We start from the raw sequence: 121896 nt of genomic DNA, 5'->3' as shown, positions 1-121896 counted from the left end.
TCCCCCTTTCCTGTCTCTCTAAAACCAATAGACATTTCCTCAGATGAGGATTAAAAGGAAAAGTCACAGTTTCTGTGCACCAGAGTCTGGAGCCAGCTGAGCTGGCGGTTCTGGTTCCGAGCCTCTCACACTTTGCTGGCACTTCAGACTCATCTGGATGCTCCATGGAGGAGGACTCGCCTCTAGGGACACTCGCGTGGTGGGTGTAGGTGTCAGTGCCTCTGCGGCTGTTGGCCAGAGACCAGTTTCCCACCACAAGGGCACCCCTGAAGACTGCTTGGGCCTCCTGACCACAGGGCAGCCCACTGCCCTGAGAGCAAATGGCCTGAGCTTGGGAGAAAGATCGCGCCCACGATGGAAGCCTCAGTGTTCTATACCCTAGTCTCAGAAGGGATGCCATCACCCCTGCCGTGTGCCATTGCTTCACACAGACAGCCTGGTGGAATGTCAGAGGGTGTGAAGGCGAGGATGCGGGGATCACTGGGAGCCACCTTGGAGGCTGACTCCCACGCTACCGTGTGTTCAGTTTTTTAAAAAGATTTTATTTCTAGAGAGGGGAAAGCAGGGAGAAAAAGAAACGTCACTGTAAGAGAGAAACATCGATCAGTTGCCTCTGGTACCAGCCCTGACTAGGAACCGAACCCGCAACCCAGACACGCGCCCCATCTGGGGATCAACCTACTGACCTTTCGCTTTGCAGAATGACATCCCGCCTGCTGAGCCACACTGATCAGGGCCACGCACTCACATTTTAAAACATGTCATTTAGATCAGGGGTGTCAAAGTCATTTTCACTGGGGGCCACATCCACCTCGAGGTTGCCTTCAAAGGGCCGAATGTAATTTTAGGACTGTGTACATGTAACTACTCCTCAACAGAGAAGCACAGAAACAAGGTGCCGGGCTGGATAGAACAAGGTGGAGGTTGGATTCGGCCTGTGGGCCTTGTGTTTGCCACCTGGGATTCAGATGAGAGCCTGGGGTCGGTGAATCTCAGCAGAGAGATAAAGAACCAAATGGAAGTTTTAGAACTGAAAGATACAGTCACTGAAATGAAAACTTCACTGGGCGGGCTCCGCAGCAGTCCAGAGTAGACACAGGGAAGCATCAGTGAACTTGAAGGGAGAACAGTGTAAAGAAGCAATTAAACATAGATCCTACAACCAATGGACAGAAAACACAGAAGACAGAGCAATGCTACTCAGCACTTCAGAGATGCAGGCAGCCAAATCCAGCCTGTGAGAAGCCCCTCAGGGCACGCAGCTGCGTCTTCATCTAATCCACCCCGATTCGGAAAGCACGCGTGGGGAAACTAGGAACTGAGATGGAAGAGACACATTGGCCCGCCGGAATGTGTCCTTTATTTGTATTCTGATGGCAACAAGCACGTGTGAAAGTAAAACACATACAGCATTTCTGAGGTCACCGGAAATTCGAACATGGGAGAATTGTTCATCTTTGTTAGGTTTTATACTCAATGTTGTGGTGTTGTGTCCCTATCTTCACGAGCGGTGTGCTCAGTGGGAGCGGATGGAACGATGTTTGGCATTTGTTTCGGACAGTGTGGGGTGAGGGAAGTGGGAGAGACCCGCACACACGGACTGGAGTGGGCACCATGACGACAGCTGGAGGGCTGTCACCCTGTTCTATACCCCCCACCCCGTGGATGTCGGAAGTTCTCCAGAATTTAAAGTGAAGACAGAAGCCATCGTTCTGACTCCTGAGGCTCAGCTGGTTGGGTGCTGCCCCACAAAGCAAAGAGCCACCAGTTCGATTCCCAGTCAGGGCACAGGCCTGGCTTGTGGGTTCAGTCCCTGGTCGGGGCGTGCATGAAAGGCAACTGATCCGTGTGTTTTACATCGACGTTTCTCTCCCTCTCTTTCTCCCTCCCTTCCCCTCTCTCTAAAAATAAATAAAGCCTTTTCTTAAAAGAAGTCATTTGGTCTTCTTACTCCACGAAACTGAGCATCTGCGCCCCCCCCCCCCCGCCCCGCCACACACCCTTGCAGTAAACTGGAAGTTTGTTTTGCAATTGGGTCGAAAGGGTCTCTGTAAGGGGACCTGCTGGGCAGGGTGCAAGCAAATTTATCATGCTGAACGCAGGGGATTGAGTGAACCACATAAGCAATGGTGAGCTCCTCATCCCATGCTCCACTGGGGAACGGGGCGCTGCTGGCCAGGTTCGGGCCTCCAGGCAGAGGACTAGAATATCCTCACCCGGGAAAGCTGACCATCCCAAGAGGAACGTCCTAAAGATGCTGACGTGGTGGGTTCCATGAAGAGACAACCCAGCCAGATGGCCTCAGGCTCACAGAGCTTCCGATCCGCTCCTAGTACCTTGGTCTCAAAGGCACAGACCAAGGACCGCCAGACATCTGAGGAAGGCCTCTGACGTAGCAGAGACAAGAAAAAACGGTCTGGCGGGGATTTGGGAGAAGCACCAGCAAGGAAAAGGAAAATGAAAAAACAATCCTACATACTCGAGAGAAGATAGTACTTTGATGAAGCAAAAGTTGAATGCCGTTTTTTTCTTAAGTTGAAGAACAAGAAGGACTTGAAAGTTTAGAATATGATAGTGGAAATGAATACCCCACAGTAGGGCTGCAAAGTGAAGTTGGTAAAGTAGAGCAAAGTAGAGCAAAATGACCAGGAAAAACAAAATAGACAAGATGGGATTATAGAAGATGGGGCAAAAGTAGGTTTACATTGTGAATATGGGAAACACAGATTTCATTCTTATACCATTATTTTTGATTATTGTATTATTTTTCATACAAACAGCAGCCAACCTACTTTTACCCTGTCCTGTATAAATCCTGGAGTCCAGGATATCCAAAATCTGAATAGAGGTATTCCAGAAGCAGAGAATGAAAAATACAATGGAGGGAAGAAAATGATCAAAGTTGTAATTTGAGAGCATTTCCCAAAGCAAAAGAAAACATTTCCAAATTTAAAAGATCCAAGGAGTGGCCCAGAAAAATGGGTAGAAATTAACCTACCCAAAGCACATCATTGCCAAATTTCAGACCTCTGGTGAAAGAAAAGAGCCTACAACTTTTTCAGAGTACAAACAACTCACATACAAAAGTTCAAGAATCAGAATGGCTTTCTTCGCACTCAGCTGCCAGTCAAGAAACCTTTTAGCACATACACAGGGCCCCTGGTTTGCTAATCTGTTTATGGGGAAACCCTAATGGGAACACACAGATGTGTGTGTAGGAAACCTGAACCAATTGTCCAGAAAAATTAACCCAGGCTCCCCTTCTTAAATATGCAGGATCAGGCACAAGAAGAAAACCAGACTGATAAAAGAGAAAGACAAAGATAAATAAGACAACTATCCCCAGAAGAAACACATAATTCAGAGAAGCTAGGGGCAGTTAACTCTCTAATTTATACCCTCAGCAGACTTGAGAGCATAGATGCTGAAGCCATAATAACAAGAATATGCTATGAAACAGGAGCAATCTCAGAAATTAAGTAATTGTCAGAAAAAAATAAGAAAGAGGGTTTAAAGCTAAAGTTAAAGAAATCTTTCAGAACGTAGACCAGAACGTAACAAAGAAATAGAGTTGGGAGGAAAATAAGAGACAGGATTAAGTCAGGCAGTCCACCATCTGAGGACCTGCAGTTTCCAAAAACACAAAGGAGAAAATACGAGGAAAGACATTATCAAAGAAATCATAAAATTTATCAGAGCTGAAAGAATCATCTCTAAGTTGAAGGACTCACCGAATGCCAGTCAGAATAAATGAGTAAGAGATTAATGCCCACCTCCAATGCTGTGAAATTTCAGAACACCAAGAATAAACAGAGGTCCTAAAAGTTTCCAGTCAGGAAAAACATTACCTACGAAAGAACGAGATGTGATTGACATCAGACTTTCTTTGGAGATACCGAATGCTGGAAGAGAATGGATGGACGCCTCTAAAATTCTGAGGGAAAATTTTTTAGAACTGATGACAGCTATGTGATTAGGTCTGTCCAGAGAAAGTCCAGCCGTTGTTCATATAACGAGGACAGTCTGTGCCATCTCTACATCACGGCAGCCAAGGAGAGTGGACCGGAATTCGCATGTGTGAACAATGATGACTTCACCGCACTAATCAGTGCGGGCAGTAGACACCATTGAGTGAGCGTGTGTGTGTGTGGCCATCCCATTCAGAATGACTGAGCAAATAGAGCAATGAATCTGCATCACATTTTGCACTGAGCTCGAACATTCCTCTGTGAAAACTATTTGGATGAGGCACAAGGCCGCAGCTGTGGGCAACAGCTTCATCACAACACACCTGTTCATGAATCATGGCTCATGCAGAGTTTTTTTGGTGAAACATCACCAAAGGTTTCACCTGAAACCACCCAGGTGACTCAGCCCCCCTACAGTCCAGACTTGGTGCCCTGTGACTTCTGGCTTTTCCTAAAACTAAAATCACCTTTGAAAGGGAAGAGATTTCAGACTGTTGATAAGAATCAGCAAAACATGACGGGACAGCTGATGGCGACTGGGAGAACCGTGTGAGGTCCCCATGTGCCCAGTTTGAAGGGGACTGGGCATCATTGACCTATGTATGATGTTTCTTGTATCTTCTTCAAAAAATGTCTCTCTTTTTCATGTTACATGGTTGGATACCTTCTGGACGGAACTCGTATAAGGTATAATAATTGTATTTATTACACTCAGAATGATAAAAACTCAGAATGATAGTATACCCAGAAGATATACACTGAGAATGATTACCTTTCAAGGTCTTTCTAAGTAAGCCACCTAAGAATGTACTCCGTCAAAAAAGGATGAAAACAATCTACCCCCCGATGAAAAAAGAGAAAGACGGAACATATAAGAAATGGCGGAACCAACCCATAGGTGCAGTGAAAATTGGTCCCAAGATAAGAGCTGTGCAGTGAGGCTGGACAGCTGTTTGCTCCATGTTAGAGCAGAAAGGCAGGGAGCTCCAGGCAGGATGTCCTCAACAAGAGGAATGAAATGGATCCAAGTAATGGAGTAACTGAGAGTCCAGGTGATGCTGATGACGTGATGAAGAAAACGTGTCTGTTTCTTCCACCAATAAGAAGAAAGTAGGGCGCTTAGAAGCAACAGGGGGAAAATTGTGTGAGAAACTCATAGCCAAACATGAAGCAAACCAAAGTATGGTAGATTGTGGTTTAAAATTTTTTTTTTCAATTACAGTTTACATTCAATATCATTTGGTATTAGTTCCAGGTGTGCGGCATAGCAGTTCGGCAGTCACAGACTCTACAAAGTAGTCCCCTGATACTTCCGGTCCCCACTGGCACCATACACAGTTATTACAATATTATCGACTGTATTTCCCTTGCTGTACTTGGTATGATTTTGATCTTGATTCTAAAACAGTCAACTCTCAGAACCGACAGACAGAACGGGGAAGCCAACTCTGCAGGCGGAAGAGAACGAGAATGTCATTGTCCTTGACATTGTCAAGGTCCAACTGACAGAGATGAAGGTGAGAGAGCAGGGGAGAAGTAGACGTAGGGGGTCAATGTCTGCATCTAACTAGGAGGGATCGCAAGTTACAGGCTGATAGAAGAGTAAGCACAGGTTCAAAAAGCTATCTAAACGTACAAGTAGCCCGGGCCAATGTGGCTTAGTTGGTTGGAGTGTTGTCCTGCAGATGGAAAGGTTGTGGGTTTGATCCCTGGCTGGGGCACGTACGAGAAGGCAACCAAGTAGAAGAAACACAACTACGAAAATGGAGGCAGGAGGAGGGAAGTGTTAGCTACCCACCTCCTCATCTTTCATAATGGGGGGGCCAGTGGATAAAGCCTTAACTTGGTGAAGCAAGAAATGCCAGTGTATATACACTATTATCTGTAATAATATTACATATCTGGTAGTATCTGTATAGAAAAAAGGTCTAGGAACCTCTTCACCCAACTGCCAACCTCTGGCTGGGAGATCGAATAGAGGGGATTCAAGTTTCATCACTGGCCGTTCTTTAGTAATAATAAGAAACACCCAAGCCCTCAAAGACATTAGAACTGTATAATCCGGTCGTGTGCTGCGTGCCTGTGGATGTGAGCCCGAAATCCCGAAGCATAACCACACACGACGAAAGTCTGATGAAGGACTTGGGAGCCGCCCGCCCATCGTGAAGGGCGTGTCGGTGTGTGAGTCTCCCCGCAGAGTCAGCACCTTCTCATTCAGCTGGGGGGCGTCTGACGTGGGAAATACTCCACATCTCTGATTCGCTTGTTGTTGAGAAATGCGATTGTTTGGAAAACTTCTAAGTGTTTTTTGGTTGGTGGGGTGTCATAACATGTAAGAGTTGTTCAAAATTATGGGAACTTTAATAAACTATATTTTCTAAAAAAGAGAAGAGTTATGGGGACTTTTATTCTTATTTATGAAGTTCTGGTCACCACCTGTGCGTTCAGCCGAGTGAGTACAGGAAGGAAACAGCCACCTCCGTGGTGGGTCACAGGTTACAAACACTGTGCATCAAGAACAGTCAGTCGTATGACACTTGGAAAAACTGTTTTCACACACACACACACACACACACACACACACACACACATCATCTTCTACACCAGTAATGCCAGTTTGCTGTTGATATCAAGTCTACTTTATAGAAGAAGAAACTGAAGCTCAGAGATTTAAGGGGCTTGCCCGCGATCACGTAGCCAGGAGACGGGAGAATTTCAGCGCCTTCCGCTGACGCCACCTCAGCTGTGGGTTCTGTCCCTGAAGCAGCCATGGCTGGAGAACCCACTGCTCTGGGGTTTATCCTGGTTCTTGGACTTTCAGTTCCCCGTGCATCCGAGGGGAGGAAACGAATGCTGTTTAGTTGATGACATGTCTCTAGTTTTGAGGAAAGTAACAGACTGGGGATCGAGAAGTCAGAATCCAAAGGAAGCCTGAAAGCAGCTTTTGTGGGACTTCCCCAGACGGATTTCCAAGGAGTAGGCCTTCCCCAATAGCCCTGGTGGACGGGACTTGGGCTTCCTCTCTGCCCCCTGGGGCAGAGATCTGGCTTTCTGCGTAGAGTTTCTCTTCCCTGGTCAAAACCCTGGGGATGTTCTGATCAGAGTGACCTAAGGGCAAGGTGGCAACTCTCTCTGGAACTCCCCTCGAAGAAGAGAAATAGCTATTTGGTAAAACAAGTTAGTGCTACCCAAACACCATATTCCAGGCGACTGGCAGGCGCATCACTTTCCTGAGTCATTCATGGCTGGCACCAGTCTCCCGACCCCCGTCTTCCCTCCCACTCCTGCAGGGACGGCTCTGCAGAGGGGCACCTCTGGGGAGTGGAAACTCCTGCAGGCAAGGCCGGTCGCCCTGGGCTCCACGAAACACCTCTACTGAGACGTTCCCTTTTGCCAGGGAAGGCTTCTCCTGACGCCAGCCCATTATCAAAATATTCCATTCAGAGGCAGCGTGGTTTATTTGGGATAACGATGAGCCTTCGAGTCTCTGGATTTCCGTCGATGAGGAGTTGAGACTCCAACCGTAATTCATAAATCCAGCTGCAGCAAGCACAGTCTTTGTTCTCCTTGGCCAGCACTTCCTGCGAGGATGACAAACCCTCTCCCACTTGGTCCCAGGACTCTCTCTGGTCAGAGGCGCGGTGGCCCTGTCTTGTGCTCAGTTGAGACATTACTGACTTTGCTCTTGAGCAAAGGGCAATGACTGCATTTATTGTACCCTAAGTGACAGCCTCAGGTGAAAACTCACAGCAGGAACACATGCGTCTTGCCCAGAAAGCTGCTCAACCCTTTTACAAAGCAAAGGGTGGAGGCTGCCTTATGAGACATAAAGTGACTGATCACCTGTCCCTAGTGTCTTGAAATTGGTGATGCCCCTGAACGAATCAATGCTGATGTTTCAACCTCTTCACGTATTTGCTGCTTAAAACAAGGGGCAAAAAAATACTCGGCTGGCAGTCACCTTCCCCAAGTGTCCAGGGGAAGTGGCTGAACCCTTCCCGCTGACACCAGCCATGCCTCGGTGTCCATGAGAAAGGAGAGCTTTTAGTCTGGCTCTTGGACCTTGCTTTAATGATTTCCTTGTACGTGGGTCCCCACTACTAGATGTGAGCCACAGGATGCGGGGACAATGCCTAACTGACCAGAAATTCTTTGCCAGCCCTGACTGGTGTGGCCAGTGGGTTGTCTTGCAAAGCAAAATGTCACCAGTTTGGTTTGATTCCCAGTCAGGGCAAGTGCCTAACTAAGTTGCGGGTGGGTCCCCGGTTGGGGCACATTCGAAGGACAAGCAATCAATATTTCTCTCCCTTTCTCCCTATCTTCCCCTCTCTCTAGAAATGAATAAATAAAATCTTTAAAAAAATTATTTGCCAGACAACTTGACTCAAAAATGGGCAAAGGACTTAAAGAGACCTTTCTCCAAAGGCCTTTTATCATGTGCAAATGGCCAAGAAGCACATGAAAAGATTCCAACGGTCATCAGCCACAAGGAAATGCAAACAAAAACCATGGTGAGGTTGCACTTCATACCCACTAAGGTGGTTACTATCAAAAAAAAAAAAAAAAAGAAAAAAGGAAACGAGAAGGCCGGCTACAGCAGCCCCGTGGAGAACCCGGAGCTCTGTGCACTGTGCGTGGAATGTGGAACGGGGCAGCTACCAAGGAAGAGGGCATGGGGTGCCTCAACAATTAAAAACAGAACTCCCTTATGATCCCACAATCCCACTTCCGGGCGCTCGTCCAAAGGAATTGAGAGCAGAGTCTTCAAGGGATATCTGAACACATAGGGTCATAGCGGCATTATCCCAGGAGCCAAAAGGTGGAAGCGAGCAAGGTTATCCACAGATGAGTGGGTAAGGGAAGGGCAGCCTATCTATACAATGTAGCCTTAAAAAGGAAGGAGATTCTGACACATTTTATAACATAGATGAACCTTGAGGGCATTACGTTAGGTGAAATACGCCAGTCACAAAAAGGTAACTAGTGTATCATTCCGCCTATATAAGACAGCCCTAACAGTAAAACACCCAGAGACAGCAGCTGAATGGTGCCTGCTGGGGCTGGGGGGAGGGAGGCACGGGAGAGAGTGCTCGGGGGCGGGGGCAGCTGCAGTGCCAGGGGATGAGCAGGGTTTGGAGACGGGTGACGCTGCAGCGTGACATCGTGGGTGTGCTGAATACCGCTGCCTTTGCGTAAAGGTGGCTTTACCCCTTTGTGCAAAGGTGGCTGGGATGGTCAGTTTCTGATTATCTATATGTTGGCACAATAAAACAATAGGAAAACAGCCATACTACATAAAGAATGCCTGTAGATCAGTAAGAAAGACAGAAAATCCAATAAAAAATGGATTAAAAAACCCACACAACAAACTAACTAAAAAACACCCAAAACTTTGCACATGCGCATTACAAAAGGGATTCCAAGTAGCCAAAGAAACACACTAGTGATTATGAGGAAATGCAATTTAACATGGTGTTTTTATTAACCTCAACTGGAACAATCCAAAAGTCCACGAATGGATAAACGGACATGTTATCATCCAATAGAACACTATACAAACAACATAAATACATGAACTATGGCCAACATCCCCAAATATAGATAAGTCTCAAAAATGTGAGATTGAATTCTTTGCAAAATGCAAAACAGTAGACATTGCACGGTTCCCTTTAAAGGAAGTTCGAAAAGAGACAAAACCATGTGCTTAGGGATTCATACCTAATAGGTAACACTATGAGTAAAAGCAAAGACAGGGTTACAGTAGCAGTTGGTGTAGGGCGGGGCTCGCTGCAGGGCTCTCCTGGGCTGGCAATGTTTTATTTCCTGACCTCCGAATGCACAGGAGTTTCACTTTTCTGTAAATGTGCTACATCACAACACAAACATTTTAATAGCACATGAAATTCCTTGTGCATTAGCACATTAATAAAGGCTCAATGTTCTACAGTCCAATAAAAAGGGAAAGCGAACTCATATTATACATCAGTACATACATATGACAAAGCAGTGTTTTCTAAAATACGATGCCTGGGGAGAAAAAAATTGAAGTCTTTTTTCATTCTCCTCTTTATTCCCCTCCACCCTGTACACCCCCTCCCACCAGCATTCCCTCCCCTTAGCTCATGTCCATGGGTTGTACATATAAGTTCTTTGGCTTCTCTATTTCCTATACTATTCTAAACCTCCCCCCTGTCTGTTTTGTACCTACCAATTATGCTTCTTATTCTCTGTACCTTCTCCCCCGTTCTCTCCCCTCCCTCTCCCCACTAATAACCCTCCATGTGATCTCCATTTCTGCAATTCTGTTCCTGTTCTAGTTGTTTGCTTAGTTTGCTTTTGTTTTGTTTCTTTTAGGTTCAGTCGTTGATAGTTTTGAGTTTGTTGTCACTTTACTGTTCATAATTTTGATCATCTTCTATCTCTTAGATAAGTCCCTTTAACATTTCATATGATAAGTGCTTGGTGATGATGAACTCCTTTAACTTGACCTTATCTGGGAAGCACTTTATCTGCCCTTCCATTCTAAATGAAAGCTTTGCTGGATAGAGCAATCTTGCATGTAGGTCCTTGTCTTTCCTGACCTGGAATACTTTCCAGCCCCTTCTCACCTGCAAGGTCTCTTTTGAGAAATCAGCTGACAGTCTGATGGGAACTCCTTTGTAGGCAACTGTCTCCTTTTCTCTGGCTGCTTTTAAGATTCTCTCCTTGTCTTTAATCTTGGGTTAATGAGATTATGATGTGCCTTGGTGTGTATTGCCCTGGGTCCAACTTCTTTGGGACTCTCTGAGCTTCCTGGACTTCCTGGGAGTCTATTTCCTTTGCCAGATTGGGGAAGTGCTCCTTCAGTATTTTTTCAAGTAAGCTTTCAATATCTTGCTCTTCCTCTTCTCCTTCTGGCACCCCTATCATTCAGATGTTGGAATGTTTAAAGTTCATGCAGAGGTTCCTAAGCCTCTCCTCATTTTTTTGAATTCTTGTTTCTTCGTTCTCTTCCTTCTGCTCCAAATTGTTGATCTGAGTCCCGGTTTCCTTCCCTTCACTGTTGGCTCCCTGTATATTTCTCTTTATTTCACTTTGCACAGCCTTCTCTTCTTCCTCTATTGTGTGACTGTACTCACCCATTTCTGTGAGCATCCTGAATACCAGTGGTTTGAACTCTGTATCTGATGGGTTGGCTATGTCTTTGTTGTTTAGCCCTTTTTCTGGAGCTTTGATCTGTTCTTTCATTTAGGCCATATTTCTTTGTCTCAGTGCAGCTGCTACATTGTAAGGGGCGGAGCCTTAGGTGTTCAGCAAGGTGGGGCGACCATGTCGATGTGTTGTGAAGCTGTATGTGGTGGAGGGGTCTGAGAGGGAACAGTGCCATGTGCTTGGCTCTCACTGGTTTTCGGTCACTTCCCCTGCCACCCACAAGCAAACTGGACCCTTCTAGTGTTGATTACTGGGTGGGTGGGTTTGTGTACATTCCAGAACCCTGTGGGTCTCTCCAATAAACTCTCCTGTGAGGCTGGGAGTTTCTCCCACTGCCACAACCCCCACAGGTGTTTTCAGTTAGAGGTTTTGAGGCTTCATTTCCCCACGCAGGAACCCTGGTCTGCACAGTCTCGCTCCCTTGTTGTTCCTCCCAGTTTAGCCGCACGAGAATGTGGGGCTGCCTGCTCCACCACCCGGCCACAAGTCCTCTCCGCCCTGGCCGCCCGTCTCTGCCCCTCCGCCCGTCTGGATGAATGTTTCTTCAACTCCTTGGTTGTCGAACTTCCGTACCGTTGAATTTCCTGGCAGTTCTGGTTATTTTTTGTTTTTAAATTTGTTATTGTCCTTCTCTTGGTTGTGCCAGGAGGCAAAGTATATCTAAGCAAGTGTCCTTCTTGGACGGAATTTGAAAAATTAAAGTCTTAAAGCTGTTTTGTGGTCTAAGTCCAATGCATCCGGGAGATCCTGGGCAGACAGAAGATAGATGCAGGCTGGAAGACAGACAGGTGGACACAGTGGACACACCACAGTGTGTGACACCCCTTTGGCACACCACAGTGGTATGACAGGCACCAAAGAACCAGATGAACCTGGACCCTCGACAGCCATCCTTGAAAATCTTTATCATGTTCAGTTAGTTGGAATAGAAGCTAGTAATTATACAGCAGCCCTTTCTCCCACAAACCAGAACCCCAAATTAACTTAATTTGTTTACAGTCATGCCTTTAAGTAATGAGACACGGCTCCCACCCCCTTCAGGACTCAGGGAATCTTTGTCACTTTTATCCGCACTCGTTTCTATTTTTGCACAACCAGGGTAAGATCAGAGTCTCCCCAGATCTCGGCAGAAAGATGAATCTGATTCAAACATTGGGCAGATTGCATGGAGCGATGATTTAGTTACCGATGTAGTGCGTCTGTAGGACTGGGGAACTGGGTCAGCTCTTTGCCAACAGAAAGTGTGGTTAATATTTGCCACAGATGGGCACCCACTACAGCTCTTTTGTGGTCACTAGTGCAAGAATGTGTGATTTGTGAGTTTCCCAGTTTGTTTTATTAAATCACAGACTTCCTTCCATCTTTCCTCTCATTAGGCTGCCTCCATCTTCCCATTTGAGTCACTGTGTCCTTGGAGAACTAACAACTGCACTCTAAATCATTGGTATCAGTCTAATCAGGGTATAGGAAATGCTCACCTGCTGCCCTCCTTCTCCCATCACTTCCCTGAGACAGGCATGCGTTGTTTGGGGGCTGTTCGGTTCTCTTCCTATTAGGGAGAAAGCCCTACTGTGTGCAGCATGGGCAGGAGGCAGGGCCCCGGTTCTCACAACAAAAGTAAAATGGGTTTCATCTTTCCTTCTCACTGTCCCCCGGCCACCAGGGCACAGGGTCTGGGCTAAACTCCGCCAGCCGGGGACGTTCCAGAGCTCACATTCCTTTTAAAAAATTTAAAAAAGATTTTATTTAGTTTTAGAGAGAAGGGAAGAGAGAAAGAAAGAGAGGGAGAGAAACATCGAGGTGTGGGGGAAACATTAATTGGTTGCATCACGAATGCCCCTGAGGACCTGGCCCGCAACCCAGGCATGTGCCCTGCCTGGGAATCAAACTGGCCACGTTTTGGTCCACAGGTTAAGCACCCAGTCCACTGAGCCACGCCAGCCAGGGCAAAGCTTGCAGTCTCGAGAGAGTAACCCCAAGGTGACCCGACAGATGGCATTAATTCCTAGGAGAGCAGAAGTGACCTCCTGGCCATAGGGTTTCTGATAACAGAGTCTGCTCCCTGGCTGTGCAAACGTGTGGATTGTTGCCCCTTCTCCATCATAAAATCTAGCAAGGAAATGTGACTTTCAGCCAAGATGGAGGCGTAGGTAGATACACTTTGCCTCCTCGCACAACCAATAAAAGGACAATAACAAATTTAAAAACAAAACAGAACTGAAAGGAAATCGAACTGTACGGAAGTCAGACAACCAATGAATTAAAGAAGAAACATTCACCCAGACTGGTAGGAGGGGTGGAGATGGGCAGGCAGCATGGAGAGGACACGCAGCAAGGCAGCCAGGTGGTCCCACATGCACATGTGGGTAAGTTGGGAGGAATAGACAGACAGGTAGTACAACCCAGGGTTCCAGTGCGGGGAAATAAAACCTCAAAACCTCTGACTGAAAACACCTGTGGGGGTTGCAGCAGTGGGAGAAACTCCCAGCCTCACAGGAGAGTGAGTTGGAGGGACCCATAGGGTCCTGGAATGCACTGCCCCCCCCCCCCCCAAGGAATCGGCACCAGAAGGGCTCAGTTTGCTTGTGGGTGGCAGGGAGGTGACTGAAAGCCAGTGAGAGCTGGGCAAGTAGCACTCTTCCCTTTCGGACTCACGGCACCAAAAGGAGTGACGTGGGTTGCCCTGCCCTGGTGAACACCTAAGGCTCCGCCCCTTACAATGTAGCAGCTGCACTGAGACAAAGAAATATGGCCCAAATGAAAGAACAGATCAAAGCTCCAGAAAAAGGGCTAAACAACAAAGACATAGCCAACCCATCAGATACAGAGTTCAAACCACTGGTATTCAGGATGCTCACAGAAATGGGTGAGTACAGTCACACAATAGAGGAAGAAGAGAAGGCTGTGCAAAGTGAAATAAAGAGAAATATACAGGGAACCAAGAGTGAAGGGAAGGAAACCGGGACTCAGATCAACAATCTGGAGCAGAAGGAAGAGAACGAAGAAACAAGAATTCAAAAAAATGAGGAGAGGCTTAGGAACCTCTGCACGAACTTTAAACATTCCAACATCTGAATGATAGGGGTGCCAGAAGGAGAAGAGGAAGAGCAAGATATTGAAAGCTTACTTGAAAAAATACTGAAGGAGCACTTCCCCAATCTGGCAAAGGAAATAGACTCCCAGGAAGTCCAGGAAGCTCAGAGAGTCCCAAAGAAGTTGGACCCAGGGCAATACACACCAAGGCACATCATAATCTCATTAACCCAAGATTAAAGACAAGGAGAGAATCTTAAAAGCAGCCAGAGAAAAGGAGACAGTTGCCTACAAAGGAGTTCCCATCAGACTGTCAGCTGATTTCTCAAAAGAGACCTTGCAGGTGAGAAGGGGCTGGAAAGTATTCCAGGTCAGGAAAGACAAGGACCTACATGCAAGATTGCTCTATCCAGCAAAGCTTTCATTTAGAATGGAAGGGCAGATAAAGTGCTTCCCAGATAAGGTCAAGTTAAAGGAGTTCATCATCACCAAGCACTTATCATATGAAATGTTAAAGGGACTTATCTAAGAGATAGAAGATGATCAAAACTATGAACAGTAAAGTGACAACAAACTCAAAACTATCAACAAGTGAACCTAAAAAAAATACAAAAACAGTAACAAACTAAGGAAAGAACTAGAACAGGAACAGAATTGCAGAAATGGAGATCACATGGAGGGTTGTCAGCAGGGAGGGGGAGGGGGAAATGGGGAAAAGGTACAGGGAATAAGAATCACAAATAACATGGTCATGCATGTCTTAATTTTTTTAAATTTGGCTTATTATATTCTTAATTGTGTCTTAATTTTTAGAATAATAAATGTAATTGTTGAAAACACTGCCCATCTAAGTGGGAACTGTTCTCTACACAAAATTACATTTTTAATAAAGAATAGTTCGAGGATTTTCTCATTTTACTGATGACCTTAGCTGTTTCTGAACTGTGGGGTTCAACTAGGATCTTTAGAAAAATACTTTTTAAAAGGAAAGAAGGAAAGGAAGGGACTGAGGGAGGGAGGGAGGTATGAATGAAGGGAGGCAGGCTATTTTTCTAAAGTTGTCCCTAATTAGCTGGCTGCATACATTTGGAGAAATAATCTAAACCTCAAATAATGCCACAGCCACAAAACACAGCCACACCCCCCACCAGGATGGGGAAGAGGAGCAACAGCATCGAACACCAGCAAGCGTGACGATCAGCATCGCTGGTAGGGAAGTAGAACGCTGCAGCCAGCCACGCTGCAAAGGAGTTGGGCAGTTTCTTACAAAACTAAACATGTAACTTCCAACATGACTCAGCAATTGCACTCTTGGGCATTTATCCCAGAGAAACGGAAAACTTATATTCACACAAAAACCTACACAGGAACGTTCGTCGTAGTGTATTTATAATAGCCCCAAACTGGAGACAGCCCACGTGTCCTTCAAAGGGGCAATGGTTGAGTAAGCTGTCGTGCATTCACACTATGGAGTACTGGTCAGCGATAGAAGGGAACCAACGATGGATACGGGTGACAATTTACATGACTCTCTAGGGAGTTATGCTGTTTCCCCAAAGATTACATTCTGTATGACTCCATATATATGCATTTTTGAAGTGACAACATTTTAGAAATGGAGAACAAGTTAGTGGTTGCCAGGTCTTGGGGGCGGGGCGAAAGATATGGTTATCAAGATGAGGGATTCGTGTGGTGTTGGGACTGTTCAGTATTTTGAGCGTGGTGGTAGGACACCTGAATCTACGCATGTGTTCAAACTTAACACACACACCTCAGTGCCAGCAAAAGTGGGAAAGTGTGAATCTCCTTGGATTGTGTCAGGGGCAGTACCCTAGCTGTGATATGACCCTACAGTGTTGCAGACTGTTCCCCTGGGGGCAACTGGGCAGTGCACAAGGGGTCTCTCAGTACTGTTTCTCCAAACTGCATGTGAATCTCAAAGTATCTCAATAAAATTTTCAATGAACACAACTCAAACCCAAGTCATAAGCCCTGCCAATGACAATACTATAGTAAGACTTGCATATTGGTGATATTAAGTTTAGGCTGTGATTTAGAGGAAGATCCTAAAGGCTCTGGGCACAGAAGAACAAAGAAATGTGCTAGCGAATCACGATTTTGTACATCCACTTTTGTTTGAAAACCTGGTTGTGTGGGTAAAAAGGCANAACTGGGCAGTGCACAAGGGGTCTCTCGGTACTGTTTCTCCAAACTGCATGTGAATCTCAAAGTATCTCAATAAAATTTTCAATGAACACAACTCAAACCCGAGTCATAAGCCCTGCCAATGACAATACTATAGTAAGACTTGCATATTGGTGATATTAAGTTTAGGCTGTGATTTAGAGGAAGATCCTAAAGGCTCTGGGCACAGAAGAACAAAGAAATGTGCTAGCGAATCACGATTTTGTACATCCACTTTTGTTTGAAAACCTGGTTGTGTGGGTAAAAAGGCAAAGAAGCCTAGATCCCAGATCTAGAAAAAACCCTTAAAAGCATAGATCCTAGAACTGATCTAGCCACTGGCCACGGAGGCATCAGCTCAGGTACAGCAATGTGCTCCCAAGAGGTGTTAGTTCCATCCATCCACTCCCACCAGGGACTGTCTGCACAACATCGCAGATTTCCCTAGAGCCGTAGCACTCGTGGGTTTCAGAGCAAACCCTGGTGCACACGTTTTCCATGTACCAAGAACTACTATTTACTGAGTGCCTGACATCATGGGCAGCTGCTAAGTGTACATCCGGGGCTTAATTTATACCCATGACTTCAGTTAAATGAAGGATTTAAATTGAATCCATGATTTATTTTTAACTCTGGGTGAGAGGCATCATTATCTCCATTTTACAAGTGAACAGAGTGAGGCAGGGAGAACTTAACTAACTGCTCTAGTGCCCTGGTCGAGTCTGTGGTGGAGCCAGGGTAGAGTGTGGGTCCAAGGGGGTTGGAGCTGCCGTTTCCAGCACGCCCAGTGCCGCCTCCTAAACAGACAGAGGTGAGACGTGCCCAAGGTGACTTGCTTGATTATTTCCTTTAGATTAGGAATTCTTTATCTAGGAGCTGTGAGACCTTACCAGAGCCAAAGGCTGGTTTCAGGAGACTGTGTACTGAAATCGGTACACTGAAATCAGATTCAAAATTTGGTATGCAGTTGCGCATACAAGTTTTTATGTGGAGGAAAGGGTCCATCGTTTCTGTTGGATGCACCAAAGAGGTTTGGGACTCAATAAACTGGTAAAGGACTCGGCAGTCAGACTGAAGGGAGCTCTTTTTTCACTGGCTCAGGGAAGTGATACATCAGGGAAAATAAAATCCACTGGCAAGTCCTACAGAGAAAGCAGGGTCAAAAACGCCCTTTGTAAAAGTCATTGCAAAGAGGATGCACGAAGAGACTCACTGAATTCCATCTGTCTCAGCAGAATTGTTTGACATTTCCCAACTATTCATTCCACGTATCTTTAGAAGGTAGTATTTTTGAAAAATCTGGTATAGGATGAAAGGATATCAGGGTACACCTTAAGTTCAATGTAAGGGCTAGCCCACAGCCTTAGCATGCCATTGCACTGGTTTTTATTGAGTATCTTTTATCACCTTCATCAATGTTTAACGGAACTAAGGGTTAAGGAGGGAAGATGCAGCGCTACATGACTGCATTTACACCGAAATATGTTCATTTTCTTGCCTTTGTAGTGTTTACAGTGCCCTTCCCCACTCTTGGCCCAACAAACTTGAACTCTGCCTTTAAGTCTTAGACCAGGTCTTTGTGATCCTTCCGAGGTCGCCCCGTCTCTCTGCTCCCGGAGCAGGCAGAACTGTCCTGCAAGCCACAATCTAGACCTCTGCACACATCTCCATAGACGTGTTTTCAGTTGCTCATGTCTGTTTCAGCCAGTCGAATGAGCCTCTGAAATGCTGCAGCTGTGACTGATTTGTGTTCCTTGCCCCTCGTCACATGGGAGGTGACCCATGTTTGCTGATGGATAAAACATAAGCTTCCATTTAGGAAGGTCTTACTGGCATGGGCTGTGTCGAAACACACTGTTAGATGTCTGTAAGGGACCGAGTTAGTGACAACAGCAGTTACTTAATGAGTAAACTGAAAGGTGTTTCAGTGACTTCCTCGAATGACCTCCCGACTCAGGTGTTGAGGGAACAGTCAAGCAAAGGAAGGTCCACATGTCTAGGCAGGTAAGGAGACAGGCTAATGAAGAAAAGGTTTTTAGGTCAGGGAAACAGCAGGGTATCAGAGGAGGGGCCAGAGAGAGTCTGGTTTGGACAGAAGAGACCCCTTGACTATGGGAATAAAGAAGAGGGGGGAAATGCTACCTGGACTGAAAGCAGAATGAGGGTTTCTTAGGGCGGCATCAGAAACTCCAAAAGGATTTTTCAGACCCTGGGATTCACGCTTAGAGAAACAGCTGGATTCTGGATGTACTGCTCTGTTGCTTAAACATAGCTTGTAGTTTTGGGTATTTCATTAGAATCATTGAAAGTCTGAGCTGCAAGGGGCCAGAGAAATGACACAGGCTGGTCCTTTATTTGTTGGACTGAAGCTCAGAGAAGCCTTGAATCCAGCGTAGGAAAGGCTGCTTTCCCAGGGCTCAAGCTGAGGCAGGCAGGCATGCCAAGGTGCTCTAGGCAGAGGGCTCCATTGATTCTGGGCTGTGACCTCAGAAAAGGCCCACCGCTGCAGGGGGTGGCAGCAATGGCTCAGAACCTGGTTTCCTTCGGATACAAACCAAATAAAAGCATTAGAAGAATTAGGTTAGTTGTTCAAAAACAAGTTTGATAATCATACCCAGCTTTTTCCTCTTTGTTGGCATATTATTTCCTTTCTCTAAGAGGTCAAGAGAGGAGTGGTTTGATGGAAAACGCATCATGAGCTTTTAGTTCTATCCTACAACTCCGGGAGGAAGGGGAGTATGAGCAGAAGGCAGGGAAACACTGGCTGTAAACTGCTTTTATATTTGGTTAAATTTTACGCGACTGGACTGGATAATAACAAACATCTACCTCTCCACGCGACGCTTCTCTACAATCTTGCTCACCTTCCTATGTGACACTGCTGTGATTCTGGCAACTTTGTTAAGGCTCAATAGAGAGCTCTAGCTGCAGAGAACGCACCTAAATAAAAGACTTCATCTCTTAGAGAAGTCACTCACTTGAAATTGCATTATCTCACTGCTCTTTACTAAAGAAATAAAATAACAGTATAGCCTATTTCTGCAACGTGCTTGGTGTAGTAACAGGCCACGGGTTCATGTAACCTACCCTTCAATAACCATAAGGAGCCCAGAGCCTTGAATCAAAGACCAGGAAAATCAACTCGGTCCTAGTAACCTCAACGTCCGCATCTGTAAGTCCCCTGCGAGAATGTGGTGAAGATCCGGGGCAACCGTGCGCCGGCCGCGCCGTCCCGCCCGCCTCGGTCACCTCTGGTGTCGGCGGCCAGCGGTCAGAGCTCAGTACACCCGCGGCCCGCCGCGCCGGCCTCCGAGCACGGGGTCTCGGGGAACGCTCGGGCCCGGCAGCCGATCTCCTCTGTCCCGAACCCGGAAGAAGCGTAAAACCGAGCCCCAACAGGGAGACCCCGCGCGCCCGAGCCATGGAGGGCAGCGCTGGCGCGCGGCGCGCCCCGCCCCGACGTGCTCCGCGCCTGCGTGCGCGGGGCCGGGCCGGCACGGCGGCGAGGGCGCGCGCGGCTCCGGGAGGAGGCGGCGGCGGCGGCGGCGGAAGCAGCGAGGGCGGCGGGCGTCCGGCTCTGAGGCGGTGAAGGCGGCGACAGCGGCGGCTCCGGACGGGGCTGGGAGCAAGCGACGGTCGGTGGCGCCGAGTCGAGCGCTGAGCCCTCGGCTCAAGCGTCAGCCTACCGCCCGGACGCCTGGGCCGCGGAGTTTGTGTCCCGGCTCGGACCCCGGCGCCCAGCCCGGAGCCGTAACCTTGAGGCGGCGGCGGCGGGGCCGGGCCGGGTCGGGCCGGGGGGCGGCGGCGCTGGATCCTCGGCTGCCGGATCGTTGGCGGGAGATGTCGAACCCCGGGACGCGCAGGAACGGCTCTAGCATCAAGATCCGTCTGACAGGTACGGCCGGTGGGAGGCCCAGACCGCCCCCCCCAGCGCCCACTCGCGCCCCGCGCGGGCCCCTCGGCGGCCCCGGAATTTCCCGCAGGGCGCCCCGCTGAAAGGGCCCTCCCCCACGCCGGCCGGCGTCCCAGGACCGCGTCCCCCCTGGGCTAGAGCCCCTCGCGGCGCCCTCCGGCCCCGCCCCCTCGCGCCTCCCGGCCCCGCCCCCTCGCCGCCGTCCGCCCTCCGGTTTCCCTCCTCATTCCATCTGCCCCCTCGCTTCTCACCCTGTGGCGCCCCGTTTCAGCCCCTCCGTCCTTCTGCTCCTTCTCTTCCTTTTCCTCCCCCGTGTCCTGTCGCTTCTCCCCTCCCGACCCAGCCTCCTCCTCCCCCTCCGCCCCTGGCTTCCTTCTCCCCTCACCTGCCCCTCGCTGCTTGCCGCCCCCCCCGGCCCCGCCCCGTCTTTCTCCCACCTCCTCGTTCTCTGCCTCTGCCTCTCCGGGCCTCTCCAGGCCTCTCCCGGCCTCTCCGGGCGGCTCCTCCGCCGGGCCGCTCCGCCCCCTATCCGCCCCCACCCTGCAGCTCCTGCCCCCGGCCTCCCTCTTGCAGTCCGGGGTCGGCCCCCTCTGCCCCTCGCAGCTTCCCTTCTGGCCCCGCCCCTTTCTGCCCCCCCAGTTTCGCCCCCTCACTTTCTCTCCTAAACTCCGCCCCTTATTTTCTACTTAGTCCCACCCCTGCTTATCCAGCCGACTCGCCTCTGTGCTGGGTCGGCCTGGAGGCCTCCACCCTTTCCTTCAGCCTGGGATTCCTCGGTGCTGCCCTGGAGCTTCTCGCCGGCCCGTCCTCCTCGACTCCCCTCGGTCGAGACCTCTTCGGTCTAGTCCACTTCCTCTCTCTCAGGCCAAGCCGCCGTCTGCCCTTGACTGTGCTGCTTCCATTCTTTTCTGCGTTGTCTGCATTGCACTTTACCATCGCCCCCGCTTGAACCCTTGAGCCCGGATCAGGCGTTGACCCACAGCCCCCGCCACACACACACAGACACACACACACGCACGCACGCACGCGGTAGCTGCACAGCTGCACGACTGCAGGCTCCTTGATTCACTCGCATGTAGTCTTCAATGGAATGCCTGCGTCTCCTAGGTGGCTCTGTAGTGCCACCTTCGAGGGCAAGCGCGAAGCTCTGCTGCGGACCTGCGACGTGGTGGGTCGTGTGGAGGTGTGCAGATGCCAACGGCGTCTGCTAGGGGGCCCTAGCCGGCGGGCTCCGGGGGTCCCAGGCCAGTCCGCATCCTCGTCTGCCCCTTCTTCTTGTCCACCCCTGCGGGGCTGCTGCCTGCCTCCCCGTTTAACTGCATAGCCGAGGCCGGATTGTAGTGTTGCAAATACCGTTTTGTTGGGGGACTTTCCAAACTCGAATATTGCCAGCTCTGAAAAGGAAATAAAAAGTTTAGGCTAATCCCTGTAAGGGGTTTTCCCCTGGATTTTTCTGTTCAGTGGCCCGTCTGATCAGGACTCCAAAGTCAGAGTCCCTTTCAGAGAGACAATGAGCATTTTGGACACTTTGTGGCAGATGCATAGCCTTAAATCACTGATAAATCTGTGAAAACAGCAATGAGTGATTGTTTGAAACTAAAATAGCCTTTGCAAGTCGCAGTTGATGCATGATCCATTTCTTTTTGTTTCCAGAAGAGGGTTATTAGTTTTTTAGGTATGAACTGATCAGGTAATATAACCAGATCAGATGATGATTTGGACCCAAACCCAGACCCTGGGTTTGTAAAGTAGCAGGTCTATTCCAGGGGTCTTTGCTCCTGGAGAAACATGATCCTGTAGTGCGGGCCGGTCAGAAACGCTTCTCACTCTGTAGATGCAGTATATACATTGTTATTTTTATGGTTACATAAAAGCCACTTTCTGACTTTGTAATGCTTGTTAAACTTTAATTACTGACAATGTTACTTTGGTTTTCATTTACACAGTAATCTATAATTGACATCAGAATGGTTTCAGTTTTCTTGTTAAAAGCAAAAGTAACTGATTTTGTGAGTTTTGGTAGAAATGCAAGTGGTGTTTTAGAAGTAATAGGCTTTAACTGCAATGTTTGTGTCAGGTGTGTATGTATTAATCCTAATAGGCACGTCTGAGTATGGGCCTTTTCCTTGTGAAAGAGAGGGCTTGGTTCATTTTTCCAAACTGCTTTTGATTCAGGAATTTAGATGTTATAGATGTAGAAATGTTTCAAAAATGCTTCAAGAGTTTTGATATCATCTAGTATTGAAGGATCAGGCGATGACTGTTTTTTCCAGAAAACCTTTGCTCTTTTCCCCTGTTGGTGGTGTTGATGATACAGCAGAGGGTGGCTGTCCCCGACACAGGGCTGAGAGTTCAGGAGGGTTGTGGACACACGCCATGCCAGGTGTCTGCTGGACGTTAATTCAGGTGAAAACGTTGGAACTGGGTATCTTGTTGAAGGCAGGCTGGGTTTTGGCCTCATGGTTGTCAGGGGAAGCTTGAAATACCTTCACTTCTGGCAGGTTGGCTTGTCATCCTTCAAAAGTGTGTACTTTTGTTACAGGTTTCAAGTTTATTTCCACATGTAATACTAGAAAAAATGGCTGTAAAAATGAGAGCTGTTCTAACCAGTGAATACCACACAGAGCGTAATTCACTGCAAAATATGCGGATGTGGGTGTTATAAAACTATTTAGAACTTTAGGGTCCACAACTACAGTTGTGTTTGGTGGTGAGTAGAATATTGGATTTAGAATTGAGATATCTGATTTTTGTCAGATCTACCATAAATTGTACAACATGGAACAAATTATGTAACCTTTCTGGGCCTCAGTTTCCTCATACATAAAATGAAATTTCAGCTCCATATGAAACATCCTTTGATTCTCCTTCTTACAGGACTTACTCGTTTGGCTTATTACAAATTACCATTGGGTGCTTATGTTTTCTGTTAGGTCTCAATCCTGACATTCAGAAGCTTGTGTTCAGTTTATGACAAGCATTGCTTTTGTGTACTGATTGCATTTATGATTTCTTTTCTTCCTGTGGAATGCTTTTTGCTTTTGAGAACTATTGGGTAGTTGTTGAACTGCTTTGGAAATTTGGCCTAATCAGGAGAAGAATGAGTCTTTTTAATTTTATTTTATTTTACTTATTTATTTTTAGAGTCGGGGAAGGGAGGGAAGGAGTTAGAGAAACATCTATGTGTGAGAGATACGTGGATGTGTTGGTTGCTTCTTGCCCGCTCCTAACTGGGCACCTGGCCCACAAGCCAGGCCTGTGCCCTGACTGGGGATCTGACTGGCAACCCTTTGGTTTGTAGGCTGGCACTCACTACTCCACTGAGCCCCACCAGCCAGGGCAAATGTTTGAGTATTTATATTTAAAAGAATATAATGTTAATGAATGTCTTTGTGGTAATTTAGCAGGATAAAAGTTTTTAAAGGTTTCAGTAGATTTGTAGCATGATATTTTCAAAACAGAGTGATCTTTGTTAAAGAACATTATCTTATAGACATTTTAGAGTTTGCTGGCAAATCAAACACTTGGGAAACATTTTTATTTTTAATTCAAGCAAGATTTGCAAAAACTTTGCTCTTACGTGGTGCACAAATGAATCCCAGACACGTTATTTAGGCCACTTTGGGTGAAAGAGTGGAGTTTTGAGCTCTGAGGTTCCACAGTGCTCTTCAAACAAATTAAATTTTATTATAATATTAACCACTTAGCTGAAATACCAAATGTCTTAACTCTTTTTTTCTAATGCCTTGAAGTCCTTTGACCTTCTTGTGTTTTGTTTATCTTTTGGATCGGGACTGCGTGTTGTGAAGAGAGAAAAAATTCGACTCCGAGTAGAGGGAGGGAGGCCTTCCTTGATTGTGCATGGGAATGGAGGCTGTTTTTAAAGTTGTAACCCATGTGATACAAGGCTGGCTTGCGTTTTGGCATCCAGATGATGCAACTTGGAGAGAAATAGTTGTTAATAATTTCAATTGATCAATAACAGGTGACCTGATTGATTCGAAATAGTTATGTCTCTCTTAAGAAAGATAAAAACTGTTGAGGGTGTTGTCTTTGTCAGTTTGTGCCAGCAAAAAACCTCCCTTCTCCCAGGCAGGCAAAACTTTGAATGATCTGCAACTTGGGTAGGATGGAATTTCTAACCGTCAGTATTTAGCCTCGCATTGCACCAGAGTTTGTATATTTTTCTCAGGGTCAGCCTCAGGTTTGTGAGGTACAGTCAAGGCACTTTTCTAGCTGAATTCTTTAAGGATGCGGTGTGGGGTAAATCAAATACTATTTCAAAACTTAAACTGCAATTATACTTTAAAATGAGTCATATTCTGCCAAATGCAGGGCAATTACTGGTTTTATTTGTGATTTGATCACATTTGTATTGTCTTAGGAAAACCTTTTTTAATTCATTTTTTAATTTTTATTTTTTTTGGCCCAATTAGCAGACTTGAGAAGTGAAATATTTCTTGTATTTTATTTCTGTCCATACTGATATGGTGGTTGTGACCCACCAGGGTGAAACTCACGACTTCAGGTTTATGGTTAGAGACCAAAACTTCTCTTTTGCACCCCTGACCATGGAGTACTTGGTGTTCTTCCTTCTCTTCCACACATTTTCATTCTCCCCATTTGGCGGAAATGTCAGGCTCTTGTGTGGGACCTCTCGTGAACCGGGGAGGTGTTGGGGGCTGAGTCACTGGCAAAGGAGCGTATCATCACGAATTTGAGAAAGGAGGAAAGACTGACCCACAGCGTTTCGACATCAGCCTGACGAGCCAGTCACCGGGACTGGCTGTTGCGCAAGGGCCCCGTCTGGGGGCACTGGGTAAGAGTTAAATAGCTGAATTGTGCATTTGAGCGAGTGCCAGACTGAAGGGGTCACTCAAAAAGCCTTCTGAAATGGATGAAATAATTACGTATTTTCTAGTCGAGAAACCCTCACTTTAAGGATTCTTATTTGGATCAACGTTTTGTAATTTCAAAACCATTTTAACAAAGAGAGAATTAAAAATACGTGGGTTGCTTTGGTCACTGAACAACTGAAATTCCTAGTTGACTTGTGCGTTTTATTGAGAGAAAGCCCCGAACTTCCAGTGGCCTGCTGCCCACGCGCTTGGACACCAGGCGGCAGGTCCCGAGGCCTGTCTACTCGGAGGAGAGCTGCGGAGCTGCGTTAGAAAAAAGCAAAAGTTCCTACCCGTGTGGATTGGGCAGATCTTTTTAAAGTGTTGGAATTACTGTTGTATCTATAGATGCAATTTAACTCCATTTAGATACTTAAACTAAGTGGAATGTTGTTTCCATATTTCTGGGTTAAAGGGGAAAATCCTTTTATTGTTTCAAAACAAGGCTTAAATAATGTACAACCAGTGTGGCTGGAGTCGCACCCCACTCTGCAGTTCCAGCTGTGTTCACCCCCATTGCAGCTGAAAGGGAATCTAATTGGCTGAGGAATGTCGGCAACCTCGAGCATCCTTGAGCACGAACCTGTTGTGCTGGCTGCTGGGTGATGCATTTCAGATGTTTGGAGCTCCTGAATCCAACATGGAAGTTGCACTCAGGAGCCTGGAAGAGGCTGCTGGAAGAGCCTGTTGTGAGGCGGGGGGTTGGAGTTGGCAGCCTGCCTCCTTCTTCGTGTGTTGGGCACCTGCTACATTCTCTAAAGGCGGCAGTGCTTTCCCGTGGTATAGACACTGGACTGGGAATCAGGGTCTATAGTCTTCGACTCTCAGAAGTACCACCATGAAGAGAGGGGTAGGTGGAATTATTATGGTTTCAGGGCTCAGTTTTTCTGTCTGTCATGCAGGATATCTGCCTTTTTATATTGCACAGGGGCTTGATATTAATTAGTTTGATGAGTTAGTTATGAATTATTTATAGAGTGACACAATGTGAATACAGAATCCTAGATTCCTGTTACTTCCTATTCTTAAACCATCATGTAAATGCTAAAGCTCATGGTGTATGTTGACACTGTAGAAAAGCTATAGAACCTATTGACAAACATGGAAAAATAATACTCGAGAATGAGTTGTTACATTCTCTGAGCATTCAGAAAGTCCCTTAGAGAGATTGTGTTACAAGCCAAAGCCAGCATCATCTTCAATTATGAGACCTTGGAAGCATTTCCATTCAAGTCAGGAACAATACAAGGGTGTAAACAATTACAGTCCTTATTAACTAGAGGAAGACATCAGAAAGCAGGAAGCAAAATTGCTGGTATCTGCAGGAGATATGGTTTTATTTCTTGAATCCAAAAGAACCAGCTGAAAAACAATTATAAGCAAAAGAGAGAGAAACCTTTAGTCAAGTGTTTGGATAGACAATTTCTCCATGGAAAAATAAAATGGGTAAAAATTGATATGCAAAAGTAAACTAGGAAAAACAGCTTGCAATTTGTATGAAAAATGAAAGTCTAGCTTCCTTAATATTCATAAAGAGCTTTTAAAGTCAGTAAAAGGCCTTGGCTGGTGTAGCTCAGTGGATTGAGTGCGAGCCTGCAAACCAAAAGGTCACTGGTTCAATTCCCGGTCAGGGCATGTGCCCGGGTTGTGGCTCATGGTCCTCAGTAGGGCAGAACACGAGAGGCAACCACACACTGATGTTTCCCTCCCTCTCTTTCTCCTTTCCTTCCCCTCTCTCTAAGAATAAATAAAATCTTTTTTTTAAAAGAAGAAACAAAATCAGTAAAAGACCAGTAATCTATTTGGCAAAGAATATGAACAATTCACAGAAAAGAATGAGAATAGATCTCAAATACATGAAAAGACTCAGCCCTATTTATACTAAACAAAATACGAATTTAAACTAAAGGTGAAACAGTTCTCATGTAGCCCATTGGCAGAGACCAAGGAGTTTGAAAATATGACATTATGACAAAGGTGTAGAAAAGCAGAAACTTGCTTACGCTGGTGGTCAAGACATAAATTGATACAATAGAATATGGATATGAGGTGATGTCTGTTCCCTGTGAGCTAACCCTCCTGCCTCTAGGAGTTTTTCTTACAGATATATTCATACATTTATATGCAGTTTTATGTGCAATAGTATTGCAGCATTGGTTGAAATTATAAAAGACTAAACACAACCCACATGTGCATAAATAGAGAACTAGTTAAATAGATGATGGGAAATCCCCAGGAATGTGCGGTTGTTGGAGGAAGCAAGTAGTGCTGTGTGCTCTGTTGTGGAGCGCTCCCCAAGATATATTATTGAGTGGAGGGAAACACGATTCAGAAGAGTGGATATTGTACGTGCTATTTGAATAATAAAACAAGACAAAAATAAAAGTGGATTTATAGGTGTATTTGTATCACTGCAAGGGTACTCTTGAAAATACTGGTTGTGACCTCCTCTGGGGCCTGGGCGTCCAGGTGGGAGTCTTCTCACTGTGCTCCCTCTGCACTGTTCAGGCTCTCCCTTCTCCGCCCCTCCTTGAGCGTGTATTTCTTTTCAGCAATTAAAAATGTTAACAAAAAAAGACTCTACAGTTCTTAAGAGTTTTTAGAACAACTAGTACATTTATTGCCACTAGTAATTGTTTTCAACAGCAGGTGCTCTGAAACTTCAAAATAACTGTGCCAATGCACTTCACAGATGTAAAATGCTTTCTAAGGGCATCCAGTACCCATGTGCTTGTGTATATATTTCCTTACCAGAGAGGTTCCTGGGTTCTAGGGAGTAAAATACTTTGCGTACTCTGTAGGTCTGAACAAACTTATTTTCCTAGAGCATATGTTTATTGTGATACTGAAATTCCCCCACCCCAACTCCCCCCCAAAAATTTGTTTCCACGTGGTATTAAAGTGAGCCTAACCGATTCTTTCCAGATTCGGAAATCTGGTCCTGCTCAGCCCTGCTCTCTGTGGTGCGGCCTTTGAAAGACTGGGGTCTGAATTCTGGGTAATGGTGCTGGCTTATGTCTTTTATTTAGAATGTTATTCGGGGTTACCTCTTGCTTTTTCTATAAAAGAAAAAGTAACTGTAGGTAATTTATTGCCTTTTTTCCTACTAGATCTTTGGGATAAATATCCTAAATTTTACTGGATTGTATTTCTACATATTATTACCTACAAATTATAGATTTGAGAATTGCTTGTTGCCTGTCTATACAGGTCAGTACTATTAACACCTGAAATCTTACATTTCATATTTTCCAAAGAGTTCTCCTATATATTTCCTCACTTGAGCCAAAATATCAAGCCAAGATCAAAAAAGTTTTGGGGTTATTTTTCCATGTGTTTTTATTTCTAGGTTTAAAAAAAGTATGTTAGCGTGTGGTTTTCTTATTTAAAAACACATTTTACAGGAGAAAAAAGGATAGTTTCTCTTGTCCTAAATGGGTAACCATTTCATGTTCAGATTTTTAAAAAAATGCTCAGAAGTTCACTTAACCCAGCTCTAATAAATTCACATGCTCTACCAAAAATCAATAGTCACGGGCAGGAGAAGGCTCACAGTTACTGAAGGGACATCGTTAGGCTTTAGTGAGGTGAATTCACACTCGCTAAATTTGATGAGCTTTTAGGAGGCAAGGTCCCTTCGCTTCCCCCTCTGTGATCACGAGGGGTTGGAAACGTGACATTGTTGCCCTCCTCCAAACATTCCCAGTAGAAACCTTAAACTTCACGTGTCCAAGACGGTCTTCTCGATTCCACTCCCCAGAAATCTTCTCCCTCGTCTTCCCTGTTTCATCAGGGCTACCCAGTTGCTCAACTAGAAATCAAGACTCGTTGTCATTCATATCTAATTTATCCTCAAGTCCTGTCATTTCTGCCACCACAGTTTACCAGGGCTGTGTCTTCTCCTCTCGTCCACTACCGCCCATGGTGGTTCGGCTGTAGTCAAGTCTTGCTTGGACAGATGCTTCTCACCCTGTTTTATTTAAATGTTACTTGTAACCCATACCATTCTACTACAGTGGAATTTATTTCTTATTTCAGAGATGTAAAAGGATTGATTATAAAAGTCCTCCTTTTGGCTGACCCTACAGGGGGATGGAAGGCGACTTGCTAAGGTTGCTCTTGCCCCTGGCTGTGTGGCTCCTCCGCCCCGCATCTGTGCCGCGGCCTGGTGCTCTGGCACAGGAAGTGCTGAGGGTGGCCAGTTGTCCTGGCGGGGCAGCACGGAGCTCCTCACGATCTGGCGATTTAGGGGTGGCTGGTGACAAGTATACTTGTGTACAATGGTGGAGAGAGGTCAGAGGACCACGTTGAAGAATACTGTTCGAGAGAGTTGAGAATGGGAAACAGATAGTGGTCTTTACAGTCCGGAGGACACGTTCCATTCTCCTGAACAGGAACGGCACATCTGTTGCCTTGGGATAACACATGATTTTATTGTCCCCCATAACCACCCCCCACGGTGCTCTTAGTAAGTGACATCATCAACCGGTCAGTTGCTCAGAGAAGGAACTTGGGCTCCTCCTTGATTCTCTTCTCGTTCTCTGGAAGTTGTCAGCTCTTACCTCACGTCCCGAACTTTTTTACTTCTCTTCGTCTCCACCACTGTCACCCTGGTCCTAGGCAGCATCACCTCTCACTTGGGTACCTGCAACAGTTGTCTCCTAAACGACTTCCTGCTTCTGTGTATTGGGATATCCGTCCGTACAGATAGGAGCGGAGCACAGTTTGCTGGTGACATTTTATAAACTGACTGTACCTGTGTAACTGTAACTGACGTCAGTGGCTCTTACCTGGGAGCAATTTTGCCTCCCAAGGGACATTTGGCCGTATGTGGAGGCATTTTTGATCATCACAACTTTGTGGGTGCTACTGGCACCTTGTGGGTAGAAACCAGGGGTGCTGCTGAACATCGTGCAGCGCCCAGAACAGCAGAGAGTTGTCCAGTCCAAGGTGTCAGTGGTGCTGAAAGAATCCACGTGTATCAGGAAATAGAATGTTGCTGGTTCCTGGAATACCCTGCAAGCTCCCTTCCCAGTTTCTACTCCCCGCCCCCAAAGGTAGTCACTGTGCTACTTATGACAGCCTGTTCTTGAATTTCATGTTAGTGGAGTCATACAGTGTGCATTCTTTTGTGAACTGGCTTCCTTAGCTCAACATTATATTCTTGAGATTTGCCCATATCATTGTGTTTCGTTGTATGCCATTCATCCATTTTACAGAATAGTATTCTATTATGTGAATGCACTATAATTTATCCCTTTACTGGGTCATTGGCCATTGGGTAGTTTCTGGTTCGGGCTGTTATGAGCATTATTGCTATAACACTAACACGTGTCCTCCAGTGAGGCTGTGAATGCATTTCTGTTGGGTGTGTCCTTAGGAGTGGAAGTGCCGGGGACAGATGTCCACCTTCACCAAAGCCACCAAATGCCTTACCAAAGAGGTTGTGCTGATGCACGACTTCCACTTTTCTCCAATCCATACCTCAAATGGCAGCCTTAGACATCTTTCATTTAACTTAAAATTTTTTTTAATTGATTTTAGAGAGTGTGGAAAGGGGGAGAGAGAGAAATATCAATTTGTTGTTCCACTCGTTGATGTGTTTATTGGTTGATTCTTGTATGTGCCCTGACCTGGGATTGAACCTGCAACCTTGGCATACTGGGATGACACTTGAACCAACTGAGCTACTTGGCTGGGGAAACCTTTTTTTCTTTTTTATGTAGGGTATAGCTTTGGCGTAAACAGTGAAATACCTAAGGTTTTTTCTCTCCCAAGACACCATTTCCACACCCATGCAGGAGATATTGATCACCCTGTTGACAGGAATGACCTCCCCTGGTGTGTGTCTGGCGTGTGGCGGAGTCACCCAGCAGGCTTGTTGAAACTCAGATTGCCGGCAGCCCCCCACCTCCCAGCCACTAGCACATACGTGTATATATTTACAAATCTAGTCTGCGTGTGGGTGTAATGTATGGTTGAAAAGAATTTTAGTCAAAACTTGAATAACTTGTTTCGGTGAATAGTTTCCAATCTGTTACTTATACTTAGTTTATCTGCGTGCCAGGTTCCTCCCTGAGATCCCCTGTGTAGACTCACACTTGTCCTCGTTCCAGGTACCTAGTTCTGGACTAAAATAACATGAGCAGAGAGTTGTATAGACTGCTGTGTTATAGACCTGCGTTTAGTGTGTCTGGTCCGGAGAGAATTGGATACCTGCATTTCACACAGTCACCGTGTGAGTTTTATCCATTTCATCTTTTATTATTGTGAAAACACTTGTTACTAGTTATGCTTTAAGTTTTAAAAATTTTAACATTCGAGGGGTAATGGATATATAACGTATATTAGTTTCAGGTGTACAACATAATTTGATGTTTGTATGCACTGTGAAATGGTCACCACAATAAGTCTAGTTAACACCAGTCACCTTACAGTTACAGGGAACTTGTTTTTCTTGTGATGAGAACTTTTAAGATGTAGTTCAGCAACTTTCAGGTACGCAGTATGTTTTTAACTTTTAATTTTGGAGTAATCGTAGATTCACAGGAAGTTGTGAAGAAATGCGCAGGGCGGCCCTTTCGTTGCCCTTCACTTGGCCTCCTGCCCGCCGGCATCCGGCGTGACCACAGCTGAACATCCAGACCAGGGACTTGACTGTCGACATCGGTGACATTCGCGGTGCTTACCCAGATTTCACACGTTTCATGTGCTCTCACGCGTGTGTGTGTCTGTGTGGGGGGTGCTGTGCAATTTTATCACACGTGTAGGTTTGTGTAACCGCCACAATCAACAACGGTACTGCTCCCACAGAGCTCCTTTGTGCTCTCCCTGTATAGCCACACCCACCCCTGTCCGCCGTCCTTGGTACCCCTGGCAATCACTAGTTTGCTGGCGTCTCCAAATCTTTTCAAAGCATAAGTCAGACCGTGCCATTCCCTTCCTTCAAGTCCTCCAGTGGCTTCCCGCTCAGCGTCAAACCCAACTCCCTCTGTAACCCCGCCCCCTTTGCCTCTGGCCTCCTTGTCCTTGCTCTCTCTCCCTTGTTTCTGGGCAGGGTTCCCCTCCTGGAGGCAGCATTGTTTCAGGAGGCCACTCCTTTTTGGCCCCACTGTGAGTTAGGGGTAATCAGAGGCTGTCACCGGACTTGGGGTTTCTTTGACACCCAGAAAACCTAGTCTCCTTGGCTTCTGGGCAATCCAGGGGCTTGAACCAAAGCCGGAGATGTTCCTGAGTCTAGAACTTGGCCCATGCTCACAGCCTGTGGTTTGCAGTCACATCCTGAACGACCTTTCCCATACTCAGGATGAGAACACCTAACCAAGAGTATTTGACCTCCAGATGCCTGGGGGTCAGGAGTCTTTTGTCCACCCTACCCCACAGTCTTATCCCCAGCCCAGGTTACCACCTCCCTTCCTCTCTTATGATTCAGCCAGTTCTCTCTCTGCAGATCTCTTCCAATTGTAGTTTGTGGCCGAAGGCAGCCTCTTCCAGCACCTTCCAGCACAGGCATGCCTTCTTCCCTTTTCTCTCTCTCCATACAAGTCCTCACTGAATACCGTGAGAAGTATCCAGAACCTTTTCTTATCGTGAGTCTTTCCTAAAAGTTGCTTAGTGTCCCTGTGGTAGTGGTGGGCACACCAGGCTGCAATCGGATGGTCTCTTTCTGCAGTCACTGCTCGGCCGGGCTGGGTCAGTAGGGCGTTCACTGAATGCCGCCCTACTCTGTTCTGCAGCAGACGGCACATTCACTTCTGTGTTGTGTTTACAGCACCACACTTCCCAGTGCTGCGTTTTTTGTTAGTTTTTTTGTAATAGGATGCTTTTGGGTGTAATTACCAGAGTACCTAGCTTAAATTGGCTCAATAAAAAGAATTGTATTAAATAAATTAACTGAGAATCCGAAAGTGGTCTCGGTGACGTGGCTGAGCACCGGATGCCCCTTCTCCCCGCAGAGCCGAGACTGCAGAGTCAAGACCACAGAGCCGAGACCGCAGGGCCCCCCTTGGCTCTTCCCCTGTGTCAGCAGGTCTCCAGGGAGCAGCTCCCGGGGCGGAGCAGCTCGTTCCTGCAGCAGAAGTCCTGGAGTTGGAGCTGCTCGGCCGTTGACCTCGCTTGGGTCACTTGTGCGTCTCTGCACCAACAATGACGGGATGTACTGGGTGGACAGTTAGGGTCCCTCTTGGGATATGGTATGGTGTCAGGCCCACCAGCACATGGGACTGGGGCCTCTGCAGGGGCGGAAACATGGGTGCGAGGAAGGCAGCTACCAAACAGGTAGACAGTGCCGTTTGGTTTTTTAAAGTGTAGCGTTGGCTCTGTGCGTGCTGAGTGTAAGGGTGGCAAAGCTACCATTTAAGGAACTTCTGAGAGGGAAGTGTGCCTTCTGTGCAGTGGCGTGAAGCAGAAGGTGTATTTTTTTGTAAGAGTGCCAAACATTTTTGCCAGAAGTTAGGAATGGTAATTTTATATGTAAACTCACCCCAATGAATTGCACTGTTAATCTGTATTATAGAATGTCTGGGCTGTTGTAGAGTGTTGTTTTATTTGGGGTTATTTCAATACTAAGATTTAAATAAAAATTCAGGTTGTAGGAATGCATTCTTATATCATTTCTCTAGAGACAGTAGGGTATTCTAAGAAAGGGAAATGCATGTGAAGTGTTTGTGAATTGAATTCATGTTGTACAGAAAGAAAAATTTGGATTTATGCAAGAGTATAATTTTTTATTAGATAGATGATTACCAACTCTTCCCTTTAATAAAGACTTTAAATTAATATATCTGTTCTTGATATTTGGAGCTCTGTATTTCCACGCCTAATGTATAAAAAATGTGCTTAGAGAACTCTCGGCTGAGCTTCAAGCCCACGCTTCAGGAAACGACCGGCCGTCTCCAACCCCAAAGCTCTTCCCCTGCTGGAGTCCGTGAGGCTGGGCCTGAGTGCTGGGCTGGAGGCAGCCTGTGCCTTTAGGCAAGTGGCCTCATCCCTCAGTTTCCTTGACTGGAAAGTGGAGGAGAAGAAGCAGAGTCACTTCAGAATGGTACGGCATTAAGGAAATAGCCTGCGCGCTGTGTTGGGCACGGCCAGTGTCCAGTCCTCGTTAGCTGATGTTCACGTGGTCGTGTTTCAGGGACTCTGAGTCAGCTTGGTTGAAAGCCGCACCGTTGTTTTGTGTACCAGTAATTACAGTATAATGTGTGATTCATAAGATTTCAGAGATGTTAAAATATTTTTTAAAAAGTGTCTTAGAATCAGTGATGTATGGTATTATGGCTGTCTGTGACTTGAAAGTCCTAAAAATTGTTTGCATACCCACAAATCGATGCCATCTGTCTTCAGTTTACACATAACACGATGTAAAGTTTCTTTTCATTTTTGTTTTTGTCCTAAACTCACATTAGATTTGGTCTCATGTGTTGCAATATTGGCAATGTAATAATTAATGATTCATCATATATTGGGTTGGCCAAATAGTTTCCTGTTTTTTCCCTATAATGGCTCTAGTAGTTGTCTTTAACTTCATTCAAAACAATTTTGTTAGAGTGTATAGTGACAGCTGTCATATCAGTGTGCATTTTTTAAAAAACATCAAAATTGGTGAATTTATGTGCAGCCATTTTAATATTGAAGAGAGAAGAAGATAGGCAACATTTTCGGTGTATTATGCTTTATTATTTCAAGAAAGGTAAAAACACGACTGAAACACACAAAAGATTTATGCAGTGTGTGGAGAAGGTGTTGTGACTGATCAAACATTTCAGAAATGGTTCGAGGAGTTTCTTCATACTATTGGCATTTCGGCCAAATGATTCTCTGCTGTGGGGCTGTCTCACACACTGGAAGGGTGCTCAGCAGCGCTCCCGGCCTCTACCTGCTAGAAGCCAATAGTGTGGCATAGCTGACATACTCAAAATACCCAAATCAATAAAGTTATTGGTGAAACTGAAAAAATGCATCTTTTATTTTATGGAGAACAGCTAAATGGACTTCTTGGCCTGCCTGGTAGGTTTAATAGTGGGTTATACGGGACCCCCACAGGCTCGGCACTTCCATTGTCTGTTTTACCGCAGTGATTGAGGGAAAGATTGAGATGTGTGTTTGGAAATGACGAATATTGGCTGAATAAACCCATTTGGAAGCTAAAGACAGGTTAGTGATCGTGCCTGTGACCTTTCAGAAGAGCCTGAGTTGTGGGCAGAAAGCCTGGTAAGGTTTTGCTTTTCATACGCCCAGGCACATTGTGTTTAGAAGCATAATGCTGATACTTGGAAGCAATGCATGGTAGTCAATTTCTTACTAAAATACAAATGTGGACAGTATATTGTGCTTGAGACACAGTCACAGGCTATTTGTGTACCAACTTGGTGTAGTCAACCTATGTAATATGCGTAGCAGAAATTTAGAAATAAAACCTGTAAGGATGTCATGTAACCCTGATGGAACGCCGTTCCTTTTGGGGCCTGATATTTAGAATGTTGTGAATGGGTTGGTATGAGCCTGGGTTTTCTTTTTTTAGTCCTGTTTTTTTATGTAAAAATTGAAGTGAATTATGGAAGCCTTTTTAGAGACTTGGCTTGTTTACTTATTGCATAATTTATGGCTTACTTCGCCAGCTGAATGTCAGTGGATTCTGCTGTTGTTCGAGACAACCGCATGAGCGGGCAGATACGCAGCTGGGCAATCTTGCCAGGAGCCCCAGGGTCTGTCCCCGGCACATCTGGCACACGAAGTATTTCGCTGTTGTTTGAGGGTGTTGATTATGACTTTGGAAAAGACCGTCTCTCAGCACATCCCATATTTTAATGCATTTGGAAATAGCGGTATTGCATTTCTTTTGGAAAACCTGGGAGGGTTTGTTTGTTGAGATTTGTATAGGGTTCAGCTTAACAATGCAAAAAATAATACTTTTAGGAAAGGGGTTTTACTTTAGAAAATGGTTGCTAACTTGAAATAAAAGGAAAATAATTTCCAAAAGGAGTCAGTTTCTCAACTTAAGTACTTTTCTCATTATGTGCTTAGTAGCGATGTTTCTGTTTAGAATAGACAGAAGCCATTCAGGGTCTCTCAGCAGGGTTTACCAGAGGATGTGATTATGTCACTGTTACGCCAGGTGTTTAATTTCAGGCAGGATGAGTCAAGGATTTGGTGTTTCCTAAATTAGAACAGATAGAACTTTATTCAGAAAAAAACCCAATTCATTCATTTGAAATATGTGTATCAGTCTAAAATTAGAGTTTAAAAATAGATAATGTATGCATATGATATAAAAGGGTACCCGTTAAAAATAAGTCTTCCCACCCCTGGTCCCTTGTCAGCCAGCCTGCTTCCAGAGACGCAACTCTGACTGCCGCAGTATTATCAGTTTTTCCTGTGTTCTTCCAGAGACTTTCTGGTGCTTCCCCCCCTCCCCACCCTGTCTCTCGCACAGGTGATAGCATGCTGTGTGCCCTGTTGTGCACCTGACGTTTCCACACAGTTGGGTTGCTCCATTCTCGTATCTCCAGAGCTACCTTTGTGGCAGAAACCACTGCTCAGTGACAGTGTCTCATTTCCCAGCTGCCTGCGAGTTAGGTGGGAGCACGTGGCTGGTTTGGCGAGTGAACTGTGAGAGGAAGTGATTCGTCCCATTCTGGGGCTGAAGCAGTAAGAGCTTGCAGCTCTGCTGTGGGGCACCTTGAACTGGGTGTCAGAGGGTGGCGCCCCTCTCAGCCAGAATCCCTGAACGATTAAGTGGACCAGAGGGTCCCCCCGCCCATCCTGCCCCATCAGACCCAACTTACACTGGGTATGTCACAAGAGCAAGGAGTGAACCTCTGGTACTTCATTTGTTTTCACATTGTGACAGCTTCTCCTGATGGACGTAGTCTGTTTCTTATTAACAGGTGTGAAATGCGTGGCACTTTGAATGAGTCCGGTTCAGATAATCTGGTAGCTGGTTAAATAAAAAGGTACCCAATTAGAGAGTAGTCATAGTAAGTAAATGAATACCAGAGAAATACATTTCCCCCCAGTGTTACTCTATAAATGTAGCATATCTATCCATCTAGTTTCTTTTTAAGGAATATATAACTGTCGAAAAATATAAAGAAGAAATAAGCATATTATTATTTTAACTGGGCTTGATTCTTTATAGTTCATACTTCTTGCATCCGAATTTGCTATTAATTTTCTAGTCAGATTATTTCTGAAGGAGGACAAGGGCCGAGGCCATGTGTGCTAGCTCTACCCAGTACTGACTGAGCAGCAGAGGGGAATATGAGAGGGTGTTACAGAAACAGCTGTCCCTCCTGGGAGGTTAGCAGTACGGGGGGGGGGGCGGGGGGGCATTCATTAAAAAAGGTGCTGGACTGGAAAGGGCACGCCTTGTGGCCGGAGGGGCTGTGGGGGTCCTGATTTGAAGTGGCTCTGGGAGATCAGGTGGGGAGAGGGATCGTGCGGTAACGATATAAAGACAGAGTGGCACGAGAGCCTGGCCTTTTCGAAAGTCAGACTGAAGTGAGAGATGCCGCACAGGTGGGGGGACTGCAGGACACCGGCTTCCGTGGGGGGCCGGGGTCTGTGTGGGTAGCCGTGGTGAGCTGCCAGACTCTGGATCAGGAAGGGGGATGACAGATCCTTGTCTTCGAGGCCTGCTGTGGAGAAGGCTTCTTTGGTACTCGGAGGGCAGCAGCGCAGGAGCCGGCGGATGGAGCAGGGCAGTGGCTCAGAGCCCGGGGGCAGGAGGCCTGGGTTCTAGGAGGGCTTTGCTGCTTTCTGGCCAGGGCTGTGCTGGGAGGGCGTGCAGGCTGAGTGCCTAGAGTTAGCTGCAGGGTCTGCTGCTGCTGCTGCTTGGAAAGGAGCTTGGAACAGTGGAAACCCGCTAATAAGGGAATAAATTAGGCCCCTTCACAAAGTGGTAAGTGTTGTGTTGCTGCATTTATGCAAATGATGAATGGTAGTCTTTCTATGGTGCTTTACAAGGAATCCTTTATTGGGGCCAAGTGTAGACTAAATGGTCTACAAAGTTTCTTTTAACAAACATTTATTGAGTAACTACTAAGCAGTGGGTTGTCTGGAAAGTAGCATATATCACGAAATGTGTGAAGACCAGAGGCACGAAATATTTAAACATTTATGGTTTACCCTGTCTCTGCATTGTTACAAAGTTAACATCAGATTCCCTACTTGACCCTTGAAAAAACGTTCCAGCTGGAGGAGGCAAGTGTCTGTAAAGCAAGTTAAGTGTTTTGAGTACTAAATGGGGGTTGGCTGTCCTGATAAAAAGCTGCAGGCATTCAGGGGAAGTACTGACTCGAGTACCTCGCTGGTTGACTGCAGTGCGCTAACTTCAGACCTTCTTAGGGGTTCTAGCTGGAGCCCAGCTGGGGCCCCTCCGGTCTTGTTGGTACATTGGTGTTTGGTAGTGATTTTTTTTTTTTTTTTTAGTTTTGACACTGGGCCCATTTACAATCAGGGACTGTTTGAAATCTTTTTGTGGGCAAAGCAGGTCAACCGTAAAGCACGCAGAAGGGAATTGCGCTGGGTGGGGAGGCAGGTCCCCCGGAAGATCCCGCACCGCTTCTCTTCCCTTGGCTGTGCCCTGGAGCACTCCTGAAGGCGGTGCAGCCTTCACACCCAGCATTTGGAGTCTTTCCAGAAGTATTTTAGAATGAGAATCTGCCAAGTGCTAGATTTAAAGCTTCAGTGTTGGGACGTAATTCTTTGGAGTGTCCCTTCTGTCCTTTGGCCTTTTTAGATGGGAACTAGGTCAGGTATGCACACTCCACACTGTGGGTAAACACTGTGGTTAGACTTTGAGTTTCAGAGCACAGCCGACCTGGGTTTCGGTTCCAGCTCTGCTGCCGGGGAGCTGGGTGACTTTAGGCAATAGTGATAAAGATCTTTGTCAATTCCTGAAGCTTTTACTACTTGTCAAGCAGGGACTATTTGAGGGGAGATCCCCAAACCCCCCAGAATTATCTTCTGGAGGGCAGGCCCCTTGTAGTACAGGCTTCCCCTGCTGGGTGGGTGTTCGAGGAACCCACCCGTATCAGGGTACCAGCTGGTGTTGCTGTGAGAGGCTGTGTTTGGCTTCAGTGACTTTTTAAAAAGATTCTTTCAATGTATTTGCCCATTTTGTCGTGGGTGATTTATAGCACACTTGCCCACACCACACTGAATGTTCAGCAGTTTTTGACCAACGCATGTGATCCCCTCGCCCCACCCTCCCTATTCACCCCATTTCACTTTCCCAGATGAAAAGCGTCCTCAAAGAGAAATGTTTTGCCACTGTGGAAGAGGTGGAACAAAAAAACGGCAGAAGCACTGAAAGGCATCAGGACTGACCAGTTCAAAAACTGTTTCGGGCAGCAGAAAAAATGTCTCTGTAGGTGTATGGCATTAAGGGGAGAGTGCTCTGCAGGTGACTGAAGTTCAACCATGTAAGAATAAATACACAATTTTTAATAAATAAATTCTAATTTTTTTTGGATCCTCCCTAGTATGAGCACTTTTTATGAGTTGTCATACTTCCTTTTGTCAATCAACTTATGAGGCTGGGACTGTTCTTATCCCCATTTTGGGGACAGTGCAGTCCGTGGACCCAGTTCTACCACATGCCAGTGGCCTTGGGCAGATCACATGTTTCATCTTTAAGCCTTAGACAGTATCTGTGCAGTGAGGTTGTTTTGAGGAATGAATGATGTAACTTAGCAACCCAACTGTTGGCCAACATCTGGTAAGGGGTGGCTTGCCTAAGGCTTCACAGAGTACCTTGTAAGTGGAATAATGTTTAACTGCTTTGTGATGTTACTTTGCTTCTTATTTTAAGTTGGTATGAATACTGTTTCTGAGTCTTCTTTTTTGTCTCCAAATTAAGGTCTTCATTAAATATCATTCAGTTAGAAGCTCTTATGTCTGTCTAATCAGCCATCCCAGAAAGCAGTCACTTCAAAGCAGTTTATGAGCCCTGGCTGGTGTTGCTCAGTGGATTGAGCACAGGCAGTGAACCAAAGGGTCGCTGGTTCAATTCCCAGTCAAGGCACATGCCTGGGTTTTGGGCCAGGCCCCCAATAGGGGGCACACAAGAGGCAACCACACATTGATGTTCCTCTCCCTCTCTATCTCCCTCTGCTCTCTCTCTAAAAATAAATAAATAAAATATTTTTTAAAAAAGACTGTTTATGGAGGAGGGGAAATGACACTGGCATAGGACACGGATGAGTAAGAACATAAAAAGGAAAGAGTATTTGTCCTCCCCAAATGTCCACACTTCTTACCAACCTGTTTACTTCTGTTGCTGTTCTCCACTTGACCTATACCCCTATTGATTATTTTCTAACAATCAGAATACACTGTGCCCTATTATTATTTATTACATATATAGTACTGGAATGTTACTCAGTAATTACAATTCCACTTAAAAAAATTAAATAAAATTTTGATGACTTTCACAAGCTTAAAAGTTCTTTGTTGTTTTTCTGTTTGGTTCAGTCTGGAGGCCTCAACACTACTCTTTCTTTGTGAAAGAACTTGTCATTTTATTCAGTGTCGTGAAGCTGGTTGTCACTTTTGAGATGGAGTGATTTGTGGTGTTCCTCATACAGCCTTTGAACTCATGAATCAAATCCCGGGGGGAATTCTGGTACAGACAGTTGTTGGGGCCTGGGGGCATTTTGCTCAGAACCCAAATGCACCGCCAGTGGTTGTTCAAAAGACACAGAGAAATGATGTGAAATTATAATTGTTAAAAAACAAGTACGATTGATGTCTCTCTTCTTATTGGTGTTAGGACAAGGACATTAACACTTCAAAAACGCTAAAAAGAGGCCATTCTATAGTGGTTGCCATTGTGTCCTAATAGCAGCAAACAGCTACCACGGTGGGTGACACTGTGAAGGAAGCGTGCACAGGCCACAGGTGGCACTGTGAAGGAAACGTGCACAGGGTGCAGGTGACACTGTGAAGGAAACGTGCACAGGGTGCAGGTGGCACTGTGAAGGAAGCAGGTGGCACAGTAAAGGAAGCGTGCACTGGGCAGGGCGCTGGTAGTGCAGACTGCGCCCCGCCCGCCCCTGGATTCCCATGGGAGCAAGTACTGTGGGCGTTCACTGGAACAGTAGTGTTCCCCTGAAGTCTCAGGGAGTTGGCCTTGGGTGTGGCGGTTCCCTGCAGCACTTGTGCAGTTTGTAGCCTGCTATGATTTTCCCTCTCAGAAATGTTCTAGAGGTTTTAGGGAAAACGTGAAACTGCCAAACTGCCTATCAAACTGAGTTTGAAAAAGGCCTCTTGGGAGAGGACAGACTAAGTATGCTAAGTGGTCTACGATCCAAAGCATTTCCTGGGCTGAGTGTTTATCAAGGCCGGGCCTGATTTCCAAACTGAGCTCGGAAAGAATCTGGGCCTGCTTCCCAGCTGACTGGGGGTGGGGAGAAGAGGAGGAAGCTAGTTTGGGAGAAGGGAGAAAAATCTCACTCTCTTTTTATCTTTTACACGTCTGTCTGATGAAATCTGTCTATAGATATGGCTTGCAAAACAGAACTGTCTTTGCAGTATGAAGTGGTACAGCCTGTTAAATATTCTTACATTTTGTATATAATATTTTAATTATAGTTTGGGAATGAAACATTGAGTCAGGTTAACCTTTCAGTGGATCAGTCTTATTCTTCAGCGCAGAGAAAAGAGCATCATCTCCCTGTTGTCATTAGTTTGACATCACCCCAGGGTTTTGGCTGTGACTGGTTTCAGAGTCAAGGTCTGAATTGACACTTCTCGGAAGAGTGAGGTGTTGAGGAAGTAGCGGTGGCAAGTAAGTAGATGGCCTTTCCTTCCTGTGTGACTCAGTGTTAGTGAGCTCTTTTCAGACAGAATGTTGATTTCGGTTCCTCGACATCGGATTAGACCATTACAAACATCCTGGTACAGAGCGGTTTCTTGCTCTGTTAGTGATCTCGCAAAGAAAACCGAAGTCCCTTATTTCGTTGTTTCTTTCCCTAAAAGCTTTTGTAGCCAGCCCAGGCTGGTGTGCCTCAGTGGCCTGAGTGCCGGCTTGTGAACTGGAGGTTTGCCAGTTCGATTCCCAGTCAGGGCACGTGCCTGAATTGCAGGCCTGGTCCCCAGTTGGGGGTGTGCGAGAGGCAAGATGTATCTCACACCTTGATGTTTCTTTCCCCTCTCTTTCTCGCTCCCTTCCCCCTCTCTAAAAATAAATAAATAAAATATTTTAAAAAAAAGTTTCGTAGTCACTACTCCTTTGAGAATTAAGATGGTGGTGGTACCAGAAGAAAATTTCTTTGGCCTGAATAGTGCCAGCCTCACCCCCAACAGTGATGACACATTTATATGTATATTTAAAAGTTGTTCTCCCCGCCCGACACACACATGCTGTGCCACTCCAGTGGGGGCTGCTTAGCAGAGGAGGCTGGCACTGGTGGTGAAATACTTCGGTGGTGAATACTTTATACTCTTGTCTGAGGTTGCATAGACCACTTCCTTAAATTAAGTCACAGACTGCGAACACTGCAGTGGTGTGGGGCTTCCCAGGTTTGTTACTCCTTCTGCTCTAGAGGTAAAGACCACAGGGCGGGAAGGACTGGCGCTCACTCCCAGCTGCTTCCGAAGGTTCTGCCCTTGTAGCCAGAATCACTAGCAGCTTCTGGAGTGAAGCTGAAGGCCAGGGGAGGAAATCGGGTGGCCATCTGACAGAAACGGCGAACCATCATCACCAGTCTGAGGGAGTGTGGGTTGTGCTGCAAGTTGAAGGTAGTCATGGGTAAAGATGAAACTTCTTTTTGTCTGACACTTCTAAATGCACGTGGAGACTAGTGAGCCAGGAGTTAAACCGGCGCATTTAATGTTTAAGGACAGCAGTACGGTTGGAAGACCGTCCAAGTCAAGAGAAAAAGTTGAAAAATGGGCCGATGAACTATAATCACGCATGTCTTATACAGCCTCCCTCTCTCTCCTTGAGTCGTTACGAAGGCTTCTTAAGGCTTCTGCGATGTGGAGCGCTCTGTCATCGCCCGTTGGTGCAGGAAGGCCCAGGCGGGCTGTGTGGGTCAGGGGCCTGAGGCCTGTGTTTGTCGTTGGCCCGTCGCCACTTTCCCCGCCTTTCAGTTTCTGTTGTGTAAGCAGTGTGCTGCTTGTACAGCTTCCATTTGGGAAATGTGTACTTACATTCTTAAAAAAGTATTCCAATGGCCCTCGTAGTTGGGGAAGCACATGCCGAATCCCATCCCCCGTGTCCCGGCCAGCGCGGGTCAGCAGCCTTCCCTGCAGCATCTTCTCATTCTACAACTACTTTATTTAAATATTCACTCTTTTTAAAAGGTTACTTTGTGGTTGTGGGGAAAGGCAGTATGTATGTGGTACAGCATGTAAACTGTGCAAGGTGGCTTATTTTGAAAACGAATTCCCTTCACACCTGCCTGCCCCTTGGCCTCAAGTTCTCTTTCCTGGAGACAGTGCACTGGTAACAGTTTCTTATGTTTTTGCAAACGTATGTTAGATGAAAATGCTTTTATATTCTCCCTCTAACCCCCCTTTTTAAAGGGGGAGTATATTATACACAGTTCTATAGCTTGCTTTTTTCACTCAATAATATTTCTTGGAGAGCTTCCGTATATATGGAGCTGCCTTGTTCTTTGTTTTTAATTGAAATAAAAATTCACCATGTGTGACTGAGTGGCTTTTAGTACATTTCTAGTGATGGGCAGTCACCCCCACCCTCTAACTCCAGAGCATCTTCATCGCTCAACAAGAAGCCCAATACCCAGCGAGAGGTCACTCCCCTGACTCCAACCCTGGCGGCCACTGATCTGCTTTCTGTGTCTATGAATTTGCCTCTACTGGGCATTTCATAAAAATGCAATTGTGCAATACAGCACGTGGCCTTTCGTGTCTGACTTCTTCTTCTTGGCGTAAGTGTTCTCAAGGCCCGTTCATGCTGTAGCACGTATCAGCAGGTCTCTCCTTTTCGTGGCTGAATAACGTTTTGCTCTGTGGAGAGACCACATAGTGTTTGTCCATTCATCAGATGGTGGACGTTTGGGTCGTTGTCACTTTTTTTGGCTGTTATGAATAACGCTGCTGTGACGTTCATGTGCAGGTTTTTGTGTGAACTTATGTTTTCAGTGCTCTTGAGTGGTGTATACCTAGGAGTGGAAACGCTGGGTCACACGGAATTCTCTGTTTAGGTTTTAAGGTGCTCCTAAACCTTTTACACAGTGGCTGCTGCAGTTACCAGCATACCGGCAGTGTACGAAGGTGTTGGTTTCCCCACATCCCAGCCAACCCTTGTTACTCCCTCCTCCCCTGCCTTTTTTTAAGGTTACTGCTATAGCCATCCTAGTGGGTATGAGGAGGTATCTTATTGTGGTTTTGATTTGCATTTCCTAGTGACTAATGACGTTGAGGATCTTTTCATGTGCTTACTGGCCATTTGTGTATATTCTTTAGAACAGACATTTGGAGAACTGTTTATTAATTGGATTGTCTTTTTGTTGCTGAGTTGTAAGAGTTCTTTATATGTTCTGGATACTAGACCTTTATCAGGTGTATGATTTCCAACTATTTCCTCCAATTCTGCAGGTTGTCTTTTCACTTTCGTGATTGTGTCCTTTCGTGCAGAAAAGGTTTTAATTTTGATGAAGTCTTTTATCTATTTTTAAACTTTGTTGTTTGTACTTTTTGGGTGATATTTAAGAAACCACTGTCTGATCCAAAATAATGAGGAATTTGTCCCTATGTTTCCTCCTAAGAGTTTTACTCGTTTAGCTCTTACGTGCATGTCTTTGACCCATTTTAAATTAAATTTTGTATATGTCGTGAGGTAGGGGTCCAAGTGTATCCTTTTGCAAGCAGATTTCCAGGTCTCCCAACACTACATGTTGAAAAGACTGCTCGTGGGAAAACACTTTCCTCCATTGAAAGGACGTGGCTCCTTGTTGGAAATCGGTCGACCGTGAATGTATCGCTTCATTTCTGGACGCTCAGTTGCACTCTGTTGACCTGTGACGGCTGTCCGTGTGCCAGACCCACACTGTTTTGTGACTGTTGCTTTGTAGTCATAGGAAGTGTGAGTCTTCTTTGTTCTTTTTCAACATTGTTTTATTATTCAGGTCCCTTGCAATTCCATATGAATTTTAAGATGAACTTACCCATTTCTGTAAAAAAAAAAAGCAGTTGGGTTTTGATAGAAATTGCTTTGTATCTGTAGATTGATTTGAAAATTATTTCTGTCTTAACATGAACATGAGATGGATTGCCATCTTCACAGTTCATGGACATGGAATATCAGTTATTTTAAACATTTTCTTATAACAGTGTATTGCAGTTTTCAGTATATGTCTTGTTCTTCTTTGGTTAAATTTATTGCCAAGTATTTTATTCTTTTTGATGTTAATGTAAGTGAAATTATCTTTCTATTTGGGGTTGTTCATTGTACGTGTATAGAAGTACAACCAATTTTAGTGTGTTGATCTCTAATTTTGTGGCACTAATTTATTAGCTGTAATGTTTTTTCTGTGGCTTCTTTAGGGTTCTCTGTTTAAAAGTATGCCATTTTTGAACAGAGATAGTTCTACTTCTTCCTTTCCAATCAGGATGCCTTTTATCTTGGCAAGGAGAGACATTCTAGTCCTACTCTGGTTATTTATCGGGGAAACCAGCCTGTCTTTAGTCGCTAAGTGTGATGTTTGTTACAGCTGTGAGTTTCTCATAGAGGCCCTTCATCTAGTTGAAGGAGTTCCCTTCTGTTCCTACTTTAATCATGAAAGGGTATTAGAATTTGTCATACGATTTTTTTCTGCATCCATTCAGATGTTATGGCAGTTTTTCCACGATTTTAGTACCATGGTATATTATATTGATTGGCACTTGATTGTTGAACCACCTTTGCATATCTGGGATGAAACCCACTTGGTCGTGGTGTGTGATCCGTTTGATGCACTGCTGTGTTCACCTTGCAGCTGAGTCACTGAAGGCTGCTTGCATCTGCAGTCAGCGGGGTGCTGGTCTGCGATGACTCTGACTCTGTTATCGGGGCGATACGGGCCTCACCGACTGAGTTAGGAGAGTTTCCCTCCTCTTCTGTTTTTGGGAACATTTATGAAGGGTGGTGTTAAAAATTTTTTAATGTTTATAGAACTCAACAGTGAAGCTGTCTGGTCCTGAGGTTTTTGGTTTAGAAATTTTTAATGACTCGATCTCTTTATTTGTTATCAGTCTATTCAGATTTTCTGCTTCTTAAATCCATTTTGATGGTTTTTGTGTTTTTAAGGATTTGTCCATTTCACCTAGGATCTGATTTGTTGGCGTACAAATGCTCATAGTATTTTCTTACCATTCTTTTTATTTCTGTAAGATTGAGAGGAACGGCCTTATTTTTGTTTCTTATTTTAGTGCTTTTGTCATCTTTTTGGGGGGTCAGACCAGCTAAAGATTTATTAGTTTTGTTGATCTTTTCAAATAACCAACTTTTGGTTTTGTTGATTCTGTTGTTTTATTCTCTATTTCACCTACACTTGCTCTAAACCTCCTTATTATTTCCTTCTGCCTACCTTGGATTTAACTTGCTCTCATTCTTCTAGTTTCTTCAGATGAAAGGTTAGGTTATTAATTTAAGATCTTTCTTCTTTTTCAGTGTGTGCATTAACAGCTGTAAATTCTTTGTCTTGCTTTTGTTGCATTTCATACATTTTGATGTGTTGTGTTTTTATTCTCATTCATCTCTGAATATTTTCTAATTTACCTTGTAATTTTTTCTTGACCCATTGGGTTTTTTTTAAGCGTGTTGTTTAATTTCAACATATTTGTGAAACCAGATTTACTTTTGCTGTTGATTTACAGTTTCGTTCCACTGCGGTCAGAGAAGATACTTTGAGTGATTTCAGTCTTTTAAAATTCAATTGAGACTTGTTTTATGGCCTAATACCGGGTGGGGCAAAAGTAGGTTTACAGTTGTGAATGCACAAAATAGTTTATTCTTATATTATTATTTATTAATAATTATATTATTTTCCACAAAACAACTGTAAACCTACTTCGTCTCACCCTGTATGGTCTGTCCTTCAATATTCCACTTGCACTTGAGAAAAAATGTGTTTTGCTGTTATTGGATGGACTGTTCTGAATATATGTTAGGTTAAGTTGGTATAGTGCTAACTTTTGTTTCCTTGTTGATATTCTGTCCAGTTGTTCTACCTGTTACTGAAAGGAGGTACTGATCAGCTATTACTGTAGCATTGTCAGTTTTCTTCCTCAGTTCCGTTAGTTTTTCCTTTGTATTGTTGGATGTGTAGACATATCTATAATTGTTACGTCTTCTTGATGAATTGACTCTTTTTATCATTCTGTAAGGTTTTCCTTTGTCCTGTGTAGTTTTTTTATCTTGAAGTCTATTTTGTTCAATGTCAGTGTAGCCAACACAGCTGTCCTTGGTTACTGCTATTACTGTGTCGTATCTGTTCTGACTCTTTCACTTTCAATTTATTTGTGCATTTAGTTGGATCGGAGATGAGCGTCTTACAGACAGCATGTGGTTGGATCATGCGTCGTTATCCATTCTGCCCACCTCTGCCTTTAATTGAAGAGTTTAACATACTCACATTTGCGTACTTGCTGATAAAGATGTCCGCCGGTTGACGTGTGGTTTCCGTAGGACCGTGTCCTTGTTTGGTTACTCTCCTCCATCATTGCCTTGCTTGTGTTAAATCAGCCGACCCTCTCTGATGGACATGTGGGGGCGGCACCTGTCCTCATTTGTACCTATGACGCTGCAGTGAATGTTTTTTCATACGTGTTGTTACACACATCTGCGAGCATATCTGCAGGTAAGTGTCCACAACTGGAAATCCAGCTGCTGCTGGAGTGACGCTGACAGAAATAGGAAGACAGGAAGGAAGCCCCTTTTTCTCTCTGCTCCTCCCCTCTTTCAGCCTCTGGAGGACTCCCCACTTGCAGAAGCAACCAGGGAGCCACTCAGCGTGGGGCCTGGGACTAGTGGAGCGCCAGCCTTGGCCTCACAGATTGGAGCAGAGTGGGCTTGGAGATGAGAAAACATGGGCAAATAAATGCACATAAGAAGTCATCGTATTCGCCCTGGCTGGAGTGGCTCAGTGGATTTAGCACCAGCCTGTGAACCACAGGGTCCCCTGTTAGATTCCCAGTCTAGGGCACATGCCTGCGTTACTTGGTAGGTCCCCAGCAGGGAATGCGCGGGAGGTAACCACACATTGATGTTTCTCTCCCTCTTTCTCCCTCCCCTCCTCTCTAAAAATCAATAAATAAAATCTTGAAAAAAATCATTTTATTCACTTATACTCTTATTTTCAAATGTACAGACTGATTTTCAGCTTCTTAAAATTTACTCATTAATACTAATTTAGAAGAAATCAATGTCTTCTAAATTACAGGTCACATCAGAAATTTATTGATCTTGTAGATTTTGATTCTCGTCAAAGGTTCTTCCTGACCTTCTCTCTGGATTTAAGGCGTGCAGATTATGTTAGGCTTGCAGCTGTGTCTTTAGTGACTGAATTGACAACTGGCTCTGGAAGGCGCGGTGCGTCTGCTAGACAGGGCTCCTGTGACCTTTCAGCTCTTGGGCGAGTGAGAGTGCCTTCAGTTCCTGCATTCGTTTGTTGGACAAACAGCGTATTCTACGTGTTTCAGGTCTTAGCCCTAGTTCCTGTTATTCTGCCATTATCAGAAATAGCATACCCAAAAGGAGGAGACTTATTGCATGTTTTGGCATCCTAAGAACAGTACAAATATCTCTTGGAACTGAAAAAAAGTTTTATCTGGTAGGCATATTTGAGAGTGGCCATGTTTTCTGCTTCTGCCTGGAACGATTCTGTTTTAAATCTGTTGTCCTGGCATAATTAATAACAGTACACTTTTCTTTTCTAAAAAGTGCCCTGGTTTGGTTAATATGGCCACTTGATAGAAAACTTACCTATCTGATTGTTCAAGCCATCTTCTCTGGTATGGTTCTGTTCTTAGAAATTCTGAAACTTAATCTCTCGGCTGTTCAACAGTGTCACCGGTCACTACGTGAGGAAGTCACACGGAGAGAGGCGGAAGCCTGGAGCTGGGCTTGACAGAGGGGCCTGCGACTGAAGGCATGTGTACGCACACAGACATGCTTAGCACATGCAGGGTCCTCAACATGCCTTTCATAGGATGTGTATACTCACACATCCAAACACATGTGTATCTCCAAAGAGATTTTTTTCTAGAGTAAGTATTGTTTTCTTTATTAAATGAACGATTCTTTTTAAGAAGAGAGATCCTATCAATCTTTTTAAAATTGGAAGTCTTGAGTGCAAAGGCGTGACAGGGAATGCCTGGTGTGGAGCTGTGGTTGAGACCCCACACAGCAACAATGGCCGAGTGTTCTCTAGGTTGTGAGCAAGATGTGAGCTCCATTGTGGTTGGATTAGGTCCGCTCTGTCCGTGCCTTTCACATTCTTTCAAGGGATTTGCTTAAACTGTCAAGTGAGTTTGGAGATGTCTGTTATGAATGATTTTTTTTAAGACGAATGATGTTTGAAGCATTCTCACATAGGCAAATTAGGTTAACAATCGCACGTTCATCCTTTTCACACTTTGGGGATATTTGTCACAGATTTTTTGGGTCAGGTATGGATGAATGCAAACAAGCCTCTTGTTGCATGAACAGTAAAACGTCTCTCACTGCGCTGGCCTTGTTAAGCAGAAGAACAAGTGACGTTTTGCCAGGGGCCGCAACCTGTCTTCTCTGGGAATCCTGTCTGGTGTGGGGAAGCTGGGTCCAGCTTACTATTTCCTGCCTCCTAAAACCGTGTGCTATTTGGCACCCAGCAGCCCTGCATGTGGGACCTGAAGACCGCTTTCAGTGGGGACTGTTGGGGGCCGTTCCCCAGAGACCCGCCTCTGCGTCTGAGAAGAGTGGTTGTGTTGTTAGTGGTTGTGTCCTGCTGTTAGTTGTGTTGGGAGCACGGGGTTTCCAGGACCATCTCATGAGCTAGGATCACAAGGAATCAGCTGAGCCCAGTCAGAGGGTTGTCACGTAGGTTTTATAGTTTTGAAAGTGAGGCTTTAGTTTTCTGAAAAGAGCGTGTTCTTTGAGTTGTTCCCCGTCTTGAAGGTTCCCAGTGGTGGCCGAGGAGTGAACGTGTCAGTGGCAAGGGTAGGTTTCCTTGTACCCGTCTTCCTGCATGTGGCACGGGGGGGAGTTCCTCTGTCTGTGACCGGCAGGTGACGTGGACTGTGAGTGTTCCTGGTTGAATCTTGCCTCTTCTGCTGACATAGGAATGTGTCTGTACCAGACCCCTTGTCAGAGAATCTACAGTATAATATTTCCATTTGGTTAATAATTGTAATACATTTGGATTTCTCCCTACCATTTCCACATTTACTTATCCAATATGGGAAAAAATATAAAAGGACTTTCATCTTCACTGCAGGGATAGAGGTAACTCAAAAGTGCAAAGAGCATCTTAGCTTTGATTTAATTCATCAATCACTTGGAAAAAACCAACTGAAGTAAGAAAAGAGATCACAGCCTTCCGGTCAAGGTGGCAGTGTAGGTGAACATGGCTCACCTCCTTGCACACAACATAAAATTACAACGAAAATATAGGGCAACCATCACTCAGAACTGTTAGAAATTGAGTTGAATAGAACTCTGGCAATTAGAGAATTAAAGAAGTCACATCTGTCCTGACTAGTAGGAGGGGCGGGGACACAAAATGGGCTGGTCCCACATCCACGTGTGGTGGATAAAACTTTGGGAGAGAATCTCAGGAGCCAGGAGTCCCAGTCCTACACCAGGACCCTCAGGCCAGGCTTCTGGTGCCAAGAAGATAAATCCCTATAACTCCTGGCTGCAAAAAACCAGCAGGGATTGAGCTGGTGGGAGAAACTTCTGGAGTCTCAATCAATTCTTCTTAAAGAACTGACACATGGACGTGCTCAGACTTATTCCCTCTGAGCTCCAGCACCAGGGTAGCAGTTTCAAAGGCACCACTGACATATAGGGAGGAACTGGAAAGTCAGAAATCAAGGTGGGAGATAGACAGCCTTCCCCCAGACAGAAAGGCAGGCAGAGGACATTGTCCCTTTCCTGAACTCTCCCCCCACAGAACTGGCAGGTGAGTGGCATAGCTGAGACTCTATGACCTTAGCTAACACTGTTTGCTGTACCCTGAAGAACCCCTGAGGCTCTATGCTGCCCACATTATGGGCCCACCCAAGCTGTTAACAGTGGCTTTTCCATATGAATGGCTGGTCTTGGCTCATGCTGCACAATTTCCTAAATCCTCTCAAACAAGCAACAGCTGGCCTCACTGAGCCCCCAGGCACTGTACCTCTTGCTAAGTGACCTGAGGTCTTGAACTAGCAGCAGCCAACCTAGGTTCACAGCTTGGCTTTGCTTGGGAACCTCCAAACCCAGCACTAGTAGCAGCCATCTCAGATTGGCTTACAGATCAGGCAGGGTGGCCCCAGGCAGAACATAGGTATGGGCTGACCTTGTCCTGTACCAACCAGGTAGCCCTGGGGCCAGTGCACACAGTGGACAGTTACAGACCACACTGGAGCACCACCACCTGCCCCTGCACAGCTGATCCTCCACAGAGGACAGAGGACAGAGGCTGGTGTCATAGATAGTCATATGATAGTCTCTATCAATAGAGACTAAGGAGTGCAAATTGATAGTCATAGAATAGCCCTGGGGATGTAAAGTGAGGGACTGGAAATGGAGTAGCCAAAGAACGTACCCACATGACCCATGGACATGAACCATGGTGTGCATATAGCCTGAGAGAGTGGGGCATGCTGGGTGAGGGGGGCAAGGGGAGAAAATTGGGACCACTGTAATAGCATAATCAATAAAATACAATAAGTAAATAAAGGAAAAAATTAAAAATTAAAAAGAGATCTCAGGAGGACACAGGATTCTGAAAGTGAGAGCCGGCCACCTGTCAAGAGTTGCCACACGTTATCAGCCTCCCACTGGCTCTAGTGGCAGCCCGTTCAGGCTTCTTCCTTGTGGTTCATGTGACTCTGTGTTCCTAGTATTTACCAAATACTTTTGAATAGTTTTTAAACGTTTTCTTCATTTCCCACAGTGCATGCACATTCAGACCATAAAAGGACCTATTGAGATAAATGTTAAAATTCCACAAATGATAGTGTCTTTTAATGATAGGCTTTTAGATTACAGGGGTTTAGAGTAGTTTAATGATAAGCAAATTTTTTTAACCTTTGATATTTTCCAGTTTAGTCCCTTGGGATTGTACCTTTTGATAGTGGTCAACTGCTTGATATTCGTTTTAACCTCAATAGACATGAACTGAGCAACTACTGCTGGCAATAACTGTTTCTATACCGTGGAGAATTCCAAATAAAAGAGGGGATGTTTTCAGATGTAGTCATGGTTTTCTGGATTCTTACATTGGGAGGGGAGTGACAGGGAAGAATATTAGCAGTTTGCAATACATGTTCTACTGGAGGTAAACAGAATCATGCACGTATAAAGGGGCAGGCAGATTCGTTGCTTCTGGGTGGGTTTGAGGAAGGCTTAGGGAAGATGTAGCTTTTGAACTTGGCATCACTGTATTGAGTGGAAATAGGCATACGGCTAACGGGTTGGGAGGACATTTTATTTGTGTATTTTTAAAGATTTTACTTATTTTAGAGAAAATTTATTACTTTTTATAAGATTTTATTTTTATTTGTTTAAATTTATTTACTTTTTAATAAAGGTTTTATTTATTTATTTATTTGTTTGGAGAAAAAAGCTGATGCAAGAAAGAAACCCCAATAGGTCACTTCCCGTAAGTGCCCCCAACCAGAGACCGATCCTGCAACCTGAGCACGTGCCCCGACTAGGAATGGCACGGGAATGGCATCGGCGACCTTTCACTGTGTGGGATGATGCCCACCCACTGTGCCGTACCTGTCAGGGTGACAGTGTGAATAATGGGCAGGGCACTTGGCACTTGCTGGGGAAGGGGGCAGCCAAGTCGTTCTGTGCACTGGGACCGCAGTCCTAGTGGGAGGGTCTATGGTAGAAGAAGATGGGTGATCATTGGAGACTGTCTGCATGGTAGGCATTCTCGTACCACGCGGGCACCAACTATGACACACAAAAACAAAAGTTTAATGATACGAACAGAAATAAAAAATCTGTCATAAGACAAAAAGCAAGCAGCAAGTGTGGTGGTTAAGAACACAGATTTGAAGCTGATTGTGTGGATTTAAATCCTGAATAGCTGTGTATCTCAGGGTAAATTACTTGGCCTCACGGATGCCCCAGTTTCCTCACATACAGCGTGGGGACAAGATACCGACCTCCAGGCTGACTGCAAGGACCAGTGCGTGAGGTAGTTACGGTAGTGCTTGGTGTCCAGGGAGTGGTGTGTAAGCATCAGTAATTAGTAGTAGTGTTTGGGTGTGATATGCAATTCGATTTTCTTTCTCTGAGAAAGATTAGATTAGTCTTCAGTATAGATTGTATAGTCTGTGTAATGTCACAGTAATGAAATTGAAGCAACCGAGGCCTGACAGTGCATGAAAACCATCACAGCAGAATTTTCTTTGGAATAAAAATATATTTCTTTTTGAGAGCCTTTGTGCTGCTGTCTGGTTTTACTGCTGCTTCCTGGGACATAGCAGAATGCAAAGGTTGGTTGGTTGTATAGCTTACACGTGTGTGTATGTGCACTGTGTGTGCACACCTGTGTGTGTATCAGGGTTTTTCATTGACTCCATTTTGAAATTAATGGATATTATGAAAGAGAATACTGGCTTGTACATCAGTAAAGTGTTTGGGTTATAAGAAACAGAAACTGACTGTAGCTAATTGAAGCATAAGAGAATTTATTGGAAAATAGTTTTAAATGCATTTTTTTTCCAATTGAAATTTTGGGTTCAGAGATTTCCACTGCAAATTTCTTTTCATATATAACAAGGAGTTCCAATAATTAACTTTATTAATATATGAATTTTCTCTTTGAACTTGTATGTGTCACAGTGTATTTTTACCATTAATGGGACAAATGATTACCATCATCAAAACCAGAAAATGTCATTGAAATTTTGAACCCCCGAGCTGCTGCATTCTCAGGATTACATCAAAGCTTCGGTGACATGGTTCGTGTTTTGAATGGAAGATTGAAATCTGTGATGCTTTTTAAGATTTGTGTTTGTCACGTCTTGGCACCAGTTTCTCGTTTGTAAAGGCTGGTTATAACAAGACTCTGGTTTCCGTATGTATGTTTAAAATACTCTGAGTCATGGACTCGAGTGAGTAACAGACATCATACCTATCTTAGATTTCTGCTCTGTCATGCCTTCATTTGAAGGCAGTGCACTTGTTTTAGTCCCTGTGATAGCAAGCATACTGAATCGGCAATGGCTTTTTGGTTCTCTTCTGCTGTTTTTTACTACTTTCTAGAAATGACTTCATTGGACTGAACACTTGTGGTTGGCCAGACAGGAAGTTAGGAAAAGGGCCTGCATTTGTACATATGTGTATCTGCCTGTGTATATAGTGCTGTGAGTGATGTATATATTGGTATTTGGAAATGAAAAACTCCACCTCTCTGTTTCCTCATTCTTTTTATGAAGTCTTAACTCAAATCCTGAATCCCACTGATTGTTAAGATGGGCCATTAGATGGACCGCTGAGAGGGAAATGCTGTGGATTAAGTGATCACAGACCTCTGGGTTTGCACAGTTGTTAGGAGATAGCTGCAGCTGTATCTCTGACTTGCGTGGCTGTCTGCCATGGACTGCCACCGGTAAGTGTCACAGCTGCACCACGGACCAGGCTGGATGCAGTCCCTGCCCCATGACCGGGTTTCTGCCAGGCCTTTCTCTCCCTTTCCTTTGATGTCTTTAACCAGTGAATCTAGGCATACACCACCCCCCACCATTGTAGCATGCCTTTATGTAATATTGATGTAACTATTGGGAAAATAAATTCTTTTCCAGAATTCTTTAGAGACAGATGTACAGGATGTCAGTAATATGTACAAAGAACAGAAAAAAATATTGAGATGACTCCATTAAAATTTTAGAGATTTTAGAATAAGACATAAAAATTTTAAGTTACGGTTTTTAGATCCTATTTTGTCTATATTTGTGCAGAACATAGATATAAATGGGATCAAAATTCAGAGTCCCGAATCCTAGTATGTACCTGTTGGAAGGATAGCTCACTTTGCTTTACTTTTTAAAATTTCAAATGCAGCCTCAGTGTCATATCTTTTATCCCTCCCTCCAGTAATATCATATTAAAATAATCTTTGAGCTTGCCTGGACATGAATATGCAAAATAAGAGTAACTGGTATATCATTGATGTTTTGTATGTATCAGTTGTCCCCCTTCAGTGTAAGATTAAAGTGTCTTGACCTTCAGATGTGGAATTCCCATCGCTTTACAAAAGTTGATTGCATATCCTACCACAAATTAAATATATGCATTGTGTTTCAGTTTGAAATTTAATTGTGCATGTCTCCTGTAGTGTATTATTTGCATGTCTAAACCTTGAACTAGGAACACTGTATCTTAGTTTTTGAATTAGTGGAAATTGCATGTTACATTCTTAAGACTACGCCCTCCTCCTGCCCCCTCCCAGATTTCTTCAGGACACAACAATCGCATTGCTCCTTATCAAGAATAACATTCACTGGTAACTTTCAGAAAAACGAACTGAGTTCTCAAATGAAAACAGATGGCTAAAACATTTATTGTGTGGTTAAAATTGGTTACCTTTTCCTGTAATTAATTATTAAAGTAAATAAATGGAGTAATTACTATGTAAAGAGTTCTTTTTCTTGCCAGGTTTATCTCTGTCTATCGTTTCTTAGATTTGGGTTTAAATTTCAGTGAGGATTATTGTGTATCTCTTTTTGACTCTAAATGTTCTTGTTGCTTCACATGGCGTGTCTAACTTTCATCTTCACGTCATGAAATCCTCCCAGTTCAGTCTCAGTTTGATTGTTGATAGAGTGTTTTTAGTGTCACCTTATGAACTGTGACCAGGCACATATTTCTATACTGTTGGGCCCAGGACTTGCAACTGTATTCCTAAATTGAAGTGCTGGTTGCTCTTTCTTTCCTTGTTTCCCCCTAGATAAAATACAACATGTTTCCAGCACTAAACTCACAGATTTCTTGCTGTCTGGCCTGTTGTTAACCTCAGAGTACTTACGGGAATGTTTGAGTATGTATTAATACTGATCCCGGACCAACTGTTCAGAATAAAAAGCAGAATACCTTTTAGTCACAAGCGTAATCTGCTTCAGCCCCTCCAAACACAGGAAGTGAATGCGAGTGCTTCCATTGTGTCCTGCCGGTGAGGTCCCTGCCGCCCTCTTCACCCTGTACTCTCGTCTTCACCGTGCACTCTTCCCTTCGCGGTTGTTCAGCCCCCATGCCTGGCTCACTCTGGACTCTGTAGAAACAGGGACTGCTGGTCAAACTGTAGAGGTTAACTTGAATCAGTTTTTAATTATGTCTTATCCTATATATTTAGAGAGAGTATGACATGTTGACATTATTGTCAAGTTGAAAGTCTTTCAGAAGAGTCATCTCTCTGTGCTGTTCACCCCACCTTTGTGATGATTTTTTGGTTCAGTATTTGTCCAAATAATTTTTAAGCTGATTGTTTATGGGGAAAAAATTGGACCAGGTCATCCTACATCTCCATGTGGCTTCTTTGAATCCCTGTGGCTTCTTTAAATCCCCAGTCGTAGGACTTGCCCGCCCCTAGGCTCCAGGGGGTTCCGAACGATGTTCCATGTTCGCTCTGCAGTTCGCTCTGCAGTTCAGCTGTGGCTTGGGTGCGGGCACGGCAGGGCTTGAGCCCAGCGTTTGCCCGCACCACCGTCTGGACTGCAGGCCCTGAATTTCTTTACCTTACCAGAGAATAAGGAAATTACGTATTACATTTTAAATTCTAGGACCAACTTAACTCCTCAATATCAGGGAAAGAGAGCAAATTATTTTGTTTATTCTTTTAATAAAGTTAGTCTTATCGTGTAATTGATAAAACTTTCACTGATTAGGAACGCTTTTGTTTTTTGTTTTGTGTGCATTTTAAATAAAAGCATGTTGTGATGGTAACAATTAAGATTTTACTTGTAGTTAATTCAGGTTTTGTTCGTTTGAAGAGACCTTTATTTCGTCTGGATTCTTGGAAGTGGTTTTTGCTTGGCAGAGAATTTCCACATCGGCCGTTGTTTTCTCGAAGATACTCCTGTCCTCGGGACTCTCACCGCCGCTTTGGAGAGTCTGCCGCCGGTACTTGGGCGGTAGTCTTTCCTTTTTCTGTAGCTACTTATATGCGATTTTCCTTTTTGCCTTTCATTTTCCACAGTTTCACTCTGACGTAGCTAGGCATGTATTTCTCTCTATTTATTCTGCGTGGGCTTTTTGGACTTGTGAATTGGTGTTTGGCATCACTTCTTGAAGATTCTCAGCCAGGATCTCTTTCGTCGTTACCTTCCCGTCTCTCTCCATCTTTCAAGGACTCCGGTTCACCTTGTGCTGGAGTGTCTCACTGTCAGTCTCTTTTGCTCTTTTTGTAATTTCTTAAAGTATATATATAGTTCTTTTCATTCACAGCTTTTCTAATAAAATTTTTTTCTTATGTAATATTTTGTGGATAACTGTCTTGGACTCTGACTATTTAATATATTTTAAGAGATGTGAATTAGTTGACTTGTATATTTTATCAAAATAAGCTAGATAATTGGGATTTTTTCAGAATTCCTTTACCATCTTTTTCTGTCACTTTTATTCTATTAATTTAATTTCACTTAATTGGAGACATAACCTGTTAAGTAGCTTGAGTTGAAAATTTTAAGCCAGTGGTTGGGACACTCTTGGACCCTGAGGCATACACGCAGATACTTTAAATATCCGCTTACAGCTCTTCGCAGTGACTTTGGTGTAGTAATGATTCCGACAAATTGTAGAAGTGCAGTTTAAATTACAGTTAGTGGTTATTGATTTTTAGTCTGACTGTGGTTCCCTTCTGGTGGGTCCTGCCCAGTTTTACAGAACTGGGTGCCCATCAACTGCCAGAGAGTGACGCAAGTTTAGTTTTCAGATGTGCCCCCACTGTGTCCTTTACGTGAGAAAAATAGAGAAAAAATTATCTTATACATTTTTCTGTAAGTACTGCTTTAGCTGAATTTCACACATTTTGATGTATTAATTTTAAATTGTTCTTTCAGTTCAAAATATTCTTTAATTTCCCTTAAGACCTTCCCTTTCACCCACGGATTATGTAGAAATGTGGTGTGTACTCTCCATGTGTTTGGAGATTTCCCTGTATCTTTTTGTATTGCTTTCTAGTTAGATTCTATTATGAGCCAAGAACATATATTGTACAACTTCAATTAAGTTTGTTAAAATGTGATTAACGAGTGTTCCACGCATATTGAAAGTAAGTACATGTGGCGGCGGGTGTGTGCAGTGTTCCCCGAATGTCGGTGCGACGCAGGTGGTGGATGGCATTTGGTCCTCCTGTCTCGTTGCCGACTTTCCGTCTGTTGGTTCTGCTGACTGCTGAGAGGGGTGTTGAAGGCTCCAGCTGCAATTTTGGATTTTTCTACTTCTCTTTTCAGTTCTGTCAGTTTTTGGCTCCATGTGTTTTAAAGCTCTTTTCTTAGGTGTCTTCTTGGAAAATTAACTTTTATCAATTATCTCATGTCCTTTGTCCTCAATGATTTTCTTTGTTCTGAGGTCTCTTTTGTCTCATATTAATACAGCCACTCCGGCTTTCTTAGGGGTATTGTTTGTTGGTTTGTCATTTTACCCATGTGAATTGCAGTTTTTCTGGTTCTCTCTGTTCTGAGTAACTTGGTATTATTTCCTGGACATTTTCAATGTCATGTCATGAGACTCTGTGGCTGTTTAAATCCTGCAGTTAATGTTGATGGACAGGGTGGGGCAAAGCTAGGCTTGTCCACAGTTGTCCAAATGGAAGGTAATACAATAACTACTAAATGATAACACGAGAATAAGCTGTCCCCATACTCACAACTGTGACCCAGCTTTTGCTCCACCCTGGGTCTGTTGTTGCAGGCGCTGATTTGTTGGGGTTCAGGGTGTGCACTCTACCCAGCCTCCTGTCAGCTGTGGTTCCGGTGTCAGTTCTGTGTTCATGACATGTGCTGTGTTATTTGTATCTGACCTACCTGTGTGCCACTGGTGGCTGCCTGGGAACTTGGCTGGGAGTTTGTTTACCCTGAGTCCAGGTGTGTCGACCTCTGTATCTGAGAGTTAATCTGCAGTGGTCTGGGGCGAGTGCCAGTGCAAAGCTGGGCTGCTGTCTGGGCTTCTGCTCCACAGTATGCTGCCTTTGGGGGTGGGCCCACCCTGTGGGAGAGCTCAACAGGACCCATCTCAGCAGTGAACAGATCCCAGCCCACATCCTGTGAGCCCCACAAGGACCCCTCTCAGCAGGTGACTGCAAAGCTGCCGGACTTCCAGGTCCTTGTTGGGTGCAAGTGCTGATTGGGTCTGGGCCCAGTGCACCCTCACTGAGCCCAGTGAAGGTGTTTGGTGCTCTTAGGAAGGTAATTTTTGTATTTCCTTCAGCTTTTGTTGTTTTCAGCAGACTGACTTACCTTTCATCTGCCATTACTAGGAGTTGGAAATAATGATAATTTTTAATGTGTTCCAGTGTATGAGTTAGAGGTTGTTGGGGATTGTATCGTGTCCCTCCAACGTTCATATGTTGAAGTCCCAATACCCAGCACCTCAGAACATGGTGCATTTGGAAATAGGGCTGTTGCAGATGTACTTAGTTAGGATGAAGTCATGTGGAGTAGGGTGGGCCTCTGCTCCAGTCTGACTGGAGTCCTTATCAATGGGTTCATTTGGTCACAGGCACACACGAAGTGGGAATGTGATGGGAGCGCAAGGGTAGAGTCCGCTGTTGCGTCAGCCAGCTAAGGTGCTGCAGAGACCTCCTGCAGGCCAGTGGCTGCCAGAAAGGACGCTTTTCTTTGCAGCCCTGCTGCCACGTGGGTCTCAGGGTTCTGGCCTCCAGAACTGTGAGACGATGAGTTCTCTATTGTTGAAGCCGCCCACACCTGACACTCTGTTGTGGCAGTCCCAGCAAGGCGAGAAAGAAGTGTTTGTTTCTCCAAGTTGAGATCTTTGGGAAAACCAACTCTTTCAGGTCCTGAACATAACTGAGTGCCTGGCCCATTGCCTGTATGTAGTGGAAGTGTAGTGGTGGTAAGTAGGCAGTTGGTAATTATTTGTAGTTCTTTTTGCTATGGTGAAATATTTATGTTCCCGAAAAACTTGCATCCTGCAAATGGTGCACTAAAAAATAGCATCTTACAGAAAAAAATAATATTGTGACGTCTCTCCAAATCTGTGCAACTTGATAACTACTAGCCAAAGCAATAATTGTGTGTCAGGTTACCTGGACCTCCTGGGTAGACATCTCAGTGTGGATGGATGTTGCCACACTAAACACTAAAAACATACAAAACCAACAAAGTGGAAATTCTGGTAGTGCTTGAACCGGCACGTGGAGGGTGGGCGTTGAGACAACGCAAACGGGAGTGAAGTTCTGACACTGTGGGGACGATGGCAGGAGATGGCGCAGCAGTTGAGGCACAGCGCTGTCCGGGCAGCGAGCCCCAGGTGCAGGAGAGCCTGCACGGCCTTCCTAAAGCACGGTTTCTGGCAAGGCCCACCCAGGTGAGGACTTTTTCTTTTCTTGCCTAAGATTTTTAAGTAATTGCATTTCCTCCATTTTTTTGCTTTAGAAACTCACGAATGGATCAACGAGACTTCCAGGCCACTATGATGTCATTTGCACTTACCAGTGTGTCGGGGGTGGGGCTCACCTGTGTTAGAGAAACAGCAGGAGTGGTGCTGTTTGCATCGGCTCAGGTTCCCTTTTATACTTTTCCATTCACCTGTTGGTCTCCTGGTCAGCTGCTTAGGTTAACTTTAAGTGACTTAAAAGACATTGACTTAGTCAAAGCTGTGTTTTAAAAATTGCTTGTGGAGTTATTTAAAAATTAAGTTGCTTGTTCAGTTTTAACATTTTCAATAAATAGGAGGTGTCTATCGTTTCTTAGATGAACTCTTTTTATCATATATAAAACTATTTATGGCTTTTCTTTATTTTCTTTTATACAAAAGGGATTATTTATGAATTTTTAATTTGATCCTGTTTGTATTTCTGGTATTTTTAGTTTGCTGTTCTGGCATATTTCAGGTTACTTTTGGGTAGCAATTATTACAGCTTATTTTACTTTTTAAATTATATTTTATTGATTATGCTATTACATTTGTCCAAATTTTTCCTACTTTGCCCCCCTCCACCCAGCAGCTTCTACTCCCTCAGAAATTACCCACACCATTGTTTGTGTCCTTGGGTCATGAGTATAAGTTCTTTGGCTACTGTATTTCCTATACTGTACTTTACATCCCCATGGCTAGTCTGTAACTACCTATTTGTACTTCTTTTTTTAAATATATTTTTATTTTTTTATTTTTTAAAAATATATTTTATTGATTATACCATTACATTTGTTCTGTTCCCCACCTTCATTCCCCTCCACCCCCAAACTCCCTCCCCCACCATTCTCCCCACCCTTAGTTTATAACCACGTATCTCAAGTTCTTTAGATTCTATATTACCCCGACTATTCTTGCCCTCCCCCTATCTATTTTCTACCTACTGTCTATGCTACTTATTTTCTGTATCTTCTCCTCCCCTCTCCTCCTCCCACTCCCCTGTTGCTAACCCTCCATGTGTTCTTCATTTCTATGGTTCCACTCCTGATCTAGCTGTCCTCTTGGTTTGCTTTTCTTTTAGGTGTGGTTGTTAATAACTGTGAGTTTGCTGTCCTTTCACTGTTCACATTTTTCATCTTCTTTTTCTTATAGAAGTCCCTTTAGCATTTCATATAATAAGGGCTTGGTGATGATGAACTCCTTGAACTTGACCTTATCTGAGAAGCACTTTATCTGTACTTCCATTCTAAATGAAAGCTTTGCTGGATAAAGCAATCTTGGCTGTAGGTCTTTGAATTTCATGACTTGGAATACTTCTTTCCAGCCCCTTCTTGCCTGTAAGGTCTCTTGAGAAATCCGCTGACAGTCTGATGGGCACTCCTTTGTAGGTGACTGTCCCCTTATCTCTTGCTGCTTCTAGGATTCTCTCCTTCATTTTAATTTTGGCTAATGTAATTCTGATGTGCCTTGGTGTGTTCCTTCTTGGGTCCAACTTCTTTGGGACTCTCTGAGCGTCCTGGATTTCCTGGAAGTCTATTTCCTTTGCTAGACTGGGGAAGTTCTCCTTTATTACTTGTTCAAATAAGTTTTCCACTTGTGGCTGTTTCTTTTCCCCTTCTGGTACCCCTATAATCCGGATGTTGGAACGTTTAAAGATGTCCTGGAGGTTCCTAAGCCTCTCCTCATTTTTTTGAATTCTCATTTCTTCATTCCTTTCTGGTGGGATGTTTTGTTCTTCCTTCTGGTCCATTCCATTGATTTGAGTCCCAGTTTCCTTTCCATCACTATTGGTTTCCTGTGCATCTCCTTTCATTTCAATTAGTTTAGCCTTCATATGTTCCTCTAATTTGTGACTATAATCAACCAGTTCTGTGAGCATCCTGATCACCAGTGTTTTGAACTGTGCATCTGAGAGGCTGGCAATCTCTTGGTTGCTTAGAGTTATGGGCTCTGGGGCTTTGAGTTCTTCTTGAGCCATGTTTTGGTCTGTTCGCACCTGTTATGTATGAGGAGTGGAGCCCTAGGTGTTCACCAGGGCGGGGCAACTCAGTTGCTGGGTTGTGATGCTGTATGTGGGGGCAGAGTGAAAGAGGAGCAATGGTGTCCTGTCTGCCGCCGCCACCACAGGTGCCGCAGCTGCCACCATCACCAGGGCCTTGTGTTTCATCCCACTGCATGCGAGTGTGCCACCGCCGTCAGCCCTCCACCACTGGTTTCGCCCACTGGGGCCTGCGCGGTCTGTCTCACTGTGTGCGAATGTGCAACCATGGTCAGTCTGCCCCACACCCTGACTGGGTCTGGGCTGCCTGCGCGCCTAGGTCGGGGGATCTTTCCTGCCTGACCCTCCTCTGCTGCTGGCTCTGCCCCTCTTACTGTCCCGGTTGAACGGTTAGTTGTTGCCGGACTTCCGTATAATTCAATTTTCTGTTCTTTGGCTGTGTCTTTGTTCTCCAAACCTTTGTTGTATTCAAACTTGGTTGTGTGAGAAGGCACAATGTTTCCACCTATGCCTCCATCTTGGTGGAAGTCCTTGTGCATAAATTTTAATGAGCTACTAGTGAAACTTACAATTGGACTTTTGTTATCTGTACTTTTTGAAAATCGAATGAATGAATTACAGCACAGAAAATATGTTTATCAAAACTTTAATATTTGGAATGCAAAGCTTTTAGTTCAGCAAATTATTTGTAATCTGTTCGTAAATGAAAATTGGTTTATCTCAGTTCAACCTGGCGATATGTACTTGGCTTTTTTAAAAAATAGAGGTTTACATAAAGAAGAGTGTATATGTAGGACAATACACTTTGGAGTAGATTAATTTTTCTAAATAAAGAAAATGTCCTAAGGAGTAACTATGTGAAGAGAGATGAAATCGTAAACTATATTTAGGTTCACTGAAAATGATTTTTGCATGAGAATTTAGGAATGAAACTGCAAAAAACTCAGTATTTGGGCAGCATTTCTCTAGGATTCTGGCAGTTTGACAACGTAATGTCAGTATAGGGTTGTTATGTTAAACTTCACTGAATTCTGGCCAGTAAATTCCAGGTGGATTTTGTTTACCAGGACGTAACACCGTCTTTGTTGTGCCAAGACTGGCCTTACACCCTCACCTGCTGCGGAGGGCTAGGGCTCAGGCCAGCCAGGGAGGGCTTTGAAACAGGAGGGGCGGGGTCTGATGGTCTTCAAGAATGCCAGGCCGAGGCAGCTTTCAAGTTGATTCATTGGTTTTTAATTCATTTTTGGGATGTTTTGTGAGTCCAGAGGTTTCAGAGGTCACTGAAGTTTTTTATAATTCCGGAAGTAGGAGGGAGCAAAGAGTTTCTAGTGCAGAGCTTGCGTTCTTGCTTCTCGTTTGAGCCCCCGTGTGTCAGATCATGGCAACACTGCATTTGCTGCATCTGTTCTTCGTTCTGCTCTTGTTCCTTCTTCTGTGTCGGACAGATAGTGTGCGGTGGGCTGTGGGAATGCAAAGTTGCGGTGTGGGTCTGTGCGTAGTATCTGAGGGGTGGGCAGCACCAGACCCTCCTGGGAGCAGAAAGACGACTCTGCGCTGGATTGTTACTCAGAGCAGCTGTGTTCTGCAAAGTCCTCACAAACACCGTGAGCTAGTGAAGACTGAACCGTCGCTCCCGATGAACACAGGGTTTGGTTCCTGTGAGCCTCTGGTCACATTTTCGTCAGTTGATCAATACATCAGCTTGTTTCATGTGTGCTTCTGTTCAAAGGCATCTCATTTAATAGATATTGTTGGTTCATTTACATCTAACTCATGGCCGACAGTGCTGTAAGGCGTGTCTGAACAAACAATATCTAACACGTGTATTTTTTTCGTAAGGCACATCAAAGCATTCTTGAGTTTAGGAAGAGTAGACTGCACTTCAACTCTGTACTTCGGGGCTGTTTCAAATAGCAGTAGCACCAGCAACAGCACCAAAACTGAACAAGGCGACTCTAAGGAGATGTCAGAGAGCACACGTCTGTAATGTGAGACTTGAAACAGTGAGGCAGAATGGCACCTCGTTGGGCCACAGTCCAGAAGGTGCGCAGTGGTGACTTGTTTCTTAACATTCTGCACGTGTTTGTAGATGACCAGGAAAAGTGCCACGAAGTATTGATTTTGGGGTCACGAGTAAATTTTAAGCAAGTAGACAACTTGTCAATATGGAGTCCATGAATAATGAGGGTCCACTGTGCTTGAATGACTAGGATTGGAGACCCCAACCCACCGCTAAATAGTCATGTTGTCTTAAGCAAATTACTTACCCTCTCTATATCTGTATCCATATCTGTAAAATGAGGCTAAATATCACATGCATTAGAAGTTTGTGAATTTAAATGAGGGAAGTGGCTGTCACCTTGCTGGATATTCTTGCTGAGTGGTAGTGGTGTTAGTGGTCATTGTCAAGGTAAGTTAATCACAACAGCTGTCTCTACTGAGCACCTGTTTTGTTGCTCATGATGCCCTGGAAACTAAGGAGCGTTGCCTCTGTGGTACAGGTGAGAAAAGTAAGGCCCAGAGAGATTGGGTTGTTTGCTCTGTTATCTATCTAATAGCTGAGCTGGAATTTGAACTCAGGACTTGGTAATTTCAAAGTCTTTTGGCCCTGCATGTGTAGTGAAGAAAGATTGTATATGACTTCCAGTCCCCAATAGTCCAGCTGAAGTCGACACATCTAGGTGAAGATAGAAGGTAGTTAGGCAACGAGAAATGTGTTGTGAGGGACAGAGGTTGTACTTGCTGCCTGGAGTGGGAGAAACCAGGTCAGAGGTCGAACCCAGAGTGATCCAGGTGACAAGCCTTGAAATGCAGAGTAAATATTTATAATTTAGGTTGCAGTAGAAGCCAAGGTGGCTAGAAAGAATAGAGGCCGCAGTCAGGCTTTAGCTGGAGCAGGACCTTGGCCAGGAACACTTGTGTTTGAGTGAGGGGATGGGTTTGAGACTCTGGTATCAGACCAACTTCTGCTGGATTTCTTCCCAGCTCTCCAAAACTGGACTGGTAAAGAATGGCACTTACAGTCAGTTTCCTGTGTGTATTTTGGACCCTTGTAAGTCCTTACAGCTTCAGGAAAGTTAGCATTTTGTGAAAACTCTGTTTCTCAAGTACTCCAAATGACTCAACTTAGGAGTGTTGTTTGTTTCAGACTACTTCCAAAGGTGGGTCCTTTCTTCCGGTGGCGTTGGAGATGGGCCTCGTGTGCTCGCACAGCTGGAGTTTGTCGTGGGCGAATTAGGAGCCATCCCAGGTCTCCAGAGCATTTTGGTGACAGAGGCCTCCTGAAGGTGCTTCCCGCAACACCCCCCCGCCCCCTGTGCCAAGTGGTGGCATCGCGAGGTTTCCGAGCCAGGGCTGAGCAGTGTGGTGAAGGCCCCGACCCTCTGGGGGACACATGGAAGCTTTCTATCATTTTCTGCTTGTAGTCTGCAAATATTTTTCAGTAGACGACAACATAGCAATTTGATCGGAATGCTTCATGTGTTTGTTCCTGTGGAATGAATAGTTTTCACATCTGGTTCAAATTTGGTGAGGATGCATTGCTTGGATTTCACCAAATTGTGTTTGTATTAACATCCATATAAATAAATGATACAGTGGTCAAAAGCCAGGATGGCATGGGGGGGACATGTTTGTCGTACTTCATGAGTCCCTAAGAAGTTTGTCCACTGAGGTTATTGTGTTTGTACAGTCTCGGAGCAGGGAGGAATTTGTATTTCATTTTGTAAGTGGTGTTGAGCTCAGAAGTTTATGTGGAGGAGAGTTACAAAATGAAGAGTTTCATTCATGGGTCCAACAAGTAATTATTCATAAGTAAAACGAATTAGGAAGGAGATGCCGGAGCTCTTTATAGGGACTCAGACGCGACACAGCCCCCTGGTGGTGAGCAATGGCAGTGGGTCTGACGAGAACGGACTTCAGCTGCTGCCAACGAGGATGTGCCCGGAGGCGGCACTGAGTGGGGTCCCAGTGGAGTCCGAGTGTGGTCCGAGTGCGGTCAGCAGGAATGGTCTGCTTGGCACTGTTGTTTGGTTTCCTCGTGGATACACTTTGTCGAATTAAACTTATAAACTCTTTGGGATAGGCACTATATTTTTTGCTCCTTTTGTAGCAGGTGCCCGTTTTCTTTTTTCTGTTGAAAGAATATATTTAACGCATTTTATTCCACACATCATGACATTTTAAACAATGACCTGTAACTCATTAAGAAGAAAGTGTTTGTCTTATGGAAAGCAAATGCCACTCCTATTAGTCTTCAAATCACTGTTGCATTTTATTTTTTGCTTCAGATGTAAGTATGAAACCATAAACTTTACCCATGAAAATGTACACTTCAGTGTTGTTAGTCTGTTCACAGAGTTGTATAACTATCACCATCTGATCTGAGAGTATTTTCATCACTCAGAATGAACCCCACACCTGTTGGCAGTCACTCTCTTCAGTCACTTTCTTCTCTTAGACTGCACCCCCAGTCTAAGCTACTGTCCCTAGGCTGCTTTCTGTCCCTATAGATGTCTTGTTGATTTGTCTGGGCTGCTACAACAAAATGCCTGAATGCATTGTAAACAACAAATACTTCTCACAGTGCTGAAGGCTGGGAGTCAAAGATCAAGGTGCTGGCACAACTGAGTGTCTGGCGAGGGCTTGTTTCTCTGTTCTCAGACAGTTATCTTCTCACTGTCCTCACACCGCTGGAGGAGCCAGCAAGCTCTCTGGGGTCCCTTTTTAACAGGGCACTAATGATTCATAAGGGTTCCAGCCATGACCAGATCACCTCCCAAAGGCCTGTTACCATCACGTTGGGTATAGTGTTTAACATACAAATTTTGAGGGGCACAAATGTTCAGTCTGTAGCAATAGACTCACCCGTTGTGGAGATTTCCTGTAAATAGAATCACACACAGCCATGGTCTTTGTGTTTGGCTTCTTTCACTTAGCATGTTATGTTCTGGGTGCATCCCTGCTGTAGCGTGTATCACTGGTGTGCAGGGTTTTGTTTTCGGCTCTCTGGAGTATACCTGGGAGTGGACTTGCTCGTTCATATGGCAGCTCTATGCTTAACATTCAAGGGCTTGCTAACCTGTTTTCAAAGTGTCTGCATCATTTCACATTCCCTGCATCCTTGCCAATGCTTACATTTGTCTGTCTTTTTTCATTTTAGCCATCCCAGTGGGTGAGAAGTGGTATCTCCGTATAGTTCTTATTTGCGTTTCTCTGATAGCTAATGATGTTGAGCATTTTTTAGAGACTTGTTGGCTATTTCTGTATCTTCTTTGGAGAAATAGCTGTTGAAATTCCTTGTCCACTTTTTAACTGGGTTATTTGTCTTTCTATTGTTGGTTTGCAAGTGTTCTTTATAAATTGTGGATACAGGTCCTTAATAGATTTTGCAGATTTTTGATTTACAAATATCCCATTCTGTAGTTTATTTTTTAAAGATAAACTTATCCACTTATTTTTTAAAAAAGATTTTATTTATTTAATTTTAGAGAGAGGAAGGGAGGGAAAGAAACATCAGTACACGAGATAAACATTAATTGGTTACCTCTCACACACCCCCAACCAGGGACCTGGCGTGCAACCCAGGCATGTGTCCCAACTGGGAATCAAACCTGTGATCTTCTAGTTTATTTCAGGACAATGTCCAACCCACCGAGTCACACCATTCAGGGCTGTCTTTTCTCTTTCTTGATAGTATCTTTTGAAACAGAGAAGCTTTCATTTTAGTGAAGTCCAATTTATCTATTTTGTTTTCTTTTGCTGCTAATACTTTTGCTGCTGCATCTCAGAAACCGCGCCCCCGTCCCAGGTCACGAAGGTTGATGAGCTCTTCTGTTAGGAAGGGTGTGAGCTGGGGCCCCCTTAATCCCTGTGCACGTGGACATCCAGTCACCCCAGCGTCATTTGGGGAGGATGCGCCACTTTCTCTTTCTGTTGAATTGGCATGGCACTGTCATAAAACACTGATTTTCATGAGCTGGACAACACATTCTGAAACAAGGTGCAGACTCCTACTGTTCTAACAGTTAAATTTTAAGTGAAAATTGTTAATTTGAATTTTATAGACATTGCTTCAGTTAGTGGCGATTGTGGATTTGGAGAGTATCAGAGCCAGGGAATCTCGTGTTGCCCATCTCCCTGTGTTTATGGATTGGCCTGGTGACACCCTTGACCTCAGATAGCTTTATGGCTTAACTCAATGAGGACAGCTTCAGAAGATCTGTGCATGGAATTTTCTTGAGCCTTATGAGAGTTCAGGGCTCTGAGGGCCTAGTGATGCCCAGTTCAGGCTCCAGGTGAATGGCAGGTGGCTGGCCCCCTTGACAGCCAGGTTTGCCACAGGTTGTGCCCTTAGGAACCGGGCACTTGCACCCACTGTGGCAGACATAAGTCTGATAAATGACGTGGCCTGGGCCAGCCTGTGCCCAGTGTGTGTGCACATCGGTCTAGGTTGGGGGCAGAGAGGCTTGGAGCTCAGGGCGCTGTTGTGCAGCACAGGGGCCTGCGTTCCCTCCCTGCCTCTCAGGGCACCATGAGTCCTGGGACTGACACTGACTAGTGACTGGCACTAAGTAGAAAGGCCACCCATTGCTTTTCATGTGGATGATAAGAATTTTCATTAAAATTACTTTATTCTTTATTTTTAGAGAGTGGAGAAGGGAGGGAAACATCAGTGTGTGGTTGCCTCTCACATGGCCCCCACTGAGGACCTGGCCTGCAATCCAGGCACTAGCCTGACTGGGAATCGAACTGGCGACCCTTTGGTTCACAGCCTGAGTTCAGTCCACTGAGCTCTACCAGCCAGGAAAATGACTTTAAAACAGCACATTGTGGCTACTCAGAATAACTTTGTGGGTTCAATTCGAGGTCAGGGCACGCATCTAGGTTGCAGGTTTGATCCCTGCCTGGTCTGGGCACATTCGATCCCCAGTCCAGGCACATGCAGGAGACAACCAGCTGGTGTCTCACTCTCACATCAATGTTCCCCTCTCTCCCTTCCTCTCTGTAAAATGCAATGAAAACAAATGTCCTCAGATGAGGATTTTTTTAAAAACCCACAGGGTGTGCAAGACTAAGAATGAACCCTATTATTGAACCCAGGGTATCACCAAGCCAATCCATAAACATAGGGAGACAGGCAGCATGACATCCCCGGCTGCAGACCCTGTGCTCAGGAAAGGGCCGTGGGTTTCACGACACTGTCAGCAGTTCTGCGTTGCTAGCAGGTCCCGACCCTTTCCAAAGTCCCCAGTTTATGCCAGCGCTGTGTCAATGTAGGGTGGCGGACTGCAGCAACTGCAGCGCTGTGACGGGGCTGCCGAGTGGGGGGGAGGCTGTGCTGGCCTGGGGGCAGGGAGCGTGTGGGGAACCTCGGCACCTAACTTTCACTTTTGCTGCAAATGCGAGATTGCTCTAAAAAAGTCTACTAAAAAATACTATTCAAGGTAGCATAGATTTATGTGCCAAAGGCAGGAAGTACTTTAGAAATTCAGAGAAAGGAGAACCCACTGTTGGTTTATCAGGGAGGAGGTCAGGTTTGGGCTGTAGTCCAGGGAATGAGCAGAACTTCAGTCACTGGACAGCGCGGTTCAGTGTGCGTGGCCTTGGGCAAGTCACCTCCCAGACTCTCAGTTTCTTCCTGAAGTGCTGGGGGCAGGGTCTGGCTAGAATATGCAGAGTGCTTCTGCAAGTATTGGCTGAGTGCCTGCCATGTGCTGAGAACCTACCACGGCAGCTGAGCCACGGTCTAGCTCAAGAAACACAGGTTAGACGTCATGGAGAGAGAGCGACGGGTGACGTGGAGAAAGGCCCAGAGATAAAAATCGCTACCTCAGGGTCTGGGAACAGTTGAATAAGCCATATTTTGCTGATAAAGTTGGTGAATTAGATCAAGAGAAGTTGTATTTTGTATTTTAAACTCTAAAGAAAGCAGTTTGTAGGCAGTGGAGACATTGGCATTGTAAGAAAGGATTTCTGTGATGTTTCAAGAATGACTGGGATTCGACCCATCATAGGAAGCAGGGATTCCAGCTGAGAGACCGCTGTAATGACTCTGAAATCACTGCAGCGCTATTTAGTTGGTTTGTGTAATGGGCAGGTTATTTGCTTGTCGATCTGAAATGTTCTTGATTAACATTATAAAAGTCAAACAGCAGGTTTTTTTCTTCCCACAGTTTAATATTATGGCAGTCACATTCAACTTTGTTTCATACCAGCTTAACAGGTGTTAATGTTTCCAAGGAGACCACAGGTGTTTTAACAGTGTCTCTGACCCTGGCCTGAGGGTGGAGGACTTCTTCCCACTGAGATAAATGAAAAAGGACAGGACTTGGTTTTACCTGCTCAGCAGGGATCATTCTTTCTCATTCCCTGCATCTCCCCCTCTCCCCCTCTCCCCCTCTCCCCCTCTCTCCCTCTCTCCCTCTCTCCTCTCTCATTGTTAACATCTTTACTGAGATATAGTTCACAGGCCATAAAACCTGCCCCTTTAAGGGCACCACTTAATGGGTGATCAGCTGTGGAATGTTTTCGTTACCCCAGAAAGAAGCCCTGTACTCCTTAACCATCACCCCCAAATCCCCTCGTCCTTCCCTTCGCCGTGCACTGCTTACCTACTGGAAAAGAAATTTTAAGACGATTCCTCTTAAAGTGACTTCAAAAATAGGAATAAATTCAACAAAAGAAATATGAGACTTGTACACTGAAAACTACAAAACATTGTTGAAAGAAACTGACCAAGACCTAAGTAGTTAGAAAGACATCCCAGGTTCGTGACCTGGCAAACTTAGCACTGATGAGATGTCCGTACTCCTCAGACTCACCTACAGATGCAGCGAGGTGGTACCCACCCACCCAGACCCCAGGAGGCTTTGTTTGCATAATCTGACAAGCTGATCCTAAAACTCACACGGAAACTCTAGGGATCCGGAATAACCAAAAACGTCTTGGAAACTAGAACCAACTTGGAGATTTGCTTCCCAGTTTCAAAACTTATTACTAAGCTGTGGTAATCAGCACAGAATTTGACTCACAGTAAATATATGATCAATGGAATAGAATTGAGAGTCCAGACATAAACCCTTATGTTTATGGTCAGTCAACTTTTGACAGCTATGTCAAGACAAATTAGGTGGAGGAAAGAACAGTCCTCTAACAAATGGTTCTAGACAGATAGTGACTGGTGGCAAGGAGGTAGAGAGATTGGAACCTTTAATACATTGCGGCTGGGAATGTAAAACTGTGTAACCACTTTGGAAAAAATTTTGGCAATTCCATCATTTTGGCAGTTCATCTGGCTGAACATAGAGTTACCATATGACCCAGCAAGTTATGTGCTGAGGTGTATATCCAAGAGAATTGGAAACAGTCGGCATAAAACCTGGTTACGTGTGTTCATTTCCCCCCAGTATGATTCACGGCATCCGAAGTGTGACGACCACTGAGAGGACCACTCCCTAATGAACAGCTAAACAGAGTATGGTGTAGCCATACAATTGAATATTATTTGGCAACCAAAAGAAATGAAATCCTCATGCTTGCAGCAACATGAGAGAACCCTGAAAACGTTATGGTAATTGAACGGAATCAGTCATAAAAGGTCACACATACTATATGATTCCATTTATGTGAAATGTCCAGAATAGGCGAATGCATGGAGATGGAAAGTAGAGCAGTGGTTGCTGGGGGCTGGGAAGAGGGTGTGGGGAGCGGCCGCTGATGGACACAGGGCTTCCTGGGGTGCTGTGAAAATGGTGAGAAATTAAGTGCTGACGATGATTGTGCCCCTCTGACTATACTGAAAGCCATTGAATCGCAGTCACACTTTAAAATAATTTTAAATTTATTTTAAAGAGAGGGAGGGAAAGAGAGAGAAGGAGTCATTTTGTTGTTCCACTCATTTATGCATTTACTGGTTGATTCTTATATGTGCCCTGGCCAGGGGTTGAACCTGCAGCCTTGGTGTGTTTGGATCGCCCTCTAACCAACTGAACTTACCAGTCAGGGCTGTATTCACATTTTAAAAGCATGAGTTTTATGGCTTATGAATTATATCTTAACAAGTTGTTACATTTGAAAATGTATACTTAATAAGATAACACAACTACATTTTTTTCTTTCTCTACTTAGAAGCAAAATCTGGCAGATTTCCATTTTATTTTTTTAAGTCATATGTTTACTTTTTAAAAAAATATGTTTTTCAGCCCTGGCTGGTGTGGCTCAGTTGATTGGAGCATCATCCTTTGCAGGTTGGATCCTCCCTCAGTCAGGGTATGCGCCTATGTTGCAGATGCAGTCTGTGGTCGTGATGTGTGCAGTCACGGTGCGTGCAGAGGCAAACCATCAGCATCTCTCTCAGTCGCTCTCCCTCCTCCCCTCCCGCCCCCTCTCTCTAAAAGCAATGAAAAATAACCTTGGGGGAGTGTAAAAATATGTGTATGTGTGTGTATGTTTATATACATACACTGGAGGGTGTGTGTGTGTGTCTGTCCAGAAAGTCTCCAGCCACACACTATGCAAAAGATACATTTGTTAAAGAAGATACAAGATGCAAGAAATGGTATACACAGGACAGTGATGCCACAATCCCCGTACTTTGAAGGGGTTCAAAGTAGGCACCTTGGGACCTCACACAGTTCTCCCAGTCACCATCAGCTGCTCTGTCGTATTTTCTAGAATCTTACCAATAGTCTGAAATCTCTTTCCTTTCAAAGGTGATTTTTAGTTTTGGGAAAGGCCAGAAGTCACAGAGCACCATGTCTGTGTTGTAGAGGGGCTGAGTCACCTGGGTGATTTGATGTTTGGTCAAAAAACTGCATGAGATGTGGTCCATGAGCAGGTACATTTTCGTGATGGAGCTGCCAATTACCAGTTGCTTATAGCTGTGGCCCTCTGCGTCATCTGAATAGTTTCCATGGAAGACTGTTCAAGTTTGATGCAAAATCTGATGCTGATTCATTGCTCTACTTGCTCAGTCATTGTGAATGCGATGGCCACACAGTACACATGCTCACTCAAGGGCATCTACCGTCCCCACCGACTAGAACAGTGAAGACGTTGTTGTTCTTCACATATGTGCATTGCAGTCCACTCTCCTTGGCTGCCAGGTTGCATCAGTGTTGCACCAACCATTGTCGTATTAACAATGGCTGGACTTTCTCTGGACAGACCTCATTACCTTGTACAAATATTTGGTAAATTTTAGCTGCTGTTATTAGTTATATACTAAAGGGAAATAGACTGTATTTTTAAAGTTTCACAAAACAGTGGCGAAGTTTCCTGTCGTTCCAAAGTGTCCACTGGGATTCTGCCGATGGCTTTCATCAAATGTTTAGGCAGAGGTACAGGTCAGAGGGTCGCCTGGGGGCCAGTCTGCTTCCCAGGGGGCTTCCGGAGGCTCCAGTCGCAAGCTGCTTCTTGGCTCCTGGTTGCGAAGGCACCACATGCTCTTCAGGAGAAGAGACACTGGACATCTGGGTGTGAAGATTGGAGTTCATCAGCATTGTCTTTGTGTAAACCATTTGAACAGGGCATTTGAATGGAAAAATAAACGTGTCCAGGGAGAAAACGTTGATAATTAACTGAGCTAGGAACTGGTTGCTTTTGGAGTGCACCTTTAAGTGCTTACCTACAACTTCCTCTGCCAGAGACCTGACTTGGTTGCGTCCTCAGGCCCGGAGGCTTCTTCCCCCACCTGCGGGACCAGCCAGCCTCCCTGTGCGCGTGTGCCCTCTCACGTGATGGCAGAGCGTCCCCTCGGTTTATTTAAGCCAGGAATGCGATCTGGAGATGAAAGTTACTCCGAGAGAGACTTTAAATGAGACACGTTTCTTATCTTCCAGGGCAGGGTATCTGGCTTCTGATACTTGGGAAGAAGTCAAACGATAGGAAGTTACTCTCTGAGAGGCCTTCTCTCTTTACTCAGGGAAAGAAATCACCCCTGTGGGTTCTGCAGGGCACACCCAGGGTGTCAAGAAAAGCAACATTTAAGGTTAAAATATAAACATTAGCCCTGGCCAGGTGGCTCAGTTGGTTGGAGTGTCATTCCCATACACTGAAAAGTTACGGGTCCAGTCGCTGGCTGCCGTGCATACGAGAGGCAACCGATTGGTGTTTCTCTCTCACATCGGTGTTTCTCTCTCACATCGGTGTTTCTCTCTTTGTGTTTCTTCCTCTCTCTAAAGTCAAGAGACATATTTTTTAATTACATATGCCCCTTAGTTATCCATTTTCTTGAAATGTAGCAGCCTAATCAGTCGGCGGGAACCATCCTCTAGATGTACAAACGACTGTTTGTTAACGGGGCTCTGTTCATGGGGAAGTCTCCAAACGCCCGCTGGGCTTAACTTGCTTTTCCAGCACACACTGCAGTTCGCCCTCACTGCACTGTCAGGTTTGGTCGAACCCGCAGCAGGCGTTTGTTTCCTTAGTACCAACCGAATGACACTGACTACACCTCGAGGAGCGGCGTAACTCCTTCCTCGAAGAACAAGAGCCATCAGGCAGCTGCGCGCACCAAGCTGCAGGTGCGTGCAGGGCTCTCAGAGCTGTGCGGGAGAGCAGGCAGGCCCGCGGCAGGCCCAGAAAATGGCCTGCCCCTTCATTTGAGCACTGACTTATTTCAGCAAACACCCACCGCACATTTCATTCCCGTGCTGTGTGCTGGGAACGTGGTCATTTGGAAGAGCCGACTGCCTTCTTGGTGCTTGTGTTCTAGTGAGTAGTTAGTTAAGATGGAAAAAAAGGTTTGTACCCAGCTCATTTATTCAGAAATTATTTTAAAAATAACCTCTGTGAGCACCACACCCTCCTTGGGATACAGCCGAGAATGCACGAGACACAGCCCTTGTGCCGGAGGGCATTTTCGTAGGGGGGAGGTGACACGAAACAGCGTATAAATAAATCGAGGATTATATTTCAAACCCTGATAGCAGCTGTGCGCTGCCGTGACAGTGTAACATGAGACAGGGGAGGAGTGGGCGGGTGGGGCGGCTGCTGGGTCTTTCTGGGTTGTAATAATTTCACCAGCGAAGTGGGAGAGTGACTCCTGCCGTGTGTCCACTCGCCTCATCAGGTCAGACTAGGCAGGGAAAATGTGTGCAAAACCCCTGACATTCTAAAGTCACAAGAATTGTGTTAGTGTTTGTGGCTGGTGGGGACCCAGGGGGACAAGCAGCGGAGCAGGGGCCTCCTTTAGTCCTGGGAGCCAACCCCTGCCTCCTGGGGGACCCTGCCTCACTCTTGAGGGTTTGGGCATATGAGCTGGTCTCTGTCATACTGAGTTCAAAGGAAGTCAAACAGTTTTGTCCCTTACTTTTTAATTAAGTCAATACATTTATAGAAAATGAAGCTGTAAGACTTATTTTAAGCAATGACGTTTTTGGAAAACCTTTGTAAGAGTTGTCAGTTTACCAGAGTCCCCGCCCCCCCCAAGCCAATGGGGGCAGCTGCTGGTTGCTAAAATGTGTTTTGCTAATGTAGACAATTTTCCCTGCAGAGGAGAAACCATTTTATCACGTAATGGTGTTGGAATAGTGAGACGTGTACACTGTGTGTTGTGCACAAACTTACTGAGAAGGGTCGGGAACAGTTGCTGTGTTACTAAGCAAACAATGGAGGAGAGTCTAGTTCTGAATGGGTGTAAAGATCCATTCGTGTCTGTTGCTGTTGCTGACATGGGATTTGCTTTTCCCTCTTAACAGGAAACCCAAGGGTTTCCTGCAGTGGCCGGAGCGCCACCAGGTTGGTGACCCTGGGCCAGGGCCCAGAAGCCCGCGTGCTAGTGAGACACACTGACCAGCACACCTGACTCTGCCTTTAACAGGGTTTCTCTTTTTACCCTTTTCTGTAACACAAAGAATTTTTGCCCAAGTGAATAGAAAGTTGTGTTTCAGATGTACAAGTTAGACGAGGAGACCTGCTAATACTGTACGTTACATGCATTTGTGTGTGGGTACCACCCCGGGTGTTCCGTTGTACTTTCTAATAAACGGACATTTTACTTAGGTGTTTTAAATGATTGAGGTAGCTTAATTTTCTGTGTTTTCATCGCAGCTACTCTCTCTGGCGTGGTGTCTGTTTTGTGCTTGTGGTCAGTGTGGCCTGCGGTGCGGCCAGCGCCGTGCGAGGCCATGTCTGAGCCGTGGGGGTGGGACTACCCCTGAATTCAGGGCGCTGAGCTCCGCTGGGGAACAAGGCCGCCTGCATGGCGGGCCCTGCGCCCCCAGCTGCAGGGTTCTGGGAGGGGGGGGCAGGGAGGAGGGAGTAGATTGCTCATAGTGGGGAGTGGAGATTCCCAGGCCAGTCAAAACCTTTATGTAAATGTGGCTATCGGCATAAAATTGGCCACCTTGGATTTTGCCAAGCCATTGTGGAAACTATGGATTTTTTTAACTTCATTTTGTTGGAGAAATATTTTAACATGAAAAGAATAGAAAAGACATAACGCCGAAGCAAAAAATGTTTAAAGTTAATTAGTTCAGTTTCATGAAAAACCCACTACATTGTCCTTATTTTTTTAATTCTGGCACAAGTGGAAATGTTACTCCAGAGCGGTATTTGGGAAACACTGGCCTGCGTGCGGCTGCACTGAGAAAGCCTCCCCTGGGCCTCGATGGGGAGACCCGGACAGATACCGACTGCTGAGTGGACTGAGCAGCGACAGGAATCGCCTAAAGCTTGGAATGGTTGGGGCCCAGAGGAGGGGCTGACGAGCTGAACTGAACTTAGAAGAATAGTGGGAGGTAGAAGTGACACTAGAGAATGGGACTGTTTAAAACCCAGGAGAGACTGACATTTGTAGTGAATTACAGTACAGAGCCATTGAAGTTTTTGAGCCTCAGAGCACAAAATTGTCAGGTCCAAGGATGGATCTGGTGGCTGACAGTGTGGTACAAGATAGCGAGGGAGGGCACCGTTCCTCTTAGATTAGATTGGGTGAGTGAATGGGTGAGGCCAAGGGCAGGAGGATGGGCACTAAAGTCAGGGAAAGCACAAGGTCAAGAGACTTTAGAGGAAAGAAAAGGTGGGACTTGGTGACACATATAAATACAAGAGGAGAGAGGAGTAGAAATTAGAGCCACAAATGGTTTTAGGGGGATCCCACGCTTTTGTTGGGGACCTGGTAAAGAAGCTTGCCTTACTAATGGGAGGCACGAGTTAGCAAAACACTGCCCTTCCTTGTATTTTGAGATGTTAGATGAACATGCTCTTACTTTATCCCCAACATTGGGAAACTCTGGCACGTGACTAGGAAATTATGGGATGTGAGAGGCATGACTCCAAAGTAGAGGGTGCTTCAGAGTGGAGTTGGAGCAGCCACACAGGGGCCCACACTGGGAACGGAGCGTCATCGTCTGTAAATGTCTGTTTGGCTCATTGTCATGTCCCCAGGACCTGATTCATAACTGGTGTGTAACATGTTTGTGTCCCAGTGAGGGCTAGATTCAGCAGCGTGGGGGTCGTGCTGTGTAGTACAGTATCTTTTATCTCTGCATCTCGTAGAGTGGACAAAGAGAAGTCTATCTCAACGTCACAAAACTATCTAGTGGGAGAAATCATATGCCATTAATTAAACTAGAATCAGTATGACCCGAAATGATCTTGGCACAAAGTTTAGGCAAAATTCCCTCTGTGCTGACACTGTTGAGGCTTTCTCTGCCTTGTGATACAACCAGATTCCACTGGGAAGAGCCTTATGTGAAAATGTTGCCCATCCCATAAATATGAACAAAGATGAATCTTTTTGAGAGACAGTGAGAATTCTTGCCGTCAGAAGCAGGCTGGCAGCGCTGCCTCTGAAAAATTACCCACCAGCGCTGGTGGGTAATTGAGGCTGGGGAGTCTGGAATGGAGCGATGGGGAACCACTGTGGTATTTTTAAAGGAATGAGACGTGAGGTTTACATTGTAAAAAGTACCTGTGATAGCTAATTTGGGAGCCTAAACGTGGGTGGAGATGGCGGAAAGGGAGCACATGTGAGAGGCGGAGAAGTGTGAACGCGGCACACAGGTTTCGGGTGTGGGGTCGGGGGTGCTGCCGGGGCTTCTGAAGTGAAGGGTCCTGGGGCAGGAGCGGGAAGGTTCCGACTTGGTTTCGGATGGTTCGAGGTTGGTGGGGCCTCGAGGCATCCGAAGCCGTGGGAAAGGGGTGGGAGCGGAAGGAAATGATGTCGCAGGTCTGCCTGAGGACAGCTGGGAAAGACGGCCGAGTCACAGTGAGTGTGAGCAAGAGCTTTTCTTTGTTCCAACATAGGAGCCCTGCCATTCACGACCGCAGTGAAAACCGAAACACTCCGGAGTGAACCAGTTAGACATGTGGAAAACTTTTATGAAATACTTCCAAACCTCACTCAGGGGCATGAACGAAAAGTTTAATAAATGGATAAATGTACTACATTCAAGAATGGGAATACACAATATTGTGAGGGGGTAAATGCCCCTCAGATTTATAGATGGAGCTATTTTTTTTAACTTGCTCAGAATGGTTCTGAAGTTCAGCGGGAAAAGTGAGTGAGAGCGACTAGCCAGGGAAGTGCTAGACCGAGAGTAGGGCGAGGTTTTCAGGTTTTCGGGACGTGCGTTTCGTGTTTACACATTTCCCGGTTGTTACTTTTTGCAAGTCTGTTGTTACTTTTCTAATTAGAGAAGCAAAATAAAACAGCATTAGAAGCTGTAACAAATTATGATCTGTCTACAAAAAAGACTGAAGAATGTGTGTATGTGTGTGTGGATAGGTGTGTGTGTGCACATACAGTGTGTTTACAGTGGGAAAGAAGTGTGCAGACACTGCTATGAATAGGAAATGTTACTCTCGACTCTACAGAGCTGAGAAGGATTATCGGGGATACTGTACATAAACAGCTGTATGCCAACAAATCGGTAACTTAGGTGAAACCAACAGGTTTCTAGAAAGGCACAGGTTACCAAAGCTGATTCAAGAAGAAATGGAAAATCTTATAGACCTATAAAATAGTAAAGAATGCAATTAGTAATTGAAGAACCCCCCCCCNAATTGAAGCCCCCCCCCCCCCCCCAAAAGAGACCAGGCCTAGATGACTTACTGGTGAATTCTACAAAACATTAAACAAGACTGAGTACCATTTCTTCACAAACTCTTCCCCCCACCAATAGATAGAGAGAAAGAGAGAGATAAAACCGGAGGAGTACTTGCCAGCTCATTTTGTGAAATCTGTATCATCCTGATACAAAAACACCCCACAGATGAATATCTCTTGTATAGACAAAAATATTCCTGGACAGAATATTAGCAAACTGAATACAGCAGCATGTTAAGAGTTATACGCTGTAATAGCCCTGGCTGGTGTAGCTCAGTGGATTGAGTGAGGGCCTGCAAACCACACGATCGCGGTTCGATTCCCAGTCAGGGCACATGCCTGGGTTGCAGGCCAGTTCCAGCAGGGGACTCACAAGAGGCAACCATACATTGATATTTCTCTCCTTCTCTCCTTCCCTTCCTTTCTAGAGATAAATAAATAAAAATCTTTAAAAAATAGTTATACGCTATAACCAAGTGGAACTGATTGCAGAATACAGAGTTGGTGTAACATCTGAAAATCAATTAACGACTACATCTCGTCAGTAAATAAAAGACAAACATCAAATTACCAATTCAATAGATGCAGAAAAAAAGTGTTTGACAAAAGCTAACACCCCTTTATGATAGAAACACTCAACAAACCAGAAACAGCGAAAAAAGCTTCCCCATCTAATAAGGAGCTTCTGTGAAAAACCTACAGCTAACATCACACTCAGTGGCTGAGAGAGGAAGCGCTTTGCCCCCACAATGGGGAGCAAGACGAGAATGCCCACCCCTCTCTTCAGCGTGGTTACTGGAGGTGCTGAGCAGTCAGGTGAGAAAGAAGAAGGGCATCCAGGTTGAAAAGGAAAGTATCCCGAATAGAGAGACTTCTCTCTATAAGATGATGCGATCTTATCTATGGAAAATTAAAAAGAACACAAAGAAAGTATTAGACCCAATAAATAAATTCAACAAAGTTGCAAGGTACAAGTTGAATATAGAAAAATCAGTTGTATTTTTGTGCACTAGAAGCAAAGGATCTAAAAGTTAAATTTAGAAAAGTTTCATTTGCAATAACGTCAAAAGGAATAAAACACTTAGGGATAAGTTTAATGAAAGAAGTATAACAAATGGGAAGACGCTGCATGTTCATAGATTTGAAAATTTTGTGTCATTAAGATGGCAGCCTCTCCAAATTCACCTACACATTCAGTAAAATTCCTCTGAAAATCCAGCAACTTGAACCTAACATTCATGTGATAATTGAACACATCCAGAATAGCTAAAACAGTCTTGAAAAAGAACAAAGAGGACTCATGCTTCCTACTTTGAAAACTTACTACAAAACTGTGGTAACTGCTATGGTCTGAATGTTCGTGTGTTCCCCACCCCCTGTTTATATGTTGAAATCCTAGCCCCCAAAAGGTGATGCTATTAGTAGGTGGGTAGGGACTTTGGAGTGTGCTTAAGTCCTGAGGGTAGAATCCTGATACTTGATGAGCGAGACTCCGGGGCAATCCCTAGCCCATCTGCCTGTCGTGTGTGTGAGTGCACAATGAGCAGCCTGCAATCTGGAAGAGAGCCTCACCCAGCCATGCACCCTGATCTTGGATTTTCATCCTCCCCCATTGAGAGATAAATGTTTGTTATTTGTAAGCCACCCAGTCTACAGTATTCTGTTATAGCAGCCTGAACAGACTAGGGCAGGAATCAGGACAGTGTGGTCACAGCACAGGGAGAGACAGGGAGATCAGTAGAATAGAATTGAGCGTCAAACTCTCACGTTTACAGGAAATTGTTTTTCAGCCAGCATGTCGGTCAATGGGGAAAGAACAGTCTTTCCAGCAATGGTGCTGGTACAGTTGCGTATCTGTTTACCTGCAAAGGAATGAATTTGGGCCCCCTCTCACCTTACACACAAAAATGAGCTCAAAATAGATCCTAGACCTAAATATTTATTTAAGAGTAATGTAACAGTAATTTAAGAGTAGTTTGAGTAGCTGATAGTATAAAAAAGCTAAAAGCATAAAACTCTAAGAAGAAAATACAGGACTAAATCTTTAAAACCTTTGATAAGGCAAAGCTTTTTTAGACATATCAACAAAGCACAAGCAACTAAAGAAAATAGATAAATTGGACTTCAACAAGAAAGTGAAAAGACAGCCCACAGAATGGGGGCATATTTGTAAATCTGATAAGCATATTTTGTCTTTAGATAAAAAGGCAAATAACCAATTAAAAATTGGTGAAAACATCTAAATAGAAATTTCTTCAGAACAATGTAAGCTCATGAAAAATGCTCCAAGTCTGTAGAGAAATGCAAGTTGAAACCTCAGATGTCAAACCAGAGACAGATAATAACACGTGTTGTCGAGGAGGCAGGGAAATCAGAGCTCTCCTGCCCTGTGGGGGCAGGAGACTGTGCTGCGGGACTGACGGCCCCGCAGTGCTGACGGGCCATCGCTCCTCTGCTCTGCGCCCGGGTTTGTGGGAGAAGTCAAGCCGTGTGTCTGCACAACAGCTTGTACAACAGCGTCGTGCGTGGCGTCCAGAGAAGGAAACAACCCCGGTGTCCGCCCGTTGGTAAATCAGTAAGAAAATGTGGTGTGTTCGTACAGCGGAATGTTACTCAGTTATGAACAGGCAGGGATTCACACTGCAGCATGGATGGACTTTAAAGACATGCTGAGTGAAAGAAGGCAGTCACAAAATACCATGAGCTCTCTGGTTCCATTTGTTACATATGAAAGGTTCAGGATAGGCCAGTCCACGGAGACCCAAAGTACAGTAGATGAAGGGCTGCTTTGCACTGGCGGGATTTGAGGTGAAATGATTTTGGCCGCCAGTAGGTATGGGATTTCTCCGGGGGATGATGAAAAAGTTCTGAAACTGACCGTGGTGGTGGTTGTTCAGTCCTGTGAGTATACTAAAAACCACTGAATTATATGTATTAAGTGGATGGATTTTGTGTTCTATGAATTATATCTTGATAAAGCTATTATTATATAAACTATGTTTTTTATTTAATTTATAAATATTATATAAAAAGTGAAAAAGTTGCAGAACAATATATATTATATGAATATATTTTCTAAATAATATATAAAAGTTCATAACAAAACACATTATTCTTTAAAAGTTAGCAAAATTTGTGAAGCAGTGTAAAAGAGACATTGGAATATATTCCCTTGACATAGTAGCTTTAATCATGTAACAGATTTGGTGACAGAATTTCTTAACAGTAATTGATACCACCTCATGAATAAGAGAATAATAGTAGCATTTATTGCTATTTCTATATGCCAACATTTTGCTAAATTCTTAGCATACACACTGTCATTTGTCTTTCACAACACCTAATGATGGCCCAACATACCAAAGTTTATTTTCATTTACAAAATTGTATCATTTATCGGAATATGAAAAGTGCTAGTTTCGTTTTTTGTTGTTGACAATAGATAAAAAAGCCCTGGCTGGTGTGGCTCAGTGGATTGAGTGCCAGTTTGTGAACCAAAGGGTCGCCGGTTTGATCCCAGTCAGGGCACATGGCTGGGTTGCAGGCCAGGTTCCCAATAGCGGGTGCACGGGAGGCAACCACATATTAATGTTTCTCTCCTCTTTCCCCTCCCTTCCCCTCTCTAAAGATAAATGAATAAAATCTTTAAAAGAAAAACAGTAGCTAAAAAGGTAAATACCGTAGGACTTAATTTGTATTTGCATTTATGTGATCTTAAGCATTTATAAGAGCATATTAATAGATCTATCTGTACATCTTTAAGTAAGATTTTAAGTTTTAACTAAAACATTTTGGTTGCTATAGTTGATTCCCGGCTGGAGGAGAAAACACTTTTTAATTACTTGACAATTTTTTGCTTACTGTAGCACTAAATTTAAAGGGCAATTGTTAACAAAGATAATTTTTAGAATTTTTTCCATTGTAGACATAGACTATTGTCTCACTGAGCTTGGGCAGCTATAACAGAATACCATAGACTAGATGGCTTAAACAATAAACATTTATTTATTTCTCACAGTTCCGGAGGCCGGAAAGCCTCAGATTCAGGAGCCAGCAGAGCTGGTTCTTGGTCTGGGGCCTCTCCTTGGCCTGTTGACGCCCTCCTTGCAGCGTCCCCTCACGGGGAGGGCTGGGCGAGAGCAAGCTCTGTGGTCTGGTCTTACAAAGACCCACTCTCAGGACCTCATGGAAACCTACGCCCCTCCCAAAGCCCCCTACCTCCAACTCCTATCACACTGGATAGGGTTTCAACATGTGAATGAGGGGGAGGGGGACAAAGTTTAGTCCATAGCAGCTAGCTGTGGTGAAAATCTTGTTCATAGATGCTAACCCTAGCATTTTTGTTTGTTTTTAGTGTTATGTGCCAAGAACCTTGCAAAGAAAGACTTCTTCAGTAAGTAAACACCTGTTTTTGCTCTTACAATATTAGTATTTTCACATTTCTGAACTTTAAACCTGTCAAAAATGATAGGGTGTGTTCTCCTAGACTCCTGTCGTCACTCAACAAGAGGAGCCTGTGGCTTGACCAGGCCCCCGGCGGACTGCCGCATGGCCCCCCCGCCCCCCCCCTCTCCGGAGCTCCCGGCGAGAGTGTGTAACTCACACGGGAGAAACCGTCTCGCTCATGCCCTGCTTGGCCACGCCCTGTTTCCTCTGCCTGCCCGTTGGTGCATGGCTGTGTGCTGGACCATGTGGTCAGCTTAAATACAGATGGGGCACTTCTATAAAATAGCCGGTGTAATAAAATTGTTGGCCAAATTTCATGAATTAAATTGCATTTCCAAAGCCTGGTAATGAAAGGAATTGTAAAAAAATAGAGGATCCTTTTCTAAAGAGAGGAGTCATCCCTAAACTCAAGACTTGCACCTACTCTCAAGTGGGTGCGGCAGCTTGGAACTCTTCACCCCGTCCGGAGCCTCCTGCAGAGGGCTCACTGCCGAATTCGTACTCACACGTTCCAGGGGAGGAAGCAGGGGCTCCCAGGCTTCACTCAGGGAGCCGAGGCGTGGCCCCCACCAGGTCTGTCTCTGAAACCCTGTTGGCCCTCTCTCTGACCTTATAAACCATCTGATTCATTTAGGGACTTAACTATACTACTTGCTTCCAGAGATGAAATAGATGAAGCCAGTAAACAAGATTTCTCAGTGTGACTTGTTTAAGGAGTATAAGCACAGTTAATTGTAGACACCTTGTCCTCCATTTAATCAGCCACACTTAGTGATGATCAAAAATGGGAATTGCAGTGTGCGCCTATTTACCTAGTTTTTTTTTTAAAGCCCAGTTTGCTTTTCCAGCCTCTAAAACTCTGAGAGCCATGTTACACTGGGTTGCCTTTCTTAGAAAGCGATCAAAGTAGATAAAAATGTCCTTAAATTAGAAGGAGGAAATCTACCAGGATAATCCTCTTTACCAACGTAGAGGACCGTGACGCTCTATGGTCTCACCCGGGGGTGGCTGTCCCCTCTTCTCCAGGACTCCCCGACCCCTTCGCGAAGGTCGTGGTGGATGGATCTGGGCAGTGCCACTCGACGGACACCGTGAAGAACACGCTGGACCCCAAGTGGAACCAGCACTACGACCTGTGAGTGGCGCGTCCTGTGAGCCGTCGGGGGCGGCAGGGGAGCCCGTCTCGGGATGCTTTTATGGAATCATTAAATGATTTCAAGGAATCATTTCCTTTTTTTAAAAAGGATTTCCAACTTGTTATTGATAGCAAAAGTTAGATGGTCAAGTAAATACTGCCCACTTTTTAGAATCCATATACTTGGGAGTTCTTGTGTTTGACATTTTATAGATGGTTATGGTTTGCTCCTGAAATGGTGATCTTTTGCCACTTTCCAGTCTGCTGGCCATTCTAACGGGAAAAAGGGGCCACGGCTGGGTCGTCTGTGTGCTGCCTTCCTTGTTTGTTTTTTCAGTGAAACCCTAAATCCAGGTTTGGATTTTTCACTTTAAAAAATACATTATCATACATACTTACTATGCAAATACATATTGCATGTATTTCTGTTGCCTTTTAAATTCTGTTTTCTAGTACAGATGTATTTTCCTTAAGAGACTATATACTTTGGTATGATTGAGTGTATATAAATCTATGACCATCAGGCAGTTTCTTGTACTTGTTCACAAAACTGATTTACTTTGAAAATCTCTATTTTATGTGCACCTATGTTTTCATGTCCCTGTTAGGAAATTTTTGTCCAAGTAATACTGCATGATTATTGGTTTTTTATTAACCAGATGGTACTGGATTTGGGTGGGATTTTTACCAGTTGGATTCTAAAACCCACTTTCAGTTACACCGCAGCACTGCAAGGGGCCTGGGGATGGCTGTCGGTTCTGGTCCAGAGCTGCCCTCTGCGGCTGACCTGCACCGAGAGTGCGGGGGCGGGGGTAATGTCTGAGCTAGTGCCCGCTGGGGTTCTGTGGGTGGATCTGTGGTTTATAGGCAGTCCTCTGTTGTAAACCTGTGCTCGGCAGTAAGCCTGCCCTGGCCAGGTGGCGCAGTCGGTTGGAGCGCCATCCTGTGCCCAAAGGTTGGGGGTTCAGTTGCTGGTCAGGGCATGTAGATGCCACCCCCGCCCGGGGAGGGTGTGGAGGGCAACCAATGGATGTTTCTCTCTCTCCAGCCCTCTCCCTCACTCCTCCCCCTCCCTTCCTCTCTCTAAAATCAATAGGCATCTCCTCAGGCAAGGGTTAAAAAAAACTAGTAAACCTAACATTGCTGGGAATTTATGGATCATGTCATTGCCCTTTGGATCTAATAAAATATAGCAGATCTCTGTTACAAGATTATTACTTTATGTGGTTATCTGTGTTTACTTCTTAGGTAACTGGTTATAGTTCTTTTCCCAGCCTGTTGACATCAGCAGACATACATTTATTGAGTACCTGCTACATGTGGTATATAGAACCAGCATTGTTTTAAAAGGGTTCCTCTGTATGAACAAGTCAATAGGTAAAACCTCAGCGGGCTCTCACAGTTCAGAAGCTCAATGAGAAATGCACTGTATGTTGTTTTTAGATATGTTGGGAAAAGCGATTCTATAACCATCAGCGTGTGGAACCACAAGAAGATCCACAAGAAGCAGGGGGCCGGCTTCCTGGGCTGTGTGCGGCTGCTCTCCAACGCCGTCAGCAGGCTCAAGGACACTGGGTGTAAGCGCTTTCCTGCCCCTTAATGCAGCTGAAGAAGGCTTATCAGGAGTCGTTTTTTTCTTTTGATGCTGAATGCAGAATTCTGCCCTCTCCCCTGGTTCACGTTTCCCTGGGTTAAGTTCTGAATTGTTTGTTTGCAGACCAGCGTTTGGATCTATGCAAACTAAACCCCTCAGATACTGACGCAGTTCGCGGCCAAATAGTGGGTAAGAGCTTTCTCCTCTGTACAAAGAGATGCTTTTGCAGAACGTGACACTCAGCTCTCATCACCGAGAAAACTCACACAAGCACTGACACGGTGACCTACTTCGAAGGACAGGCCACACTTGGGGGCCACTTCCTCAGCACTGAGAAGTTTGCTCTTGTGTGGTTTTTATTATTTTATCTAATTCTCTTCAACCTGTCGTTCAGTTTAAAATGAGTTGAGTTTAAAATGCCTCAGGAACGACAGGATTTAGAGTTATAATTTTAAATGTCCTGTTAATCATCACAGAATGGACAATTAACTTGTCATTCATTGTGTTACCCAGAGGTAGACGATAAGAATGGTGGCCATTTATGCAAGAGTTGAGAAATAATTTTTTCAGGAAAACCCATCAGATATATAAAAAGCAAAACTGATTTCTGAAGACTTCTGTGTAATATGATTTTACAGAGTTAGAGGACTGAACGATTTAGAATGGACAGATAAAATGTGCTGATGTTACAGGGGTCGCCTGGCGCCATCCTCTTGGAAGTGATTTATCTGTTGAGGAGCCCATTGTATTATCCTCCCAGTTTTTATCGGCATTTTAGGGTGACTCTGAAATGTTGTGTGCTGGTCGTGTGTGTTGCGAGGAATCAGGAAAATGCAGCATCTCAGCTGCACACCAGAGTGACCCCGAGTCTCTTAGGTCTTGTCTCGTGCAGACTTGACCCAAGATAAGTGAGGAGTGAGTGTGCCCTAAAAGCCATCACAGTGAAAAGCTCACTGAGTGCTTCTCTGTTTGTGATGTCTTCTTTTGTTTGTGGAGGGAAAAATGAATAATGGAATAATTTTATAAATGTCTTTGTTATTCATAGTAGCAACCAAGAATAAAACACTTGGATTCCTCTAGACTTTGCAATTATGAAAGGGCTCTCTGTGTCCTTATTAAACATAAGGCAAATCTCCATAAAAAATAAGGCAACTTAGAGGAAGTGGACATTGTGTTCTGTCATATTTACAGAGTGTGTGAAAAACGTAGCACTTCATTCTGCTCCACATGTACTGGGAACTTTCCAGGCAGTATGTGGTGATATGTAGCTACTGGAATAACATGCTTCCTGTTTGAGAGCTTCGGAATGTATGTGTGTGTGTATGTGCACATGCCTCGCTTTCAAAAAACAATATTGTGCACCAATCACGCATTCTCAATGGCTCACTGTAATGATAGCCGTATAAAACGTCCCTGGATTTTAATGCAAGGTGCTCTTTTCTGTTGTAGTCAGTTTACAGACGCGAGACAGAATAGGCACTGGCGGGTCTGTGGTGGACTGCAGAGGACTGTTAGAGAATGAAGGGTACGTATCCCTGGGGGTCGCCCGCCCAGCCCTCGGGGCCATGGCTGCCGCGCTCCGCGCATGTCTTTCCTGCCTCTTCCCGTGCTCGTGCTCCAGATGCAGGAAGGGGCTTTGGGATGAAACTGGCATCTGTTCCCTTGTTTGTAAAGGAAGCTGTGAGGACGGGTGGGGTTGTGCCCAGAAGGCTCAGGATCCCATTTAAAGAGGTTCCCGCTGGACACAGATGGACCAGTTTGAGCATCAGTGAGAATTGTGACCAGTGGGTTGGTGCACGTCAGATCCGCTAACGAGTGTCATGTGTTCATTGTGACACAGGGAGAGGAAAAACCCTAAAACTCCCATTGGTCACTCTCACAATTTTGTGATCTCCAGTGAGTGAACAAAGCTGGGTGATAATTGTGGGTAATCCGACATTTCCTCTTGGAGATCCGGGGGACAGGAGAATGTGTTGCCCAATCCCAAGGGGATGCAGCCAGCACCAACTGAAAGGGGCCCTTAGTAGAGGGTAGAAGACAGCCCAGTGTCTTCTCCAACATGTGCTAGAAAAATAAGCAGCTCACGAGGAAGGAAGAGAACACAGGAGTCAATCATTAAAGCTGTGAGAGGCAAAGCCGCTGAATGCCAGGTGTGGGCCTCCCTTGGATCCCAACTGAGGCAATTGACTGGGGATTTGGACACTGACTGGTGTTCGACGATCTTTAAGTCACTGATGTGCATTTCTGAGGCAGGACGATGGAAGAAGTCTTTATCTTCTAGAGCTGTGTGCTGGACAACTTCAGGGCCCGAGCGGCAGCTGTTGGGGCCGGTTTCAGAAGCATTGCTTGTAAGGGAGAGCGGCCTGTTAGGGTGGATCGTCTTCACGGTTGCCCAGGAGGTGAAGAAGGTTATTGAAAGTCATTGCAACATTTTATGCAAGCAGGGGTTTTATTAAAGAGGAAAATAAAAAGGAACGTGGAGTATTTGACTTTGACTTTAAATAAGGAGAAATCAGATCTCACTTCACGAGCTCCTTAGAGCCCAAGGATGGTCTTTGCAGTCAGTCTGCTCTCCCCGGGGGTGAAATCCCGAGGGTGCTTCGATGGCACTTCACCTGTGCCTCCCTTCTGCCACTGGTTCCCGTGAAAAAGTCTTTCTATGTAAATAGGGTGGGATGGATTTAAGAAGCTAAGCACTTGGGACACTGTAAATTGTTGAAGAGAAGCAGAATAAACGGTTGGGGGAGCCCTGAGCTGAAAGGCCAGGGCCGTCCTCTGCTGGCGTGCCCACGCGTGCTGTGCCCTGCCCCTTTCAGGACCGTGTGCGAGGACTCGGGGCCTGGACGGCCGCTCAGCTGCTTCATGGAGGAGCCCGCCCCCTACACGGACGGCACTGGTGCTGCTGCCGGGGGTGGGAACTGCAGGTTCGGGGAGTCCCCGAGTCAAGATCAAAGACTGCAGGCACAGCGACTTCGAAACCCTGAGATCCGCGGGTCCCTCCAGACACCACAGAACCGACCTCACGGCCACCAGTCACCAGAGCTGCCCGAGGGTTACGGTGAGAGAACCCGCCTGCTCTCCTGAGTGTACTCTGAGGTTTCGGAGAGCCGTGACCCTGCAGGCCCTAACGGGTACCTGCGGGGCTGTGTGTGTGATGGCTGTGTCAGTGTAGAGATGCGTGACCAGAGAAAGGTGGTCGAGGTGGGAAAAGATAAATCTTGTTCATCACGAGTTAGTCAGCAGTTGCACTAGTCCCCCAGTTTAGCAGTTGTGCGGACATTTTAGGCAGGTGCATGTCCAGGAAGATCAGGACGGTGTTTGGGTTGAGGGCCGTGTGGTGCTCCGTGGTTTGACTGTGGGGAGGGGACAGGATGGGGAAGAGTGGAAGGAAGAGGTCACTGGAGAGGTCGTTGGACAAGCAGAGGGAGAGCCTAATGAGGGAGGAATGTGGGGTGGGTGTGGCAGATCACACCCGAAGGGAGAGCACGTGCAGAGGTCAAGGTGAGGCGGGTGCCGTGGTGGGGGATACACAAGCCGCAGCCAGTCCAGGGCTCTGGCTGACAAGAGCACTGCTGCTGTGTGAACCGGAGGGAGGAAGACAGGCCCAAACGCTTGCGTGGGGTTTGCGACCCCACTGCCCTTCCCATCCCTTATCTGCGTGATTTTAAACTGTTGAAAGGAAGCTTCGACTCCGTGCTCAGAGGACTGATGCAAAACTCTCCTTGGGATTGAATGTAACTAATTGTAGCCCCCACTTTCTTGTACAGAACAAAGAACAACAGTGCAGGGGCAGGTTTACTTTTTGCACACGCAGACTGGAGTTAGCACGTGGCACGACCCCCGGATACCAAGGTAGGTTTCTCAAATGCGCGCCAAGGCCAGTTTTCCAGCGGTTGCCTGTGCACCCCAGCCCCGCCTGGGCCCCTCAGGGTGGAGGATGTGAGCTTGGATGTGAGGCAGCGCGGGGAGGCCTGCCGCAGGGTCTGGCCTCGGGCTCTCTGGGTGCGTCCCAGCTCTGCCGCCGCCTCCAGGCCCTCCCCCAGGTCAGGCGGCAGCTCCTGGCACCAGAGCCCTTTAGAAAGCAGTCCTGAATCTGGAAACCAGGCCACAGGACCCCAAAAGGTCTCCCCTCTTCAAGATGTGTCTCAGTTTTTAAACCACAAATATCGCTGGATGAAACGATACGGCATCTGGGATTTCCTCAAATGCTTGGGGTGGGGCAGTGAACTGAGGGGCATGCCTGAAACAGGCTGATGATCGTGTGATAATCAAAGCTGATTGTTCACTGTGCTTTCTCTACCTTTTTATATGCTTAACTTTTCCGTAATAAAGTGTTAAAAAGGAAATACAAAGCCTCTGCCTCCCCTTCTGTCTTCTCCTGTACTGTCCCTACTGCCTCAGCCCCTGGTGGGGGACGCTCGGGGGCGGCAGGAAGCCTTTCTGTACGACTCCTTCCAGGAGGCCACGCACCTGAGCCGAGGTCAGAGAGCGCCTCACCCACCCCACGACCGAGTGCTGTTTCTCTTTGCTCTTCTTTACATTTTTTAAAATTTAGAATAGCATTACTACCTAATAACATTTTTATTAATGCTCATTTTCTTTTTATTCATAATTTGTTTCATCTGAGAACAGGCCTCCTGCCTTTGATTTTCCAGCCTGTGTCGAAGTTAAGATTCGGCACCTACGATTAGAATGGAACTCCTGCGTGCAGGTGGATTAGGTGTCTCTTCAGTCCCCATAGTCCGAAACGCCAGGCTTCTGTGCTGATTAGACAGGCACCTTGGTCACTAGTGCTGTGCTCCCAGATGGGCCACATTGAAGTAATCAGTCAGGAGGCTGAAATTAGAAACAGTCACTTAGCAAAGCCGAGTAACGAATGGGAGTGCCTCTCCCTAGCGCAGCGGTTTAGAACTGCTAGACACCGAAGGCCAGGTCCTGTGCCTCCGCCCCATCAGCGTTAGAGGCCGTGTGCTGTCTGGGGCTTTCCACTCAGGAAGGTGCCCTTCTGGCTCTTTCTGGGCGGGTGGGGGGGCAGCAGCCTTCCGCGCTGCCTCCTGGCCGGCCGCCCTGCCCGCCGCGCCACGGGAAGTGCTGCTCCCTCAGGTGCTCACAGGCGCTGAGAGCTTCGTTTTTATCTGGCGGGTTTTGCTGCCACTTGTAGCACAGACGCCTGGGTTCAGTGAGAGTTTGGGGTAAGTAGCACTGTGACTGTCCCTCTTAGCAGGGCTGGGACCTGGCCACGTTGATAGGGACTCCCGTGGTTCGTCTTGCTGAAGTTTTCGCCTCCATACTCAGATGGACAAACCTCCCGTATCTTCCGCTTTGGCAGAGACCTTAATAGTGTGAATTGTGATGAGCTTGGACCGCTGCCGCCGGGCTGGGAAGTCAGAAGTACGGTTTCTGGGAGGATCTACTTTGTAGACCACAATAACCGAACCACTCAGTTTACAGACCCAAGGTTACACCACATCATGAAGTAAGACTTTCCACCGTCTTTGTTGACTTCTTACATTTATTGTTTAGTGTTTTCTACTGATATTTTTCTTAATTTATCTACTGTATTGTTTGTTAGTGGAGAATAAGCACAAGCCAACTCTGGTAATTGTTCGGTGGGCAGTTGCATGTTTAACCCCCGAGGCAGCCGGAGCAGCACCGAAGCCCCGTCTCGCTGCCCTTGCCGCCCTCTTGGCGCCCGCAGCCAAAGTGAAAGTCCACGGGAGGCAGGGCGAGGCAGGGGCACTAGTGCAGCTTCCCCTCGCAGCCCTGTGGTGGGACTCTTGGCCCTTGAGTGAGAGGAGGAGTGTGAGGTGCCCTCAGTGCCCACTCACCCCCACCGAGGAGGGCCACCACAGCCAGCCCCTCTTCCCGCGCTTGTCGCTCCTGACGACGGGGACTTGGGCATCATCTTGGCTCCCACGGCGTGCCCCAGGTGTGTTCTCGGAACACGAGCGCCCCCGTGGCTCTTCCCACTGACAGCTGACGCTAGCAGCAAGACTCGAATGAGACAAATGCCGTTTCGTCCCGCAGGTGGTCCTAGTCCTTTTCTTTCACGGAAATTTCCCTTTAACGGGTGGGCATGGCAGTCCGTTGGTTCTGAGAATGAGGACAGGTGACCCTCGGATTTCACTGAGCTGTTGACTCTCCTGCCCCCGTCCACTGCAGTCTGCTTTTAAAAGGTTCTCGTCAGCTCCATTTAACGCTGTCCACTGAGGCACATCCCCCAGTGCATTGGTCAGTCCCCGGAGCAGAGCAGTGACTGACAGCAGCTGCTGTCCCAGCGAGGGCAGTGAGGGCAGCGACTGCTGGGGAGTGGGGCCGTGCCCGCGCTGTTCCCTAGACCTGTGTTCGGGCTGATGGTGCTCACCAGCAGTGATTGCCTATCTGTGCATCAGAGAGACACCTGTTGGGAGCTCTGTGAGACGTGCCCTCTTCTTGCTCCCCTTGGTGTGGGGGTTGTGCAGGCAGCCTCTTGGCCGCTGCTTTCGGAGTGACTTGGATGCTCTGTCTTTCTCAAGTCACCAGTGCCAACTCAAGGAGCCCAGCCAGCCGCTGCCACTGCCCAGCGAGGGCTCCATGGAGGACGAGGAGCTTCCTGCGCAGAGGTACGAGAGGGACCTGGTTCAGAAGCTGAAGGTCCTTAGGCACGAGCTGTCGCTGCAGCAGCCTCAGGCTGGCCACTGCCGCATCGAAGTCTCCAGAGAGGAGATATTTGAGGTACAGTTTCTCAGGTGCTCGAAGGGGCTGCTCCATAAGCGGTTCTGCGTTTCAGCGAGTCTTCCGTTCTGTTTGCTGTTTCCGGTGTTGGGTTTGTTGCTCTGTGAGATGCAGGGTTTTGTCAGGACCTTGCCCATGTAGTGAGGGAACTGTGTTTCCCCCGTGGTAAAAATGTAAAATCTCAGATGGTGTCTGAGGGGAAAACCTGGAGATGTACCCAGAAAGTGCAGCTAAGTCCTTTCTGTAAACCGCTCACCCACGTCATGCCGGTCATCGGTCCCCACAGTCTGCCATGCCCCAGAGCCAACCGTTCCCTCTGCTCGGCCTCACACGATTGAGTGGCACTGCCTCCTGCAGCTCAGTGGCCAAGCTGCCTGTTGTCGTCTCTGAGGGAAACAGGGAGACCAGATGGTTCCTGGCAGTGCCCTTATGCAGTTCCTCTGGGATCAGGGTCCCTGCACAGGCAGGACCCTCTTGCAGACAGGGCCCCTGTCTAAAGGCCATGGTTGTGAGGTAGAGTCCCCGCTGTGTGGGGCAGCAGCCGGCGGGCTCTGTGGGATCCCTGGCAGGTGTGACCTGTCCCTGGGGAAGGGGAGTGGATGAGAACTGAGCGCAGGCTCTCCCTGGCTCGTAGCCCCCGAGGGAGGCTGGGTGCTGGCCGCAGAGAACATGGCTTCTCCCCTCGCAGAGGCCAGGCCCAGTGCCCACGGGCAGCCAGGGTTGGACGAGTGGGTCCCCCAATGTGCCGGGTGAAGCTGTCTTAGATGGTTGCCAGAGTTAGAAGAGAGCTGAGCTATTGACATTTTGCTGCCAGACCATTTCCACTCAACCTCCTCTTTCCCTCTTGGGATGGCAGAGTTGGAGTTACATTAAATGTACAGCGGGGAAAGATTCTGAAGTGCCCTGTGAGCTGGAAAATCTGCAAACGCTCAGCCAGCTCTACTCCGCACGCTGACTCTCTGGGAGCGTCGGGCCGACCACGTGTTTTCCGCATTTTGGGTTAGCTGCTCTGCGTTTCACACAAGCCCTTTCTTGCTTTGGACTCGGTGGGAGTTGTGCGATTTTTCACTTCAGATGTGAAAACAGGCGCGGGGGCTTTCAGCCTTCACTCCCTAGTGCTGTCTTCGTTTGGGCCGAAACGCACACCGTGAGCACAGCACACGCTGGAGTTGCCTCCTGTGGGAAGCCCGCTCCAGTGAGGGGGCCGGCCCTGGAGTCACGGGCGTGCGTGCGGACAGCACGCCTGCATTTTGTTGGGGTTTGTGAACCAGAAACTTGGGGGGAACGTCGATGGGTGTGGGGTTCAAAGGTAGGTCTGCAGTCGTGAGGAAGCAGAACACAGCGCTTATTCTCGCATTTTCACTTCTTAATTACTGAGTTTTCTGTATGACCCCCTGTAAACCTACTTTTGCCCCATGCTATGTAAACATTCTGAAAAGAAACCAGGTAGAACTTGGCTTTGAATGAACGTTTATTTTGAATCAGGCTCCATTATCAGTGCCCTTTCTTTTTTATTACATTAAGAGTAAGAAAAGCTCTTCTCTCTGAAACTGTCACTTTGACATGCAGGAGTCTTATCGCCAGATAATGAAGATGCGACCGAAAGACTTGAAAAAGCGACTGATGGTGAAGTTCCGAGGGGAAGAAGGTTTGGATTATGGTGGCGTGGCGAGGTGAGACGCTGATTTGCTCACCTGTGCCCTGTGTGGACTCTGTAGCTGTGGTGAAGTATTGACAGAAAGAAGGCGGTTGCCACCTTCCTTCTGTGCTCGCCTTGGAACGGCCAGGGCTTCGGTGCCGCCCTCAGCGTGCTCCCTAGAACTTTAGACAGTGTGCCTGGCAGTGGCGGCATCTGGCTGTGACCCATCAGAATGCCCATGGCCCTCGCCACTCACTTACTTTTTATAGAGTGAGGGTCACGCTTCCATGCGTAGCCCCATCTTCCTCCGGAACCACGGACCCCGAACCACGGAGGGCCCGCTCCTGATGGTAGCAGGGCGGCTGCGGGCCTGGGAGAAGGCATTTGTGCATTGCATATGTGTCAAAGGAATTTTTAAAAATGAAACCTTGCTCAAAATAATTTACTGACATAACTTTTTAAAATGGGTTATATAATAATGAAAAGCTTTTATTTCCTGTTTTACCTCTTGGCACCTTTAAGATAATACTGTTTTTGCTCTTTAACTGTTTAATCTAATAGATATCTTTGTATCACCAAATTGATCAAATTCAGATATCTATCGATTTCATGGCTTATGGTTACAGACACAGGTGAACTGGATGGACAGTGATTGTATTATGGATTGAACACTCTCACTTCCCTGTTTAGTAATATCCATACTTTTAGACCTTCTCAGTTGTCATCTTTGTAACTTTGCATAATGTGTTTGCCCTGACTTTTTGGTTCATCAGCTGGAGGCATTGTCTCTTGACCTCTTATTTTCCTAAGAAAAAGGTAGTAATTAATACCCCTGACTTCCCCTTCAGCATACCTTCTACCATTTCTGTCTCACCTTCTGTCACCTGTGATTATTACTTGTAAAATGTCAAGGTTAAGATTTATATTCTGGCCCTGACTGGTGTGGCTCAGTGGACTGAGCGTTGGCCTGTGAACCTAATGGTCACTGGTTTGATTCCCAGTCAGGGTACATGCCTGGGTTACAGGCCAGATCCCCAGTGGGGGGTGTGGGAGAGGCGACCACACATTGATGTTTCTCTCCCTCTCTTTCTCCCTCCTTTTTTGCTCTCTAAAAATAATTAAATCTTAAAAAAAAGATTTATATTCTGTTTTGCATCCAAAACTAAGTATCTCATGTTTTCCTGCCTTTTATTTTTAAGAATTAAAAATCAATACACATTTCCGCGCTGCGGGCCTTTCTCTACATCAGTGGCCACACCCTCAAGGAGATTTCAATTCTCTTGTCACTCCTCCTATTCTCTCTTTTCCCTTACAAATCCTCACACAGGAATATGTTCAGTGGCTTTAGAGGGGAGAAGGGAGAGGGGCAGAGACATCACCTGGTTGCCTCCTGTACGTGCCCCAACTTGGGATCGAACGCGCAGCCTTTCGCTGTGCAGCATGGCACTCTGGCCAGCTGAGCCGCCTGGCCCGGGCTCCTCAGCCGTGCTCTCTGTCGGACCTCCAGCCTCACTTCCCCCAGCACTGCTCTGAGCTGCTGGCTTTGCCTTTTTAACAGAAGAGTCTCTCCTCAGCACCAGCAAACACCCCGCCAGCCTGGGTCTGCGCCCACGGGCTCGCCTTGCCTGCCGTGGCCCTGGACAGCCCGGCATGGTCCTGTTCCAGGGCAGCCACCCGGCACAGTGCACCCCAGCCCCTTGCTTCTACTCTCTTTTCCCACACACCTCCTGTCTTCAAAACCTCCTTTTCTCTTGGCCCAGTCTCATCCACATACGGATGTGCTGCAACGACTCTCTCCTTGAAAGAAGCCAACGTGCCCTCCATACCTTCCCTGGACACCATGTCCCCTTCCTGTCTGAGCTATAAGAGGGCAATAAAGACGATAAAGCAAAGACAGTTTGAACTTCCAGGACAAACAAAAATGTGTCTGAGATGCGTAGCTCTCTGTCACAGCCCCATGTCTCTGTCCTCTGTGTGGCAGAACCCTCCGAGGAGCCGTGTGCACTCCTGCTCCCGCTCCCACACCTCCACTCTGCCTTGAACCTGTTCTGCATGACCCGTCTGCCCTTTGCAGCTCTTTGGGTCCGGGCATCCACGAACCCCATCTCCCCGGACCCACTGGTGTCTCCTGAGCCTCTGTCCCTCCTGGTCTGTCAGTGGCGCTCACTTCCTGCTTCTCCAAACAGCTCGTGCACTTGCCAGTTGAATTCCCCCTCAAACATCGCAGTCCTGATTTTCCCTCTGTCTCTCCCCCAGGCCTTCCCTTCCTTCCTTTGACCCTCGGCGTGCCTCCCAGCTCAGTCCTGAGTGGGGGCCCTCTGTGCACCTGGGTGCACCTGCTGTCCCTCGGCTTTCAGTGCTGTCTGCATGCTGGTGATGTGAGAATGTATCTCTTCCCTCAACCCCACCCTTGTTTACCCAGCTGCTGCTTGTCTCTCCTTGAGTATTTTTATTTTTATTAAATGTTTTATTTATTTGTCTTTAGAGGGGAAGGGAAGGAGAGAGCAAGAGAAACATCAATGTATGGTTGCCTGTCATGCATCCCTTGCTGGGAACTGGCCCCTGCCGGGAACTGGCCTGCAACCCAGGCATGTGCCCTGACTGGGAATCGAACCACGATTGTGTGGTTTGCAAGCCTGCGCTCAATCCACTAAGCCACACCAGCCAGTGGATCACTAGCCTGATTTACTTTTTTATAAATGATTTAATCCTTGCCCCATCCGGTGTGGCTCAGTTAGTTGAGTGTCATCCTCCAAAGCAAAAGTTTGCTCGTTGAATTCCCAGTCAAGGCACAGGCCTGGGTTGCCGGGTTGGGATTCCTGGGATTGATTCTTTGTGTCTGTCATCTTTTGGCTTTTCCATCCTTGCTCTTTCTCTACGCCCCCCTGCCCACCCCCACTTCCGGGAGATTTCCTCAACTTCTCTCCCAGTGCTTTGGCGCTTTTATCTTGTTTTTTAAATCACCATAGCTTATTTACTCATCAAATTTTATTGTGATAAACTATGAAGTGAAAGAATGAAGTGATATGTCTATCGTGTGACCGAATCTTCTTAAAGGAGAATTGCCCTATAGTTTGTATGCCCTTTAATCATAATGTTTATTCATTAACTTTCAAGTTTGGAGTCTCTGCCGTGTACTAGGAAGATAGCTGGGAGCACGGTGACGTGTTCTCTGCCCCCTGTGTCCTCTGCACCTGCTGTGGAAGGGGTTCCTAGTCTAATATGATTCAGGTGACAGAGAATTGCACAAGCCAGTGTGGGCCCCTGGGCCTGGTAGATGTGGCCAAGGAGGGCGCACAGCGTGTGCGGGCACATCACGGCGGCCCTGCCTCAGGCATCACAGTGCGGGAAACATAGGCCAGTCCTTGGCCCTGCAGCAGCTCCCTGAGCAAAATTATGTCCCAATAAGCATCACAACATGGCCTCATTTGGTTTCTGGGCAGGGCTGAGATTTTTTTCTGCAGCCGAAAGAACCGAGAAGAAAAAAGTCCCGACGTGTCTTCCGGTCCTAGAACAGAACCACCCCTCTAACCCCCCCAGCTGTCTCCCCTGCACCCCACCCTCTGCTGCCGCTTGGTCATTCTGAGCCGTCTGGGATGAGGGTGTGTGAAAAGCCTGTGTTTTCCAGACCAAGCCCACATGGGTGCTGCCGTCCACGGGAAGTGCTTCTCCTCCCAAGATCGCCCTGAGTTTCTCCCTCGGTCTCCCCAGTCTTGATTCTAGAGGCCCCCCCATTCGGCAGACCTGAGTTCCATCTGCCCGCGGCAGTGCGTTCTGTTTCCAGGCCCACGTGGGCTCTCAGTCCCTTCCTTCCAGGTGCAGACCTTGCCACGTAGTCATCGGCGTCTGTGCTGGCCTCGTAGATCGGACCACTCCCATGCCCGCACTGTTTCCTTTACAGTCTCAGGATGTCTCAAGAGTTCAGTGTCTCAGACTGTTTCAGTCTGCCTTTATTTCTGTGCATGGCTGGTATTTTATAGTCCTAGGCACACATGTGAGTAGCCTGGTTTGGTAGGAGCTCTATTCTTCTGCATTTTTCATGTTACTGAGTCTTGCACATGCCGATGGGCCAGGTGGCTTCCTTGAGTCACTCCGTGCCCAGGTGGTAGGAGCTGCGGACCCCATCTCTGCCTCCTCCGGTTGGACCTTGTGCTGCTGGGTCAGCCCTCCGGTTCCTCTTCAGGCCCAATGGGAGCACGCCTGTCTGGACAGGAGTGAGAGGCCTAAGTCACGTGTGTGCGTACTCACCCTTTACTCTCTGAGAGCTAGTCTGCACCCGTTTCCCAGAGTTCAGTTCCGAGTTGTTTCTGTTCTCTCCTCTGCCAGTGTAGCTCTTTGTTCCCTTCCCACTTCTAGAACATTCCTAGTGAGAATGTTTGCTTGTATTTTAGTCACTTCCTGTCTAGGCAGTTGCAGGTCCCTGTCTTCTCAACCCCAAACCCCTAGACTTGGGGGTGAATCAAAGGCCTGTCACTGGGAAACCTGCCTTTCTGGTCTGGAGGCTCTGCGGTGTCTAGAGTCTCGTCTGCCCACAGGGCCTTTCTAGTCTTTGGAGTTTGAGACGTTAGTTTGGTTCTGGCCTGATTGTTTTTTGTGAATTCTCAGTTTTCTTAGATTATTCGCATTTGTGCTTGTCCTTTGCAATTCTTTCTCAAGTCTCAATCTTTTCTATTTGAAAGAGTAAAGAAATCCAGGATAAAATTTGGGGCTGCTACTTTAATGAGATGTATCCCATCGAAAGGAGTTGGAACGGAAAGAGTGAAAGGTTGCAGATAGAACGGCCGTGGGTGTTTCGGTTCCCCACACCCGCGCCTCTCGCAGCCTGGCCACAGTGCTCAGAACGTACGGCTTCCGTTTAGAGCACTCTTTACATTTGTTTTTGATTTGGGTTTTTTAAAATAAGGAAATGATTCAAACATGAATTTAGAAAATAATTTCATTCTTACACACCCTATCCAGATTTTTAAATTCTTAGAATTAATATGTAAGTCTTAAACTAGCTTTTTAATTATAAACATGGTAAGTGTTAATGACAAAAAAAAGAGTTCAGTAGGACAAAAACTTATGGAAGGAAAAGACACTCTTAATCCCTACCTATCTAGACTGTGAAATATTTTCTCCTTGTTTAAACATTATTATATGTTACAATTGGTCAGAAACTTGGAAACTAGAAAGCAAAAGAAAGCAAACTAGAAAAAAATGAAAATGTTAATTCTCATTAGAATGAGCATGCTAATTCTCAAGTTAGCTACTGTCAACATGTTAGTGTAAGTCCTTTCCATTTTTTGTGTACTCTGCATGTTTTTTGTTTTGTGTGTGAGTGTACACACACTTTTAAAATAAAAGTAGGATCATACTGTTCTGAATTGCACTTCCATCAGTTATAACCACATCATTAACGTCATCACCTGGGCTTCTGATCCCTGCAAAGTAGCTGAGAAAACCCTGGCAAGTGACTCTGGTCAACCATGTCCTTTCCGAGTTCAGAGCTGTTGTATTTTGGCCAGAAAGACTTTCTGACACTCTCAGAACAAGCTTCCCCTTCTCTAGGCTGATGTTCCCAAGCTGCACAGACCGCACCCACACGGCCGGGGGTTTGTACCCGTGCTGGCCTCTGCCCCTCCGGTCCTTGTTATGATGCAGACCTAGAAATTCGAGCACGTGTAAAATGTTTTGTTTGTCGTTGCTGCTGTTCCTAGGGAGTGGCTCTATTTGCTGTGCCACGAGATGCTGAACCCGTACTACGGGCTCTTCCAGTACTCCACGGACAACATCTACACGCTGCAGATCAACCCGGACTCGTCCATCAACCCTGTAAGTCTGCGCGAGCGGAGAGGTCGGGCCTTCTTTCTAACGGGTTTCCGGTTTCGGCCTCGGCTTTGGGTATGCTCCCCGAGGACCGACTCGGGGTCTGCGGTACACAGAACACTGAGCAGTAGAGTGAGCGCTGGGTCCAGACGACTTCCATCTGAGTTCCTAGTGACGGGGCCACTGGGTGTGTCGTACTCATGGAGGAGGGGAGGGGACTCCGGGGCGACGCCCGCATCTGTCGTTCTGAGAAGCGGCTCATGCTGGCGAAGTCTGCCCTCCTCCCTGTCGAAGCCACATTATTCCCATAGTGGCCTCCTTGGCCAGCAGTGCTGCACTGGTAGCTGCTTGTCTTAGAGGAGAGCAAATGGGTGCAGGGGGCGACTGGCCAAGGTCGACTCACCTGCGGGGCTGTGTCCTGCGGCCACTCATTGCGGCCCAACTCCGCTCCGCAAGGCTTCAGGTGTGATGGAGCCGCCCCCTCAGGAAACTAGGCTGCGACTGGTCACCTGGTTATGGTTCCAACCTGAGAGTAGAGATGTGAGGCTCCCTCTTTAGTTCAAAACCGGACAGCTCTGGCCCTGGCCCGTGCAGCTCAGTTGGTTGGGCCTCGTCCCACAAAGTGAAAGGTCATGGTTCCATTCCCAGTCAGGGCACACACCTGGGTTGCAGGTTGGGTCTGTACAAGAGGCAACCGATTGATGTTTCTGTTGCACATTGATGTTTCTCTTGCTCTCTTTCTCCCTCCCTTTCCCTTTCTCTATAAATAAATAAATAAATAAAATCTTTTTTTTTTTTAAACAGAGAACTCTGGTTTTTAAGTGGTTCTTTTACTTGGATTGTTCATGCTTATTTTCCTATCTGTTCTTTACTCTCTCCTTTGATTTCCTTCTTCCCTGTGGGACTGGGGGGGTGGACAGAGGAAGAAGGGGAGTTGCCCTTTTCGGTTTATTTCTTCTCAGTGCAGTGGGAGGGGGAGTGCCACCCTGCGTGTGGGCTCGGGCCCACTCAGGGGCGGGGCTCGGTTTGGTCTCTGCTGTTGCCGTGTTAGAACTCTTTAACAATTTTTTGAATAAGGGGTTCTACATTTTCGTTTTGCACTGGGTCCCCCAAATTATGTAGCAGTTCTGAGGAAAAGGTGTTTGAACTAAGAGCAAATAAATTGTTCTATAGACTTACTGAGTGGAGCACTCCTTCCAAGAAGCGAGGAAGATGGTGGGCCAACCAACCAAACAACCGAGCGGACCCTTTCATTAAGTGAATCTGTGTTCTCTGGTGCCCCCTACAGGACCATCTGTCTTACTTCCACTTTGTGGGGCGCATCATGGGTCTGGCTGTGTTCCATGGACACTACATAAACGGGGGGTTCACGGTTCCCTTCTACAAGCAGCTACTGGGGAAACCCATCCAGCTCTCCGACTTGGAGTCGGTGGACCCCGAACTGCACAAGAGCTTAGTGTGGATTCTGTAAGTACTGACTCGCCATTTAGCGATGGAACACTCGTCCCAGGGACGCAGAAGATGTCTGTGCTCTGAGTGTGTGTGTTCGTGTGCTTTTGTGTGTGTGTGGGAGTGGATGTGAACTTGGAGCAGGGAAGTCAAGAAACTAGTGTTTCCTGATCAGAAATGCAAAAGTAGGTTTAACGAGAAATACTTAGTTGACTTGTTTTCCTCATGATGTTTGTCCAGTTTCTTTTCATGGACCAGTTTCTTTTGTTATTTCCTTGAATTATTAACATTTGTGTTAATCCCAGGGCCTGGCAGTTGGCTGGTTTTTGACACTAAAGTGTCACCAGTTAATCTCTAGAGGGAAGGTATAAAAAGTGAAACGAGTATCACAGTAGCATCTTGTTTCAAATACTTTGATATGAGAACGTATTAAAGCAAAATCAGTATTTGGTCACCTTATTCTAGAATCATGCTGTACACTCCAAAGCAGCAGGCCCCGCTCCGTGGCGGGTGCAGGTGCCCCCGGGTCAGTCTCACGGGAGGGCGGGCCGACGAGTGGATGGGAGGCAGGCCTCTCGACCGCGTCCTTTGTCCCGTTGGCTGCATTTACGCGTCCCAGCTTGAAATGGGTCGTCTGCCGGGGCCTGGGGACTTCGTCCTGTAGGGAGTCTTTCACTCCATTTCAGGAGATGTGGCAGATTAAGGAGCCAGTTTTCGCTTTCAAGGGCTTCTTTGAACTTGTGACTTGACAAGGCCGCCCTAGAAGGGGGAACGGCGCTTCCTGGGTGTGCTTCCCACGGGTGGACGTGCCTTTTCATGTCTCCCTCCTTTCTGCTTGTAGACTGTTTTCAAAGCAACCAGGTGCTTTGTAAAGTCATAGGTGGGTAGAGGTACTGTCCCCCCTCCCCCGGCCCATGAAAGGGGAAACAGAGAGCGGGGGACACACGTGGAACTGGAGCTCGGTGCCTGCCTGAGGTGCCCCCCTGGGTCTGGCAGTCAGTAAACGCTCTGTCTCTCTCTGTTGATTGTTCCACCTGATGTTTCATTCCCGGCCGCCTGGTGGCAAAGGTCTGACCCCGTTTCTGTCCCATCCTCACCAGAGAGAATGACATCACGCCTGTGCTGGACCACACTTTCTGTGTGGAGCACAGTGCTTTTGGGAGGATCCTTCAGCATGAACTGAAGCCCAACGGCAGGAACGTCCCCGTCACAGAGGAGAACAAGAAAGAATACGTCCGGTAATGTTCCGGGGAGCCTTGGTGGTCACCGGCGGGGGGGTGCGCCCAGGGGCCAGGGCTGTTGTGAGTCCCCTTTGCTGTGTGCAGTTTACCTGTCCCCACCGGCACTTGTGACCAGAGTCCCCTTACAGAAGAGACTTCCTGACACCATCAGGTCAACTGTAGGAGCTCCGTGTGTGTGTGGGGGCCCTGATGGCACCAGGGCTGACCTGGTGAAGGGGGAGAGTAAGGACCGTGGAGCCCCAGTGTGGGGCAGACTTTCAAGTGCCCCCCTGCCCCCGCCCCCCACTTCTGAGTGTGATGATACCAGAGCACAGNATGGCACCAGGGCTGACCTGGTGAAGGGGGAGAGTAAGGACCGTGGAGCCCCAGTGTGGGGCAGACTTTCAAGTGCCCCCCCCGCCCCCGCCCCCCACTTCTGGGTGTGATGATACCAGAGCACAGGAGAGAGAGGGCAGACTAGCCTAGAAGTCCCTTGAGACCAGCCTCCAGGACGCCCACTGCAGTGTAGCCTGTTCTCCCACCGCAAATCAGGGCAGGAGTGGCTGGTTGCTTACCGTGGGGATCTGCAAACACGGGCCCCTCTGAGCTCGGGCTCCCGGGGTCCTGTGTTTTGTTTTCAACCACACGGTGCTTCCACATCACGGCAGTCGCTGGGATGGATCGGACTGGATCCTGCTGCCATTTCTAGCCATGCATCAGAGTCAGTAAGGCCCTGTGTGGTTTATTTTAGCTTCTAAGTTGGGCCTGGTGCTGCCGTCGGCTGCATTTCGAGGAGGCCGGGTGGGCAAGGAATTAGACTCAGCCGATGGCAGAACCTACTAATGGAGAAACGGTTTCTTCATGGTGTTGCTTCCATCGTGTGAATTTTTCTTCCAGGTTATATGTCAACTGGAGGTTTATGAGAGGAATCGAAGCCCAGTTCTTGGCTCTTCAGAAAGGGTTTAACGAACTCATCCCTCAGCACTTACTGAAGCCTTTTGACCAGAAGGAACTAGAGGTATGTGTTCACCTGGCTGAGCCCAGCGATGGCCAAGGGCTCCCGTGGGACATGGGTTTTCGGTGCGCAGCTTGGCTGCACGGGGAGGCCTGCGTTGCTTCCCAGCAGCCGGGCTCTGGGCGGGGCTCCCAGGTGGACCAGGTGCTCCCAGGTGCTCCCAGGTGTTTCAGCCACTGAGGATGAGGCCAGGTGTCTGCGGGGACCAGGTGGCACCAGTCCCGACGCTGGTTACCACGTCAGAAGTAACTTGCCTCCAACCCTTCCCAGCTGATAATAGGCGGCTTGGACAAGATAGACGTGAGCGACTGGAAGTCCAACACGCGGCTGAAGCACTGTGCGGCTGACAGCAGCGTCGTCAGGTGGTTCTGGCAGGCGGTGGAGGCCTTCGACGAGGAGCGGAGGGCCAGGCTCCTGCAGTTCGTCACAGGGTCCACACGTGTCCCGCTCCAGGGCTTCAAGGCCTTGCAAGGTGACCGACGTGGCGGCGGGGCTCTCGGCACTGCGTGCGGGCACCAGACACATGGTGGGGGTGGCTTCCCGAGACGGCTGCCAGAGGCAGCGGGACGGATGTGCTGTGATCACTAGTGCTGGGCGCTGTGGCGGTGCTCACGTGACAGCTGCCCTTCCTGCCAGGGGCTGCGGCGGCCCTCTCCCCTCCGTAGTGCTGCTGGCCCCCTGGTTGCCACGGTCTCTGCCAGATCCCAGTCCCCAAAGCTCTGTTCCCGTTTGCCCAGGGGGAGGGGAAAGTACCTGCAGATGATACGAAGGAGGGGCTGCCCCTCCTCTCCAGCCCCCTTTCCCGGCGTCTCAGCGAGCCAGTGACGCAGCAGGTGGGACTCCGCCTGGGGGATGACCTGGGCGGGATGGGGCCCAGAGAGCCCAGTGTCTCTCCTGCAGAACTGGTTGACAAAGGGAAGGTACAAAGAACAACAGGTTTGGGGAAAGAAATAGAGTATTTAAAACGTACTGTGGACTCATCCAGGAGAGAGGGGCTGGGCCTGGGGATCAGCAGGCCACGAGGGTCCTTGGCTCCTGGCAGCCTCCCTGGTGCTCAGCGGCCTGACCGGTACAGGTGGGCTGCCCAGCAGGCTCACGCCCAGCTGGTGCCCATGCACACTCTCGTCTCTGCTGAGCCAGCTGGTCAGCGGTCTGGGGTGGAGGAGGATGTGGGGGGAAAGTCTGTAGACACCCCACAGGCTGTGCCTCACGAGAGGCTGTGGGGCTCACAGTCAGCCATGAGCGGTGGGGAGGCCCCCACGGGCTTCTCCCTGGCCAGTTTGTGGAGTTTCAGATGTTTGTTGCTCAATAACTGATAGAAGGAGTAAGGTGAAGAATATTAATGTGTTAAAATTTAGTAAAGCGAACTTGGCGTGTTAATAGTGATAGCAGATATATTTCGTGTATAAACATTGGGGTGTCCAACCTGTGGCCCTCAGGCCGCATGCATCCCAGGATGGCTAAGAATGTTCCCCCCACAAAATTGTAAACTGAAAACACGATGAGATTGTTTTGTGGTTACTGTATGTCACAATGTATTTAATGTGTGGCCCAGAGGTGCTGAAAAGCTGGGTGCCCCTATTAGACTTTCCCTCATTTTGAGGGGGTCTGAGTGAGAGGAGTTGCCCCCATGCCCTTGGGCATTGGCCCCAGGTATCACACCTCTGCCTGCAGAGTTTTGGGGCCTGCAGACCTGCTTCTGTTCCACCTTGGCCCCCCTCTGCCTGCCAGACATTTCTGTTTAAAAAAAATCCCTGGTTACGGAGGGTTTCGCCCTTCAAGTGCCCGCGCTGGGGCAGGCCCACGGTGTAGGGGCATAGGCGGCCTCACCAGCCTCTGCTCCACGCCTGTGACTTTGCATGTGTCTGGGGTTCCTCTCCAGGTGGCCAGGCAGTTGCTGCGGGACCTCCAGGACCCTGGGGTGGGGCGGGGGCGGAGGGGGTTGGCAGGGGCCGGGCTCCGCCCCTGAAGCGCAGTAACTAGAACGCTGTCTCGTAAGGTTCTACAGGCGCTGCAGGGCCCCGGCTGTTCACCATCCACCTCATCGACGCGAACACGGACAACCTCCCGAAGGCCCACACCTGGTAAGGACGCCATGGGGAGTGCTCTCGCACATGACTTTCTCGCCTGCTTCTGACCGTAGCGCTAAGTTCCAGGCGCGGCTGGTGGCCGTGGTGCCGGGATCCACGGGGACATTTGGCAGCCTGTCATATCTGAGGGCTGTCAGCAGTGTCTTCCGAGCAACGGGTTTGTCACGAGATGTCCTGGTCCTCACGTCCCTCGGCCGTGTGCGCACCCGCCATTGGGAAGACTGTAGCTTATAAGCGGGTCTTACTGGTCTTCCCTTTATCTGACCTCCCTGGGCCCTGAGGTGCCTCGGGGGTTTGCCCATGACAGATGGGCCTCGCCTATTGACAAACGCATCCTCCCTAAATTTCAAGCTAAATAATTGTGGTGAGTTGTTTTCTATGCGGTTTAAAAATCAAAAGAACAGTTGCCTCTGGGTCATGAGAACCAGCTCCATGCGGGGGCCCAGGGGGTGCGTTTGGGGGTTCGGTGCTGACTGAACTTCACCGAGGCCGGACGGGTGGACGCTGATCCCCGCCCTGCACAGGCGAGGCTGCCCCTGCTCCCCCTGCACGTCAGTGCTCGCAGTGAGATGGGATGAAAAGGCTGCGACACTGCTTTACCTGCCCCTGTTTTGACAAAAACCATCCTTGCTTGCATACCCCTTAGAAACTCAGTAGGCCACTCTGTGTCCTCTGGGTCACAACGGTTTTGCGGTTTTGGATTTGTTGAGATAACCACTCTGCACAGACATTGGGAATGGGTTTCCCCAGGGCAGCATGGAGTCAGAGGTTTAAGATCCATTTCACCCATCAGAGGTTTGGCCTTTTTTAGGTCTGTGGGGAATTTTCCAGACCGCCCTGTTTTGGTCTCAGATTAAGTCACAAAGGAACAGACAGGCGCACAGCAAAGTGTCCGTGGGGACCGACTGCCCGCTGGTCTGGGCTGTGCTAGTTTGCAGAGTTGGTGTTCCTGGTGCTCGGCCATTTCTCCCAAAGACCAAAAGCGAACAAAACAAGTTAGAGCTTTGTCCTGATATCCCCAGTGAATAGTAACTTGGCATTATTTTGGTTCTCAAGATCTTAAGACTTATTTTGCTGTGTGTTGATTTAAAAATCTTCGCATTTGAAGCAGAAGAGTACAGGGTGGGGGTATCTACCTCTCCCCACCTCTCACCCCTGAGAACTAGGGATGAGAGGACCCCCCTGCCCTGCTCCCTCCCCCTGTGGGCACACCAGCGGGCATGCACACTGGCACACACGCGCACACAGCTGGGTGGTGGCCGCCAGCGCCCTGCCCCTGCCTGCCCTTGCCCTCCGAGCAGGTCCGGCCCCACTGCCCCAGCAGTGACTCCCCCCCTTGGTCCCGTTCCAGCTTCAACCGGATCGACATCCCGCCCTACGAGTCTTACGAAAAGCTGTACGAGAAGCTGTTGGTGGCGGTGGAGGAGACCTGTGGGTTTGCTGTGGAGTGAGGAGAAACCAAAGGCAACAGACTCTAGCTCACGACCACCAGACCAAACACCTGTCGCCTTCTGCGTGCCTCCCGCGAAGCGGCCGAGGCACTGGATTCTCGATAACCCGAGGGAAAGGGTCGTCGCCCTCTGTGTCGGGGGAGCGAGGGGGCGGGGGGACTTTGGTTGGTGGCGCCCATCCATACTTTTCCTCCTTCAAGACAGCACACCCACGCCCTTCCATCTCCCATCCAACCAGACACCGCCAGGTTTAGGGGGGCCTGGCCACACAGGGTGTCCTGGCGCGGCTGTAACGCCCTGCTCCCGGTGGGCTCGCTTCCCTGGGGGCTTCCCGGGGCGGCGGCCTGCGGGCCAGGACCTGGGCTTGCCCTCGGAGGGTTTGCAGCTGGTCGCCGTGCCAGCGTTCTGTCTCCAAACAGACCGCGGGCCTCCGCTCCGGTTCTGCTCAGTTCTGGACTCCACGCTCCGTAGCCTGACCCGGGTGGCGGACCGACCGCTCCCGGAAAAGTAACCATACTATGCCCGGCCGCAGCGGGGAGCCAGGGTCCTTTTAGAAAGTGAGGGAGTTGGGCAGCTCTAGCTGAAGGCCCTGGGTACTTCTTTTTAGGGTATCCTGGTTGAAAATTTTGTTTTGCATAAAGGAAAATGACCTTTCTTTTTAAAGAGTCCCTTTTACCACATTATCCAGTTAGAAGTATTTTTCCAGGGGAGACACCATGTAACGGAGCTCCTGAGCCGTGACCCCTGCGCCGCCTGTTGGCGGAGAGGGCAGCTGGCTCGCTCGGATTCTAACAAACTATTAATGCGGAAATTTGCTAAGAGCTAAACTAATAAAACAAAGTTCTGTTACTACAGCTGCTGGCTTGGTGCAAACTAGCTTAAAAGGGAGATGGGGAACAGATAACCCAGTGACCGAAATACACCCCAAGTCACTAGTTCATGAGGAACAGGGCGTGGTGTGAGCCTGACAGTGCAGGAGGACCAGCCCACCCCACCTTTCGACTGGTTACTGGGGTCAGGTGGTGATGCGAACATCTGCTGCTTGATCCCCTGCGAGCCGAGGCCCCGTCTCCCACACGGGCAACTGGCAGTGTCCTAAGGAGCGGCCTGATGCTCCCGACAGCAGACCTCAGGGCAGAAACCGTGGCAGCTGCAGACGTTCCATCTGGTTCGTTTTTGTTTGGGGACAAGTGCAGGGTTGTTTATTGGTGAGACATACCACTGTTGAAATCCACTGTTGATGCTTCTGAGGTTGACCCCGGTCCCCACCATGGGTCTGAGCTGGGCTGGAAGGGGCTTTTGGCCAGCTGTGTGGTGCCCTTGTTACCGCCAGCGCCTGCAGACGGGTGGGTGTGAGGCACGCTTACCTTCTGCACCCCGCTGTTTCCTCACCTTGCCCCTGAAGCCATCCATAGTCTGATGTGGGGGGCGTGCAGACCCTCTCTCTGGAACCCCCTGCACAGAGGTTGGTCCCATTCGGTGGATTCCAGGGCTGCCAGAGAGCCCAGCCTCCAGGCTGCCTGCTGGGTTCTAGACAGAAGGGATGTGATTTGCTGCAGAGGGAAAACTTAGACACTCACACATCCTGGCCAGATTGTGGGCTTTGTCCTTCCAGAGGTGTGCTGTGTTGCAGTGGGGCGCATTCTGTCTGGTTTGCTGTGACACTTTCTGAGGGCGCTCCAGAAACTGGCCCCAGGGATCCGTCCAGACCCTCCTCCGAGTCCCCTCCCCTGAGAGAGAGGTGCACAGCTCAGACCCCCACCAGCCGGGTCTGCCCTTCGGTACCCAGGGAGGGTTTGGTGGTGGAAGAGGCTCGGAAGCAGGAATGTGGCAGGTGACCCCTTTAGAAGGACCTTCCTGCCATCAGGAGGAGCCACCAGCCCCGTGCCACTCCCGCATCAGATGTCCTCTCAGCGGGACACCCGGGGCCACATCCCAGCTCCTCCAGGAGCTGCTTGGGACAGGAGGTGCCGTCCGTCCTCGAGGCCTGGGCCTCTGCTTTTGCACTCACACTTGCCCTGGGCAGCTCAGCCACTGTGTTACCAAGGAGCCTCAGAGAGCAGAACCTTCCAGAGCTCCCGTTTGCTCTCGCCAAACAGGCCTCTGTCAGCGGCACCATACTTCTGGAACCTTAAATATTGCCGTGATTTGGGCCTTTGGAACTACCCCAAAGAATAGTGTAGCAAGCAGTGGGTGACTGCTTCCCCGACCCCTCAAGGTCCACGGGAGCCCCGCTGATGCGAGCTCCCCTCTGTGTAACCCTTCCTTCTTGGTAATCCCAGCGGCCACCCTGTCCCTGCCATTCTGCCCGGATGCTTCAGGCCCTGCCCTTCAGGCTTGCCCCCACTGGCGGTCAGCAGCTGACCCTCAGGGATGACCACCGCTCTGCCAGCACTGTAGGTGGGAGGAGTGGAGGGGCTGTGTGTGGGGCCAGTAAATTGAGCTCCCTCGACCTCTGCAGGGAGCACCGCCTGCCCGCCCACCCGCCGGAACTGTGGCCCCTGAGCCCACTCATCCTCATGGTCCAAGTTCAGGTTGGGGTGGTGGGGGGCTCAAATCCGCGCTGCCAGGAGGCGCCTGGTGCATAGGAAGGCCCGCCCACCCGTCTGCAGCCAGGCATACATAGTATGAATTTTTAAAATTTGTTTATTTTTGTTTCTCAACCACTTTATAATGTATTTTTTAATTTATTTTGTAATGTCTTGTTTTTAAGTATTGCTGCTACCCTTGTTATTCTTCCCACCGTTTTTATTGCTGATTTATTTTGTGAAAGTTGTACACTAATGTTCTGTTTTATGTCAAAATCAAAAGTATTTAAAGAAATACTAGTTCTATTTAATGTGGCTGCGGAGCCAGCTGGAAACACAGACCCACCGGCGATCGTGCGGCAGGCTGGGCCCGGAGGCCAGGTTCACTTTGTGACATATGCAATAAACTCACGACTTGACGTTTTCGGCATCTGTTGTTTTGCTGTGGAAGTGAGATTCCAGTTTCTTGATGGTGCCACAAGAAAGGAAGTCAGTGGTGGGAGACACCAGCCAGGGCCTTGTAAGGACACAGGGACAGAACTGCAAGGGAAACTGAGGCAAGCAGGCCTCCTACGAACGCGCCCCACCCAGCAAACACTCACAGGCCCGAGGGAGTTCCCGACCTGTCGGCTTCTCCTTCACACACTGGACACAGCACTTGGCTTGGGTCTTTACTTTTCTTTACAGTGTATTTTATCATGAGTTCTACATGCTGCCTGTCAGTTTAACCTGAAATTGGCACATGTATGTCCGGAGGCATCGAGTACATTTCACAGCATTTCGTAGCCGCCGCCACAGTCTCTTCCCCCTGTATCTTCCCAAACTGAAACCTTGCCCATTAACTGGTGACTCCCATCCCTCGCCCCCTCCCCCCAGACTCCCTGCCCAGGCTTTGGTGGCCCCCTCCTGCTTTCTGTCCATGCCTTGGCCTGCTCTTCGTGTGGGTGGGATCACACGATACTTGTCCTTCTGGGTTGCTTCATTTCCAAGGTCCGCCCCCGCTAGAGCACGCATCGAAGTTTGCCCCCTTTGACGGCCGAGGAGCACTGTGCTTGCTGCACGCCGCGCCTTGTCCGCCGTCCGTTCAGTGAACGCCTGGTGTGGAGCCAGTGGTACGTGACAGCCTGCCTGGCCGTGGTGCCCAGGGGAGACACGAGAGACTAGGATCGTAAGTCTTCCCCGATTTCTTTCAGCAGTGATCAGTAGTTTTCAGTGTGTTAAGTCTTTTGCCTCCTTGGCTAAGTTTATTCCTAAGAACTGCATTCTTTTCTGTGCTATTTTAAACGGAGTTGTTGTCGTAATTTTCTTTTTGGATTGTTCATTGTGAGTTATATGGAAACGTACTTTGGTTTGTCTGGTCTATATCCTTCAACTCCACTGAGGTCGTTTTTAGCTGTAAAGGAGTTTGTGTGTTCTCTGGGGTTTCCTACATAGTGACAGGTTGTGTTGTGCACAAACAGATCATTGTATTTCTTCCTCTGCGAGCGGGGGGGGCGGGGCGCCTTCCGTTTTCTCTCGCCTGATTGCCCGGCGTGGCCGTCAGCGCCGCGCTGACCAGAAGTGGTGGCGAGGCAGGGGCCCGTTTGTCTCGTTCCTGATCTTGAAGAAGCAGCCCCCAGTCTCACCGTCGCCATAGTAGCTGCGGGGTTTTCCCTATGGGACTTTTATTAGGTTTATTCTCTTCCTAGTTTGTTGGGTGTTTTCATCGGGAAAAGGTGTTGAATTTTGTTGGATGATTTTGTTGCCTCAATCGAGATGGTCATGTGGTTTTTCCCCACCCAAGGGTCCAATGGGAGAGTTGGACCTTCCGCACCTCACTCCCCTTAGGGCTCCTCTGCACAGAGTGGGGTTGCAGCCCCCCATCCCCCACCCCCACCCCCACCCCGGGGAAAGCAGGAAACCCAGCTTGGTCGGCAGGGTGCTGGGCCGGCCCTTTTGGAACCGGAGTCTCCGACTGGCAGAGACGCACCCCAGATGTGACCTGCCTACAGATGGGGCAGGATTAGGAGGTGCTGAAACAGTCCTGAGTTCGAACCCAGCTCCAGCCCACAGCCCTGTGACTTTGGCAGGGAGGATTCCTTGACTCTGGAGCTTCCATTTCCTTATCTAAAAAAAAGGTCGCCGGTGATTCTCAAAAACATTGGCAGTAGAATCTGATGAGATGGCCTTGTGTTTGTACAGGCTCCCGCCAGGAGGCCGAGGCCCCGTGGTCTGAGGGAGCCTGCTGGGCCCTGGGGGCATGTGGACCTTGGTCTGGGTGGGGGTGAGGGGCCAGGTGAAGGGCCCACCCTCAGAGCTGGGTCCTGAGAGGAGAGCCTGCCCAGGGGGCATCTGCTCCCCGCCCCCCCCCACCCCCCCGCTCCCGGCTCCCCCACGGGCCTGGGATCCAACCACTGGCCCAGGCCTCTCACTGCGTCACACCCGGACAGAGGGGCGGCATCTGCACCCCCATGTTGTCCATTCGTCCCCCTGACCCAGTGCTTTGATAAAAGCTTTTCAGTTTTCCATGCAGGACCATGCAAGCTCCCCAGCTGCCGTGCCCCCTGCCCCTTGTGGGCTGGCACCCCCGAGCCCTCCCCTCGGCCAGCGGAGTACCCACCCAGAGCCTCCACTGCAGCTAGCAGGCCCAGGTGTCCTTTGAGCAAGGGGCCATCCGGATGGAGGGTGGGCCAGACTCAGGCCCACCATGCACCTATACTTCCCCCCATCTGGGCTCCCTTGTCCCACCGTGGCCCCTTCCAGCCCACTCCCCACAAAGCCACCACGTGGAGCTGGTGAAGATGTGAGGCCATGGCAGGGCGCCCAAGGCCCGGAGCTGCACCATGGAGAAGACACAGGCTGTGGAGACTGGGACCTGCAGGGACAGCTCCTCTGGGAAGTGCAGAGTCCCTCAGAAGGTGAGCTGGGAGGCAGGGCTTTGAAGAAGCTGACAGATGCGGCTGAGTTAGGTTTGGTATTTTGCCGCATATAACGCACACTTCTTTGCCCAAGTGGTTGGAAAAACGAGGACCTGCGTTATACACGGGCAGCGCTAACTCCGTGTCTCCTCCTTGTCTTTGGGGAGAGGCGGGCCTGCATCTTTCCCTCTGCCCCGCCTGGGAGTGCTTCCAGCCAGCCCCTCGTCCAGGGCCCCTATGCCGCGGCCGCCGGCTGTTTCTCGCCCTCGAGGTCGGCCCTCCTTTTGCCTGGAGTTTCTGATGACAAACATGCATCCGGAGACCGAATCCCCACTCTAGAATTCTCTCCTTGCCTCCTTCTCCCTCTCCCCCTCTGCCCGACTTTCTCCTCTTTGCCCCCCCCTCACCTCTTCCCCCCTCCTCCACGCTCTTCCTCCTCCCCCTCCTTGAGATTTCTGTCCCTGGTTCTTTATTATGATTCCACTGGTGCACGGACGTTCTTTGACCAGACAGTGAAACCTTGTCCACCTTTCCTACTCTGCTCGGTGATGGTGGCCAGGGTGGCGGTTGTGTCACCCTCCAGGGCTGTGTTCGGGAACCTCACACGAGGTCGTTCTATCAGCAGCCATTCCTACACCGGGCAGCTGTCCCCAACCTTTTTGGTACCAGGGACCGGTTTTATGGAAGGCAATTTTTCCAGCCCGGGGACCAGGGGTGTTGGTTTCAGGATGATTCAAGCGCATTACATTCCAGCTCACTTCCTGCTGTGCGGCCCGGTTCCCGGCAGGCCGGGACCCCTGACTTAGGGGAAGGACACACGTGCATGTGTCAGATGCTTGGAGACAGGGAAAAAGAAATGACCAGTGACTGTTTTAGTCAGCAGCCTTGGTCTCCCTTCTGTTCCTGGCCCCTATCATGATACCGGCTGCCTGTTCTACCTGTTTGTGGCCCATATGGCCAGCACTGAGGCAACCACGTGGGCCTGTGGGGCGGCTTGTCTGGAATCAGTCCCCACCCCTGAATTGGGTGGTCTGGCTGGGGACCCCGGTTTGAAAGGAGGACATTAATTCTGTGCCCTAACTGTTCGCTGTTTTAATACAGTGTTCACGCGCATGCTTACTTCTTGATTTGTCTTTCCCATTTTTTTTAGAGCGTCTTGCTCGAGCAGGGATCGCAGTGACTGTGAGGGAGGCTGTTCTGCTGCAGCTGGAAAAGGCCACCCAGAACCAGGGACGTGCGGAATCTGGTGAGGTGAGCGCTCCAGCGTTGGCCTGCTTTCCGAAGTGCAGGACGTTCGCAGAATGGGTGGACTGGCGTGCTGTCTGCCGTCAGGTGACAGTGATATGGGGTGCAGCCAGGGGGCGGGGGGCAAAAAAAGATTTGGAATGGGGTCCAGAACTCAAGGTGTATAGGAATATTGGAGAGACATGTAAGATGTCCTCACCCCTTCCCCCCCACAGGTGTGAGTTGGGGGGAGGGACACATGGGGCAGGAACACACAGGGCTGTTTTGTACGGCCACAGCCTTGCAGCTAATCCATGGCAGGGTCATTTAACATATCTATAGCCTTTGGCAGGTCACTTGGATATGTTAAATGGCTGTGGCCAGGCTTGGAGCCAGGGGGAGGAAGTCACTTCCCCCCCCAAGATGTAACTGGGGGACAGGTCCCCTGAGTTACAGCGCCTGCGTGGGAGCTTGGAGAAGATTGGGTCCAGGACATGGGGCCACACCTGCCCAGACTCACAACGGCAGCCCAGTAAACTTGGAATAACACAGAAATACTGGCAGGTGTAACCGATTGTGGGAAGAGTTGGAAATAGGGGTACAGAAGATTGGTGCGGGGATTTAAACCCTGGACATGGCAGCCATTGGGGGGAGAGCTATGTGGTTTGGGAAGAGTTAGGACCCTCTCTCGGCCACGTGAAAGGGAGCCACGTGGTATTGGCAGAGTGCAGACCCCCTCTTTCCCAGGTGAAAGGGAAAACCATGCAGCTTTGCCAGAATGGAGATCCCTGCAGCCAGGTGAAGGACAAAGACAGGCGCTTTTGGTGGAGTGCGGACCCCTGCAGCTTTGGTAGAAGAGGCCCACACGACTTTGGGGTGCTCCCTTTGGTCGCATGGCCTGGAAAGCAGGAGAGACTTTGACTGGAAAAATTGGTACAAAGAACTCTTGCCAGTGGAAGTTGCCGCATGACTTTGGGCTAATTGGAGATCCTGCCTGGACGTCAACACAGCTGACGGTCAGTGGCCTAGAAAAACAGATGTGTGCTCTTTTCCTGATTTATGGTACCCAGAGTTAGGACAGGGGAAGAAGGGAGCGCCGTGTGTGTTTGTGTGTGTGTGTGTGTGTGTGTATGTGTGGAGGTATAGGTGTATTCCCTAAAGGACTTTGATATTTTAATGAAGGCATTAGGTCTGAATAGCATTAAATAAACATTTCATTTCCTTTTCACAAATCTCTGGCATTGAGAGATGTCTTTCCAATTGGTGACAGCTGATAGGGCCCAGTAGGGGGTCCGGACAGTATTAGTATACCATCCTCTGGAGTCTGGGGCCCCGGTGTATCTGTTCTTTAACAGTCTTTTTTTGGCATCCCTGGGTGGGCCAAATATTGCCCCCCCTTGGACCTCTGCTCAGTAACAACAGGACTCTACCCAGACAAGCTCTTGTCTCGACTGGGATTAAAATGTTAAGTCCAATTTGGGTCTTTCTTAGCACTTGATAAAACTTAACCACTTAGAACATTTGGAGTACAGATGTCAAAGGCGCCAGGTGCTGCCGTTTTTATTTTTGTTAATGTGCTTTTATTTATTAAAAAAGGTTACAGTGGAGGTGCCTGTTTCATCTATACGGTGTACCTTACTGTCCGAAGTGCGCGCTTGTGACATTCTCTGAACTTGCGCGCCGTGTGGAAGGAGACGCATGGAAGGTGGCTTGACTTCTGCCGTATGTCGGACGCAGGCTACAGCTCTGGTGTGGGTTCAGTGCGGTTCCCTCTGCAGGACGATCGAGAGAGCGTCACTACACGGGAGTTTAAGGCAGCCCGGCCGGGAGGCTAGTCGGTCAAAAGCGGGGCTCTGGCTCTTGGGGCTCCTTCCCCTCCCAAGGCGGCCAGCTGGCTTGCCCCGTGCATTGCGTTGATCTAACCTGAGTAAATGACGCTGAGCAGTAATATCTTTCTCGATGATGTTAATTTTTCATATTCTGGTTGCCATCACTAATTCTGTGGAAGTTCTCTTTTTCAGCTGACACTTTTCCCTAGAAAGACTCCTCGGGTCACTGCTTGTTTTCATTGTACACCGATGGAGTCATTGGCAACGCCACGTAATTGCTGCCAGGTTGTTTCAAAACCTCGGGAGTAGTATCCTAGCTCTCTGTTACTGTAGTGTCTCTACACCCATCTTGAATATCTTCTGTTATGCTCAGGATTTAGCAAAAAGATAAAGCCTGGGTAAAATGTACTTTCGAAACATATTTTTGTTTGATGTTTTCTCTACCCACCTTCCAATTATTGTTAATGCAAAAGACATTAGTGATGATTTGGTAGCATTAATTTTTTAGTCACGGCTAACCTGCACTAAATTTATTTTCATTAAACACTTATTAGGGAATTTTAGAGCAGCTTTTAAGATATTATGTGAAATATGGAACATTGCTGTCTTTTGTGTTAATGAGATAAAATGTGCGACGGGAATGAAGTCATCGTGTCCTGCATGTTATGGCTCTGTGGGGAGTGTTCCCAGGATTCTGAGATTTGTTTGAAAGTGTGACATGTTGGACATTTCTAGTCCTTTAACTCGTGGGAATTTTCAAAGAAGGGAAGTCCTTTGCCGGGGGGCCAAGTGGTTTCATGGAACGGCTTTCTCTGTGACATGGGAGCCGTGGAAACGCCCCTCCTCTGTGCGTGGCGAGGAGCAGCAGCCTGGCGTTCTCCCCGTGGGTCTGTTCGCACATCTTTCCCCAGCAAACCGGTGCGTCAAAGAAGAATCAGGTGACTCCACATTTTAAGGTAGCTTTTAATCAGTGTAACCCAGCGCTCCTCAACTGTAATATGCATGCCCAGCACCTGGGGATGTTGTTAGAAGGCTGACTCTGTTCCGTAGGTCTGGGGTGGGCCTGCCGTTCTGTGTGTCTAAACCGAGGCCAGTTTCCACGAGTTCTCAGAAGGGACCACACTGAGCAGTGAGGGTTTAACAGGCAATCTCTGTTTCCCCTCACTGCACCCGGCCCTTCACTTCTCATGAACGAGCCCTGCAGCGAATGATGACTTTTTTTCACAGCTGGAACCGACTCCGTGACTGTGAATTAATTTCCTGAGGCTGCCGTACAAACAAGCACAGACTTAGTGGCTTAAAACAGCGCACATTTATTGTCTTACAGTTCTGTGGGTGGGAAGTCTGGCGGGGGCTCTCTGGGCTGAAATCCATCCTTCCCACTGAAGTGTAGGCTCCTTGAAAGCAGGACTGTGCATTTTCTCATCCTGGAAACATACTTGAGAACCTACTAAGTGCTAAAAATCGCGCTGTGTGTTGAGGATACAGAGATGCCCCTGGAAAACTTACGGTCGGGTGCACATTCAGGTGTATCAGGACCTCTCAGTGAATGTTGAATTAGGCCGTCACTTCCTCCAGCGGGCTCCAGTGTCTTCAACCGTAAAAAAGGAGAACATCTGGTGTTATTTATGAAAGAACATCATAGAATCTTCATAAAGTATTTAGCAGCGTGTCCACTCTCAACGCTTCTCAAGGCCTAATCCCACGGGGCAGGCTTCTGACAATTCACTTTAAGTGGTGTTTCATCAAGGACTTTGTCTTCCTTTTAGAAAGTTTTACCCGAACTAGTGCTCGCTTTGCTGGTGCCTGCACTAAAGCTGGGACGATCCAGAGAAGGTTAGCGCGGCCCTGCGCGAGGATGACACGCCCACTCATGAAATGTTCTGTAGTTTTGGGGTTGAGCAACAATAAAATATTTTTTTTAAAAATGAACAACAAGAGGGGTGTGGAAATGGGGGATGGAGGCGGGGGGAGGGGTAAGGCAGAAAACTGTACTTGAAAAACAATAAAAAATGAATTAAACATTTTCAAAAAATTGAAAAAAAATTTTTTTACTCAAACTAAAGCAGTTAAAAAAATGAACAACTTGCCTTCCTTTCAACCATATCAATAGGAAAATAAACACGTTTCCCTCCACAGGTGATGTGGCTTACCATAAGGGAAGAGAAGTACCCCTAGAAACCGAGTAATACTCATTAGTGTGGAAAACAAGCCCCCGCCCCAGCCAGAACAAGCGAAGCAGTTCAACTGAACGCTGCATTTACGAAGCTGTGGGGCGGTGCTGGGAAGCTGACTCCTGTGGATGAGCCCGCGGTCAGATGTGCTGTGCAAACCACACTAAGGTTCTTCGGTCACGGGGGCCAGTAGGTCACGCATGTTATTCAAGTTGAAGAGGCTAATTTATCTGAGTTGTGTGCTGCAGTTTGCCATCTTTCTATCGGAGCAGAACCAAGAAAGCAAAGCTAACACTTCCGGGTACTTGGGGGTAAACAGATACCGCTCATCCGGGAGAGACAATATGTGCCAATGCTCCTGCTGCTCAGAGGGTGGGAAGGATCGCCGGCACACCTGGGGGTAGGGTGGGAACCTGCACCCGAAGCTCTGCGGCGCCCCCTTTGGGCATCCTATGGGAATAATGCTTTCACCGTGGCTCTAGCCAAGGCTGCTCAGATTGCATGTTCCCTTGTTTATCTTCCATATACTCGTAAGTCTTCATGCACAGAACAGTGAGGAAAATTCCTGTGTGGAGCAAGCAATCGAAAAGATGAGGACTCACTACTTCTTGCTTCTGAAACTAAATGTAGCCCATAGTCCCGTGCACCAAAAGTTTGGGCTTCGGTCCCAGTCGGGCGTGATCGACGTTTGTCTCTCTTCCCCTTCCTCTCTCCAAAATTAACTCAACAACAACGACAGCAACAAAGACCCTCTGGTGAGGGTTTAATAAAAGTAAACTTAGAAGGCTGCTAGACCTACGTGGTGATCACTCTGTAAGCTGTGTAAATATTTAATCACCGTTGTACGCCTTGAAATTAATATTAATATTAATTAATATTGTGTGTCAACTGTCATTGAGAAATAAATCTAAAAAATCAGCGACGCAGCATGCTGCACTTTGATGCAAAGCGTGCAGCCTGCCCCAGCGCCGGGGCCGGTGTTCCTGCCGTGGCCGGGAAGTTGGGCCATTAGGATTTTGGCGTGTACCGGCCGAATGTGAAGAGACCTGCGTGCCTGAGACATAGCGCCAGGTGTTTCTATAAAGCAGCATTAAAACTCTAGAGAGCAGAAGTCTTCATTATTAGCTCTTTTAAAATGATTTTTTTGTGTGTGAGAGTGTCAAATTAACAACAAGAGAAATATCGTGACCTCCCCACAATGTAAATTTGTACATTAGAAAATTATTTTTGCATTAGCATGCTTCCCATTTTTAGCTGACAAGAAGCATATGCTATTTGACATAAGTTCCTGAGAGGATCTTAAACTCCTCACCTGTGTTCTTTATTAAGACATTAAGGCACCTGTGGAGCCTGGATGGGGAAGTCCCGGGGTGCAGGGCGGGAGCAAGGGCTGCCCCGTGCAGCCCCATTGTCCTGCTGGGAGTCCTGTTGTTTCATCTGCCCGCTGGGTCCCATCGTCTCCTTCCCTTTACCCTAGATTCCTAGCCCGAGATCTGGAACGGAACTCCCCGGGGCCAACTTCTCTTTCTCCTGGCTGCATTCTGTCTCCTGTCATTCTTCTTTCTGCAGAGTCATTATTTCAACATCGATTTTGTGTGTGTGTGTTTTATGTGTTAGATGGATTCCGAGGACACGATGACATAATAAGGAATGGCTCTGCCGGAAGGCACGTACCTACTTAGGGGGAACTCCGACTCCTCACCTCCAGGGGGAAGCGTCTACGGTTCCTGCTGGTAGTGAATGATGCCACACATAGTAAAAACTTAGTTTTCCACTCAAAGCAGAAACAAAGTTCTTCATTTTAGGTATTCAGAAATATGTTATGATTTTTTAAAAATGGAGGTAGAGACTCACTCTATTGGTATAGAAAATGTGGGGAAACACCATACATCTATCTGATAAGCACTTTTGGCAAAGCCAGAACCCAACAATGCATTTTTCTCCCTCCAGCGAATTCTAGTGTAGTTCTATGAGTTCGGGTTACTAAAAACAAAGGAACATCCTCTTTCAACAAAATTTAGGAGTGATTTTTCTGAGAGAATTCTTTAAATTTTATAAAAGAATTAGTGTGTATACATTATTTCAGCTAAATATTAAAATGGAAGGGGATTTTCACCATACTGAATTGGACTTACTTGTTAGGTCATTTGAAAAGGCAGACGGGCTGATTCCTTCTGCCCTTTAAAAAGAAATCATTGCTGAATTCACTGCATTCTCACGCTAGCTGATTTTACTGTCAATTTTAAGGGCAATTGTCTATAACGCTAATTTTTTTAAATGAGAATTTTTATTTCAAATGAATTTTAGATTTACAGAAACACTGCGAAGATAGTACTGCTTCCCCTATTAACTTCTCACGTAACCACCATACTTTTGTCGAAAATAAGAAACCAGCCCTACCAACTAAGTGCCCGACTTGACTCGTATTTCACCGGCTTTTTGGCCGCCGTCCCGTCCCCCGCGCCTGGTTCCAGTCCAGGACGCCGCAGCCGCTCTCCCCGCCATGCCTCCTTCCCCTGCTCTGGCTGCGCTTTCTCAGTCTTCTTGTCACTGTCCTTGGAAGTCTGGAGCACTGGTCGGGCGTTTTGGAGAACGTGACATGAGTTTCTCACGATTATACTGGGATTTTGAGAGGTGGGGGGCACGCCATCGAAGTAAAAGGCACGTGACACAGAATGTTGGGGTTCGTGACAGC

At 47.1% G+C, this 121896-nt stretch overlaps 1 protein-coding gene and 1 non-coding gene across 3 annotated transcripts; both read left to right on the top strand.

Annotated features, from left to right (window-relative positions):
• The first annotated feature begins 19926 nt into the window (after positions 1 to 19926).
• Positions 19927 to 111507, top strand: SMURF1 (SMAD specific E3 ubiquitin protein ligase 1). Of its 2 annotated transcripts, none has more exons than XM_037064403.1 (18): positions 19927 to 20271; positions 84343 to 84381; positions 85461 to 85569; positions 87013 to 87146; positions 87287 to 87352; positions 88613 to 88688; positions 89980 to 90221; positions 90931 to 91015; positions 92493 to 92639; positions 93679 to 93877; positions 95447 to 95550; positions 101216 to 101330; positions 102613 to 102791; positions 103874 to 104011; positions 104891 to 105011; positions 105279 to 105480; positions 107017 to 107092; positions 108450 to 111507. In XM_037064403.1, exons 1-18 carry the CDS (start codon positions 20217 to 20219, stop codon positions 108547 to 108549), a joined length of 2187 nt encoding a protein of 728 aa, XP_036920298.1. In that variant the 5' UTR covers positions 19927 to 20216; the 3' UTR covers positions 108550 to 111507. The 2 variants fall into 2 exon arrangements, with proteins under 2 accessions (XP_036920298.1, XP_036920297.1); XM_037064402.1 differs by having other exon boundaries at positions 107008 to 107092.
• A 7309-nt stretch (positions 111508 to 118816) lies between these two features.
• LOC118999770 (U6 spliceosomal RNA) lies at positions 118817 to 118920 on the top strand. Its single transcript, XR_005069172.1, has one exon. It is a non-coding gene; the product is annotated as a U6 spliceosomal RNA (small nuclear RNA).
• The last annotated feature ends 2976 nt before the right edge of the window (positions 118921 to 121896 follow it).

The sequence above is a fragment of the Sturnira hondurensis genome, unplaced genomic scaffold (genome assembly GCF_014824575.4).
Source record: "Sturnira hondurensis isolate 20B ecotype Veracruz unplaced genomic scaffold, ASM1482457v3 Scaffold0015262, whole genome shotgun sequence".
In the NCBI taxonomy this organism is placed as follows: domain Eukaryota; kingdom Metazoa; phylum Chordata; class Mammalia; order Chiroptera; family Phyllostomidae; genus Sturnira; species Sturnira hondurensis.
This window is presented reverse-complemented; position numbering and strand designations above follow the sequence as displayed.

Coding starts and splice junctions, on each gene's coding strand:
- SMURF1 (XM_037064402.1), top strand. CDS start 20,217: ATGTCGAACCCCGGGACGCGCAGGAACGGCTCTAGCATCAAGATCCGT. Junction 84,382..85,460: donor TGCAAAGAAAGACTTCTTCA/GTAAGTAAACAC, acceptor CCTCTTCTCCAG/GACTCCCCGACCCCTTCGCG. Junction 88,689..89,979: donor GGACTGTTAGAGAATGAAGG/GTACGTATCCCT, acceptor TGCCCCTTTCAG/GACCGTGTGCGAGGACTCGG.